Here is a 144,179-nt window from a genome sequence, read left to right on the forward strand (position 1 = left end):
ATCCATCACCACTATAACTGAGTCCATCATTTCCTTCTGGTCATCCTCTTCCCTCTTTCCTTCCATTTATCCCAGCATTATAGCTGGGATAAATGGAAGGGCTGGGATATGATCGGACACGCTGTATGAATGTATTTATTTTATTGTTTTATTGTCATATTATTGTTTTAATTTTGTACGCCGCCCTGAGTCCCTTGGGATTGGGCGGCATATAAATTTTAGAAATAAATAAATAAATAAATAAATAAATACTCTCACATATGTTACATTCTGTTTGCAAAATTCCCAATGATTCCATAAGTTCCCCTGAATATAACTTCAGTTTGGTGCTACTAGGGTGAAAGGGTATCTCAGGTGCCAGTTTCATTTTATCCTTTAAACTCATGACATCAGTCCAGTTGGTAGGGTTGGATTTTATTGTTTAATATATAATCTGAGATTTATGAACCATTTTTTGCCCTTAGAGTTTACAGCACCAATGCATTCTTTTATGTAAACCACATTGGTGGTAAACAAGAGTGCATCCTCAGGATCTGTCATTTGCTCAGTTGTGTGCAGCTTTCTCGCTTCCATTTTACTCGAGAGACACACTTGTGCAAAATGATTTGGTCTCCCACATGCTCTGCAAGTTTTCCCACATGCAGGACACTGCTCTTTCTCTTGTACATGCACACTGCCATGGTACTTTCATGATACTGAGTTGCTCCTGGGTGAGTTGCGTGGATGAATTTTGTGCTGACTCTTGTGCTGATGGTTCTTTATGCTTAGCTTTTGTTTGGAGGCTGCATTGACACTGTCAATCAGTTCTGTGGTACGACATATCTCAATTGCTGCTTGTAAACTTAAATTATGTTCCCTCAAAAGGCAGCGGCATGTTCTTTCACTAGTGATACCCAGAACTATTTTATCATGAATAAGTTCATCATACTCATGGCTCACAGCTTTTTCTCTTAGCCATGTGACAAACTGTCTATTGCTTCACCTTTTTCTTGCTTACAACTGCCAAATATCTATTATATATGACATTTTTAGATGGTCTGAAAAAGACTTCTAAGGCATCTAGGATGGCTTTAGTATCACCTTTTGCTCTTCTGTTAAATTATGCTTGTAAACATGGAGGCATTCACTGCCCATCAGCCTCCTCAGTGTGGCTGCTTGTACTGCTGCTGGCTTGTCATTTAAACCTGTGGCTCGGGAGTAATCCTCAAACTCTGTCTGAAGTTGTCCCAGTTACTGCTGCAATCTCCACTCACCCTCATTGCCTCAGGCAATGGACTGCTGTTAGCAGCTGCCATGATGCTGATTTTCTTGCTTCAAATGCTTAGCTTCCAGGACAGGACTGCAAGTGCTAGACTGGCATGCATCAAATGTGTAGAGACAGTGCAGATTCAGATGCTTCTGACACCATGTTTCATGTGGAGTCAGTAAATACAATACAAACCATCACTGTGCAGAAGCCATCTTCTTAGAGAGAGAATACAACAAGAACAAGAAATGCATCATAGGAACAATAGAGATGAATCATAGAGTAGCAATGTGATACAGGAAACAAATACAATATAGATGAATGATAGAGCTGCATATAAGGTAAAAATAACACCCGTAACAGCCAACTTATGATGGGAGATCTCGCCCATGGCGAATTCACCATGGAGCACCTCTCTGTGAGACAATTCCACGTGGCATAACTCAGCATGATAAATGCTATCTGCCACTGTTTCTTCAACATTATTTCCATTGACAAAAATGGAAATAATGCCGAAGAAACAGTGGTGAATAACATTTATATGTTGAGTTATTCCGCATGGAATTATCCATGGCAAGTTGTCCCATAGTGAGTTGGCCATGGGTGAGTTGCCAGCAGCAAGATAACCTGTAGTGAGATGGCAGCAGTGGGTTGGCCAGAGCAAGAGCCTCTGGAGTCCTTGAACCTAAGCAGTTGAGCAGGCACATGGGTAAGCAAGCTGGAGAATCAGAACAGAAAGGCAGTTGGGCTGCTAGCACTAAACTCATTGCTTTTCTTTTCTTTTGCTGATTCACCAGTTTGATAAGAGGCCGAGGATGAACACGCAGACCAAATTTTTAAAGAAATCTGGGATTGTTCGGGGCTGAACTGGTAAAGGTGTCTGACACGGGCAAAATGAAGGAGTGTGGGACTTCAGCCATTTGTCTTTGCTTTCAATTGTTTCAGGATTGGGTAATGTCTATGTAATCTTGTAAACTAGAAAATCATAAAGGAACATTAGGCATTTCTATGCAACCTCCTTCATTAGACTCTAATTTAACCCTACCACTCCATACATATGCAATAGTAGACAAAGTAACTTATCTCCTTTGACTCACTGAGATCTCTTTGCCAGCCAATGGTTTATTCTACAAACTTTTGTAATAGGTCTCCAATATGAAATGTTGAAGGGTGTGTCAGACTTGCATGATAACACAAGACAAGGTTGCAGGAGACATCTCATGTTCCCTCCCTCTCCCACCTCATCTTTAATTGCAATCTGGCATCAAAATTATACTTCTGTGTTGACTAGACAGAATTAAGATGTGGTCCAGATTTTCATTCAAGGGAAGCCCTAGAGTTGACCAATGTCTTGTTTGGAACAGATTGTAATCAGTGGATTAGTTGGAAATAAGATTTATAGTGTGCATAGCCAATCCTCTTTATCAAGTTATATTGATATATGTGAGCCAAACTGTTCTCTCTGCAGTGCTGGCTGATTTTATTTTATTAAGTATTTATATAATGCATAACAAAGTAGTCCAATTTTTTTTATTTTGCTCTGTAAGAATAAACCAGATCTAAATATTAGCTGGTTTTGAAACAAAAAGCTCATATAAATATTTGAATAAAAGTAGATTAAGAGAAGAGGAAGTACTTGTTCTACAGATTCAGAAGAAGTTTGTTCTAAGTGGTATTAATTTTATAATGGAACAACTTTCAAAATTATGCTACTTGGCTAGATCTTCTTTCAAAGGATATTGGCAGAGCATATTCAGAAGATAGCACAACTTAAAAGAAATGACACAAATGGATTCAAATTGTCAAAAGAGGAAGGAGAAGGGGAAGGGGAGGGGAAGGGAAGGATCTCTGGAGCAATAATACAGAGCCATCATACCAGGAAGCAATAACTCCTAAAGAGTAATGAGATGGGGGTCCATGAAATCTCATTTCAGATAGGGAAATACAAGACAGATTGATTATTGGAAGGAATGGCTAGAAATGAAGAGAAACTGGGAATAAAGCTTTGTAGCTTTCCACACTCTGTCCTAGGGTATCTTTTTTTTTTAAATGAAAGTTTTTTATTTTTTCCATATAAACATTATAAAAAAAGTATACAATACAATTTTAAGATAAAATAAACATTATTACGACCTGCGCACTCACCCCAGGCCGCGTCCACCCTCTCTTAAAACATTCCCTACTTCCCTCCTCTTTCTCACTTCCCATCCTACTCTCTTCCCCTCCTCTTCTCCTCTCACTACCCTACTTCCTCTCTACACTTGCCCACCTCTCATCCCTATCAAACCCATGAACGCAGCATAAGGGGAGTGCCCAGGCCGCACCCCTATAAGCAACTATTATCTATATTACACTTATCCCCCCACATTTCCTCCCTCCGACCCCCAACCCCCCTCCCTTCACTTCCCAGAGCAGAATACAGGGTTAATAATTAAAAGGATTTATAATAATAAGAAAAAAGAAAAGAAAAAGAAAAAAAAGAAAAAAGAAAAAAAGATAATAATAAAAAAAGGAAAAAAAATATCATACTTAACCTTTAACTCCAATAGCCTATAAGACAATTCTCTGTAATATTTACTATAATATTCATTCATAAAATAAGTGAAACTTTTTAGTTCCATACTTTTTCTGAATATAATCTATCCATCTTCTCCATACAGTGATATATCTTTCTTGTGTACGATCCTTTAAATAGGCAGAAATTTTTGCCATCTCTGCAAAACTAGATACTTTAAATACCCATTCTTCTAAAGTAGGCAAAGAATCTTTCTTCCAATATAAGCCTATTAATAACCTTGCGGCAGTTAATAAATTCAACATCAAAATAGTTTCTTTATCATTTAAATCCACAAAGATACCCAATAAAAATAGTTGAGGAGTAAACTTTATCTTCCTTCTAAAAATCTTTTGAATGTTCCACCAAATCATAATCCAAAATGCCTTTACCTTTTTACAATTCCACCAAATATGAAAATATGTCGCATCTTTATTACCACATCTCCAACATTTGGGCTGTATGTTAGGATACATACAAGATAATTTTTTAGGATCTAAATGCCATCTGTAAAACATTTTATAAAAATTTTCTCTCAAATTTTGAGCTTGTGTAAATTTAACATTTCTAGGGTATCTTGATCAGATGTCATCAGATGTTGAATCTTTAATTTTGTTTAATGTCATTAAAAAGGAATAGAGGAAAGATGTCATATGATTTTATGTTAATTGAATGGGAGCTCTAGTGGATTTGGTGAAAGCTTTATCTAATCCAAGTGCCTGTTTCCAACTTTAAAAAAGGTCCATAAAGTTTTGCATATCCCTTCTCCTCAAGTGATAATTCAGTGACCTACCAGTTTGGAAATTAGTACAGCCATTTGAGCCAATAGCCACTCAGAAATCTCTTCATGACATTCAGCTGATCTATCCCCTTCTATCAAGCAAATTCCCTCTGGAATATTTTATGAACACATTCAGTTATACTAATATATATTGATATGAGAATATTTGAGGTCAGGCAACATTTCTTTCTTATAGAGAAAGCTAATAATAAATTTAGTTTCTCAGACTATTTTGACTAGAGCAGTGGTTCTTAATCTTTTTAGACCGGCGACCCCGGTCATGAGCAGGTGGCGCGCATGTGCGGCGCCGCCCCCTGCGCGGCATGCATGTGCGGCGCCGCCCCCTGCGCCGCCCCCTGCGTGGCGTGCATGCACGGTGCCGCCCCCTGCACGACATGCATGTGCGGTGCTGCCCCCCTGCGCCGCCCCCTGCGTGGCGTGCATGCGTGGCGGTGCCCCCTGCGCTGGCTGAGAAAAAAAATGGCGGATCGCGTTGTTTGGCGACCCCCGTGAAATGGTCGTTCGACCCCAAATGGGGTCGCGACCCACAGGTTGAGAACCGCTGGACTGGAGGAAGCAGTGATATTGTTCATTAAAAATATATTAATGAAGTTAATATCTCTGCTTCCTCCCAATGTAATATGCTTTTCAAAGTCCTGCAGAATCATATTCTTTATGAACTGTGTGGATCCTGTCCTGAAGAACCTGCTTGTGAGCCACACCTTTCTCTGTGTGCTTTATCTACAACAGTGTTTCCCAAACTTGACAATTTTAAGGCATGAGGACTTCAACTCCCAGAATTCCACAGCCAGCGTTGGGAGTTGAAGTCCTCATGCCTTAAAATTGTCAAGTTTGGGAAACACTGATCTACAAAGTAATACAATCCAGGAAAACCCTTTTGAACATGAACCTTAAAAAAAAATGAATCATTGGAAGTGTTACATTTTAATTTGGTGACTCAGAAACTGCTCATTTTAATAATTTTATATTTGAGCCTGCTTATTCAGATCTTCAGAAAAATTTAATGTAAAAAATTTAGTTCCTGTTCCACGCAGCACTGAGAAAGAACAAGAAACTATCTAAAGCAGTGTTAAAATTGTCAAGGTTGAGAAACACTGATCTAAAGGTTCAGAAGAGTAAATCATATAGAACTTTAGGACTTTTTCCCTTGTCTTTTAACATCGATAGTGGTGGAATAATATTTTATTTTATGTGTCAAAACATTTCCGTGAGTTTTTCATCAAGCTGTTAGTGTTTGGTGTATTTAAGAAAGAAATGAAGGGGGCTTAATATTTTGATTTGCCTTTGGGGTTGGCTATTTTGATTTTGAACAGCACAGACAAAAAAGGCATCTAAGCAGCCACCTTAGAAACTGAAATGTAATCAAAGGACAGCCTGGCCTTTAATATACATTTATAGAATAACAAAACTAGGAGGAACATCATCAAGTCCAGGGTGCCAGGAACTACTTTGCTAACTTACACAATAGATACATATAAATAAAACTTCCTTCACCTTGTGTTAAATCCTAGCAAGGTTCCTGGATGTGTTCATGGTGCTATGGCAACAGGGCAGAAGTGGTTAGTCATTGCCTTCTTCAGGGATGATTTTGAAATTTCTCAGTCTAGTTTCCAGACATGTTATGTTCTGCCAGTCTCCTTCTTAAGTCCTAACCTTCTTGAGAGCAGCTAAGTAGTGCTATCTAGCTGATCAAAAGTACACATAGGCCTAATAAATCATAACTTTTCATGTTTATGGAGATTTTCGATAAATCTGATCCAGGTCATTGTTGTCCCAAAGGTGCTTTTTAAAAACAGCAGCTGGATTTTGTTTTTCCTTGAAGACATGTCACTTCTCATTGAAGAAGCTTCTTCAGTTTTGACTCTCTGAAGAACTAAAGAAGCTTCTTGGATGAGAAGGGAAACATCTTCAAGGAAAAATAAAATCCATTTGCCTTTTGAAAAAGAACCTTTGGGACTTAACTTTGCATGTTACTATTGATTCCTGGATGTCACATTAAACCAGTGTTTCCCAAACTTGACCATTTTAAGGCATGTGGACTTCAATTCCCAGAATTCCACAGCCAGCATTGTCACGTTTGGGAAACACTGCATTAAACTATAAACAGTTGGCCCTGATGTCTAATTGTCAAATGCAAACTTTCTGAAACTTTTTAATATTTTATCTTCACCAGAATGGTAAATTTTTGAACACGTTGTCTTATATTTCAAAGGGCACCTGAATGCAAATTACTTTGCAGCATGGGTATACTGAAGAAACTGAGGAAACAGACTAATATTCTGGGCAGGTAGAAACTGTGGAATATTCTCATCCTTTTACATCTTAGTTCAGACACACGTTTTTTCTTGTTTGCAGCCCTTGGCACAGGACTGGCTGCATTCGTCATCCTGTATAAACAACTTTTGGCATTTCAATCTTGGGAACAACACCCTTATGTGCCTGCACACATACATACTCATGCAAAAAACCAAACCCCACAGCACTCCACTCTTTTATTCATCAGCACTTCTTGCAAATGCCAACCTCTTTGGTTATTCCTGGGCTGGGCTTATCAAGTACAACAAACGGCAGATGAAACAAATGAACATTATTACATGTATGCAAAACTATACCCGGGTTGTTAAGTGTTGCATTGCAAAACAGATGAAGTAATGTAGGATGACTAACTCTGAAGTATCATTTAAGTAACTATGCTGATAGAACTATTTCCAAGCTGAGAAAAGATATTTTCCTTTCCCAAATTGATAATTCCACAAAACAAGGCATGGAATGTCACAACATCATTTGGTATCATCCCATTCAATATTAGCTTCACCATAACTACACACACACACACACACACACACACACACACACACACACACACACACACATAAAAGGGAAGAAAGCCACACCACTTTTATTGGATTCAGAAAAAGCTTTTGACTATTTCTATCTGCTCTCTTCAGATAGCCACACCCTTTATGGGATTTGAACCTGGGCAGTTTACATACTAGGAAGTGATTTAACCAATTTAATTCTTTAACTCTTTGTCAGAAAAAGAAATTTGGATTTGTAATGTTTCGCACTTGCAACTTGAGCCTGCTTAATGCCCCTAGTTGGGGGGCTGCAAGGCAAAAGAGATTGTAAAAAGTAAAAACTGCACTTTAGCAGTTAAAAATATCAATGTGTGATCAATCAGACATCTGTCTGAAAAACTTCCTGCATATGTATGTATGTATGTATGTATGTATGTATGTATGTATGTATGTATATATGTATATATGTATATATATTTTTTAGGTTGCTAACAAAGAATAAAGAGAGAATGGTATAGCTATTTCGAGTTCCTTCAACTCTCTTCAGCCAAACTTACTCTTCTGAGATTCGAATCTCAGAAGAGTAAGTTTGGCTGAAGAGAGTTAAAGGAACTCGAAATAGCTATACCATTCTCTCTTTATTCTTTGTAAGCAACCTAAAAATGTAAAATGATGTCGCAGTTGGCGACTGCTGCTTGTGGATGGCTCTAGATTGAGCTGATACAGGCAAAAGAAAAGAAAAGAAAGAAGATTTCTTTCTCCCATATTTGGGCTGACAGGGTGTTCATTCAAGGTAAAAAATATGTATATATGTATGTATGTATGTATGTATGTATATATGTGTGTGTGTGTGTGTGTGTATGTATGTATGTATGTATATTTGTGTTTGTGTGTGAGATAGTACAAAATCCTCAAACTCTGGGATGAACTTTAAAACAGCTGTTTATTGTTAAAACAATAAAAATAATAAAAGCAACTATTTACAAAACCTAAAAATTGGCTGTCTAAGCTTTCACTGGTCCACTGGCAGCATCATCAGAGTAAGTGTTTGAGGTGGGGAGTTTGCTTATAAACCCAACTGATTCCATGCTCTACCCGTTGATTGTGTAATGGGAACTCCTATTCTAACTGACCATAGTTGTTCTAATTTTCTCGCCTCTCCTCATCACATTCTAGTCCTGTTGCTCTTGTTCCTCCCATTACTCCTTTATTTGTCTTTCCCACTCCTGTCAATCCTGCCTCTCCTTGCTGTGTCCCCTCTCCTGGTCTATATGCCAATTCTGGGGGTCCCTCCCCCCTTTTTCTGTCTTCCCCACCCCTCTTTCTTGCACCCGGCCACATGATATTGCTGCCGATCTATCTTCAGATTGCCCCCTTCCTGTAGTGAGCTATATCTTGATCTAGCATTGTGCGTACCCCTCCATTACCACTTCCCCCTTTCTCCCCTGGTGTATCCACATGTCGTTCTTGTCTTCTACAGTATGTTCCCATTGATCCCATCGTCCCCGTCTGTTCTTTGCTCATAGGTGTATGCGCACGTTGTAGCACCCTTCCCCCCTGCCTCGTCGGTGCTCGGTCGACCTGAGTGATCAATGGATCATTCCTAGCTCTGCTCCACAGTCTGCACTAGGCAAGTTGTTCTTCATCCACAGGCATGTGCGCGCGTTGCAGCGCCCTTCCCCCTGCCTCGTCTGTACCTGGTCGGCCAGAGTGGCTTCTGAATCATTCCTAGCCCTGCCCCGCCGTCCACACCCGGCAAGTTGTAGTCTGTCCTGCTCCTCTTTCTTGCATGTCACACCATTCTCCTCTACTCGTTGTTCCTCCCCCAAGGATCCTCGCATCACTCCACCCCTGCTGATCCACCAGATTCCCTCTGGCCTTCGGGTTGGACATGCCCATATATCCATTTTGCCTCCCTGTCATTCCTGCTTATCCTCTCCCCGTCTTGTCGACTGCACTCTCTCTGATCGGTCTCCGTCCACGTGTGTATGTGTTGGATTGGTCTACTCTCTCCTCACCCCCTCCGCGTCCGGCTGCTGGGGACTGTCACAGAATCGCTCCTTACCTGTTCCTGTCCCCTGGTCTCAACAGGTTGCCAGGTCTCCTTTCATCTACATGGGTCGTGCAGCTGTTATCTTCCTTGGCTCCTTCTGAGCGTGGGCGGTGTTCTAGATTGCTCTTCATGCGCTTTCAGTGCTTGATATGATGGTGGTAGTTCTATATGATGGTTGATTGAGTACGTGCCTGAAAGCCAGGCTTCCCTAAGCAGACGGCGTCCTTTGGAGGCATCCTGAGCGATAGCCTCTATCCCCATGAAGTCAAACAAGTGGTCATTGCTGGCCATGTGCATCTATATTTTTGAGTATTTTTCTTGCCTTTTGACAGCCAACTGGTAATGGAGGGGTATGCACAATGCTAGATCGAGATATACAGCTCACAATGACCATGAGAAGAGGGCGATCAGAAGATAGATCGGCAGCAATATCATGTGGCCGGGTGCAAGAAAGACAGGCGGGGAAGACAGAAAAAGGGGGGAGGGACCCCCAGAATTGGTGTATAGGCCAGGACTAGAATGCAGACGAGGAGAGGCAAGAAAATTAGAACAACTATGGTCAGTTAGAATAGGCAGTCCCATTACACCAGCGCTTCTCAATCTGTGGGTCGCGACCATTTGGGGGGTCGAACGACGCTTTCACAGGGGTCGCCTAAGACCATCAGAAAACACATATTTCCAATGGTCTTAGGAACTGAGACATTAGTGAGAATTTTTGCTCAAGGCTAGCTCCGCCAGCCAGCTCAGGCAGACAGGAAAGCAGCCACCTCAGCAGCATGGCGGGGCTGTACTACCCATCACAGAGCAGCTACTGCCGCGTCGCCACAGCTATGAACCTCCTGCTCGGCATCTTTCAGGTCCTCTTGCCTGGCTTCCATCTGGGAGAAGTGCAGGGCCAAGGTAAAAAAAAAAAGCCTGATGAAATACTCCCGAGGGGTAATGTCGATCTGTAGCAGGAGGTGAAGGGGGCGGGCGGGTGGGTGGGGGTCGACCAGAAGGGAACCGGGTCTGATAAGGGCAAAAGTTGAGTGAGGTTTTCCCCCTCGCCCCTCTCTCCGCCTCCTTTTGTGCAGCAGCATCTCTGGCTGCTGCCTTCCCAGTCACCGAGAAAGGGGAAAAAAAGCCGTGAGCAAGTTCCCCTTTCTGCCTCGTTGCTTAAAGCTTTTTTAAAAAAATGACCGCTTGTTCAGAACTCCTCTGGGCTTGTTTGCACGAGCTTGTGGCAGATCAATAAATAAAGGGGTGGGGGAGCCAAACTGTCCAAGGTGTTTGCATTCTGAATGTGTGGACACTGCTTTCATGGCTTGCCACCACCTCCCCCTCTCTTCCTGCCCTGCTCTGGAAGCGCGCTGCTGCTGCTGCTGTTGCAGCTGCTGTTGCTGGCTGAACTGAGCTGAGCTGTGGCGCCGAGCTGGTCCCCATGCCTCCTGGTTGCCCGGTTGCGCTCCACCCCTGGCTGCCCTCCACGCTGTGCCGGAGCCTCCCCCGCACCACCCGGCCCACCTCCCTCACCGTTGGAGGCGCCTTGGCCCTCTGGCACCCAGTGCGGCCCTGGGACTGGCGGGCAAGAGCGGCTCCTTCCCAGCTCACCAGGCTCCAGGCCTCGGAAGCGGCCAGGCAGCGGCGATGCCCACATGTGCATCAGAGGCCAGCCGGCCAGGCCAGAAGGGGAAAAGCGGCACCTTCCGAGCGGGAGCTGGCGCTCCGGCCATGCCCCTCTCACATGCGATGAGTTGGGGAAGGATCATGGCGGTGAAGGGCTGCATGGCATGAAAAGGGGCTCCTGCGAGCCCACTGCTGGGATGGCGCTCAGGAGGCTGGAGGGCTGGGCAGGTCCCGGGGGGGGGCAGGTGGGAGAGGGCAAGAGTGGGGAATGCTGGGCATTGCAGTTCATCATCATCTGGAAAAACATGACTCTCCAAAGATCAATCCTTCCTTCCTTCCTTCCTCCTTCAATCTCCTTCCATCTCCATCTCCATCCCTTCCCCTTCAATCTCCTTTCTTCTCCATCCCTTTCCCCTTCAATCTTCCTTCCTTCCTTCCTTCCTTCCTTCCTTCCTTCCTTCCTTCCTTCCTTCCTTCCTTGTCCATCTCCATCCCTTCCACTGCAATCTCTTTCTCCTCCCTCCCTCCCTCCCTCCCTTTCTTTCTTTCTTTCTTTCTTTCTTTCTTTCTTTCTTTCTTTCCCCTTCAATCTCCTTCCTTCTCCATCTTTCCTTTCCCCTTCAATCTTCCTTCCTTCCTTCCCCTTCCCTCCCTCCCAACATTTTTGAGTAAGGAAGAGTAAGCTTCTCCAGCGAGCATTGCTATATTATTTTTGTGATTAATCACTGTGCTTTAATTATGTTAAATTTGTAACAATGAAAATACACCCTGCATATCAGATATTTACATTATGATTCATAACAATAGCAAAATTACAGTTATGAAGTAGCAGCAAAATAATGTTATGGTTGGGGGTCACCACAACATGAGGAACTGTATTAAAGGGTCGCAGCATTAGGAAGGTTGAGAACCACTGCATTACACGATCAACGGGTAGAGCACAGAGTCAATTGGGTTTATAAGCAAACTCCCCACCCCAAACGCTTACTCTGATGATGCTGGCAATGGACCAGCAAAAGCTTAGACAGCCAATTTTTAGGTTTTGGAAATAGTTGCTTTTGTTGTTTTTATTGTTTTAACAATAAACAGCTGTTTTAAAGTTCATCCCAGAGTTCGAGGATTTTGTATTATTACACAAATATGCCTGGGATTCACATTTTTATAGATATTAGGGATATATATAGAAGCACGAAGCCGAAAACACCAGCCTGAAGATGACGAATGGGACTTCGTTGAAACATCGCCAAGACTCTTCCAATTTTACGCAGGAGAAAATCTGAATAACCAAAGACCTATATACAAAAACCGCAAAAACCTCAGAAAACAAATGTGTGTGTGTGTGTGTGTGTGTGTGTGTGTGTGTGTGTGTGTGTGTAAAAGGGAAGAAAGCCGCACCACTTTTTGGGGATTCAGGAAAAGCTTTTGACCATTCTGGTTAGCAATTTGGAATAAAATGAACCCCAAAGAAAAGTTTCAAGCTGCGGTTAAAAGTATGTATAGACAGTAAAAAGTAAATATTATAGCTAATGGAGTATTCTCAGTGATGGGTTTCAGCCAGTTCGCACCAGTTCAGCCAAACCGGTAGCTAATTTTTTGTTGCCCAGGCCCAGAATGGACTTCTGGAAGCGGGCATCCACACAGAGAACCGGTTGTTCACATATTTGAATTCCACTACTGGGTATTCTTCTGCAGATTTCCAAATCATAAAAGAACAAGGCAAGGATATCTATTCTTGCTTTTATTATTCATCGTTGTTTAGAAAAGTCCAAGGTGATAAACATATAACAGGTCTCAAAATTCACAAGAGGAATTACTTTACCTTAGATGTCATGCAAAAGATGCAGTATTAACTGATCATGGAACCGCAAAAGCCAATAAAACAGTTATTGAAAATTGGTTGTAGTTTTGGAGAATATTCTGGATATAAAAACAATGTTCAAAAAGTAAAAATAATTACAAGGTAATTACAAAATGTTTAACACAAGGAGAGATCAATCTTTTGCAAGAAGAATCTGGCTGTTAAATAGCTCACACACTCACCTTGGTTTGTGCCTGACGGGCAACAATCAAGAAATATACTAAAATAACTATGTTAAATTATGGCAAGAGATTAAAAGGCAACTTGAAAGGCAGAGGAACTTAAAGTTATCTTTGTTAGGATCAATTGCAATCTTCCAAATAAATGTACCAGAAAACTCTCTATTTGAAATGGTGCTAATCAGAATTTCAGAGAGAACTTTTCTCAAAGGGCAAAAACTGTCAGTAAATTTATAAGGCATGGGAAAAGATGCAGAATCAAAAACATCAACAACAAATCTTACAAGAAAAAGGTGGCCTTGCTCTTCCAAATTTTTAACATAAAGCAAATTGCATTGAGTGGATAAAACTCCAGAATATTACAATTAGCAATTTTAGCTTAGCCAATGGACTGCATAGATATTTATGATATAGAGATACAAAGGAGAATAAAAACATTATTAGAGGAATTTTGATAAAAGAATGGAATTCTACAAAAAAGAATAATAAGCCCAACAATTTCACCACTAACTTCTCCCTCAAATGTTTTTCATGTTGGATATAATTACAGCAAGAAAAATGTAATTACATATAACTAAAAGGAAAATTGGAACAGAAAGTTCTACAGATTGCGTACAACTCCATCAACAATACCTAAGATGAACAAATCATATAGGAATAAATATTAGAACTCTAAATTATGTTTTGGTTTTTTAATCTTGCTAAATTGGTTTTGCTAATCTCATATTTCTTTTTTCCTTTAGTTAACATTTGTGTGTGTGTGTGTGTGTGTGTGTGAGAGAGAGAGAGAGAGAGAGAAAGAGAGAGAGAGACTTCAATATTAAGTAACTAGCTCAAGATTGAAATTATTATTGTACAATAAATTCGTTAATGTAATCTGTATTAACATCTTTTTTCTAATATACTCAACTTGATAAGGAAATTCTAATAACTTTATGTTTGTAATATTGATATCCTAAATTATAATTAATACTGCTGGAGTATTTCTTTATCTTTATTTCTAATAATCTAAGTTATCTAAATAAAGAATGTTGATAATTTTAATTAATACTGGACATATATAATTGTATTAAAACACTATAAAGCATTAAGATTTATGTGTCAACACTGCTAACATTGGATGTTCTTGCTTTGACAACACATGAAAAAGCAGCCATTTTCTCTTTTTATTTTTTCTTGCTTCTAGAATTAGTTGGTGCAGGGAGGAGGGATTGGGATGTGAGCTCAGTTAGCCATAATAATAACTCTGCCATGGGAACTCAAGGACAAACTGGGTCCGGAGTTGATAACGTTTTGGTGGGCTGGAGAACTGGGGAGAAAGCCCGTGCTATAAGCTAATTAGGGAATGTGCTTATGACAGGTCACTGAGGGTGGGAATTGTACTTTGAAACTTTGTATCCAGGGGAGGGGAATTTAGTTTGGGTTCAACTATGTAGTGCCGATACTTTGTTTCCCGAATAAAAGACTCTTTAAGGAAAACAATGCCTCAGAGTTCTTTTGAAGGGTTTCATCTGTCGGAACCATGACATTATCACGATATAATAAAAAGGGGGAAAAACATAACAAGCAGTGTCTACTATATAACCAATATTTAAATAATTTAAATGGGATATATACTATATTGTCAACATTTAGAATAAAAAAATGATCTCAAAATTTGAGATTTAATAACTAAAGTTTAAATCATGAAAGTGTCTATCCATTTTCACATTTATACTTACACATGCATATTAAATTTGTAAAAAATATAGATGTTCTAAAGATAATATTTTCTTTAAGCATTTCAAACGCCCATTTATCCTCCAATGTAAAGTTATATCTGATAAATAGTATTAATTTTTTCCCACAGAAATACAGTAGTCCTTGTTTAGCAACTGTGTTGTTTAGCAACTGTTAGCGGTTGGTGATGAAAAAGTAACTGTGATCAACCTTTGTGTTTACGAAATTTTCAGATCATTAAAACAAAAGAAAAGCTGAAATAAGATCATAAGTACAGTAACATTTCCATTTAGCGACTCCTTCATTTAATGATTGAGTTGCCAAGCCCAGCTGTGGTCACTAAATGAGAATTAGATATAAACGCAGCTTTAGTTGCATTACGATTTCATTTCTGTGCACAGAACTGAACAAAGTTTTAAAGATAAGAAGCCATCCACACCAGCCTTTTCTTAAACATAAGAGACTTGAGGAAGATTGCAGAAACAAGGGAGAGAGATAATTGCAAGGGAGAGCTGAACGCAGTCGCAAATAATTAAACTTGACAGGAGTTGTGGATGAGGCTTTTGCAGAAAAATGGATTTTGAAGAGGCATAGGAAGGACAAGGGAAGACAAAATGTACTGCACATGTCCAGACAGTGTGTTCTAGGCATAAGGAGTAGTAAACAGGTAAACAATATAAGAGGCAACTAAAACATGTGAGAATGGAGGTTGTTTATTTATTTATATCCCGTCTTTATTATTTTCACAAATAATTCAAGGTGGTGACCACATCTAGCAAATCTTCCTCTTCCTATTGTCCTCATAAGAACAATGTTGTGAGTTAGATTGGACTGAGAATACAGTAAGTGACAGGCTCAAAATCACCCAGCTGGGTGGGACAAGAACTTAAGGTCTCCCACTTAGGATCAAACCTAAGACTTTTTATTTAGCTCTCTCAGTGTTTTTATTATACAATAAAGGTTTTAATCCTGTTGGCCAAGGAACTTGAGGGCATTGAAACAGCAAATTGTCTTTGATGCTAAAAGTGGGATTCAGCCATCATGACTAGAAATCACTGATAATTTTATCACTTGTCACCTTTTTTGTGTCAATTTAGTTAATGACTATCCTTATATCTTGTGAAGAAAAATCCACAGTTAATTATGATTGCTGTGAAGAAATAATTTATATTGACAATCTTGAATCTGCCTTGATTCACATAATTAGATAATCCTCAATTCTAGGATTATGGGAAATTTCTCTACAATAGGCACAATTTATTTCTTCAACTCCTCCTCCTATTTGCTATCTTGTTAATAATCCCAAGTGCTGTAATAGTACCTTATTCTCTAGTTCCCTAATGATTCCTAGAATTGAATGTGAATTTTAATGATTGTCAAATTCAGAATAATATTATATTTTTTATTACGTTATTCATCACAACCTTCAAAAAGAAGTCTGACAACACCTCCTAAACTTAACAAATAAGTTTACTTAAGATTTATGAGTGACATTTTCATCATCGGGACCACAGAAGTGAAAAAAAGGTACTTATTATTTATTTCATTTATAACCTCGCCTCATAACTCCTATGAAACCATAACCCCAAGATTAATTCCCAAAACAATTTATGCCAGATTAGTTTTCAATCAACCCCTCCTCTGTCACATACAAACATATACATCTGAGTACGATGACACATCGACGACCACAAAACAAACTTAAAAGATAATTTCATATCACTGAGTCTAAACACTAAACATGAAGCTTCAGGTGTCTTGAGCCACACCTTATAGTTATGGCATGTAAACATATAAAGAATGGCAAAAGAGTAGTGTTTCTCTGCTATGATCCAATATACAACAGACACATGTATTAGTGGAAATTCAGTGAATGTCAACTTTATATAAGTCTATGCTCCTATTATAGCTGCAGTGGTAGACATTAGAAATTCTGCAGCAAATTGTAAGAGGTGATAAAAACAACAGCTAGAAAGGATTTAACATTACATCCTTTTTAATTACTGTTTTTATCACCTCCCACAATTTGCTGCCAAACTATGAGTGATTGGTGTACAGTAGTTTGCTGTAGTTACTACAGAAATTCCTTCAAATATATGTTGATGTCAGAATGTGAGACATAATAGAGTAATAGTATGCAAGCGTACCTGATTATTGTTTTGAGGAAACTACTGCAAGAATGGAGGTTTTTTTTTTTAAATGTAGAGATTCAGAATAGAGAAAGTAAGAGAGGAATGAGCATTGCCACCATATTAATTGGCTTGCTTAGTCTATTCAGTTGATGGCAAAGAAGTGAGGTGGGTTAGATGGTTTCATTTATTGGATTTGGGAACAGATAAAGATAGGGAGAATGGAATAGAATGACCTTGAGGAAAGATTATCTAGTCATATTTCCTGTCTTGTTTACCTAGATTCAGACTAGATCATGAAGGATAACATCAGAATAGTTAAGACCATCCCCTCTCCCAGTAATGTATGACATAGCTGGAATGGATATATCGAAAAAGAATGAAAGAAATAAAATTTGGAGGCAGTTACTGAGAATACCACTGACTACAAGAACAACCAGTTAATTGGTCCAGGCAAAATGAAGATTGTTCCTTTGAGGCAATGCCAAATAAACAAAAAATCATGTGCTTTGGGTCATATAATATGAGGGATTTTGAATTATACAGCTGAAGAAGCAAGTAAATTGATTTTATCACCCTGGAAGGAAGGAGACAGATAACAAGAACTAAGCTGTTGACTTTTCCTTGATGTGAAGGGAGTCAATATGTTGTCATAATAAGGGACATTATTAGAAGGTGATAGAATCAGTAGAGAGGGAGGTGTGGGGGGCTTAGAAAAGTGGTATTTAGAGGCACCAGATTGGCCCACAGAAAGGACACCCCATGTAATTCTACATTCTTGTAGTACATTCATTTTGAAAGTTTTCTTATTAACTCTTCAATCAAACTAAAAAATAGTTTATAGATACATGGCTGCCATATTATAATTTAGACTGCCTTTGTAATCCCTGTGCATTATTTCAGGGGGTATAACCTGTAACCTTGTGGGTTTGGGGGCTGTTCTGCATTTCTATGGTGAGAAGACCAGCAATCACTGAAGTTGTACATGCCAGTAAAGGGGACGATAATAGAATAGAATAGAATAGAATAGAATAGAATAGAATAGAATAGAATAGAATAGAATAGAATAGAATAGTTTTTTATTGGCCAGATGTGATTGGACACACAAGGAGTTTGTCTCTTTTATATTTTGGTTTATCATTTAAGTGAGCATTTTTCTACAACATGATGATGAACTAGAAAAAAAACTACAACAAATAGAAGGGAGCAGAAAAAGGATATGAATGTAAATAAATGGATGAGTTCAGAATTATAACTGAAATGTCCCTGAAATAATTATGAATTGTTACCAGTGAGAAGTTATAGAGGGTGTTTGTCCAGGCAGCCCCCCTGACCCCCTAAGAGATTATCCCTACCATTTGGAGATGACAGATAATATTGTGAAAATATTCCTATTGCCAAACATTTTAGTTATTTCATATACAACTGAAGGGAAGAATGCCACCTTTTCAGCTCACATGTTTTGGACAAATTGCTCTCAGTAGCAAATTTCATTGGATGGGGGAATTTTACTTTTCTTCAGTTCCCATCCCTTTGCAGTGCAAAGAGGCAAGGTTAATGGAAAGGGGCAAGAGGCAAGATGACAGAGAATAATTTAATTTCACAATCCAAGATTAAAATAAATCACATACTGTTTTCCTGCATCCTTATCCTGACTTCATGTATTATGTTTGCTGGCTCCAGTTCATTGTTCCCTCAGCTTTTAGAACCCTTTTATAGAATGAATATATATATACTGCTCAAAAAAATAAAGGGAACACAAAAAGAAGACATCCTATAAGTTTGTGTTCCCTTTATTTTTGTGAGCAGTATATATCTGACCAGTGGCAACCATATGTATATAGGCTATTTCTGGTTTGATCAAAGATTTAATAAATAAAATTTTCAAAATTAATTTACTTGCAGACCAGGAAAAATACAGCATGAAACATTCCTTTTCACATAGTTTGATTGAGCAAATTGCTTTTCTAATATTAGCAAGGGTTCCTTCCTCACAGCTGTTTGACATCAGTAATTTGGGTTAGCAATTTCTCAAGGTCAGGCTCCAGCCATTTTGTCACCATGGGCAAAATAAATTTTCCAGTGGAAGCACAAGAACAAAATGTTTATAAATAGTTACTTGTTCTCCGATTTGTGAGATATTGAAAATGTTATCTTAACAGGGCTAGCCCAAGATATGTGAAGTGAGGGACAAAAGGGTAACTCCTTTTTTTTAATTCACAAGCAGATACATGGACAGAATCTTACTTAAATGTTGATAATGAGAGAATGTCAGCTCCACTATATCTATGAGCAACTACCAATTTAGAAGTTATACAGAACAAGTTACTCACTATCTTCCTCTGGACTCCTGTGCCTCAAGATAGTGAGTAACTTTCTCTGTATATCTAAATTGGTTGTCTCCGTCTCCAGTCCCAAAGATGCTTTTACAAGAGGCAACTGGACTTTTTTGTTTTTCTTTGAAGATGTTTCACTTCTCATCCAAGAAGCTTCTTCAGCTCTGACTGAATGATGGGGAATGGAAGGATTTATACTCTTTGCAGACAGCTGGTCATTTGCATTCTTTTAAAGAGTCAGGACAAGATTCAGCAGTCCATCTGCATTTAAAAGACAAAGGCCACTCTTTTGAAGACACCAAAGTTCACATTTTGCACAGAGAGGACCACTGGTTTGAAAGAGGGGTCAAAGAGGCCATCTATGTCAAAACTGAACAGCCCTCCCTCAACAGAGGAGGAGGGATATGGCATCATCTATCTCCAGTTTACAATACAGTCCTTTCAACAGTTCCAAGAAGGCTGCACACCCATTTGCACTACTCAGGTGACCCTGAGGACACAGATAAACTTCCAGATGGCCTCAGCGACTCTCTAAAAGAATGCAAATGACCAACTGTCTGCAAGGAGTATAAATCCTTCCATTCCCCACCATCCAGTCAGAGCTGAAGAAGCTTCTTGGATGAGAAGTAAAACATCTTCAAAAAAAACAACAACCCAAGAATGTTTGATTTATTGATTAACCTAGGTAATATATGTAATGGTTTTGATTTATTAAAGGGGATATTGTATTATTAAGTATATGATTTAATATGGTGGGAAATAGATAACTCTTAGGAAATAAAACAAGATTATATTCAAATAGATAAAATATGTATTTTGGATATTAGATGGAAGGATGGAAGGCTGAGTCAACCTTGAGCCACTCAGAATCAAATTCCTGGAGTGAGCAGTAATTCAGCCTGCAGTACTGCATTCTAATCATTGCGCCACCACAGCTCTTATACTATGATTAGAAGAACTTTGGAATTTGCAAAAATAAAATGTATTTTTGTAAAATAGTAGAAAAAGTCTACCACTTCTGCTATTCAGAATGCCAGATCATTTGGCCCTAGGAATTCTTATTAGCAAAAGAGTATTGAGCAGAGGACCAGTTTATTTATTTATTAAACAAATTTATATAGCCATCCAACTCACACATAAGGTAAATGACTCCAGGTGGCAATTCCATATTTTAAGGGCTCTAGAACAAGTTGCACAGAAACATCTGCAGGAATGGGGCTGGGAGTTAAAAATAATATGATTGGCACCTTTGTACAATGAACATTTGTTTATATGTAAAGTATGTAAAATGATAGTGGCCTCAACTCCTCAGTAAATGCCTGGCAGCGGCACTCAATCTTCACCTTCTTCCTCACAGCCTTACTTAATAGTAGTGATCTTGTTGCTATTAGGTAAGTATTACATGTGCAAGAATGGTAGGGGAAAATGGGAGTTGTAAATATTGTGAAGATGAACATTTTTAAAGTGCTGAGTCTCTCTTGGTGGACTTTATATGCCAGCTGTCAAGATAGGAAAAATGCATCATCTATATCAGTGGTTCTCAACCTTCCTAATGCCGGAACCCTTTAATACAGTTCCTCATGTTGTGGTGACCCCCAACCCCCCATCCAGCTGGCCAGGGGGGGTATCAAAAACTTGACCCCCCAAAAAAAGGAAAAAATGAGAAAGTATAGGTAGTCCTTGACTTACAACAATTCGCTTAGTGACTGTTAGAAGTTACAACAGCACTGAAAAAGCGAATTATGATCATTTTTCATGCTTATGATTGTTGCAGCATCCCCAGGGTCATGTGATTTACATTTGGATGCTTGACAACTGATTCATACTTATGACATTCATGTGAACAATGGCCAGGGGGCGTGGCCAGCTGATCACTCAGGTTGCAGAGTGCCTGCGGGGGGGGGGAATCTGTGGGTCTCTAGGATGGGACTGGGGTGGGTGCCTGCCTTCTTTCCCTCCCCTTGTCCCTTCCTTCCTTCTTTTCTTCCTTTCCTTTACCTCCCTTCGTTTCTTCCTCCTTCCCTCCCTCTCTCCCATTGTCCCTTCCTTTCTTTTTTCCTTCCTTTCCTTCACCTCCCGCTTAGTCTCTTCCTCCTTCCCACCCTTTCCCATTGTCCCTTCCTTCCTTCCTTTCCTTCCCCTCCCTTAGTCTCTTCCTCCTTCCCTCCCTCTCTCCCATTGTCCCTTCCTTCCTTCTTTCCTTTCCTTCACCTCCTGCTTAGTCTCTTCCTCCTTCCTTCCCTCTCTCCCATTGTCCCTTCCTTCCTTCCTTCCTTCCTTCCTTCCTTCCTTCCTTCCTTCCTTCCTTCCTCCCTTCCTTCCTTTCCTCCATCTCCTTCTTAGTCTCTTCCTCCTTCCCTCCCTATCTCCCATTGTCCCTTCCTTCCTTCTTTCCTTCCTCTCCCTTAGTGTCTTCCTCCTTCCCTCCTTTCCCATTGTCCCTTCCTTCCTTCCTTCTTTCCTTCCTTCCTTCCTCCTTCCCTCCCTCTCTCCCCTTGTCCCTTCCTTCCTTCCTTCCTTCCTTCCTTCCTTCCTTCCTTCCTTCCTTCCTTCCTTCCTTCCTTCCTTCCCTCTTTGTCCCTTCCTTCCTTCCCTCCCTTGCATTGTCCCTTCCTTCCCTCTCTCATTGTCCCTTACTTCCCTCCCTCTTCGTCCCTTCCTTCCTCCCCCCCTCTGTGCCCTGGAAGGGACAAGGGGTGGGGGACAGGCTGCCAGAGGCAGAGGAGAGCTCCACCCAGCTCACTTGCTCAGCTTTGCCGAAAGACATGCTGCTTGCTAAGTTAGCAGAAGCTCCAGGATCAGCGCCGGGCTACAGCAGATTCACGCTTCTGCTAAATTAGCAAGCAGCTTGTTTTCTAGCAAAGCTCGAGCAAGTTTGCTGGGTAGGAGCCAAGGAGAGCAGCTATAACTGCAGAAGCGCAGATCAGCTGTAGAGGTTCGCCCTGATCCTGGACAAGAGGGAAGGAAGGAAGGACGGAAGGGACAAGGGGAAAGAGGGAGGGAACGAGGGACAAAAGGGAGGTGAAAGGAAGGAAGGAAGGAAGGAAAGAAGGAAGGAAGGGACAATGGGAGAGGGAGGGAAGGAGGAAGAGATCAAGAGGGAGGGAAGGAAAGGAAGTTCCAGCCAGGAGAGGCTTGCCAGCCTGGCTGCCGAGGAACAGAAGAGCGCAAAGCCAAGGAGAAGAAGGTGGCAGTTTCCTCCCAAAGGGGGCTCATTTTCTCCACCCCTTCCCTGGGTTTGTGGGGAATTTCTCATCACCAACGCTGACAGGTGCTCCTTCGAGCCCGCCATGAGATAAAGTAACAGAAAATGAAAAAGCTAAAATGTTCTGGGCTTTAGAATTCAAACACACTAGCATTTGCCACACAACACCCTAGACCTACAACTGTCAATAAGAAAGATTAAAAAAATCTGAATAGTGGATGTGGCAACACTCAGACAGAAGAATAGAAGACAAAGAACTGGAGCAAATCACAAAATACAAAGACCTGCAAATAGAAGTAAAACGACTGTAGCAAAAGCAAAGTTAGAACCAAGAGTAATAGGCAACTTCAGTGTAATCCAAAACATCTGAAGCATCACTTGAACAATATTAACACTGACAAAAAACCACCACCAGCCAATTGTAAAAGGCAATTGGAACAGCTTACATCCTCTGACAACCTTTAATGTCATCAAACAACAATATCTTCCCAGGTCCTTGGGAGGACTTGAGAGGTAGATAAAAAATGTCAAATCCAGCCAAAACATCTGGCTATCGTGACCAACCATAATAATAATAGTACACCAACATCTACTAAGAGCTGGTGGAGCTCATGGAACAAAGGCATTCATAAATGCCCATAATTAACAGAATAAGAGAATATCAGAGTTGGAAGAGATCTTGGAGGTCTTCTATTCCAACCCCCTGCCAAAGCAGGAGACCCTATACCATTCTAGACAAGTGGCTATCCAGTCTCTTCTTAAAAGCCTCCAGTGATGGAGCACCCATAACTTCTTTTTTTTTGGAGCATATTTTATTGGGTTTTTTTAATTCTTAAGGCAAAGTACTCAGGACACACCATGGTGCTGGGGTAATCAAACATCCAAAAACAAAACATATATACATAGTTCAATCAGTAAATCAAATATTCCCTCCATTTTCCCCTCAGATAGTATCGTATATTTAAAATAATCCAATTCTAGCTTAAATTTATTCAACCTGAACCTGTTTTAAAGCTTGATAAATTTAAAATACCATAATCAAATTAACTTTAAATAAAAACATTATCAGTTCAGGTATCCCTTCCAAATATATTCTAGTTTCTTAATTTTAACATAAACCTTATTTATTTCTTCTTCCACTAATATCCCCTAATAAAAATAAAATATTGATCTATCCTATACCTATCTAATCCATCAATTAATCAATTTCTTTAAGCTGACAGAATAATATCAGATCTTAAATCATTTAAATCCATTAGACAGACTCAAATTACATCCTGTTAATTATCATAACTATTAACATCCATGTCATCAAATAAACACATCATCTTATTAAATTAACTCAACTCTGCACCAAGTGGAAGATCAAACAGGTTCCTGGCAAACCTAGCAGACAACTTTGTCTCCCAAAAAGTAGAGAAGGGAACTAGGGGATTAGCCATTTTGGATCTAATTCTCCCTAACAGAGATGAAATGATAGACGGTGTTGAAGCCATAGGAACCCTGGGAGGAAGTGATCATGCAATATTAGAATTCAACATTATAGAAGCACAAGCAATAGAACACAGTCAAACTAGAGTCTTGGACTTCAAGAGAGCTAATTTCAATAAACTAAGAGAGGCCTTGGGAAGGATTCCATGGATGAGAATCCTCAAGGGGAAAACAACTCAAGAAGCTTGGGAAATTTTGAAAAATGATATAATAAAAGCACAGTCTAGCACAATACCAACAAAGAGGAAAAACAACAGCTCTCAAAAGAAACCAGCATGGCTGCATAAAGAACTCTCTGACAAATTTAAAGATAAAAAGGACAAGTATAGAAAGTGGAAAGAGGGGAACATAACTAAGTCAGAATATCAGCAAATAGCCCGAGCCTGCAAAGATGAAGTGAAGAAAGCGAAGGCTCAAAATGAACTAAGGCTTGCGACCAAAGTCAAAAATAACAAAAAAAGCTTCTTTCAACATGTAAAAAACAAGAAAAAGTGAAGGAAATGATTGGTCCATTAGTGGGTGGAAGTGGCAAGAAGGTGACAAGCAACAGGGAGAAAGCAGAACTATTTAACTCGTTTTTTGCATCTGTCTTTACACAAAGGGAAAAAACAGACCAACCTATCAAAAATAGTGCCATAAAAAACAAAATAGAAACACAAGTTAAGATAGGCAAGAAAATGGTAAGTGACCACCTGTCCAGCCTAGATGAGTTCAAATCGCCAGGACCAGATGGATTATACTCCAAGGTTCTCAAGCAACTGGCAGATGTGATATCGGAACCACTGAACTATATTTTTCAAAGATCCTGGAACACAGGGGAACTACCAGAGGACTGGAAAATAGCTGATGTAGTTCCCATCTTCAAAAAAGGAAAAAAATGGATCCAGGAAATTACAGACCTATCAGCCTGACCTCAATACCTGGGAAGATCCTGGAAAAGATAATCAAACAATGAATCAACGAACACCTAGAAGCAAACAATTACTAAAAGCCAACATGGGTTTGTCAAAAATAGATCATGCCAGACAAATCTTATTGCATTCTTTGACCAAGTGACAAAATTAGTGGATCAGAGGAATGCTGTGGACATAATTTACTTGGACTTCAATAAGGCATTTGATAAAGTAGATCACAACCTACTACTTGATAAGATAGAAAAATGTGGGGTAGACAGAATCACCACCAGATGGATCTGTAGCTGGCTGACCGGCCGTACTCAGTGAGTGGTCCTCAATGGAACTGCATCTATATGGAGGGAAGTGTGTAGTGGGGTGCCCCAGGGCTCTGTTCTGGGCCCAGTGCTCTTCAACATCTTCATCAATGATTTGGATGAAGGGATAGATGGGGAACTCATCAAATTTGCAGACGACACCAAGCTGGCAGGAATAGCCAACACTCCAGAAGACAGGCTTAAGATACAGAAGGATCTGGACAGACTTGAACACTGGGCACTAACTAACAAAATGAAATTCAATGGTGAAAAAAGCAAGGTTCTACATTTAGGCAAGAAAAACCAAATGCACAAGTACAACATAGGTGGCACCATGCTCAATAGTAGTAACTGTGAGAGGAACCTCGGAGTCCTAGTAGACAATCACCTAAATATGAGCCAGCAGTGTGCTGCAGCTGCCAAAAAGGCCAACACAGCGCTAGGCTGCATTAACAGATGGATAGAATCAAGATCACGTGAAGTATTAATACCACTCTACAATGCCTTGGTAAGGCCACACTTGGAATACTGCATTCAGTTTTGGTCACCACGATGTAAAAAAGATGTTGAGACTCTAGAAAGAGTACAGAGAAGAGCAACAAAGATGATTAGGGGACTGGAGGCTAAAACATATAAGGAACGGTTGCAAGAATTGGGTATGTGTAGTTTAACGAAGAGAAGGACAAGGGGGGACATGATAGCAGTATTCCAATATCTCAGGGGCTGCCATAAAGAAGAGGGAATTAAGCTATTTTCCAAAGCACCTGAAGGCAGGACAAGAAGCAACGGGTGGAAACTAATCAAGGAGAGAAGCAACCTAGAACTAAGGAGAAACTTCCTGACAGTGAGAACAATTAATCAGTGGAACAGCCTGCCTCCAGAAGCAGTAAATGCTCCAACACTGGAAGTTTTTAAGAAGAGACTGGACAGCCATTTGTCCGAAATGGTGTAGGGTTTCCTGCCTGAGCAGGGGGTTGGACTAGATGACCTCCAAGGTCCCTTCCAACTTTACTACTATTACTAATTATTAATTCAATTCAAATCTAAAACATCTCTTCAATTTTCTTCATTCCATTACATAATAATTTTCATACAAATAAACCTATCGTTCTAAAAAATACATTCTTAATATTCTAGATTACCTTTAATCCATTATATAATTAAAGTAACAAAATAATATTAAGCTTTAAATCATTTCAGTTCATTAAACAAATTTCAAATTTCATCCAATTTATTATCATGCCTTATCACATCTATATTATCATACAAAAACATCATCCACTAATTTAAAACACTCAGTTGATTATTGAAGCAATCCAGATCTAAAAAACCACCATTTTTTCCATTCCAGTATATAATAATTTTCATACAAATAAACCTATTATCCCACCAATTACATTCTTAATCTATTTTAAGATATCTGTTCTAATAATCACCCCCCCCATTTTTTTCTTATTTCTACGTCTGAATCTTAGTCCTTAAAACAGTCCATAAATCAACAGTACCTTTTAATCCATTACACATCATTTTAAATTTCTCTTTTCAGTCTTATTCTGGCCTTCTTTCTATGCCAGGAAGGTTTCCATAACCAAGCTTCCCTTTCAACCGATAGATCTCTCTTTATTGCTTGCAATGCCTTTTGAAGCGATAGGAATCCCATCCTCTGTATTAGGCCTCTATTTCTCTCATCCTTAAAGCTTCATTGCTTTAAAGTTTCAAGTCTTAATCTTTGATTCTTCTGATCCTCAAAACTATAAATGACATGTTTATAAGGTAAAGTCTCTTATCTCAGTTGTTTCCTCTTCTAGTAAGTTTTGATTTGTAGAATGTTCAGATATAGTCTAGAGATCAGTTTGAAGGTTTGAAGTGAAACTTCTGGTTCTTAATTCTGTAGTAAGCTCTTTTATTTTTTTATTTTTTATTTTTTTGTTTTTTTGTTTTTTCTTTTTTTTCTTTTTTTAAATACATTTTTATTGAAATTTTTTTTAAATTTTACAAAAACAAAACAACCCTTCCCCAACCCTCCCCAACCCTCCCATTCCCTCCCCCGACCTTCCCAGAGCTGAATATATTTAGTAAGCTCTTTTATTGTGGCACATATTTCTGCAGTAGCCTCATAAACCTTTTCCAATATAAGTTTGCAGTTTAATTGTAACTGAGCTTTCTCCATATTTATAGTAATTGAAGAGAGTCACTTTTTTCCTTTTTTGTGGAGGCTGTATTTAGTAAAAGTTGAGCAGTATCCATCCCCAAAATTCCTACTGCTACATCAGTTTATCTTTTCTCTTGAAAAAATTTGAAGGTCAGGTCTATTCCATCTCCAAAGAATAACCAGAGGTTGCAATATTAGGTTTTTGCTAGTAGATGTCCTCAATAGATTAAAAAAAATCTTTTCCAGACACCATTTCCCCGCCCCCCTTTTTCTATCTTTTAAAATATGATGTGAAAAAAGAAATAATCTTCAAGCATAAAGTAATAGTACACCTCTTAAGAAAGAGTTTTTTCTGTACCTCAAAAACAGATGAAAATAAAATATAGTCTCTAAAATTTTATTCTATTCTTTTGTTCAATGCCTTTCTTCCCAAACATATAAAAGCTGCTTTTTCAAGACAGGGAAATAGGTCCAGCAAAACTCTTACAGGCAAAAAAAGAAACAAAATAGAGTAAAGAGAAGAGCCCAAAAAAAGTCTCACCCGGATTCACCACGGTGGTTCTCAATGCTTAGATTTTCTTTGACTTGCGGTTTGGAGCAGCTGGGTGATCGGCCATTTTACTGGCTGATCTTCCTTCTCTGTCGTCCCTCAGAGATGGCTCGGATAGCTAGAGGAGCCGTCGCTCCTCCACAGCTGAGAGAAGTCTCATCGACAGAAGTCGCACACTCCAGGGCGACTTTCGACCCGCATAAAGGTCTACTGGCAGAGGGAAAACTAGCCGACGAGGAGACGAGTCTCATTGTGTGACTAGGGATGCCGCGATCCAGAACTGGAAGTTGAGCACCCATAACTTCTGAAAGCAAGCTGTTCCACTGGCTTATTGTTCTCACCCTTAGGACATTTCTCCTTGTCACATTCTGGACCAGTTGCAGCTTACAAATGTTCTTCAACAGCTTTGGGGATAAATATTACTATCTATTCACTACAAAGTAAAGTCATAGTTGCCAATTCTTTAGCTAGTGTTGGCCTTCATATACATCTAGTTCTTCCCAAGAATCTAGGATGTCAAAATGTATCAGTGTAGTGTATGTGCAGATCAAAGTAGTGTGGCCTTTTGCAACTGACAGATGGAAGTTTATCAATGCACAGATATTCTAAGTGCACTGAGTGCACTAAGTGCATCACCACTGCACTGATAACCCATTGGGACCACCATGGCCAGTTTATTCAGTTTTAATTTTAAGAACTTGACACTTCATGATTTTTCCCAATTCTTTTTTTTAATTCTACTGTTCCCTGGTATTCCCACATCAATTATTCATACTTTTGTTTTCAGTCAGAATTATAACTGGTGTTTTATGTGCCAAGACTTTATCTGTCAGCATTCAGCAGTCCCATACAAAATTTTAACCTGCTCATTTTATCTACTTTTTTAATTACATGTTCTTACCAATTTTTCATTATTGGCAAATGATCATTTTTCAGTGAATCATTTTGGCAACTATGTTATGTCATTTATAATCATTTTGTGTGATCTTCTTGCGTGAACTGAGTATATGATCTACTGTGTTTTCTATTTCTTTGCACAATCTGTATTTTAAATTATTTGATGATTTTTTCAGTTCTGGCCTCAATTGCATTAGTTCAAACAGCTTGTTCTTCAGTTTCTTTTTTTTTTTTAATTCCAGTTGCAAGCCATTGTCAGGTTTTCTCTTTATCTATTTTCCCTTCAATCTTTTGTAGAAATAGACCATATATTGCTTTTACTTGCCAGTATTCTGTTTGTGTTTTAATTACGTTATTTTGATATTCACTTTTTGTTCCCTGTACATCTAGTAAATTCCAATTTTTAACTTACAACAGTGCTTGTTCTTGGCTGCTTTTTACGTAATCAGCCAATGCATGTTTTTCTCCACCGACAGTTTGTTTGACCTGAAATAAACCCGTGCCTCCATTTTTGCAAGACAGGGTTAATCTATCAAATTGCACTACTGGGATGTAATGCATCATGAATAGTCATCAATTTTTCTTATTTTTCAGTCCAAACTATCTAATTCAGCTTGTGTCCAGTTAATAGTTTCAGCAGTATATTGTATTACAGGTATGGCCCAGGCATCAATGGCTTTGATAATGCTCCCCTGCTCAATTTCATTTTTAGCAATTTTCTCACTCTTTGGCTTAATATTTTTTGCTAATCACATTTTTAATTTTTCCATGCTTGATGTTATTGGAATAGAATAGAATAGAATAGAATAGAATAGAATAGAATAGTTCTTTATTGGCCAGATTTGATTGGACACACAAGGAATTTGTCTCTTTGATATTTTGGTTTCTCATTTAAGTGGGCATTTTGCACAACAAGATGATGAACTAGAAAAAAAAATACAACAAGCTAGAAGGAAGGAGAAAAAGGATATGACTGTAAAAAGATGAATGAGATCAGAAATATAACTGAAAGGTCCCTGAAACAATTATGAATTGTCACCAGTGAGAAGTTATTAAGGATGTTTGTCCAGATAACCCCCAAGACTCAGTCCTGACTCAGTGGACCCTAAGTCTAAGAGATTATCCCTACCATTTAGAGATAACAAATAGTACTGGGCAAATATTCCTATTGCCAAACCTGTTAGCTATTTCATGTTCAAATGAAAGGAAGAATGCCACCTTTTTAGCTCATGTGTTTTTCAAACATTGGGTATAAGAAAAAGTTGGATTCCTGCATTTCTGCAGGTGAAAACATACACCTGACATACTGCATGAAGACATTATAAGAAAGAGCACTGAAAAAGTAATTTTAAAAAGCATTCCTTACATTAAATATGTAATGATTAGGAGGGAGGGGGGCAGAGTGTAGTTATAAATAGATAAAAGTAGAGATAACACAAACATTTGGTGACCCCTCTGAAAGTTTACATATAGGAACTCCAATTCAGATGTGCTAGATTTAGCAAGAGAAAGATCTTTGTAGAATCATGAAATAATGATCTCCCTTTCCCACTATCTCATGGTTGTTTCTCCTCTCTCACCCACTAACTTCAGTGAGTAAGTCTCATTTAGCTAAGATTGCTTCCAACCTTCTCCTCTAAAAGACTTATTTGATCTATTTTAATTGTGAATTCATTGCTCCCCAAACTGATTAATCATATGCTTCATTAGAATTTTTGGCCTTTTATTATTCAACAAGAGGAGCATTCAAACAAACAGTTTTCTCAAATATACCGTCCATGTACAAACAGTAATTCTTTCCAAGAAATTAGAGGATATCCCTGATACGGGTAGCATTTCTTTATTATACTCATTCACTCTGACCTCAGTTCTATTTTTCCAGATTTCCAATTGAAGTAGAAGTTAAAAAAAATGTAGCATGCATAGTTTCTAGCAGCGTTCAACTCATTTCCAGCTTTCTCTAGATTATCAATCACTGCAAAGAAGCTGCCTTGGTGTGTCTCACAGGATTTATATCAAAGTTATGTTGGTAGGATGTTCCATTAATGTGCACTTGCACCACATGAAAAAGAAGCTTAATGGAAATTGTTTTATTCCAGTTATTCAGTCGCTGTGAGGAAGTTTGTCCATATGCATATTATCACAGAGACAAACATATAATGTTGAGAAGGCAAAGAAAGATAAAGGGGGGGGGGGAAGAAACTCAGTTCATTGTGAACTGATGCTATCTAGATGAAATGTCTGCAAGAAAACCACCAAGCTCAGAGAGCACTAAGGATCCCACATTGTAAACTAGTCATGCCCCATGTTCCCTATATAATTAAGGAATAAAAAGGAACAATTAAGGGTTGCTAATGCATTCTTTCTGCTTTACAAATGAAACCAGATACTTAAGAATTTCTTAATATTAGAAAATTATTTGCAAATGGGTAATTTCATCCTTTTTGGTCAGAGTTCTAGTGTTCACTCAGCTTAATTACCGTGGTGGGGAATATATGTAGCTTAAGGTTAAGTTGTTGGGTTCTTGGTGTTCTCTGCTTTCGCTTCATTTCCTGTGGAGGTTTTATTATCTGATGATAACACTAATGATGAGAGACCCATGATATCTTCACCTTAGTTCACCTCCACAAACATGGTGAGATATTTAAAAGTCCCAGATATGGCATTTTATCAGAGTTTGTAGCATGTTATGCCAAGGTATACAAGATAAGCATGCGGTCGAATTATCTATTTTGGTGAAACTCACAATCTCTTCTATGAATTGGTTTTATTCTTCCACATGTCGAAAACAGAATCTGTCCATTCCAAGGCTGTCCTTACAGCTTCTGATCAAACAGGTGCAAAGAATGTTAAACTATCACTGTTCTACTACAAGCTGATGAAAGAGATACTGTTGTAAAAGGCCCTCTTTTTTCACAGAATCGATTAATAAAATGCGGGCATTTCCCCCTAAATTAGTATAATTTTATATATTATGCACATCTACCCTGTTGCATTGAAACAGTTGAGGCGTGAAACACAGAGCCACCATTCTCCATGAAGGACCTACAGTGGGAATGAGCTCTCCAAAAGGTGGTCAGGCTCGTAGTAAACCAAGCATTTTAAAGTACTGCAAAATTAAAGAAAAAGGGAGAGCTTTGCTGTAGTTTCAACATCACTTCAGCTGAGCCAGAAATAAATCAGCTCAGCTTTCCAACCTGGCCAACTCTGAATCAGAGAAACTGAGAGCTGCTTTGGAACCTCTGTACAGATACCCTTAACAGCAAGATACGTCACTCCTAAAGAACCAGCTGAAATCCTTTAAATGATATTCTGAATAATCTTTTGATTTGCTACCAGATTTCTGCTAACAGTCAGTGGGAAAACCTCCATCTGGATATATTGTAAAAAAAGAACAATAATTCCCAAGGTCAGGAATTTGGAACACTGCATTGTACAATCCACTATGTCCAGTGATGACCCGGAGCATTCAGACTCTCCAGGAATTACTGCAACAAATCGCATTGTTAAAGTTGGCATTGCATTGTGTAGGCAGACAACACCTTGCTTTTCTGACAATATTTAAGATGCGGTCGTTTCCTGTTTCCTACCACCAATTAAAGTTTATTATTTTGAAAATTTACATGTTTGTCATAGTGTATGCTTTTCATATCCAATCCCAGGATTTATCTTTGCATTTCTCATGAAAATGTCTTTATTTCTTTTAAAATATTGGTATAATTTCTCTCACCCTTTTTCTCTCTCTCTAAAAAAACAAATCAAAATAAAATGCTACTGTATAATAATTTCTACAATATTCTTTAGGGTCAACTGAGCCCCAATCCACTAAACCAGTGATGGCGAACCTTTTAGAGACTGAGTGCCCAAACTGCAACCCAAAATCCACTTATTTATCTCAAAGTGCCAGGGCTGCATCAGCATTGTGGTGCCCTCAGGGGGTGTGGGGGGGATGGCCCACTGGGTGGGCATGGCTGCAGTGGTCACGGCAGACTGAGTGAGTGTAGCCGGGGCCAGTCCCTCGCCATCTCTGGGGCATCCTGGGGGGGAGCAATGCCGCTTGCTCATTCACTTCCTGCTCTGTCGCTTCCAAATGCCACGTGCTTGCTACTTTGGTGAACTCTGCTGGGGCAACGGCACATGTGCCCACAGAGAGGGCTCTGAATGCCGTCTCTGGCACGTGTGCCATAGGTTCGCCACCACTGCACTAAACTTTGGGCATGCATGTGCATGTCCTGTTCCAAATGAAAACTAAGACTAAGGCCTTTTCCCAGCACCAATTTAAAGTCTATCCATCTACCCTTGAGTCATCAGAGAACACTATTCTTGAATTGGGAAGGTATGTTGTGTTGTGGTTAGATCTAAGTGAAGACATGTTTTGCAGCAAACTAAACCCTGAGGAATGAATCAGAAGATACCATTGCAAAAGATGAAGCAATTTGAATGTCTCTTATCTGAAACTTTTTGGTTAATCCCTTGTGAGAAGAATATTCAGTCATGTTGAGTTATGCATGCAATTCTTTTTAAAAAGGCTCTTCTATCTGACAGTGTCTTCATAAAATAAATACAGCTTCAAGTTCTCAACTTGACTCTTAACTACATCCATGCAGTTTTCTTGGTGTACTACACCAAATGTATTGCCCCCCCCTTTTTTTGCGTTTCTGGGATTATTGCCTGCTGAGGGATCTCCTCAAATGAGCAATTTTTTGTCTTTGTACAATGATATTTAAGAGTGCCATGCTGTGAGAGGCATATGATTTGACCTGGGTTTCACTAGTGAGCATATTATAAATACAAAAAAGGACTATATTTTCCCATCTCAGTTCATTAGTGCCACTGTTTCTTTAATTCAGTATTGCTATTTTAGTATTTGTAAAACCAGAGACAGAATAATCCGAATATTAATTCTCAGAAAATTGCAGTAGGATGGGGTTCTATTGCTCTCTTGTCTCTTATGAGAGCTTTCTGCAAGCATCTGGGTCAAAAATATGAAGCTAACCTTAGAAGAAACAATGTTTTTAATCTGATCCAACATAGTTCCTCTTAATAAACTTGTACATATTATAAGTACATCTGTTGTACTTCACATTTCTCTTATTACAGCTCATTTCTGTGTCTGGTTTCCAAAAGAGATAAACCCAAGGAGGCTTGGGTGATAGTTCTAAGGAAATTTGCAAAATAGTTTTGAGATGTTGCAAAAGTACTACTTTAGGTTTCTAGTCTTGGCAACAGAGACAGACAGTCCTGGGAGGGACCTCCAAATATTCTGAAATACAAAAAAAGAGTAAAACTAAATCTGCTAAGAACTGAAACAACATGTCTGCCTATCAACATGATAGATAGTGATAGTAGCAGATTAAAAATATGAAAGTGTGTTTTTATCAAGGGTCATGGTTGAGATAGAAAGGTGGCTGCTAAAAAGGGAATCAAGTCTTTGCCAGAGAATTCATGAAATAATTCACCTTTTGGGAATATATCTGATTTAGTTGTCATTTTATTAATGGTTTTCTTAATTTTCTCTTATATCTTGCCTCATAAACAGAAGATGGAAAATGCTTTCATTTCATGCACACAGAACTGCACGGTTGTTACAGATGCTACATATACACCAAACTATAGGTTTTATAGGTCTGTGAGATAATGTAGGTGCTGAGGCACTAAACATGAATATAACAAACCATAACTTTAGCATAGTATAGAATATGTATAGTATAGAACATGTTTAGTATAGTATAGAACATGTTTTGTCCAATAATTCTCTAAGAAAGCTTGGAAATAATAAATTATGAATAATAATTAATGCTTGAAAATAATGGAGCCACCCAGAGTTTGACATAAGATGGGGGAAGGGCTATATAAAAGTTTTAAATAAATAAATAAATAAAATCAGTCTCTGCAAGGCTGCTCAGTTCTGTCATTTTTTCTACTGGGAGCATTCTGCCCCTGTGAGATAAAATAATGGCTTCAGATTAAGCAGTAGAATGAGGTAGCAGTTTATACATGTCCTTTGCACTGACTTATTTAGTCAAAATTATGTCTTCCTGACTTTTTTCAGTGATCAATATACTTGAAAAAAAATATTGAAAAAAAAAACAATTATTTAGATGAGACAAGGGCTTGGGAAGCACAAAATTAAATTGCATCTCTCTCTTCTTTGTTCACTGATCTTTTAAGTCACTCTGAAACTAGGTCCTCAGAGTTAACTGTGATTTATATTCCATGACAAGAGATCTCAAAGTTTGCAATGCCGTGGACTTTTAAAATTCTAAATGAATTTTGTGACACCCCCCCCTTCCTAAAGAAAACCAAATAACTCAATGAAACTGTTATGATTGGCAGATGATTTTTCATGGTCCCTAGGTCTGTGTTTGTGAGACCTCTCAGGTGAACCAGACAAGAAACAGAACCAGGTGAGCTTTGTTGTAAGTCTTCCATCCACACTTTTAATTGTACAATCTATTAGGGTGGCTTTGTCCTAAGTTTCTTTCTTTGACCATTAAGCAACTGCAGTCTCTTCCCTCTCTTGTCTGATCATTTCCTACCTAGACAGATAGCATCTCTTCCCCTCATCCTCATACTATTACAGTACTATTCTTCCTAGTTTACTTAAACCATCTACTGTGGGCTTGCTTAGACTAAGCTAAAGTTCTGACAGTGTTCTTACTTTATATGAACAAACCTAATTAACTTGAAAAAAAAATCCTCAATAACCCCAAGTTTTTGCTGTGCATGATCATGACCCAGTCAGATAACCCACTTTTTTAAAATGAATAATTAATCTCAAAATATCCCAGGTTTATTTCAAAAGTGAAAAAAGAGAGACTAAATTGATAACAGATAAGCAGGCCTACTTCTTAGATTTTTTTGTTGTTGTTGTCCAAGATCAAAAGGTAGTGTACATTATATTCATTCTTCTTATATTGTTATATTTTATAGTGACAACCTTGTGGAGTAGGTTATGCTGAGAGAGAATGACAGGCTGAAGTCAAGTAAATTTATTACAGTCAAAGACTGAATGACAGGCTTAAAAATCACACAGAGCAATTCCCTTTAATCACTAACACCACACTGGCTGTCATGTTATGTTACCTCAGTAACTGATTGTAAAAATATATAAGTCTTTTACCAAGCTCTTTTGTTAGAAGGTGGAGTCTAAGCCACAAACAGCTGTGAAAGCACTCTTCCATTCAGAACAAATAATTATGCTGGGCAAAGTTTATAGATGTCTTTTTTATTACTCTAATCCTGTTTGAAAGTCTAATGTACCAACAGGCTTGTTCTGCCAAAGGGATGTTAATTCCATAGCAGCCAACCTATAACAGAGAACTGAATAAAATGTACATCAGTTTCTAGTTTATGTGTAAGTGATTTTAAGTGCTATGTGATTAGGAAATAACAAAAAATATCTCTTTTGGACTCATTAATTCTTAGTTTCTTTACTCTGAGCCAGTCATAATTTCATATATTCTATTTAGATAGTGTTTCTTTCTGTGGCAGTACATAATCAGCCTATTTGCAGAAGTTGCAAGCCTCGAGATTTTATGACTCCCAAGTTCCCTTATATTTTAGGGCTTGTTGGCTGAACATTTGCCAGATGTTATTCAAATGCTTTTGCAGATGTGCAAAAAAAAGCAAAAGGGACAGACCTCTCCCACCCAGTATGTTTCACTAACTCTTGGTAGAGCTTGGTAGCTCTCAAGAGAGAACTGAAGTGGAAATTTTGATTGCTTCCACTTTTTTGACACAACACTCTGTAGCCATTGGTATTTAAGCTTTATTTTGCTTAGAATTAAAAAATCCCAAAGATAATTTCAAGGCATCTCTAATCTGACTGCTTTGTAGTCATATTTTATGAATACCTGAATACCTGAATAGAATAGAGCTGGAAGGGACCTTGGAGGTCTTCTAATCCAGCCCCCTGCTCAAGCAGGAGAACCTATACCATCTCAGACAGGTGAATGTCCAGTCTCCTCTTAAAAATCTCCAGTGATTGAGCGCCCACGATTTCTGGGGGTAAGCTGTTCCACTGGATTGTCCTCACTGTCAGAAGTTTCTCCTCAATTCCAGGTTATTTCTCTCTTTGATCAGTTTCCAACTATTGTTTCTTGTCCTGTCCTCTGGTGCTTTGGTTAACAACCTGGCTCCCTCTGTCTTGTGGCAGCCCCTCAGATACTGGAACGCTGCTATCACGTCTCCCCTATTTCTTCTTTTCTTTAGACTAGCCAGACCCAAGTCCTGTAGCCGTTCTTCATATGTTTTAGTCTCCAGGTCCCTGATCATCTTAGTTGCTCTTCTCTGAATGTTTTCCAAACTCTCAACATTTTTTTTGTGATATGGTGACCAAAATTGGCTGCAGTATTCCAGGTGTGGTCTTATTAGGGCTTTATAAAGTGGTAATATTACTTCACGTGATCTTGATGCCATGCCTCTGTTTATACAACCCAGGACTGCGTTAGCATTTTTGGTTGCTGCTGCACACTGCTGGCTCATAGTCAAGTGATCATCCACTAGGACTCCAAGGTCCCTCTCATATGTGACTAAGCAAATATTGAACATAAGAAGCTTCAGGGTTGCTTGGTTCCAACATGCAGAAACATCAAAAGTACTGAGGTTTCTATCTATTTTCTATATCAACCTATATCTAGCGTTAACAATCATTTCAGACACCCCCATGCTTTATCATATGGTCTCATGCACACATCTTCAGCATTGTGAAATACAGACATATTTTACAAGATCATATTATAAGATATTGTGAGATTCTGGTATCTCACTTCTCACCCTAAGATCTCATGTCTTCTCACTCAAAATATTGTGAAAACTCAACTGAAAACTTAGCCTCTGATCAGATATAGCAACTTCATGAAATTTGAAGCATTTAAAAATGTAATGGGTATGTGTGTGTTGGAGATGATATACTGTACAATGGAGTAATAGATGCTTTGGCACTTACAGTGAAGCTAATGAAGCTAACATAACTTTCTTTTAAAGACTCTCAAAGAAGATTTTCCAACGTTCTTAAGCAGCTTGATTGATTCTGTGTCTCTTTAAAAAGTATGGAAAATAGGTTTTCCTATTCTAATCAAAATTTATTAAAATACTTATTTCTTGTTCAAATTACTGTGAGATAAGAACGTGGTTTTGTCAGTCCTCTTATATTTGGAAACTCCATTATTCTTTATGAGTTATCAAATCCTATTTAATCTTTCTGCTAAAAGAAGCTCCCTGGCTCATCATGATAGCAACTTTGTTATAATTTTCCCTGCTATTTCGAATGTGCTCAATTTTGTCTACTTACCCTTTGTTTGATGGGCCACAGGGAATGCAAAGAAGTAGCACAGTGATGCTTCCTGCATATGTTTGAAATCATTCAGGTGAAGACACATCTTAAAATGAGAAAGACTGGGAAAGTTTGAGCAACATGGCCTTCCCAGAAGAAACACACACACACACTTTTCAAAAAGATGTACTCTTTCAAGTTCACTCCAGACTCAAGTTGAATCAATTTCACCTATTGCCCTTTCTGCCATTCCTGCAACCATAAACAAGCAAATTTAATGAAAATGTGATTTTTGAGAAGGGAAAGAAAGAATAACCCTTCTACTCAGAGCCAAAAGGGCAAGATGATTCTCCTTCTGTGCATATTTCTGACTCTCATCTCTGTTGAAAAGATAAAGAGACACCTTCTCCATATTCATAAGGATTATTTCCAGCTTTGCATCAGACAAGTCATCTGTGAGTTCCACCCATCTTAAAAAGAGGGATTTCTTTTTTTTAAAAAAGTATTCTTTCCAAACAAACAACTTGAGACTTTTAAGCCATTCTGCCCAAAACTGTTCAAAAGCCCGGCTGCTTTTGCAAGGCAAACTATTTATCCATGAGTGAGTGTGTTCTTTGCATGTGGCTTAAATAAATAAACAATCAAATAATATATTTCTTTTCTCAATATACTTAATGAGAATGTTGATTTGAAAAAAACAAGGACTATAAATTGCCGTGTTTTCTGGGAATGTCTTAAACTTTAAAATGATTCTTTTCCAAGCACGATTCTCACACAGTTCTCTTTACTGACGTTTAGTCAGATGAAAAGGATGGATTTTCAGGAATATATGGCAACTCTTTTTCAGTTTAGTAGCAATGTGTATCCCTTTCTAAACAGTTGCTTCTGATGATCTTTCTAAAAGCCTTCCTCTGATCTATTGAGGCCTCTTCAAAGGAAAATTTCCTCTTCCCAGGAAAATTTGCAGTTTACATAATCATCTCCTGAACTTTTATCAGACTGAAAAATGATCTTCTTGTTCATATAGAATTTCAGTCAAACTGTTATTCATTAAGAGAGCTATTCCCTTTTCCAGAACGTAATGAAAATATCAAAAAGAATGCACTGAGCATTAAGAAACCTGATTGTAACCATAGTGCCGGCAAAAAGCTCTAGTCACTGGCAACATTGAACTATGTACTCTTGTATACAGAGGGTTCACAGCAAAGGTAGCTTTAAGCTGATTGTATGAGAATGTTGGTCCTTATATCTGCTTTTGTGGGATCAGACTTAGAATCTAGACTTTACTAGATATTATGACTGTACACATTAATCTATGAATCATCCATTCTCTAAATTAAACATGGCATGTTTAGATGAAATGACCAAATAGCAGGTAAATGTCATAATGTACAAAAATACAGCAGAAGTGGGAATGACTTACGACTTCTTGCCAGCTTCACCACTGAATATCCTTGTGGGAATCTAGTAGGGAGCATCTCTCAGAAATCATCCTTGCTTCCGCCTTCAATTCCTCCCTTTTTTCTCTCCCTCTCTCTCTCTCCCTCCCTCCCTCCCTCCCTCCTTCCTTCCTTCCTGTTTCTCTATCTCCTTCCTTCCTCCCACTTTCCTCCTCCTCCCTTCCTTGACTCTTTCTGTTTTATCTGTCTCCTCCCCCTTCCTTCCTTCCTTCCTTCCTTCCTTCCTTCCTTCCTTCCTTCCTTCCTTCCTTCCTGTATGTGTACAAAAGGATGTGTGGTTATGTGCCAGAGATACTGAATGCAAGTACATCAGGAAGGGTATCCGAGGGTGCATGAGAAGTGCTATATGGGTCAAGTAGGACATGTGGGAGGATAGTGCAAGTCAAGAGGGATGCATGGGGGATATAGATATGTGTAACAGGTGCCAAATGGATCTAGTGAGCTCGTGAAAGGAAGCACAGATCAAGAAGAATGCATGGGGGTTGCAAGAGTATGTGAGATATGCAATACCTGTAAAGGATGGCAAGCAGTGGTGGTGGCATGGGTTAGAAATTGTGCTTGGGAGTCTCCAGGAGGTACTGTGCAGGTCAGAAACAGATTGGAAAGAGTGTGTGTGGGTGCCCAACAGGTACTACATAGGTCAGGGAAGTCATGTGGAATGAACGAGGGTTGGAAAGGGTGCATGGAGGTGAGCAAGAGGTGTCATGCAGATCACAAAAGGTTTATGGGGGGCCACACAGATTAGAAAGGGTACCTGGTGGTGCATAAGAAGTGCCACACAGGTCAAAGTAAGTGCATGGGAATGTAATATGAGTCAAAAAGGATGCCTGGTGGTGCATTAATTTACTGTTCTGGCACCATTTTCACCAGAGCTGGTTTTCTATTCATCAGTGCCAATATGCTGTACTCAATAAAGTTTTGCATTAGAGATTGGAATGTCTCAGATGTGCTTACTTCGTTGGGATCATCAGTCGTAACTTTGACAGACAACTCAGGTTGAGGAAAATGCATTGGGAAAGGGGTAACACAGGTCAGGAGAGTGCATGGGGGAGTTATTTCCTCCTGTTCTTTCCTTCCCTTTCCAGCAGGGGGGTAAATGGCTGCTGCTGGGTGGGGGAAGGAGGGATTGTGAGCCTGACTGGGAAACTGTCATGGGACATTGAAAATAAAGACCACATGACTGCAGCAGCAGCCAGCACTGAAGGAGCAACAACTTTCCCAACTTTCATTCCCTCAGGAGTCATGGGTCCTGAATTTTGGATGCATCCTGCAAGTTAGCCCGTGTAAGTACCTTGGTTCAAAAATTGTTGCTTTATGATGCATTGTTATGCCCAGTTAAAGATCATGACAATGACACTTTTAAGTAGCATATATGGGGGAACAAAGACATCTCATGAGACAAACTGTGGTCAGGCTTGAATTTCCTGTTTTGTCTTTATCTTCTTGCACCATTCCTGCTTGCAAACAGAATGCTTTTGACTAGGCAGAATATGATGCACTTGAGCACTGGTTACCCCACATCTCCAGATTGCATGTTGAAGAGATTTAAACAACCAATATTGGCAGAGGAAAGAAATGAATTCCCCTTGATTTTTCAGAGCCTGAAAATACAAATACAAATACTTGTATTTGGTCTCAGAAGAAATCAAGAAATTGGGGGATAGATAGAAAAGCAGGCTGCTTAGAAAATTTCAGGCACTTGTGTGGCAGGATGAGATGCATCTGATAAAAGAGAATACTTGTAGCTCTCAACTGAACTGTGGGGTTCTTGGTGGTTTCCTTGCAGACTCCACAGTCACCAGCAAATAAAAGAAGGTGTTTTTCCTTCAACGGGAATGAATTGTCCAAAAGAAAAGAAGTATAGAGGCACGAGGAAAAGTACAATTTTAAAAAGACAATGTGAAAAGTTGTAAGTACTCTGTGTGCTGGGCCCGTAACAGGGAAGAAAAAAGCAGAAGAAATTCCAGAAAGAGGAATTAAGACAGTGTTTGTAAGAAAACATTGTTATATAATTCTGTTGCTATAAATTGTGCTATTGTAATAGTACTTAAAGAGTAACAAAGTATAGTAATTATTACAGCAATAGCAATAGAATAGAATATAGAATAGAAGCAATAGAAAGTGTTCATAATTACACTTGTAAGCATCATATTTTGTATCTTGTTCTTTTCCAAAATAAAAGATTTTCCCAACCCTTCTAGGGAGAAGTTAAAAAAAAAATATCCACTTTTCCTGGTTCTTTTGAATCTGGGTCAGTCTAATTGGGAACAATTTTAAACAAAAAATCCATGACAAATGATAAAGAAATAGGGGTTTCTGCAGAACAGGAATGGACATGGATTTTATCCAGCATTTATCTGTGAGGAACACCATGCAAGAACTGGCGCAAATAAATGTTTAGAGTAAAATGACAAACCTCTACATTCTAGCACTTCAGGAAATAATCAGCACAACAAGGCAAGTTGATGGTGAAGTCACTACTTGTATGGGGTGTGGAAATTTGTAAGATGGCTTTCCAAAACTGAACTCTAGAATGTTCATGATGTCTGTTTCATTTAAGTTCCAGTAGTAGCTGGCATGATGATTGTGGGGCCCTTTATGTGCTCTGAGCTACCAACTTAGCAAACAAATGGAATGTTGACTTGCACTAAAAGCAGAGAACATTTAAGATGTATACCTAGCATGCTCTGAAACCAAAACTCTGCAAAGAGAATCATTGGTATGTCACACCATTACAAGTTAATCTGCTAAGGACAGGAAGTTAAGAGTGCTGGTTATGCCATGTGATAGCACATATAAATCAATGCCTGTTTGAGCATGCAATTTCCAAACATAGTTTCAAGTAAATTGCTCAATGATCTTTTAAGCTAGCTTTAAGGAGGAAAATCTGTAATGTAGCTGATACAGCCTTCTAGGATGTCACCCTGGGCCAATTCATTACTTTTAAGGCTCTGAGCCTCCTTGAAAGCGTTAAATAGGTGGATTATAAATGCAAATGCTGCAATGCCAATTAGTCTCTAGAACCTCATTTCAAGAAAACCAAATTGTAAGTTAACACTACAATCCTTGAAATCTCACTGCTCAAACTGAGATGTATAGCGAAATTTTGCTTGCAGTCCTAAATCTAAATCCTTACTTGTGTTTTGCTGCCCTGCACATCATTGCAAGATAAGTTTAATATCAGGCAAGATTGCAAAGTTTGGCATTTAGTAGTTTTGTTGTGAATATGTAAGAGGAAATGAAACTCAAAATGCAGAAATATCCCTTATCATTTTTATAGTTCTGCTTCTTTGTGAATTGATAACAATTTAACATACTATAAAACATAAAGATCATTAATTTCTTGAGGGCCAAGGTACCCAACAGGCTACTCATAGTATGCTGTATACGAACATATTAAGAAAGGCCCAACATTTTTTTTCAAATTGTGTGAGATTCGGAGAAGCAAGTAGATGAGCAGGGAAAGTGTGTAACATGGATCCCCCCTGCCCTCCCACACTTCATTTCATTTTTAAAATATATATCAAGACATATGTTTGCATGGGACATGTAACTACTCCTGATGACCAAAGACATTATATAGTATTGATATCCAGTATGTATCTTTGGTTTACATCTGATGTCATTTTAAAGGATGCAAATCAACATAGTGGCATCTGCTACTAAATATATTTATTTAGGAGAAAATAATTAAAATGACTGGTCAGTTCTTTAACAGCCATCAATGTTGCATTACTTTAACAGCCATCAATGTTGCATTTCTACTGTTAACTGAAGAAACAATATTCACTACACATATCTACTATTAATTGTTTCAATTAGTATTATTTTTTTTGACTTGTATTATTTTTCTCCTTCAAGAGGGCAAGGAAGCAAGTAATTAAATTAATCCTTCAACATAGTTAAAGTTATTACTATCTTCTGAAAAATGTGGAATAAATTGTAAACAACAACCTTTCTTTATTATTTATAAATATATTATTTATAAATAATTTATAAATAGTTCATCTACTCCCAACCAATGTAAAGTAAAGCATGTTTTCAATTTGGATAAAGTTTTTAAAAGATTATCATTTAATCTCTGAATGAGTTTCATTGACTCAAGTGAAATCAGAACATTTCTGTTGATCCTTAACAGGTTCACAGAGAGGTAGGTTTCCATCATGATACCTGCTCTTGAGACACCATCCCATCCTAGATTCATATGATCCTCCTCTTGGCCCTGTTTAAGTGATGCCTTAAAACCTGGCTCCATCCCTCGGCCCTGGGTTAGAATGAGTGGAAGACTCTTTGTAAAATGTTTTGGGGATTTAAGTGGTGGTTGTTTTTCTCTGGGACTTATTATTTTGGATTATATACTGTTTCTTTATAATTTTCCTTCATATTTTGTAAGTTGCCCAGAGTCATATGGACTGGGATAGCTAATCAAATAAATAAATACTGTCTTTCCAGTCCATATCTTTCCCTAGAAATGATATGAACCCCACAAATTCCCCAAACAACATGGTCTAGCTCAGGGGTAGGCAACCTTGGCTCTTTTATGACTCGTGGACTTTAACTCTCAGAATTCCTGAGTGGCTGGCTCAGGAATCCTGGGAGTTGAAGTCCACGAGTCATAAAAGAGCCAAGGTTGTCTACCCCTGGTCTAGCTGATAAATTGGGGTTCACACATACAATATGAAAGGTACTTAGAAGAAGAAGCTAAAAATTAAATACTGTGATATATTTTGAAGAACATTTCTTCCTTAGGCCTCTTGTTTTTATGTCAGTTCCAGTGGTTCAATGCAGTCATCTACTTTTTCTCTTGAATTAATTTTGGAATCACCAGCAGGACAAATCCTTTGGTGCCTGAAAATAGGCAGGATGGGGACTGCTTGAGATATCTAGCCTGTTGTTTTAATTTGTCGGCTTCCCTAAGTTCCTGCCTTTTGGCCTCAATTATTACTACATTCTAGATAAGTTTTCTCCCAGAGGTAACAATATTAGATGTAGCCCACTGTAAGAAAGACTGGGAAGCATATAGAATGGACTGCAGGGTGATACACAAAGCAGGAGACTTTAGTTTCATATACTTAAGAGGCATATCTGCATGTCAGATTAAGATGCATCTATTCAGCAGGTTTACCGAGGCAACTTGCCAGCAGTTTCTGGAAACTAGGCTGAAATATAGGATGATAGCCATCCCAGTGTCTACAGCAATAACATTTACTGCTTGTTTTCCTTCCTTTGCTAGATTTTCTTTTTGACCATATTGAACAGCATTTGTTGCTTATGAGTTTCTGAACACTGATACATCCTCTCCAAAAAAAAAGTTTAGATTGGGGCGGAAGTGATAGCATAAAGGTGAGGCAGGTGCAGCCATCTGGCAGCTCCCAGTTTCACCCTCTGTCATCTCCACTTAAGCTGCATATTAGGTAGTAGGAATGTGAGGGTTTTTTTTTTCCCCTGAGTCATCAATCTAGGAAAACTGCTGTTGAAGGAAAATACAATCCTGGACTTGGCACTGTCATAGGGGACAGCTTCACAGAGTTTTATGTAGGTCAGCTGAATGACACAGCAAAGACAACCCATTTTTTAAAAAAAGTTCTCTTTAACATTCAATAAAGTAAACATTCCAGTCCTATTCACATGTTTACTCCAAAGGAAACTCACACCAGATTTATGGAGCTTATTTTTCCATACATCTGAATGGCATCACCCTGAGTCCAACGGGGATGGATAAGTATCAAAATTACAACCAGCAATGATTTCTGTCTAAAACAGAGTGGATACCATCTGATCTACATCTGTGTATATTCTCTGACATCCCATATCCATGAAGCAAGGTTGTATCCAACGTATGGGTATCTGTAATTCAATTTAAAAAATCACCATGTCCCTCTAAGGTTCCTAGATATTATGCCAGAAAGTTTTAATGGTTAAATTTGACACTGGTTGCCAGCTGCTCCAGTCATGCCATTTATTTTGCATTTTCCACATTTCAAGTTTGTTTACATTACCTGTGTGATTAAAGCTGTAAATCACTGTATCATGTTCACTCTGTACTATACATTTATGTGACTGATTTTTCAAATATCTATGGAATGAGTATTATTTATAAAGACAGCTTCAGGAAATGTTGGGGTTTATCTTGTTCAGTTGAAACTTTCCCAATTTCATTCAGAATTTCCACTTACCCATTGCTTAAATCTATGTAGTGTTGAAGTTAAGGCATCAGCCTGGCACCATAGAGACCCTGTATTCTGGAAGCTCACTAGGTGAATCTGAACCAATACCTCTCTCAATTGGATTTATCTCACGGGAAAAAGGGAGGAAGAAGTGCCAGGTACGCCATCTTGAGCTCTTGTAATATAAAATTAATAAAAGAATAATTTCTTTTCTCTGTGACAGATTTTTCCACACTTTCCCAAATAGGAAAGTTTGCATCTTCTTAAAGCAAACACATTGAACTCAGACAAAAAACTATGCATGGGAATGTTGGAAGACATATTTTGTAATTATTACTAATTATGAAGTGTGATTTGAGCCAAGCCTAATTAAGTACATTTGATAGAAAGATAAGGTAGTTCTTAACATTATATAAAAGTTATTATCAGTATCACCATCTACTATTTCATCTCATCCACATTAATAATTAATATATTATCCAGTACCGTATTATTTTCTGAGATGAAAATATTTTCAAAGTTTGACTAGAAATAAAATTTGAGTGCTTACTGATTTTACTAATCTGAAATGAAGATAATGAATATTTTTTGGTTCTGCCTAGAAGTAAATTATAATTTTACTGTTATGAAATTCTCCTTCAGAACTGTTCACCTACCCTTTCCTGTCTCTGTAATAAAACAGTGCAACTATAGTATAGTTATATAACACATTGATATTCTTTAACAACATTTCAAGATTAATTTGTTCCCTTCTCAATTCTTTATTCAGAATCAGTAGATTCAGGAAGTTTAGCTAGAATCAGAGGATGTGGTGAGATGTGTGTTGAAAAAAGCAAAAAGATACATTCAAATAAGGTAATGGTTGGAGGAAACATTGCTGATTAGACCTGAAAACAGAATTCTGCATAATCAGGAGGTTGAGTTATACGGGGTTATATTAAGACAGTATTATACCAGACAGTCTACTGCAATGTGATGATTAAAAGATGGGAAAAAGATAACTTTCAAACTATTTATAGATTAGACACATTTTTTTTTTTTTGCAGCTAAACCAATGAAAAAACCCTATGGTACTTTAAAGGTTATGAAGCGTAATTGCCTGCTCCTTGCTTTATTTTTATTGGAAGCCTGGCTGCTTGAGCAGTTTTATTCACATCCCCACACATACTACTGTAGTTAACTGTTTTAAACTAATTTAGAACACAAGAGTGCTGCTACTGGATCACACTCAAGGATTTTATAGTCTTGCCTGGGAGCGCATCAGTTGGTGGGTTTGAGGAATCTCACAGCCCTCTTCTCTCAGTTGTTGCTCTCCAGCTGTGATTATTCAGAAGTGTTCATGAGCTAAGAATTTTATTTATTTGCTTTCATCACACTCTATAAATTGATAAATAAGAAAGGCAGAAATTAACATTAAGAGTGGGACAAATTGGTGGTTTTATCTATTTATGCTTAAAGAAATCCTTGTGTGTTCAATCATGCATATAATATTAAATTACTGGTGTCCCAACTCTTCTGTCTGACAAGTTCCTTATATCTATTACCTACTTGGCAAACAAATACAAGATGGTTCTTTCTGTGCTGTGTCGAAACTGGCTGGTACAGATGAATGAGAGTTTTGTTTAGTTTGCTCTTCTAGTGAGAACTTATGAACATTTCACAATTTCTTCATCAATAGACTGGAAGGCATTTGATATTTTTTTTCAACTTTATTTAGAGGGCCCTTGCTTCTGATATTTGAGATAGGATTTAAGTGCAATCATAACTATTCTATTTGCAGACTGATTGGTAGCTTTTTTCCTCCTTCTTTAAGAAAACAACAAAAACTCTCCTTTTATCTTACAATAGACCATATTTAACAGTAAAAGTAAATACTGCAACGAGATGAAGGAGACAAAATAGAAACACCACACTGTAATTGTTCCCAAATAAAAATAAGGACATTGTCGTTCCCAAATAAAAAATAAGGACATTTTCCCAGGCGGTGGGATCAGCCCAAGACAAGTAGATAAAAGTTTGGAAACGGATGCCAAACATGCAGCTTCAATCTCACGGAGGCTGCAAAAATCGCAGTAAGCATGGTCAGAAACGCTCTCGGTTTACGCTGCGCGTGGGACTGAGGCTTCACTCGACCCGGCGTTCCCAGGTGGGGTTTTGGTGCGTCCGTGGAAGGTGCCTGCCTGGACGCTCCCGGCACCTGAGGGTCGATGACGCACCGCAAAGGGCGCCAAGTTCTTGATCAACTCTCGCTCGCATTTCCTGCTAAAACAATCTCAGTTCCCCGGTATCCCCCCACCCCATTCCCGGGGGCCCCTTCCTGATCTTCCTGTCTGTTTCTCCAGAGAGCGTCGAGCGGCTTCCCGAGCCAAATGACCGGCGAGAAACAAAAGCCAGCAACAGGATCTGCGGGTTTCCCAGCGGCCAGAAGGCGCTAACTTTACTTGGGCTGTTGAGGAAACGGAGTTGTAATCGGTAGCCACGGCGCAGATGGGAGCTTTCCGTGCCACCAGGCGAAGAGGAGTAAGGAAGCAGCGCAGCCACAAGGCTGCAGCTGCCACCGCCGACTCTGTGTGTGAGAGCGTGTGTATGTGTGTGTGTGTGTGAGAGAGAGAGAGAGAGAGAGCGAGAGACTGATTGTTGGCAGCCTATTGGCTGAAGGTAGCTTTACGTCACAAGTGAGAGTTCCTATAAACTCCCTAAACATAACGGGCTCCGGACAAGTTCCAGCCGCCAAGGGTTACTTCGAGGAGCGCGGGAGGTGATCAAAGCGAGCCGAGCCGAGGACAGGACAGGACGCGACAAACGCTGTTCAAGCTGCTGGCTGCATGAGGCGCACCATCGTGTCAACCCCCCGGTTCGCTTGCCAAGTCCGGCTCTTCTCCTCCAGCGTGCCAGGGAGCAGAGTGCCTGCAAAGGTTAAGTGGACGGGGACTTGGGAGCTGTCGAGCCGAAAGAAAGCCCAGCGCGGCAGCGCCTTGGCGAGGCGCCGGCGGATTTGCTCGTAACCCCGGATCGGCCGCGGCCGAGAAAAAAAAAGCGAGGCTATTTCGAGGGCACAATGGTAACACCGAGTCCCGTCGATTCGGTACACCTCGCGCTGAGCGTCAACAGTAGTGGCAGGCAAAGCCCGGACAATTCCATCACGTCCGGAGAAGGCTGGGTGGTGGGCATGTCCATTCTCATGTCGTTGATCGTGCTGGCCATCGTCTTTGGCAACGTGTTGGTGATCACGGCCATCGCCAAATTCCAGCGGCTGCAGACGGTCACTAACTATTTCATCACTTCTTTGGCATGTGCGGATCTCCTGATGGGCCTCGGGGTGGTCCCTTTCGGAGCCAGCTACATCATCCAGCGTATCTGGAAGTTTGGGAGTTTTTGGTGTGAGTTCTGGATCTCAATTGATATCCTCTGTGTGACAGCCAGCATTGAGACGCTGTGTGTCATTGCTGTGGACAGGTACTTTGCCATCACTTCTCCTTTCAAGTATCAAAGCCTTTTGACCAAAAATAAAGCCAGGATGGCCATCCTCTTGGTTTGGGTAATATCAATCCTGACTTCCTTCTTGCCTATCCAGATGCGGTGGTACAGAGCCAAAGGGCAAGATGCTGAGAGTTGCTACTTGAATGAGAGCTGCTGTGACTTCTTCACCAACCAGGAGTATGCTATTACTTCCTCTGTCATCTCCTTCTATGTACCTTTGGTGGTGATGGTTTTTGTCTATGCCAGAGTCTTCCAGGTTGCTCAGAAGCAGCTAAAAAAAATAGACAAATGCGAAGGACGATTCCATCAGCAAAACTCCAATCAGGAGCGAAATGCGGGAAAAGGAAATCATAGGAAAGCATCTAAATTTTGCTTGAAAGAGCACAAAGCTCTTAAAACTCTGGGCATTATCATGGGTACTTTCACTCTGTGTTGGCTCCCTTTTTTCATTGTCCACATTGTGAGTGCTATTGAAGAGACCTTGATTTCCAAAGATGTATATATCTTCTTGAACTGGGTGGGATATGTCAATTCTGCTTTCAACCCTTTAATTTACTGTCGAAGCCCGGACTTCAGATATGCTTTCCAGGAGATCCTCTGCTTCCGGAGGTCTGCCTTGAAAATGTATGTCAACGGATATTCCAATAGCAATGGGAAAAGTGACTGCAATGGGGATCACAATGACATTCACGCAGATGAACACAAGACTGGCCAATGGCTCTGTGAAGAAGGAAGTCCCCCTATTGGGGAAGAGTTTGTGCATTGCAAAGGTACCGTGTTGCATGGTAGCATTAAGTCCCATCAGACCGAGCATAACAGAAATGTCTACCTATTGTCATGATTGTTATGGCTGCCAGAGGGCCTGAGCAGGGATTGCACTATAACGACTATAGCAACGGGCAAGCCTTTACCTCAAGTGTGGGAAGAGTCTCGTGTTGTTTTATTCATGGGCTACAGAAATATTTAAAGAAGGGCATATCGGATCTGAATGAGAGAGCCATGTTTTAAACACTATAGGAACTACTCCAAAGGAGGTGTTTTTTTTTCCTTTTCATTTTGATGATGTAGTAGTACAACACTCAACTACCTCTTAGCATAGCAATAATATTGAACTTATCAACTGCTCCTTAGAGGGAAATTCCTGAAGTCAAGCAGGAATTGAGTGATACTGGCAGTTTACTCTTTTGTCTGCAAATGAGGCAAGAAGTTGGATGGGCTATACAGTTTTTAGGAATAACACAAAGTCAAATGTTTACTTTTTTGTATTGTCCATATTAGTGATGAGAATGTACTTTGCTGCAGCTGACTCCGAGCTTTTTTATACCTAGAAAGTATACTATTAAGAAACAGTTCTGGTATCATCTCAACTAATCTTTATTACTTTCATCAGAGCTTTGTTCATATTTGGATAATCGTCATATCTTTTAATATCTTCATATTAGAGTGTAAATTTTCTCTAGTGTTTCTTCAATCTTTGTTATCTAATGACAGTTTTCTTCAAATATTAGATGTTTAGGAGGTTACATAGAAATTATGCCTAATTTTGATTGGCATAGCTAATCCATTTTTACTATCCATTCATTACATTTTCCTCGTGATTGTAGATTTCCACAAACTATCTCATAGATTTGGAATCTTATCTGCTTAAAATCTTGTTGTGGAAAACTCATTAATCAGAATATTTTTTTAAAACTGTTGCTGACATCACAGCGAGAGACCTAAACGGAGTGACCTGTTCAGGCAAAGTTGCATTATAATATAAAACAACTTTTCATTTCAAGTGGTAGATGAATTTAATCACTAACTGTGTCAATGGTTTCACTTGTCCTTCTCTGACTTCTAATCCAGTCATATTGGGAAGGTAAAGGTATTTATTGCTCTAATGGTTTTAAATCAGCAAGAAGTTTTCAAGCAATTCCCATTTAATATTTTTTTTTTGCAAACTACTTTAAAGGCATTTCACTATTTAAAGTAACCAAGACAATCAATATTCTTTCTCCTTCCATTTTGATAAAATACAGCCCACAAGAATCTGCATGCAATGAGTTCTAGAATAAACATGAAATTGATCAGACTCCTTATATTATTTTTGGTTGTTAAATTTGTACTCTGTGTACTTGACAGACTACTTTATCTCTGATGGTATTGATCATTAGCATTTTAGATTCAGTGAGCTGTATACAGTAGCTGTTTCCCCTTATTCAAGTTTTGCTCCTTTTCTGTCTATAGAGACAGTTTTTACCTTGTATGGCTCTTTCAGAGAGCTGGCTACATAAATCATTCCATCATGCATTGTATATAATTGTGCAAAAAATAAAACAGTTTTGTTGCCTTTTCATCCAGTTTGCTCTGATTATTGAAGCCATAACAAGATAATTGCTAATCTCCGTGACAATTAAACTACAGTGGTCCCCATGCATCTGGTAATAAAATGTTTATGTTCTTCTTTAAAAAAAGAAGTTCCTGCCCCCAAATCTCAAAGAGAATATTTCCATGTGAGTCTTTAAACACAATTCTAAAGTTCTTTTGGTTTCTTATTTGAAACTGAGATTTCCTGTGTAAACTCAGAATGGTTGTGGTATGCAACTCAGATATATGCTATGTATTAGGGAGATGTATATATATCATATATGCACATGTGCATTAACTGAACCACCAGATATTTCCCTGTCTGGAACATGAATGGCTGTGTCCTGAGCCCCACCCCCCACCCCTCCCATGGTTCATTGCAGAATCTGAGGCAGCTTACCTGGCATGGAGAAATCTATGTTGGCAATAACAAAGTTTATTTGCAGTCTCTCCTTTGGCACAGAGCTCCCTCATCTGGTAATCAAAGACTAGCTATCCTTATTTTATTTAAATGTGTATGTGGGGTGGGGGTGGGGGAGACTGTGTGAGGGCATGTTTTCTAAAATTGCAAAGGCTCCTTGCAACTAAGTTGATGATTTGTTAAGTTTGTATTTCAAAGGAATCAGCATTTCTAGACAGACATCAGGACAGGCTAGAAATGCTCTTCAACATTACCGTTCTGTGTATTTGAGTACCTGATTAGGAAGGCTTTTCTTCAGAGGAAGGAAGGGAGAAAGGTGGTCTAGTGGGTGTTGGATTAAGAACTAGGAAGTTCCAGGTTCAAGTCTTCTCCCTGTCCCTGCCAACATGGAAGTTCATTGGGTGACCTTGGGTTAGTTATTTTCTCCCAGTCCCCCATACTCCACACAGTTGTGTTTGTGTGTGTGAGAGGGAAGGGAAGATTGGAGGAAGGGCTGAGTTCCTGGAGGAAAGGTGAGCTGCCAATGTAATAATAATAAAAAAAATAGAGGAGGAGCAGTGACAAAATGCAAGTGAATTTTGGAAAAGTGTCTAGAGCCATGCTGCTGTTCAGCCACCCCTGTCATGTAGTTTGACCAAAGTGAAATCCTGAAATCAATGCCCAATTAAACAGTCTCTTTGTAGATTTTTTCCAGCATGTCTCTTCTCTTTTCTTCTGGATTTGCTTCAGGTTCCATTGCCAGTTCTCCAGAGCTGTTACATGGAAAGTTGATATTCAGACATGAGTTGACAGGTGCAGGAAAAGGAAAAGGGGGGCGGGAGAGAGAGATGAGTGGAGGGCAAGGGCTAGTTCCTTTGGACAGCTTCAGAGGGAAAAACTAAGCAGTAATAACCTTTGGCTGTAATTCAAAACAAATCAGATTTTTAGATACCTTGAGGTATGGTCTGCATCCCCACATTTTTGCTTGTTTTGAGAGCTTGATTGATACAGATGCATAACAATATTGAAAACAAATCAAATGGAAATTATAGTGTAACCTTCATCCTTTGCAAAATTATGTACATTTCCATTCTTATTTGATGACCTATATGATTATTCTTAGTAGTGGCAGTATTATTATTACTATGAGCATTGTATTCCTTTGCATAATATCTGGACTGCTGAGCTGAAGACCTTTGGAATCTTTTTTTTCAGCTGAGAGCTATTTTAAACTCCCCAGAGCATTTCAACTTTTTTTTCCCCACTCTTGTGAGCATCAGGAAAATGTAAAAGAACATAATGTTTTTTTCTCATTTTTGTTGATAATGAAAACCTCCAAGTTCTGCTATAATAATTTTCTCAACCCATGTCTTAATAGAGTTTGTTAAGAGTCAACTCTCAAGATTTTACTATGCTTATTCTCTGCACTCTTCAGATGACATGTCTGTGAGAAAGCGATTGGAAGTCTTTACTTCTGTTTTGATTAACTGTAGATTACTGGTAGTTCTGAATCTAGACTCAACTCAATGGATCCTATGAAAATGAAAAGGAAAGGAGGACAGATTGTCCACAACATGCAAAAAAAAAAAAAAAAAAAAAAAGGCAGAGCAAAGCAGCAATGCTTTAGAAATTATGGATATTACAAAAAAAATTGTTTCTCTATGGCATAGGTAATAATCAACTTGATTAATGTCAGAATTTGGCCATAATCATGATCATCTAAGGGCAAGGCCAATTTTTTAGCTTTAAATCATGCCTTGTGAGTTTTGAAAAGACCTTTCTCCATTTAGCTCAATTATTCTTTAATAGGTAAGGTGACTTTTAAGTGCCTCTGTTTCCCTAAAGGCAAAATGTATTTAGTTGGGATATTTTGTTATCAGAGATACAATATCCTGTTGGGGCAGAACTGCTGTTTTGGTTATGCTATCTGGAAAAAACAGAAAGGTCTAGATTTCATTGCTTGAAATAGCTATTAGTCAGTAATGGTGCATGTCATGCTTCAAGCAGCTGGATTAGAAGATTCAGATTAGTTCTCAAGGATTTTAATAAGAAATTTCCTAGAATAGAATCTTGATGGGAAAAACAGAGGAGAAAAAAAAGGAAGTAACTTATAGGCAAGTAACAAAGATAGCTCCGCTGATCCATGAGAAAAACACTCAAACCCCATTATTAAGTGATAATTTTTGCTTAGCCTCGCTAAGAATGCCATTTAGCTGAAGATTTTGAATGGATAAAATTCTGTTTTTTTTAAAGAAAACTTTATTAAATTTCAACAAAAATATGAAGTGCAGAAAAGAAAAAGAAGGGGGAACATGGAAAAAGAGTAACTTCCAACTTTCTTCGATATAGATATAAATATAAAATACATTAACCTCTTATTCTAAAATCAACAATAATACACAGTATTTCTATAATCATAAACAGTTCTGATCATCAAATCCCAAAATTATAGTTGCATTTCTTTCACTTTTAAGGAAAGAGTCCAAAAATGGTTTCCAGGTAGAAAAAAAAGCTAGACGAGGTATTTTATTTTACCAAAGAAGTCAATTTTACCATTTTACTCAATTTCATTAGCTTCCTACTCTCCATAAAAAGTAGAGAAAGTAAAAAATGCTGTTAAGAGATATAGCACTTTGTTATCTGAAGGATTGTTATATCAAACAAGGGTCTGTTAAAGAGGGGTTTTTTTTGAAAAAAATTGTTAATTAAACAACCAAAACTAGATCAAATGGTTAGCTTGTGTTTTAATATGAAACTGGTATTTGATACATTTTGGTTATTTGTGATGTTGTTTACAACCCATTTGCTTCTCAATGAAAGCAAAAAAGTAAAAAAGAAAAAAAAAATCCTGCTAGTTTCCAACAAATCTATTCAAGATTATAGTGGATAAAATGATGGCAATTATTTGAATTATGATAGCTGAAATCATCTTTTGTTTAAGAACTGTTTCTGACCAAAATCCATTGGGAGAGTCTGCCTTTTTTTTTTTTTTGTATATATAAAAGCACTGATTGCACTTTCTGTGATTTTACACTTAGTTTTTGCTTCACAATCACTACAATGGGCACAACTAAAAATATGCCCCTTGTCATTATACCTTCTGACTGAGAAAATTAATGTACTGTATTTGAAAGCTGTGGTGCTGGTGGAAATTATTGCGTATACCATGGACAGCTAAAGTAACTAACAAGAGAGGTGTTAAATAGTATAAAACCAGACACATCACTAAGGAGCCAAAATCATAAGACTACATCTGATTTACTTTGTCCATGTCATGCGTGCAAATTTATTGGAGAGGGCAAACAATGCTAGGAATGGTTAGTGGAACAAGAAGAAGGGGCAAGCAAATAACATGCTGGCTTGATAACATCAAATCTGATACAAAGTTGACCATCCAACAGTTGAAAGAAGCTGTGCTTCACAGGATAGCATGGTGAGCACTTGCTTTTAAAGTCCGCCAAGAGTTGAGCACAACTAGTTAAAATAACAACACTTCGAAAACAGAAAACAAGGTTGCTACTACCATGTTTCCTCCAGAATAAGGCCTACCCTGAAAATAAGCTATAGTTTGATTTTTTGGGGGTGGGCCTAATATAAGCCCTACCCCAAAAATAACCCCTAGTTTTGGGGCAAGGCACATGCCTAAAAATCGAGCTAGGATGGGGGTGGGGGACTGGAGCTATCCCATGGGCCCTGCTCCTGCTTACCATTGCAAGCAGGCCTCCCATGTCCTGACACCTGCCACCAGCCCACTTCTGCTGCCACTCAGGTGGCAATCCAGAGCTCAGTTCTCAGCTGCAGAGGCCTTTCCTTCTCCTTGCCTTATGGTGAAATTCCTTATCTGTCTAAGGCAGGGGTAGGCAGCCTTGGCTCTTTTATGACTCGTGGACTTCAACTCCCAGAATTCCTGAGCCAGCCATGCTGGCTCAGGAATTCTGGGAGTTGAAGTCCACGAGTCATAAAAGAGCCAAGGTTGCCTACCCCTGGTCTAAGAAAATCTCTTTGAAGCAATGATGATCCCATTGGTCATGGGATGTTTAGCTATTTCTTAAAACATTGAGTTTGGAAAATACTTAGCTCTGCCACTCACAAGGGTCCTTTCTTGTGGGCATATTTATGGCTTCAGAGTGCACCGTCATAAATTTTCAACGTGCCCTGTCAGGTGAGAGGCTTGTTATTGAAAGAGCCAGAAACCTTACCCTTCCTGGAGTTGGACATAAAAGGAAAAATGTGTTCTTGCAACTTATAGAGGGGAAACTATCCTGGGATGAGAAGGAAAGTATCAATGTACCTTTCCCCTAAGAAATGGTTGTTCAGTATGCTTAAAGAAACAAATGCAGCACGTTTTTCCTTCTGAAAAGGGCAAGAAAACTCATACTAAAGTGCATGCATCATGTATGTTAATTCTATTTAGTGTTTGAAATTTCCATGGAATCCTATAATGGCTGTAGTTATAAAGGGTGTTGCATCCTGAAATATGAATGTCTTCAGAACTGGGCACTTATCCAACAGAATTGTACAGAAGAATTAGAGCATGTGGGCAAAAGGAGAAAAGGATTTTTTTTTGTTTTTTACACACACACACACACACACACACGCACGCACGCACGCACGCACGCACACACACACACACATACATACATACACATAATGGTCCAATTCTAGAGGGCGGTGCTCATCCCCATTTCTTGGCTGAGGGAGTCAGCATTATCTGAAGACATTTCCATGGTCATATGGCCAGCACGACTATGCTGAGGCTCACAAAATTCTGTTATCTTCCCACTGAAGGGGTACCTTTTGAAATGCTAGGTGAGCAGGAGCTGTCTTTAAGCATTGAGCCATTGTGTGTGTGTGCGCATCTTTACATTGTTATACTTCCTATTGTGGATAGTTGCTAGCTATCTCCTCCTCCTCCTCTTCCTCGTCCTCCTCCTCCTCCTTCTTAGTGTTATTCTTGCATTATGGCAGGGTCCGCTTGTCGGCAAAGCTGTCTACATTTGGGTCCATCCAGGGCATCTTCAAGAGCAACACCCATGTATTTCACGTCCTCCTTGATGCGATCCATCCATCTTTTCTTGGTCTGCCATAGAGTCACTGGCTATCAGGGTCTGAAGGCATGGCTGCCCTTGTCACTGAGCCTTCTTTACCATGTGCAATGTGTCTGTACCATCTAGTCTTCCTTCCTGCATTTTTATTACGATTGGCATGACTACATCGGATGTTGTCATTCATAGCTATCATAGTTTCCAGCTGTTTTTTTTTTTAAATGTTGCAGAGGAGCAAGTTGAATCCAAAGCATTGAAGCATTATTGCTTGGCAATCAAAAGAATGATTGTGCCAGAAATAGGGTGATCAAGTTGAAGTTTGATAACTCTTGCAAACAGCCCCTGCCCCAAATCCAGCCATTGTCCCTGACAGCTTTTCATCTGTTCCCAAACACAGTGATATTAGGTTGTAGTATAAAAATGATGCATGCTGTGTGGGATTAAACGTTATTGAGTCCTATTTAATTTGGAGAAAACACCTTTGAGAAAACACTAAGCAGGGCATTGGCTCCAATAGCATAAATGGCCCTTGATTGTATGAAATGTGCACAGCATTGAAAACTTGAATGAAAGCAGATCCAGAAAGGGCAGATTACAGTTAAAGAGAAACAAAGAAAGCAATTTTCTAGAAAGTTTGTTTACTAAACTTAGTGTGTTTCAGCTAAAACTCTCTCAGGAATCTACAGGATCCAATCTGGGTCAGTCACTGGGATTAAAGGTTTAGTCTCCTGAGTTTTTGAACTCGTCCTGCAGCCCATCCTCAGGGAATTTCTCTTTAACAGAATGTGTGCTTTGGGCTATTCTATTTGTAGTATTTATATGGTGCCTAGTTGGAATCAGAGGAATCTGTTGTGTGGCAGGAGAAACACAGCCAATCTAGACAGAATAGCAACAGAATAGTCTTCAAACTTTAAGTCTTCAATAGGACTGGCAAGGTAGTCGATATCTGTTTATTTTGTGTCTTTGTCCCAGTAGCCTTTGAGATGAAACCATTTCAGATGCTGACAGTGTGCAACCACATGCTCTTTTCCTCACCCTCACTTGCTCCCAAATAATTCAGCCATGTCATTTCTGGTAGAAGCACACCATATCTGAAGGTCATGAGGTGGTGTTGCATCACATCACATTGCAAACATTGCCCATCCTTTCTCTTAGTCCTTTTGCTTTGTGTGCCATTTGTTTTGATGAAGCATTCTTGAAAATGAAATGTTGCACATTATTTGTAAATTTGTGTTGATTCTATCAAGGTGCTGCTCTAACAAGCAAAAGGGTGGGCGTTAGAAATGTCTAAACAGGAGTATGAAAGGAGAAAAAGCTACAGAAACACCAGTCTTCCTGAACAAAACAAAACAAGCCTGGTTTTGTTTTTCTTATCATGGATTGCTCTCTCTCTCTCTCTCTCTCTCTCTCTCTCTCTCTCTCTCTCTCTCTCCCCCCCCTCCCTCCCTCCCTCCCTCACCCCCTCTCTATCTCATATATACACACACATTTTTTATTTACAATGTCATAAGGTGGTCCAGTATGCAATTTCCTCTCAAGGCAAAGCTTGTTATCAGGGCAATATGTGGAATAATGAAAATACTGGGAAAATACATAACTGAGAAAAGTCATCAAGTCTACAAAAATATTTTCTCCTCAGGTAAACATTAACAGGCTGTTGGAGAACAGAGTAACCTGACAAAAGAGAGACTTGGAGACTTGGGATAATCATATGCTATTTGTTCATGAAGCCTAATTTACAAATATATATGGATTTAAATTAAGTCTGGCATACAGCATAGCAGATAAACTGAAATACAAGCATGTTCACCCAGCATCAGTTTTTCATATTGTCCTGAAGAAGACAAAATGCAGCATTATCCAATCCATGAAACCTATTCAGAATAGACTACATTTGTTGTAATTTTATTAAGCTCCTGGGCAACAAGTTCCAAACTATGGTAGTAATTCTATACCTGGGTATTTCAAAATTGTTCCACAGAAAAACTGATGTGATTGGACTGCTCATTAAGAGGCCAGGAAGTGTCATAACATTGAACATTGTGAACACCACAACAGGAAGTACATGAACATACTTTACATACCAAGCAGACTATTGATATCTAAATCACAAAATGCTAATAGTCTCTGTGACCTAAGCCGCATAAAAATATAAAATGCTATGAGCAAAGCAGACATTTTCTATAATGTCTAGCATTTTGGGTGAATTCATGGGATCTTGTGATTATTTTCTTGATGAGCACAGCTTAAGCACTGTAATTGTTAGCTTATTGTGGACTATATATTGAAAAAGTAATGGATAAAGTTATGGATAGGAGGCAGCTTAGCAGTTACATATATATTATCCAAGATCAAGATGAATGAAATCTTTATCTTCAATTCTTCAATAGTGCATGTGATTGGGTTATACAGATTGCCACAACCTGATGTGCAAAATTGTATACTGTACAAGGGCATTGCTGAGGAAGGCACCATACATATGGAGAACTAAGAATAGGCAGCACCAGAAACACAAATTATCAAACTTTAACAATCAGGATGTGTGTGTGTGATGCTAAGTAATATTCTGCATAAGGATGCATTGCATGCCAGCAGCAAGCCTACCAGTGATATAGTTGTGTAGTAATGACAAGAACGATCTCATGAATATAAATAGATCCTCTTGTATATTTATTCATGCTATATGATCTGTTCACCCTGTCTTGGAGATCTTCTCATCATTTTGCCAGCCCATACTACTGTGATATGTGAGTCTTGTGAAGATAGTTGGACATGAGGAAGGAAGGCATAGCCACCTGAGAAAAGTCACAATGTCATTGTACACATCACGGCACACATGTAGTTTCTATCAGTCACATCATAATACAAATGAAATATTTGACATACCGTATTTGCATCACTTGCACAATAATGTCATCTTGCACACATCGCTTACCCCTCCCATCCCCAGAAGATAAAAAGGGGTAGATTTCCCCCCAGATAATGGGCTTTGTGGGTTACAATAATTGTGTAATATATATGTTCTTACCACATGAATAAACCCTTTACCGCTATAACTTGTATGTGAAAGTTTATGCTTATAAGGAATACAGCCCAGCCCTCTTTTAGAAGCTTTGCTTAGTATCTTGAAGCCATCCCTTGGTGTCCATATTGCCCCTCCACATCAGCTGATGAAAATGCACATGAAAGGGTTTTATTGTGCTCATACATTTTACAGATAGTTGAACTGTACGGGAAGAGAAAATTGCATTAGAAGCATTTCGTCCACTTCAATAACACTTGTCTCACATTTAAGTCCTCCTCACTCTATCTCCATCTTCCACACTTTCTCCTGAGCTGAATATAAGTGATTTATTGTGGGTGGAAGAAATGCCTGATCCATGCTGGATTCATTGTCTTTCTGTGATTTAATAATCCACAACTATGTGAAACTATGTAAGCTTTTTTAGGGTGGGTAGCTTCCAAAAATGTCCTGAGTCATACTTTACTCAAATTACCATTTCAGGAGCACTTCATTCTTCCCTCAGTTGTTTCAGTGGCAATACAATATGCTGAGTTGTTGTCCTATAACTACTCATGATAGTGTGTGAAAATATGGGAAAATTAAGAAATCGATTAAGTGATATGCATCAACGAAAGGTAGGCTGGTACTGCTGTCAGCATATTACCTGCTAACCTTTTACTTTGCTGCAGATCAGCATGAAGGTGGAGTCTGCCGTGCTAATTCTGAAAAGAAAGAAAGAAAGGAAAAAACCTCAGCCCACAAAAGCTATTCTTTAGAATCCAGAAGAATCTAGTGTAATCTCACTGATTTTTAGTTGTAATCCTTGAAGAATTTCTGTCCTGGTTTCATAGATCTAAATTTAGGGATGTAAGAACCATGTGCTCCCAATTGGTATTTGCTTGTACTTTACCATCAAAGTCAAGGGCAGAGGCTATGCCGTCATTTCCCCCTTGAACTGCTGTGAGAGGTCTGTGTCTGATCTATATATCCTCACATGTGTGAATGAAGTGTCCTAAATCAGTTCTCATACCATCTTCCACGCCAAGACAACTAAATGACTGAGAAATTCGCTGCAGAACATGAAACCATCTTGCCACAATTAGTCATTGACAGCATAACCAGTCCAGAGACTTGGAACTTTCATTTTTTCCCCTTTAAAAGTGCGTATCTCTTTTCAAAAGCTATTCAAAATAAAATATTTAACTGTTTAAGGTTGATAATAGTTGATTTACTTTCTTCTTTTTTTAAAAGGGGGGGGGTTGAGCTTTTATAGGAGCAGATTTATAGAAAATTTATAGAAGTCTCGCGATACAGCAAATATCCTATACTTGGTCCATACTAAGACAGGTCTACTCAAAGCATTGATGTTTCTTCTAAACATTGACTTGAAATATTCTGATAATTATTAGTGTGTAAATTTCTAGTCTGAAAAGCAGTTGGTCTAATGATAGGTGTTGTCATTAAAGCATGTGAAATGCAGCCTCTGGAAAACTGTTGTAACTATTTCCAAATTGAGATCTTGATAATTGTTGTGATTTTGTTTCTCCAGTAGATGGTTGGCAGAGTTACCCTGGAAAGCTAGCTAACAGTTCCTTATCTTTAAATCTCCTGTTTCGATAGAAGATAAAATTCCTCTTGCCTGTTGCTCATCAGTTCTCTTCTTCACACTGTTTCTCAGCTTAACATCATCGGCTAGAATTTTGATCATTGCAGTAGATAGGACTGGAGAAGTGGGCAATAGTCCCAAGAAGGAATTGGCAGATGGAGCCTGGGATGTCTTGATAGCAAATACACAGGGATGCTTAAAAATAGAGCTCTACACAATTGGAAACATAACCACTGAACAGGCATTCTGTTTGTCAAGAAGGTGGACAGCATCTCCTTTGACACAAACAGTGAGGTAAGAATATAGTGTTTTTAACCTACATTTTGCCAGGGTCATTATGTGAAATAAGCTATCTTCAGGCATTCCAGAGAATGTGTGTGGTGAGAAGTATTGTATAGGAGGCCAGCTCCCCCCCATACATCCTTATCTTCTCTTTTTCAGGCCTGTTTATACAGATAGACCTCAACTTATGACCACAATTGAGCCCAAATTTTATGTTGCTAAGTGAGAAATTTGTTAACTGAGTTTTGCTCCATTTTACCCCTTTTCTCGCCACATTTGTTAAATGAATCACTGCAGTTCTTAAATTAGTAACACGGTTGTTAATGAATCTGGCTTCCCCATTGACTTCGCTTGTCAGAAGGTCGCAAAAGGGGATCACATTGCAACTGTCATAAATGTGGGTCAGTTGTCAAGCATCCAGATGTAAACCATGTGACCACGGGGGATGCTCATAAGTGTGAAAAACAGTCATAAATCACTTTTTTCAGTGCTGTTGCAACTTTTAATGGTCACTAAATGAACTGTTGTAAGTCGAGGACTACCTGTACTGAACAAGGAAGAATGAGATAATGTTCTTGAAGATACCTATAGTTCCCTTTCAGAGAGTTATTTTCACTGTCCAACAAACATATGTGCTGTTTTTTCATGCAGAAAACAAAACTGTCGGAGAGGGATCTAATGTAGGCATCCAATACATTTTTTTCTCTTCTGGACTGCCAGTGAAGAGGGCTATAATGAGCATTATGATAGAAATTCAAAATAAATGATCTGTCATATCAGTGGCATTTACATGTTCTCAGCAGACTAAAGAGAGCACTGTTATATTGCAAGCTCTGCCTCTTTGGCACATGTAAATAATATAGAAGCGTGTGTAGAAAAGAAGTGGGATCTATGTCATGACATTTCTGACATCAGATTAATTCCCCTTGCCCTACTCTGCTGTGTAATATTATATGTGGGAATAGGACCCATGTATAGTAGGAAGCCTGCTTAAATGTTCATCAGATTACACATTTACTTCATACAAATCACAATGAGAGCAAATTAAATGGTGGATTGACCCTGCATTTTCCTAATTAATTAATCCATCAGTTCAATTAAAACATCACAGAACAGGGCACTGACTCAAATTATATCCTTTCAAGTAATGGACAATTACATTGAACAGTTTTACAATATTGCTGGAAATTAGCAAGAGTATTCATTAAAAACTCCATTCTGACTTATCCTTCTTATGGAAATTGTATTTATATAGTGCAGAAGGGGGAGGGATGTTAAAATATTTCTATTCTTATATCTGATTACAGTGCATAAAATTGATGGACAGAGTTTGATAATTTACTGAGAGTCTAATTTACCTGACGTGTATTTATACTACCTCTAAGTTTTGGGTCATGTTTTTAAAATGAATTTTACTTTTACTGTATATGCTTTACCATACTTTTTCCCAGTTTGTCAGACCAAAAAAAGCTAACTGCTTTCATATAAAATACTGTATGGTAAGTGTGCCAAAGTGTGCTGGAGTTTACAAAGGATTTTCCTGATCAGAATTTGATTATTACTTCACTGAGCAAACTTGACACCTTCCCAGAAAATCAACAAATTGTACACCCTGGTAAAAAGACAGTTGCTGCTCATTTGTTTGAAGGATTGCAGACATTTTACCTTGTTGCAAAAAAAAAAAAAAAAAAAAAAAAAAACCAAACCAAAAAAACCCCACCCCCATCTTGATGCAGCCTTCAGAAATCGCTGCCAGATATGCCCATGTCAAATATAATTGTTTAGGGAGGTATGTGCCTATATGTTTGCTTTAAGGATTAAGTACTCACTGGTAACGCAGCCCTAAGTGCCACAATGGAGCCTTTTCACATTCTTCATGGCACTTCAGAACAGTTTGAGATGTGCAAAAATGAAAGACATACTTACAGTATGACCTGGAGATTTCTTGCACATTTCAGTTTTCTCCCTTCTAAAAATGAAAACAGCACCACAGATTTTTTTAAATTACAGTAGTATCTTGATATTCAATTGCTTTGAAACTCATCAAATTTGATACTCATATGTTTTTTGATGCGAAAATTTTGTCCCGGTACTTATCATTTGTTTGGTATTCAATGCACAAGTTAGAACTTGTCAGTGTCGGCTGCCTTGTGACTCACTACATTATTCCTTACAGGAAAAATTTGTTTGGTACTCATCATTTTTGATACTCGCTACACCTCCCAGAACCAATTCATGATGCATACCGAGGTACCACTCTAATAGTTTCAAACCCATAACATTGATAACATTATATTGTTTTTTATTCATCAGAGGTTTCTAGAGTTATAGCAGAGGAAGAGAGTACTTAGCAGTTCTTAAGATCAGGCCGAAAGTAGATTCGATTGTTAAGCATGGATTTTGAAAGCCAGTGAGATCCTATTAGAGGGTAGAATTTTGAAACTCAATAGTGGAAATCTAAATTCAGCTCCAAATTTCTGACTGACTTTACTCTTTGATTCTATATCATTGCCCTGAACAGGTGAAGAACTCTGTGCTGTCAAAATGAATATTTCAAATATTTAGATTCTTAAGCCAAATTGTAAAGAAGCACGAGGAAAAGCTAGCATGAAAAATAAAAACAGACCCAATCATATGAAAAGAATGAGAAATGTTCTTTTAAGTGGCAGAATATATATATATATACCACACAGGATGTCACCACCACACATCCACGCAAAAAGCAAACCCAAACCGATGATGAGGCACGACCACAAACCAGAAGCCAGACCACAGTTGCATCATTAGCCACTTTAAACCCCTCCAATCCATACATGAAGCAAACTGACACCCACCATGAAGATGAGACATGACCACAAATGCGAAGCCAAACAGAAGCAATGCAGCTCACCATCTCACATCGCCCTGCAACTCAGACTAACCTGAGTACAACAAAGCCCCCACCTAAACAGAACACTCCCCCATTCAATCAGAGCACAGCCAACCTCCCATTCAATCAGAGCACAGCCAAGCCCCTAACCAATCAGAACACACTTCCACCCAACAGAACACAGCCAAGCTCCCATCCAATAAGTTTATACCCCCATGAAGCCGAAAACACCAGCCTGAAGATGACGAATGGGTCTTCATCGAAACGTCGCCAAGACACTTCCAATTTTACGTGGGAGAAAACCTGAATAACTAAAGACCTACATATATATATATATATATATATATATATATATATATATATATATATATATATACACATACACATACACACACACACACACACACACACACACACACACACACACACACACATATATATATATATATAGCATTGGACTGTAAACTATAGGTAATCCTTGACATATAACCACAATTGGGACAAGACCTTCTATCACTATCTATCTTCATTTAATGAAGAGAAGGACGAGAAAGGACATGATAGCAATATCTCAGGGTCTGCCACAAAGAAGAGGGAGTCAAGCTATTCTCCAAAGTGGCTGAAGGCAGGACAAGAAGCAATGGGTGGAAACTAATCAAGGAGAGAAGCAACCTAGAACTAAGGAGAAACTTCCTGACAGTTAGAACAATTAACCAGTGGAACAACTTGCCTCCAGAAGCGGTGAATGCTCCAACACTGGAAGTTTTTAAGAAGAGACTGGACAGCCATTTGTCCGAAATGATATAGAGTTTCCTGCCTGAGCAGGGGGTTGGACTAGATTGACCTCCAAGGTCCCTTCCAACTTTACTACTACTACTACTACTACTACTACTACTACTACTACTACTACTATTATTATTATTATTAAGTGAGGCAATCACTAAATGAGTTATGCCTGATTTACAACCTTTTTTGCCACAGCTGTTAAGTGAATCACAGTGGTAGTTAAGTATATCCTATGATCACTGAACAAACCTGGTTTCCCCCATTGACTTTGCTTGTCAGAAGCCTTCTAAGAAGGTTGCCAATGGCGATCATGTGACCCTTACAACTGTTGTAAATACATGCCAGTTGCCAAGTACCCAAATGTTGGTCACATGACTATGGGGATGTTGCAGCAGTTGTAAGTGCAAGGACTGGTCATAAATCACTTCCCCCCAGTTCTGTCATAATTTCAAATGGTCACTAAGCAAATGGTTGTACGTCAAGGACTATCTGTATAATGTGAAAATAACATTTAAATCAATAATAATAAAGAAGAAGTATACTATGGATATGAGGAATCCTTCATAGTAACACTTTTGTCTCAGTGTTGTCATATATGTAAATTCCTCATAATTTATAGGCATCACTTTATAAGGAAAAGCTTCCTTTTGTGCTTTATGGGAAGTAAAGGAGGATCTTTGCGTAGTATAAAAGTTGTACTACATGCCCCTCCTTGTTAGTTAATTCATGGACAATCATGAAATCATTTCATCTAAAACCTCTATGAATAGAACTGTTTTTGCTGACTGTTGATAAAGAAAATCAGATTAATGGAATATCAAATTCTTTTCCAAATTGTCTTGTCTAAATTTAAATGTTTAAATGGAAGCATTAAGTAGGGCAATCTTTGCAAGCAATATAGATTTCCACAAAAAATTTGATGCATTTTTTTAAAAAGTGGACTACGCATTCTGGAATAATGTACTGCATGCTTAGCTCGATGCTGGAGGAATTGTGTAAATTCGAGTTACAGTACTGGGAAAAAATACTATAGAAACAGTCACAGCACTCTGCATATGTAGGCTAATGATTTTTTTTTATTGACTGTACTGTGTTATTATATATTTCTTTATTATTTAACATGTCTGGAAGTTGATATTATCTATGCATGCATCCTTTCTTCCTTCTTTCACATCCCACAAAAATGGAAAGCGTCTGCTTAATTGTAATTTCCTATTCATACAAATGAGGAACCCTGTAAATGAGCTTTAGATCAAAAACTGTGAAACCTGTTGACCAAAACTGGTAACCATAGCATTCAGGTTCAGACAAAACAGGAAGTTTAGTACATTGAAGATGAGGGGTTTTTTTTTTTTTTTTTTGCAAAAGTCAGAGTGACGATTAGATATGCAGCTCAAAACATCTGAACAAGGGTATTGTCCTGCCATTGCTTTGATGCATGGCACCCAAAATATTTTGGAAACTAAAGTCAGGATGATTGAATATAGGAGGTAGTATTGTATTCTGGTACTAAAGCCTAGATTTGTGGCTCTTCTAATGTTTTCTTATTATGAATAACCCCTCTGATATTTGATACATTATTCAGTGTGTACTATATAATACATGTGGTGCTGGGTATCTGAGGATAAACAACTCTATTTATGAAGATATTGCTTGTTGAAAGCGAGTTTAATTAAGCAACAGTATACACTTTAATCAATTAATTCCATTTACATACATAATCAAATAATACTTAATATGAGCCGTGGTGGTGCAGTGATTAGAATGCAGTACTGTAGGCTACTTCTGCTGATTGCTGGCTGCCAGCAGTTCAGCAGTTCAATTCTCACCATCTCAAGGTTGACTGAGCCTTCCATCCTTACCAAGGACCAAGATTATTGGGGGCCAATATGCTGACTCCATAAACCGCTTAGAGAGGGCTGTAAAACACTGAAGTGGTATATAAGTATAAATGTTATTGCTATTGCTATTTGAATAGATAAACTGAGTTTTCCTTATTTTAAATGATCTACAAATTTAGCGTAGATTGAACTATATTAGACAAGGGATACTTTCCTATGTGAAAAAAGGCATAATGTTTCTATAGAAGGGTACTTTACAAAGAATGTTAAAGAGTTAAATTTGCATGTATATCTTTTTTAATGGGCTGAAATATTCGCTGATGAGTTGATTTAAAACTTTGCAAACCTCAAATTTACATAAAATCAAGCAGGGTGCTCGTGTGCTTGTCAAAAGGTCGGAAAAAGTGATCACATGATGCTGGGACACTGCAGTCATCATAAATATGAACCAGTTGTCAAGCATCCAAATGTAAATTATGTGACCATGGGGATGTTGCAATGGTCATAAGTGTGAAAAATGATCATAATTTTTCAATGCTGTTGTAATATTGAATGGTCACTAAATGAACTGTTGTAAGTCGAGGACTGCCTGTATTTTGAAATTGGTATGTTGTGAGAGACAGACTCATTGAGATCTATCTTCCACTTACCTAGCATAAACACGAAATAATTAAAAAAAATTCAGCATTTCATTTGGAAACAGCCTGAGATTTGGCGAAAGCTGTCCCAGCTTAAAATACCAATTCCAACACAATCTATCTCTGCACAGCAAAATCACTTCAGAAATGTCTGGTTTTTACTGGACTAAGTTTGTATTTATTTTCTCTTTTTCCAGAATGTGTCTTGTTTCTGAGGTTTGTTGTTTGCCATTGCAAATAGAAAAATAAACAAATGACAGATAGCATGGAGAATTGTTGCTGTCAGCCTGCGCACTTCCAGACAATGCTGATATCTGTTCTTTACCCCAGAACGATATTTTCATGCCCGTGAGAAAGATTCAGAACTGAACAGAGCCAACAACCTTGATCTATAGAAATAGGGCCAAATCCTGACTGCAAATCCTGACTCCGTAGGCAGCTTGGGAAACCTCTACTGAAATGTCCATTGGTTACCCAAAATAATGTAATTTAGACCAGGGCTTTTCAACCTTTTCACCCATTGTACCACTTTCAGGATATGGCAATATCCAAGTACCACCAGTCGCCTAGCAAGGTGCCAAAAACTTGATGACCCCCCCAAAAGGAAAAAAGTGATAAAGTACAGGTAGTCCTCGACATACAACAGTTCGCTTAGTGACTGTTTGAAGTTACAATGGCACTGAAAAAAGTTCCCCCCAAGGCACAGCCGAGCAAGACACCTGCCTGCCCGCCCAGTGGCGCTCTCATTCCCCTTCCCCGCTACCACTTTTCTAGGATGGTTGTGTACCACCTGCCAGGTGTCAATGTACCACGGGTGGTACCCGTATCACTGGTTGAAAAGCCCTGATTTAAACCACTAACATCAAAATCACATGCAAGTTTGTTTTTGTTTTTTGTGGTTATCCCTTCCTTCTGATCTGTCCACAAAACACCCATTGACAATTGTAGTCAGATGTCCTTTACAGTGTCAGACAGTGTTGAATCATACAGGCCTTGCACTATAACAATAAAGGCCTGAGCGTAAATGCAAAATGCAACTCCATTACATTGTATAGCTGAAGAAATGTATAAACATGGTCAGGAACTGAGCTGGTGGACTGATGCTGAGCTGCTGTAGTCTGAAGAGCCGTAGTGAGCATCACAGGAAGCGACATGGTTTCTCAGCAGCGCTAAGTTGACTTTGGCTTGGACAGGCAAAAAAAATGAAGAAGTGTTAACATGCATCAACCCAGAAAAACACCAATTTTTATAATTGCCAATTCTGAAACAAGCAGACTTTCTAATGCTCCCTGCTGTAATGTCCAACAGATTTCATTCATCTGGAAATTTGGGAGACAGATTTCTAACACAAGATGGATATGGATCTCTTAGGCATTCAGTTTTCTGCAGGCAGCCCAGGAAGAAATAGGAAAAACTTTGGACCCAGCTAAATGTTACCTAATCTAGCTCTTTGTTTTCATGCTGGTTTAAAATAAGCAAAGGAGAAGAACCCAAGGACGACATGAGTACAACAGCAGCTTTTCAGAATATAATTCCTCCGCTTCTAACTCTGTAGTCAATTTAGATTATTAACCATTGATTATCCATCACATACAGATATTTTTCAGGAAAGAAAGAATATATGGATCCACAAAGTTCTAGTGCATCGACAAGCAGCATGTTACATTTCTCACAACAATCCTCCACATCTATTCATTTATCTGCAGCTTAATAATGAAAAGTAGACCTTGCAGACCAACTCATTTTGTAGTATTTCAGAAACGGATTGTAAGCTGGACTCTTACGATAGTTTTCTGGATGATCTGTAGCAGATCCTCAAGGGTTCAGTTTCCCAGTTAATGGTAGCAACAATAAAATGGCTCTCCTCATCTTTAGCTGTATGGCTAAAATAAATCGAGCTGTGGACAGGGGAACTTATCAGAAGTGTGGTTTTGCATGGAGAAAATGTAATTGTATTCCATTCTAGACCCCTGGTCTCAGAAATTCTTAAGTCTCAATATGTTGTTGCATCAGCTTATGTTGGTAGATCTCAAGATTCTAGTAAAACTCAAATAATTTTTTTATTTATATTCCACCTTTCATTAGGAGCCCCCGATTGGCATATTTGGTTTTCTTCCATAGTATCAATCCTATGTAGTAGTTTGGGCTGAGACAAACTGTTTGGCCTAAAGCAACTTAGTAGGCTTTCAGGGATGAATCCTCCCACTCCTAGTGTATCATCCTAAGAAGTACACTATGTGAGTGACACACTTTGCAACACTAAAGAAGACATTATCTTCTAATAATCAGTATGTAGGTATGTGGTGTGTTTGCGTTTGATCATAAAGGGAAGTAGCAGTCCAGCAGATTGTTTGTCATGAAATTTCGGGGGGGGGGAGGGGAACTATTGTGTTAATTGAGTTTCCTACAGGAAGCTGTCAGCTCCCTGCTTCCTTTTCAGCAGCAGTCCAAGCACAAACCTCTTGTGCATGTAGGTTTCATTTCCTCCAGCTTTTGACTAGAAGCGGAAGAACATTGAGTCATTTTCTACAATGATCAGCAGTGCTTTTGTGGCCTCTCCAGCTGAGGCATATTGCCAATGTGCTCCTAGCTATCAATTTTGTCAACTTTGAAGAAGCATTGTGCATGGACAGTTCTAGTCACAAACTTAGAATGAAGAATGGAACCTATGGGATAATCTCAATCATTTTTCCTCCATCCAAACATTTTGTAAATCAAAACTTTTTACACAATTGTATAGTATTTGACCATACTGAACACAATTCTTAAAGGTTGCTCTATTGATGGCAAGGATGCTGTGAAGGCATTTATTGGAATCTATAGAGAGAAGGAGGGGATTTTGAAGCTTATGTTTGATAAAGAGTTATCATGTGCCACCTAGGAACATCAGTGTGTGATAATTCAAATGATCGCTACATGACAGCAACATTTTTTTTTAATTTCTTTGTTGCCATCTAAAGTTCATCTGGAATTTTGCATATGATCCTATTTTATATCTGTTTGATGGAATTGGGAAATAGGAAAGCAGCTTTAAATTTAGAGATGTAAAAACCACAGAATATTATTTGGAGAGAAAATACCATATCAAAGATTATTCTGTATTTCTTCCCACTATTGTAATGGAAAATAAATAGTTCTTTATTTTCTTTCTCTAGGATAAATCAAATGTAATTTAATGGGTTGTTCTTGATTTATTTAGTTATAAAGCAAAAAATTTGTGCAAATATCTTGTCTTTTATTATCGAAATCTCTCTCCATTTGTCTATAGCTTCTCTGTCTTCGCCTATTCAGTTAAATCTGAAGCAAAAGTATCATGCATAAATTATTCCCATAGGCTTTTTCATGTCAAGATTTCAGGGCAGCCAAGGAAGTTAAGAAGAATGGAGAGATCAGGAAAACAGCATAATCTGTAGAAGATTCAAAACACCTTTGAATACAAGACATTTACGGAAATGATGTTGATAAAAAGATGATAAATGGTAACATAACAGAGGAACAAGGGAAAAAAATCAAGAAATTGGAAAAGATAAGCATTTTGGAAAAGAAAAAAGATGATGAAAGTGCTATTTGCTGAGTTCTTTCTTAAAGGACATTATCATGTTTCTAAGAGTATCTTAGTTGGGTCTATGACCGTAATAAACATTCCATTCTATAAAAGTATCTTCCATTGAAGAATAAATGCTGGATACTGCTGTGTGGATTCACGATTAACAACAGAAAAAATCTCATTATGTTAATGTTCTGATGCAGAGATTTCTTAGCAAAATAACAATGTTTTATTATTAGCTATTGCAATCTCTTTTTGAAGACTCAGAGTTCATTGATTAATCTAGCATGAATACAGTTGGGTTTCAGTGCAACCAGCTTTCCTGTTGTGAGTACATATTAATCAGATTCTGCAAATTGATTGGTGTGACTGAATGAGAGCCTGTTAAAGGAAGAACCATGCTTTTCAGCTAAAAGAGTGGCAAACACAATGGTTACTAGGAGGCCACAGTATTTTGCTGATGCTTGTGGAAAACAGGCCATTAGCAGAAACTCAGCTGGACACTGGGATTGTAACTGAATCTTAGTTCAATGGGCAATGGGACAGCAATGTCCTTTCAGTGGAAACTGGGACAACCTCCTACAAGGGCAATAGGAGAATAACCTCATGACCAGAAGCTTACTTTAAAGAACATAAAGCAAGGCATATGACACTCTATTCTCCTGTGCTTTGCTAGTTGTCTGCATTCATCTCCTCTGATGCCTCAAATGGCCATTTCTCTGGCTGATAGTAGGACAGGTCCTGGATGAGCAATATCCTTTGAGATCTTTCTTTTCTTATCAGGTCAGCTGCTTTCTTTGGCAGACTAAATTTTTATCTCACAACTCAGCTCCACTTGAGCCAGACAGTCTGCCCTTAACTATTAGTCTTTTATTTCTCCTCCACTTTTAGTATAATAGCTCTATTTTGTGCAGCATTTTGCACAAAAATGGTTATGTTACCTAAACAAAGCAAAATAAAATGCTATATTCATATTGGTGATTGTACTTCACTGTGTGTACTCATAGGATTTAACAATCCTGGAATGTCTGATGGAAAGCTTGTCTCATGTCTATCTGCCACTCAAAATCAGAACCTTTTGTTCATAAATATTTAACCTATTTTAGAATACAATAGAGTTGGAAGGGACCTTGGAGGTCTTCTAGTCCAGCCCCCTGCTCAAGCAGGAGAATCTATGCCATTTCAAACAAGTGACTGTCCAGTCTTCTTTAAAATCTCCAATGATGGAACATCCACTGTTTCTGGAGGCAAGCTGTTCCACTGGTTAATTGTACTCACTGTTAGGAAGTTTCTCCTTAATTCCAGGTTGCTTCTCTGTTTGATCAGTTTCCAACCATTGTTTCTTGTCCTGCCCTCTGGCACTTTGTGGAATAATTTGACCCCCTCTTCTTTGTGGCAGCCCCTCAAATACTGGAATAGTGTGAGCATGTCAACCATTTCTTCTTTTCTTTAGACTAGCCACATATATCCACATGTCAGGTTGACCAACCATTGTCCCCACTCCAACAATGGCAACCCCCCCAAGTTGGTTGAAGAAATTCATGAAGTCACCCCATGAGGTTCATGGCTGAGGATATACTTGAACTTGAGTGTCTCCAGCCTGCTGCAATAGATATATCATATGTGATGGAAATATGTGCTTCTATAAACATAGCACACATATATCAAGAAAACTGTAGAAAAAATATTTCTCTAGTAGGCTTACTGCATGTCTTCAATACTTGGGAGTGTACGTTCCTCCCTCATCCTTTATTGCTTACCCACTAAACAGTTGGGTGAATGAAAAGTAATGGTAATTAAAATAAAAGGCAGTTCTGAGCCTTAGTGTCTCCCTGAACTCAATATCCTCCTGAGATATACATGAAAACTCTAGCCAGACAGATGATTTTTTAAAAAAGAAATCCAAGACATTGGATTCTTTTCTTAAAAAGAGATGTTTTACCATTATTATCTACCTGTCAATTATCTCTGTGTTGGTAATCTCATTAATGCAAACATTAATTTGCTTTCAAGGACAAGGTCAGGAATCCACAACTGACACAGGATTTTTATCAATAATTTTATTTATTTACCAAATTTCCACACCATCCATCTCATCTAAGTGACTCTGGGACATTTATATATAATCTTAATAAGTGTTCCTTTAAGAGGTTTAGATCCATCCCCGGAACACCATAACATTTGTGAGGTACGATATAGAGAAATCTTTCATATGTTATTAGAAGTCGGGAAGTGAAGAATCTGCTCATATACTTTTTAAGATAATTGTTTGTATAAAATAGTTGTTTTGAGGTAGCAAGCATTTACATATTAAATGTGCACAGTAACTGTTTTGCCCTTGGCTCCATGTCTACCTCTGAATAAGAAAAATCATAAGTGATATAAGATATTATTATAAAAATAAAACTTGCAAAATAAGTTTACTTGGAAATCAGCATTCTTTCCCCTTGAATGCTATATACTTTGAATGCTGATATTCTATGAAAACATTATTGGGGATACAGTAGTGGTACCATTCATCCCTTTAAGGCAATGTTTCTCAACCTTGGGCAATTTAAGATGGGTGGACTTCAATTCCCAGAATTCCCCAGCTAGCTAGGCTTGTTGGGGAATTCTGGGAATTGAAGTCCATTCATTTTAAAGTCTGAAAAAGTTTGAAAAACACTGCTAAGGGATGAAACTTCTGGGATTAGGGTGATTTCAAAATCAAGTTATAAAAACAAAGAATTGTTAATCTTTTTTTTACTTGTTTAATTTGACTATGTTTGACATATTTATTATTTTATACTTGTTTTATACTTTGCTTGCTGTACACTGCCCAGAGTAATTTTTTGTGAGATGGGCAGCCATAAATACATGCATACGTGTTGTGATTGGCTATGAAATCCATTTGATCTTAGAATCCAGGCAGCCACATATGAATAATGCCAACATATCTGCTAGAATTGAGCTGAAGAGTCAGTAGAATCTGTAAAACTTTGAAATCAGTTAACTTTTAACAAATATCTAATGAAAAAGGGGAAGATATTTGGGGTAGCTTGCTAGGATGTGTACTACATCCTCACCTGTGATATAAATATTATCCAAACTTCTAATCCACTCATAAAATTAGAAGGGAGACTACAGTGTTGCACAAAACCTACTGTCTGAACAGGAGTGAAATTTGAGATCGTGCTGGTTATTGGCCATGTTTATACATGTTTTGGCTTCACCTGAATTAATTGTCCAGGCAATCTCACTGTAATTGGAATGCCACTTACATAATACACTCATCTCCAAAGCTTTCTGTATGCTCACTGTAGTTGTTTGCCCACTTCTTTCTGATATATACAGCTGTTTGGCACATACTCATAATGGGATTAGTCCAAGCTCCCCATGTGTGCTAGGATCTTCTCAATACTTTCTTTTTTTTTTGTGCTCCAAAACTGTAACATGCCTCAATGATAAGTTAATCTTCCGAGAATCACCACTGGCTGGGAGCAGAGTCAAGCTGGGCCTTCTCTTGACTTCATTTCAGGAATGCTCATAAACAGCAGCTTTGTTTGTGACCGACTCTTCTCCAAAATCAATCACAGCCTTAAGATTTGCTGCACACTTGCTCATGTGAAGTTTGTCTTCTTCTTCTTCTTCTTCTTCTTCTTCTTCTTCTTCTTCTTCTTCTTCTTCTTCTTCTTCTTCTTCTTCTTCTTCTTCTTCTTCTTCTTCTTCTTCTTCTTCTTCTTCTTCTTCTTCTTCTTCTTCTTCTTCTTCTTGTCAGTTGTTGGTGAAAACAGGGATCTCACAGAGACAAACTTGGCGGCTTGCCTTGTTTTGCCAGTGTCTTCTGGTCATGGACACCTTTGCAACTGAACTACAAGCAAACATTATCCACATTATTCATTAGTGTGACCCAGCTTAACCTGACTGTGTTTTGCTCCATCCAAAAATAAGAGGGAACCCAGACCATTATTAATTATGGTAAATTTATATTCTGTTTTCCCCATCCCCCAAGGACATCTTTTCTTCCTAGGACAGTCAGTCCTTTCCTGCTTTTCTAGAGATGTTTCCAGTGTTACTAATAGTGGCAAACCATGAAAATAAAAATAAAATTATTTCATTGGTTTACTTCTGTGCCTGGTGCTGCAAAGCCACAGAGATGGAGGAGTAGAATGAAGACCTGTTTGCTGGGATTAGTGAATGCAGTTTGTGGTTGTGGACAGGAGAAGGGAAGGCAGAAGGAAGTGAGTAGGCTTCAAATCAGCTCCACAGAGCTTAAAATTCATTTAGTAATCTGGCCTCAGGCAAAGGAGGTACTCCAGCAAGGAAAGTTGTTTTCTTGCCAATTGCTCTAATTTCTTTTTTATGTTGTGCTTTTATATGCTAACTTACAGCTTCCTATATAAGTAACAAAAGCATTTATTATTTAAAATCATATCTTCCTTTTAGGTGATCTATATAGTTCATGATCCTCATCATAGTTATGTTCAGATGTCACATAAAGTTGGAACTGATCTAATGTTTGCTTGGTATCTCTTGCAAGTAACTGTGATACCTAAACAAACTATAGAAGCTCCTTCTGTGGCTTGTTCAAAGGTACAATATGTCAGAACTGGGATCTCTGTCTTATTCCAATCCTAATAAGAAAACAAAATAAAATCAATGCTGGAGGTAGACTAGTTTAAGGTTAGTGTAAGGGGGTCTTACTCTTCTGTCTCCCAGAATCTTATCTTGACAGCACAACTGGTGAAGTCTGTAATCTGCCAGTGGGAAGAATATTATAACATCTCTCTATATGCACACATATGACTGTGATTATGTGTTCAAGAACATCGAGTGTCTGCTAGTCACAGCTTTCCATACAGATTTGTGTGCATATACAGAATAGATATAGTTGTTCTCAGTTATTAAAAATGTTTCATCATCTGTTTTTATTCCAAAAAGAGGTTTTTTTTTCATTACCCTGTTTAAAATTTGTCTGAATGTTTGGTTTTGGCAGCTTTTTTTCCCAGACTTAGCCAAAAATTCCTTTCCTTTCCCAAATCCAGTATTTACTATTTTCATTTTATAGGACATATAATTTTAGGTGGAACTCTGCTATGCCAAAAGAAGAAGAAGAACTAACAGGTCTGTTAGTTAAATATCACAAAAGGTGAATCTATCACTTAATAAAGGTGGCTCGTGATATGATCTGTGATATGTTATTAAGCTTAAACTGCAGCTACCTTATAAGTCTGACACTCAATGCTTCTATGGGAATTTTTAAAATGCAGTTTATTGCCAACTGCCTGTATTCTTGGTGTTGCTTCTTTGAGGTCTCTTTATCTTGCCAAATGTGAGGATAGGAAACTAACACATATTTTCCCTGACTTTTTAAAATTTATTTTTAAATTTTAAATGTAAATTTAAACTGTAGTCTAGAATGGACTTCTTCTATAGGGGTAGGCCTGTTTGGCATCGTTTTCATATGATCTAGCAAATAGCTGTAGCTTTTTTTAAAAAAATCCATTACATTTGGAAGTCGTTGCACATTACTAGTAGTAAGTAGAGCCAGAACACATACTAAGATGATAAGAAGTCTGAAAGGACCACGCCAGAGAATCAGAAGATATCAATATTAAATTAAAACCATTTTCTTGCCTCATAATGGATAGGTGGTAGCAAAACAATTCTTGCCAATATTGTTGAAATTCCATGTCCATAGATTTATTTTCCTGCATTAATCTACACCTATTTTAAACCTTTGGAAAAAAGAAACTCATATTTTTAAATTGGAAAAGCCCAAGGATATGCTTTGTTACTTCTATTAGCTAGTCTCTTTGCTCCCCATAAGCATTTTGTTTGCTTTTCTTGCCTGCTCTTAAGTCTGTTTTTCACCTTATTGACAGATTTCTGTTGCTTATGAATAACTACTCAGACATTTTTTTATCTAAGACAAACAATACTTATCTGTCCAAAGAGCAACTTGTTTTCTTTTACTTTTGTCCAGGCTTCCTGTGTTTGAGAATGTACTTCTCTTAAAGGAGCAAACAATCTTTTGGGGGAGGATAGGGGAGGTCTGCATTCCTAAAATAATAATCTGGGAGTGGGGGATTTTTAAGAATCTAAAGACTTGGGGGCAGAATGTTAAATTCAGCCCTCTCTCACTATTTTTCAGAGCATCCTAAGTCAATAGATTGATTCCTTTCACCTGACCAAAAAAACCCCCAAAACAAACCTTTAAAATAATTCTGCCGTCTTTTCTAGAAGCGATTAGTTTATGGTTTCAAATGAAGATTGCTGATTTTTCTGACTATTTTAACCATAAGTTGTATGGAATCTCTTCAGTGGTGGGATTCAAATATGTGAACAACCGGTTCTCTATGTGGATGCCGCTTCCGGGAGTCCGTTCTGGGCCTGGGCAACAAAAAAATAGCTACCGGTTCTGCCGAAGTGGTGCGAACTGGCTAAATCCCATCACTGAATCTCTTCCTTGCTTGGGGTGTGGGATATTTGGTCCCACTGTCTTCTAGAAAGGTTCTAAGAGCCCTGCTTAACTACCAGAAAGGGAGGCTATGGTAAGGTGACCAACTTTTTTACAATGAAAAGGAGGACACAAATAAATTGAAGAAAAAATACTGTAAATAAAAGAAACATTTTATTCATTGCAACAATAATACAGAATACACTATAATATGATAAATGCATAATAAAAAACATTTGTAACAATAACATTTTATATTGTAATTATGCTTACATGCCACGCCCGCAGCCACCCTGCCAGCACTGCTGCCCTGCAGTGTAGAGCGGGCCCTGCAGCTCCCAAAGTACCAGCTGTGCTGGCTCCAGCCCCGGGGGGGGGCAGCCCGTCATCAACATACCCCGCCTGCAGCTGCCCCGCCAGCACCACTGCCCACCCTGCACAGCCCTGTGTAGAGCAGGCCCCGCGGCTCCCACAGCCGGCCACCGCCGCTCCTCACACCCCTGCCTGCAGCAGCCCTGCTGCCCCTGCTTCTTGCGCCCGCAGCCATTATTGCCCTAGCAGGGCTGAAGATCAAGAGAAAGTTACCATGGGGTCTCCGTTCCTGTCTCCTCCAGGTATCTTTGGGACTAACTAAGAGATGGTGTAGTTGGGTAGCAGGGAGGGGTACAAAGTTCCTACCAATTCACCTTTGCGGCAGACAACTTATATGTGCAAAGTTTGGTGGCCGGGTGTTTTGGCGCGCTCAGCAGCAATTCCTATTAGCTTTCGAAAGCCAATAGGGGGAGTAGCACAGCTCATACAAAAGTTGAAAAAAAAACATCAAAAAAAGGTGCTGGAACGCCATTCTGAGCATTCTATGAGAAAAAAAAAGCCCTGCAAATTATTCTTCAAATATCGAAAAGGAGGACATGTAGGAGGACACTTTTCGAGGGAGGACAGAACTTAAAAAAGGAGGACTGTCCTCCCTAAAGGAGGACAGTTGGTCACCTTAGCTATGGCAACCAATGTGATGTAATGGTGAAAAAGTTGGATGGAGGCTGAAGACATCCAGATTCAAGTCCAACCTGAGCCTGGTGACTTTGGGCCAGTCACTCTCCTTCAGACTAACCTACTTCACAGGGCTGTTGTAGGTAAATTAAAAAAGATAGTACCATGTATGCTGCATGGAACACCTAGAGGAAAGTGAAGTTACATACCAGCTAATCAAAATATCTCTTCTCCTGCTTTTTTCAAACTACAAATTTCTTGCTTGGCAAGAACTTTGGAAATTAATTTTAGAGCCACGCAAAATTACAGCTAGAATTGTGTGTGGTTCTGGAGTTCACAGGCTGCCAAATCTGAGGAGAAGGGCATATCCAGTTAATTTTTCTGATTACGGTGGAAAAAGTGGATGAAAATATTTAGAAAACTATTGTAATCTCAACAGCACCACCAGCACCAGTAAAAGCAATATAAACAGCAGGACTGAACCATTAGATCTTTTGGGGTAAAAACATGAACCATTTGCAGGTGAGAGCAGATTTTGACACATTAGTAGTATGCAGACTTTCTTGTGGAGTAACCATGAATGCATGACAATAAGGCAAAGGCAGTTAATAAGGCTGTTATTCTCCTGCTGTTAATCCAAATTTGTTCCTGTGTGCACTTCCTCAATATACATCCACTTTTGCACAGTACAGATTACAGTATCTTTGCCTACTGTGCCCATGGGCAGAGCTAGGCCTCCTTCACACAAAGGCCTAAAAACAAATGGAAGCCAGGCTGGGCCTACAAACAAGATTGTGTCTTGAGCTTATTTGTCCTCTGCTGGGTTATTCTAACCATCCATGTCCTGCGGTGTGGCCTTCTTATCTTTAGAGTCTTAATTGTTCCCAGTTTGTTCTATTTTAACTCTCAGAACAGAGAACTAAGACCTTTTCTTCCTCTTCCGTTAAAGGAATGGAGGAGGATGAAGATTACATAATATTGTCTGTATTTGAGAATTATTAGATTCCTTCATCAGGACTTATTTGTCATAGCAAGGCACAATTGTGTCATTGTTTCCCTTAGTTTCATAGTGTTCTCTATCTTGGTTTATATCTCACATGTGTGTCACATAAAGATTCAGTTCTTTCTATTCAGACTTCTCTGAGCTCTGTGCGAGTCCAAGCTCACGACTGGGCGTGGTGTTGAACATGTTGCAGTTTGTCAGTGTTGCCCTCATTGTTCAGGGATGAAAAGGAGAACTTTGTCAGACATTCTTTTAGTTGTCTCATGGCAAAAATAAAAAAAGGGGGGGAGGGCTGGTGGCCACTCTACTGACAGATAAGCAACACACCTAACTTGTTTCTAAGAAAACTCATTTGTAGACAGGTAATCAATATGAGTCACACTGCTGGGATGCAACAAGAAATAGGCTGGTGAAGGCAGGCAGGTTCGTCAATAAAATACCAATCTTCAGAACACATTCCTAGCAGCAGTGAAATTTACAGATAAATGCTGCTGATAACCAGATTTTCCTCTATTCATCTCTGTTTGTTGTTTGTTATTGTTTGTTATTGTTTAAAAAATTGGTTCTCGCATTTCCACCATAAGTCAGAGAAAAATAGGCCAAGACCAGTGCAGCTGATGTCCCATCACTTTGCTCCCTGCTTCTCCTAAAGCCAGAATAAACTGCTGCAAGCAAACCTATTAGTCAACTGCAAAAGGAGGTGGGTTTTACACTCCCTCTTGAAAGCCAATTGAGAAAGGGCATTATGAACCACAGAAGGAGCTCTTTCCACAGTCTTTCAAACACTTCGCTTTTCTTCTTTTTTTATGATGTAGAGGTAATAGCAGCTTTCTAAACATCTTAAGTCAACTGCAAGAGTGATATTTTCTGTACCAGTTGGGTGAACCGAGGGAAATTAGGCAGCCAACTATAGTTGGTACCTCGTTATGTTCCCTGGAAATTTCTCCTGTATTTAAAGGGCTGAAATGCTTATTTTCAAGATTCATGCCTGAAAACATTTCATGCTAGAGCAGTGCTCTAATAATAATTACAAGAATAAATGCAACAGTGTGCAAATGGGTTTGGGAAACTAGACTCATCGACTAATTCTTATCTCAGAGTCTGTTCATCTGCCTTTGTCTCTTTGTTCTTTTTCAGTTATGCCAATCTCCTTAGATTGGCTTTTTATTGTTGAACTGCCCAACTCTATAAGTATCCTTAGCCTGGATCTACCCCCGATCCCTCTTTCTTCAGCTTTCATTCCTTCCATTCCCCACCATCCAGTCAGAGCTGAAGAAGCTACTTGAATGAGAAGCGAAACATCTTCAAAGAAAAACAAGAAAGTCCAGTTGCCTCGTGAAAAAGCATCTTTGGAATAATTATGACCTGGATGACTGAGAATCTCCATAGACCTTCAACTGAGTACCGATAGTTGTTTTTTTCCAATTAATTCAAGCTCTTTAAAAAAAAAAAAAAAGTTGACCAAGCTGGACAAGTAACGTTGACTGTACAGACATTCAGTTCCAAAGATGCATGTTTTTTTAAAACAGAAAACCTAAAAGACTTATGCTATGTGTTCACTTTTTTTTTCTTATGTGAAAGCTAGACATTTCTTCCTGCCAGACTGAATATTAGTCAAGTGTCTCAAGTAAAAGGTACTGAAGCAGAAACGCTGATTGAGCAATGATGAATTAAGGAAAATTCAAATGTGAAGCTTTTCGTAGGACAGCTGCAGCTTTCATGCAAACTGTCAACACAGAGCATGTGATTTTGTGCCCTATTTGAGCATACTGAATACCTATTCCAAAGGCTCTAATTTTTCAGTTATTTGCTCACTATCCATTTCCCCTCTTCCTTCCATATATTGATTACAAGGACTTTTTTTATGCCTATTCTTCTGGTGGTGATTTTAATCTTTTGTTTGCTCTGCAAAAGCTCAGCCTTAGGAGAAACATTACTGCACCATCATAGGAGACTGAAAAACCATGTGCTGAACCCAGCAACAAGCAGCGCAGTATACATTGTCAACATTCCAGCTATCTTGACCTCAATTTTGGTACAAAGATGAGCAATAGCTAGGCTCAGCTGAAAGGTTAACCTCTTTCCCCCAATTAGTCAGGGTTTTGGAATATTTGTACCTTGTTGTACCTTGGATTAAGCCTTTAATTAAATAGAAAGGTGCATTGCAAATAGAATAAGTGAATAAATAAATATTCATAGCCATAGGCAGTCTGCAAAGGCATCTGACTTGTGGGTGCTTAGTTGGAGAAAGGACTTCTCCATTATTCAGTTCAGTGCCTCATTGAAGAGTCCATCTGGCCAAAGCTGCTGACAGCCAGAACAGGTCAAACCAGCGTTGGTCCTCCATTACTGACTGGTGGAGATTCAACCTGTCAGCTGAGCTAATTCAGTGCCTAAGGATCCTACTTCCTGGTACTCTGGAGAGCATCAGTTCCCACAATGGAAAATTGCTTGTGGCTTCCACTTCTTATGGTACTTCATGGACAACCAAGGCTGCTGCTACTTCTTGCTAACAGTCAGATCATTATCATGTTTCCTATAAAAGAATTTGTGGCTAATGGTCCATATATATATATGTAGGTATATATATATAGGTCTTTGGTTATTCGGGTTTTCTCCTGCGTAAAATTGGAAGTGTCTTGGTGACGTTTTGACAAAGTCCCATTCGTCATCTTCAGGGTGGTGTTTTCAGCTTCGTGCTTCGAAGCTTTGCTCCTCTAAGCACAAAGCATGAAGCTGAAAACACTAGCCTGAAGATGACGAATGGGACTTCGTCGAAACGTCGCCAAGACACTTCCAATTTTACGCAGGAGAAAATCCGAATAACCAAAGACCTACATACAAACACCCGCGAAAACCTCAGAATATATATATTCCATATATATATATGGACCATATATACACACACATCTCCCTCAGAGAGGGGCTCTGGGTGGTGTACAATGAAATATTAAAATATGAAAACAGGTACAAACAATTAAAATATTTAGAAAGAGGCAAGGGATGATTAGACACTGCTAAAATTAATTGAAAATTAATTGAGGACTTTCAGGAGACGTCAGCCCCATGGCTACGTGCTGCTCTGGGTTTCCCAAGTAATGCTGCAGAGCCATGTTTTGGCTCCTTTTTGGAAGGACAGGAGAGTGGGGGGCCTGCATCACCTTCTGAGGGAAAAATATTCCACAGGGTGGGGGCAATGGCAGAGAAGGATCTTTTCCTGGACCCACCAGTTGAAGTTTTTTAACTGACAGGATCTAATACTATGGATAGGATGGGTCGGTGTAATGGGACAAAGGCTGTTCTGAAGGTAGCCTGGCCCCATATCATGTAGGCATTGTAGATCACAACTATACTTTGAATTGGACGCAGAAGTAAACTGGCACCCAATGCAGCTCACAAAGCAAAGGTGTTACATGCATCCTTCTTTGGGTACCCAACATTGCCCATGCTGCCATATTCTTTCCTATGCATTTATAAATATGTATTCCCCCAAGATGACCTGAATTCCTGGTGGCTTCACAAAGTTCTCTGTGTAATTATTCTGGCTTGTTTTTTCAATTTCCCATTCTAGTCTACAGCATTCTGAGATTTCCTGATGGTCTTTCATCCAAATATTAATCAGATCTAATCTACCTAGTATTTTAATTTGTTCATGGTCATCCAAGACTGATTAAGTACTATCAGCTGTTCTAAGTAAACTTTTCATTGGCTTTTCCTAAAACATGATCACAGAACCATGTTTCAGTAGGGTTTCCCTGTAAGTCAGGAATGAGGAACTTCTTCAGAGGATGCTGAGCTACATACAGTACAGCAACTGAAAAGTGACAGGTTTCTCACTTCTATTCTAAGTAAATTTGTTTAGAATTGTTATCTTAGACTTCCCAGACTTCACTTTTGTTAAGATGGCAAACTTCCAGAATTGCCTGCTGCAATATATCTTCTGTGAGAGAAATTATCACTAGATTTAGCAAATATGTACCTATTGTCATCGCTGTAATATTTCAACATGTGTTCTGCAAGTTGTACCATGTGCACTCTTAGGCCTGATTTGAACCAAATACATCTCGTGTTGTATATTTGTCTCAGTGATTTGATTTCAATATTTTAAGCCTGTGTGATTACATAACGTTAGGAACCTTGATTCTTGAATGTTGAATCATTCTTAATCAAAACCTTCTGTAATCATCAGCACTTTTAACTGGCCTACTGTGCTGCATTTTGATCTGGAATCTCAGTTATTTAGAAAGCATCCTGTGTTTTCTGACAGTTGCTAGAGCACCCATGTTGTCTTGTTTGTTGAACATTGTCTGTGAATTAACTGTGCCTTTCTAAACTTACAACTGAGGTAGCATTTCTGCCTCGTGGAAATTACTGATCAGGAACAGGGAGCCAGCATTCTTAAATGATGATTATGTCTGTAGAAGATCTGGTGAAGGAACAAAAAGTTTGGATAACTTTCTAGTACAAACTCAGAATTCCCAGTCAGTCTGACCAATGAAAGGTTTGAGAACTAAACATATCTGGATGGTGTCTGTTGGGAAGAGATGATTTAGAGAAAAGATCACTCATAAATAATGTTGTAAATCAGAGAAGAGGTTGTTTTTTTTGTTTTTGTTTTAAAAAGGGTTCAAACAGATGGCTTCCACTCAGTTATTGAATGTTGCAATAGCTGCAAATATTCATAAAATCAGTTATATCAACAAAATAGGATCTGAATTAAATAAATGAGCTACTTTAAACATCATATCATGATTCACATTTCAATATTTCAGGCCCCCATATTGCTTTCAACAAGTGAAATCTTTCTTGAAAAAAAAAAGAGAGCCCTCTGTCTCTCCCTTCTCCTTTTATTTAGGGCAGCAGCCCCCAATCTTTTGGGCACCAGGGACCCGTTCTGTGTAGAGAGGTTTTTCCTCGGTCTAGAAGGGGGCGTGGTTTCACATGCTGCCTGCATCCTGCGGATACGGTTTCACTTGTTTGCGTGGCCCAGTTTTTGGCATACCACGGTCCGGTGCTGCTCCATGAACCAGAGGTTGGGGGCCCCTGATTTAGAGGCATTGAGATTTCTTCTTTTGTCTTAAAGAGAATCCAGTTGATAGAGAGAATCACATTCTGAGTGACATCGGGGGGGGGGACTGGACTAGAAGACCTCCAAGGTCCCTTCCAGCTCTATTCTATTCTTCCTTTCTATCACCTGAGACATCATCCTGGACTTGAGATCAGGAGACTGATATTCTCTCTTTTAGTACAAATCATAACAAATCACCCCAAAAGGATGTGGCGAGTTTTGAACTATCTGTCCAAATGACTTCTGTGTTTTGTTCAGCCCTATTATTAAGTGTGGTTGCCAAAAAAGCCTAGGGATGCCTATGGTGCAATCTGGCTCGTAAATGTGGGTGTTACTATACTTCACCCAGGAAATCCAAGTCAGGACTTGTCTTCTGTTTATATTTTAGAATTTGGATTCTCATCTCGGCTGGTGGGGTTACAGCAGGCTGCTTTCACTGAGTCACGTGAGAGGCAGTGCTTGGCATTATAAAATCCAACCTGTAACATCTCGTCCTGTGATTTTCAAAAGATGAAATTGGTCAAGCTTGGCAGGTCGTAACTGAGTTCCTTATGAGCACACTGTAACATTCTCATGCAGCCATGGAAAAAGCTGCCCAGGAGCAGTAAACCTGTTGGTCTGCTTTTTATATGGTTTATGGGAAACAATATGAATGATTACTAAGTTGAAATGAGCTACTTCAAAAATTAAACACTGTGATCTCCTTCCTATCTACTCTATATATCTATCTAACTTCCTAAACATAAACTAGATCAGACCCAAGACAAGAAATTTGAGTGTTTACATGAAACTCATGTATATGAATCTGTTTTAATGGTTTATCAAAATGCATAGGACCATTAAGCTGGCTAGAATTATAGTTCTACCGATAGAAAAAGCTACTTTGTGATTGATTATATGGATAAATCCTCTTTTCTTAATACTGCCGTTAATGGTGAGGGCCTTAGTATACGAAGCAGAATTGCGCCGCCAGGAGGTGGCAAATCTGTAGGTAATTTATGACCCCAAGAGTACAGAAAGAAAATGATGATGCTTGGGGTGAATCTGAGAACCAGCTGCTATTAGAACCCAAGAAACGGAGCGAATTGGAAGAAGCAGAAATCTTTAGAATCCAGGCAAAAGAATCAGAAAAGCCCAATGGATCAACAGCAGAATGAAGTGCTCTTTACTAAATATTAAATCCATGGATATTTTATGCCACATAATAGCTAGGGGTAGGTAAATAATTCTTCATATTTGTTATCAATGTTCATCTGTTATTCCATGCCATTTTGTTTGGCATTAATCTGCGCATTTGCTTTACTTTTTATTAAACAAAATCAACTTAAAATATGGGCCAACACATTTGCATGACATGTGTATGTGTATGTGTGTGTGTGTGTGTGTGTGCATGTGTGTTTTGCAGAGTGTTTCAAATGTGCAAGAAAAAAATAAAGATGTGGTTCACTGATTTCTTACATTAGTCTAAATGCTGTGATTTGGGATATTTCATACCAAATTATTAAATTCTAGAGATACAGTATGCCTTGTGGTAATATCCCATGTGAGTCTATTGAAGAAGAAATAATATTACTTATAAAACAGTAATAATCTTACCTCTCTATCAGTCTGCTATTACATGCAATGTTATGGTCATTTATTTCACTCTGTAGTAATACAAGGAAAAATTGAAATACATCTAAATACGAACAGTTGGAGGGCAAGATTTGGCCCTAAAATTGCCATACTTAATGCATGAGTCTAGATTATGATATGATATCATAAATTAGAATTGAGCAGGATCCTTTCCCCTGCTTTAGTAAGGTTTATACTTTCAGCAAATTAAATTTAATGTGATAGCATGGAGAAAGCAGAAGGGGTACCTTTTGTCCTAGTTAGCAGGGAGGAAGAAATTAATATAACAGCAGGAAAAAATCTACCTCATTCCAGGCATACCTCAATAATTGCCTGGAACTGTATTCTGTTAAAGATAACTTATTTAGCAACCGAAGGCAATAGGCCATGCTTGACCAGAGGACGTCATTTTGGAAGCTCCTGCTGCAAACATTGGCTCGCTGGTCTAAGATCAGTGCTGTGCATCTGTGCATCCTGAGGAGCTACTCGTCTTGGGGAGGACCTTAGCTGAGCTGATGAAACTTTGGCTCAGCTTCTGCTTCAGAAGAAAAGCTGCCTAATTCATTTTGCTGTAGGACCTTTGGAGTGGCAGGACGCATTCTGCCCAAAGTCTCATAGGCAGGAACTCCTGTCTTGTCCTGGCTCCTGGGATTTCCCCTCTTCTCCTTTGCTACCATTTGCTCACCCTAACCAGTAGTGACAGAAGCATTGCGGAGGAGGGCAAGTACCGTGCTGAGAGTGTGAGAGCAGATCAAGTCCATGGCTGTGTTGAAGAGCTTCGAATGGGTTGCTGCAATGGGGTGTGGACAGTGCTGGGATTCAGATATGTGAATAACCAGTTCTCTGTGTGGATGCCGCTTCTGGAAGTCCATTCTGGGCCTGGGCAACAAAAAATTAGCTACTGGTACTGCCGAAGTGATGCGAATTGGCTGAATCCCACCACTGGGTGTGGACTATTCTCTGGGGGAAGCAAACTGTTTTGGAAGTCAGGTTAAAGGGCAGAGATGGAGAGGAAATAAAATGTGCTTAGGAATAGTCCCACATATAGTTCCCCTGTTTTATTTTGTGGCTTTTTTGTCATAGTTTTCCTAAGAGTAACTATTCCATATAAAATACTTAGAGTTCCAGAGAAAATAGCCTTATATATTCCCCCACCTAAACAAAACCCTGAAAGAAGTATAAGTGTAATGAATTCTCTGAAGAGAAGATAATTTTGGGTTGTTTATTTCATACCCATACTCCATATATGAGAATGAGAGAGAAAGAGTATTTAGATGATGGGTGCTGTTGCAAGACCAAATAATTATTACATTTAATAATACTATAGCTAGCAGCTTATATAACAAGTAAATGCTGAGGGTGAACAATAATGTAATAGTAATAGTAGTAGTGATGATGATGATTTTTTGATGTACATATCTCAATTTAAATTCAAAGACAAATCTTGCTTAACTGACTAACAATAAAAAGAAATATAAAGAATGTATTACTTAAAAACACAATGAAAACAAAATTGATTTGATAATGCTAGCCTAACATTTAAACAAATTAAAAAAAATACAGGCACTAGAATGAGCCATATGCCTTGAGGCCCTTTTTACAACAGAGTGGAAACCAGTCAGAATCCCAGGGAGTGTTTTTCCACAATTTGTAAGTGACTTCACTCGGAATGTTCCCACTGGCCTGAGAAGAATGGTATCTATAGAGACCCACCCCCCTTGATATCTACTAATCTTCCCGGTATCTTTCCAATTTTAGTTAACAGTATGTGCTGCTGAAGCAAGTAGGAGACCCTTAATATCTGAGAAGGCTTCAATTAAGGCTTTCCTCAAGTAGTTACCAATTTCTGGGCTGTTTGGGACTTGGTATGTTAAAGCCAACAGCTTAAGAAAAGCCCACAAGGTAATTGGCAACTAGAGAAGATCTTGCAGCAGAGATGTAATCTTACTCTTAATCCTGTAATGTCAACATAATTAACTCATTTGTTTAGCCTTCCTAGTGCAGAAAAGGCTTTAGGATACTGCTCATATTATCCACATTCCACAGCTAGAGGCCAAGGACAAGGCATTAATTTAGCCCATGATGGGGCAATCCTGTATTTGCCAATAGAATAGGAACAGGAAAAGTTTATGCTTATTCTTTCTTTACTCTGAATTTATCTTCTACCAGTGCCTGCTTTACAAATCCCTACCATTCTTTTAATGTTTGGCATGATGGATAAAAATGAAATGTTTGACAAAATATATTTTTAAAAATCATATTCATGTATTTACACACATTAATACATATCACACTATTCTTTTTCAGGGTAAGCAATGATACGCAAAGTGTGGAAAATGAGTAAAAGATAGTAAGACAAAGAAAGTAAAGGAAAAAAAGAAGGAATTATAGCTAATTCTAGCAAACCATTTACTATCTATCCTTGCAATACAATTATCAACATATGTGTGGCATAACCAGATTTAAAATATAAATGGAACTTAGTATCATTATCTTATCTTAAAAGCAAACAAACAGCTTTCTTATGCAATGATAAAGTCATCAATCAGAAAAGAAATGCTTAAATAATGAACTTATAGGGAGACATTTCTATTGTTGATTGCTATGCTGAAAATCAGCATTAGGGTTAGGATGTAAATCAGCCTTCTGCATGCCAATGCCTTCTGGATGTCCTTGAATTATAGTTTTCATAATTCCCTGGCAACCTATTCAAAGGCACCAGTGTGGAGAAGGTTGAGCTAGGTAACACCATCTTATATCTTGCCTGGAACATCTACTGAGCCTCTAGCTGATTATTACCTTTCTCCAACTACAGTTGAGTAAGTTCTGAAATGAATATGCATGACTGTACTGATCAGATAACATAGGCAATCACTTTTCATGTCATGGAGAAATGCATAATTATTACCATTCCTGACTGCTGAGAGTCCTGGATAGATAAAATTTTTATTGAGAACTGTTCTGAGATTTTTTTTTCTTAATGGGAACTCAGTATGCAAATATTTTAAATGAACAGATAAATTAAGCCCAATCTAATGCAGCTTTACATTGAAGAAATTTCTATTTGGTTCATATAACTGCACAGACAAGCTTCCCAAACCCAACACATGCCACTCACAGAATGTGATTGGTCTGGGTGATAGAATCCTATATGTGGAACAGACCTTGGAGATGCTGTAGCTTAATCCCCTGCTTAATGCAGGCTTTACCCATTCAGGAAGCTCAACTACATTCCCCCCCCCCATTGTCTAGGTTCTATTTATCTGCTCCAGGTGGTGTCATTCCATCACTTTCCAAAGCAGTCTGTTTTGTTGCCAAACAACATTGCCTGTGAAGACATTTGGCCTTTTGGTGACCATGTTTATAATGGTTTCCATTGTTATTTTAAACTTTGCACACTGCCCAAAGTCCCTGCGGCAAGATGGGCAGCCATAAAAATTGTATGCATGCATGTAAGTATGAGTAATAGGCTGGCCAATTCTTTTGGAAGCATAAGTTCTGCATAGGAAATCTCGTTTTGTTCTCTCCATAGGCTTTGAAATTCCATTTCCAGTGTGCTCATAGGAAATTAGTTGTTTTGATTCTATTGTGAAAATGTAAAGTTTTGATTAATTGCAGTTTACATTTCCTAACTATCCTTAAAGTGGCCTTGTATGAGATATAGACTTCCCTCTTGATAGCTACCAAACAAATTGTGAAAAGAAATTTGCATGTATATATTACATACTCGTGCATCTATATATACTAAAACTCTTACGTTTGTATTTTTTAACTGGGAAAAATGATACATCACAAGGCAAAACCTTTTGAATCAAGGTATCTCAAGTGGGCTAGGTTACAGAATACATCCAAAATCCAAGACCTATGACTTCCATGGAATTGAAATTTGAAATTATTTTATGACATAATACAAAATATCCTAAAACATTTTCTATGGTGAACTGCTGATGTTTGTGCTATACAGTGCAATGGGTTATTTCAGATACATCTCTGAATATCTCCCTGAATTTTAAAGAAACGTTAATGTACATTAGAGGCTCTGCCATGGTAGAAGGCATTGAGGGTTTCCTGGTAAGAAAACATCTCTGAAATAATGATCCAGTGGGTCATGGGTTGTTTAGTACGTACTCTTAAATCTATCTTGTTGCAAACATACTATTCAGGGTTTATCTTATCTGCAAATGGTTGCTCATAACCTTCTCAAGCTGGGGATTATTCTGATTTGAGAGACCCCATGTCTTGTAGATTAAACAACAGTAATCTTGAATGCGGTGTCATCAGTAACGTAAGAAAAAGTAAGAAATGGGAAAAGTTCCTGAAAATGTCCTCTATAATGTTTTGTAAATGAAAGAATACCTCTAATTTCTGAGGTGGGGTCCTGCGTGGCCATAGACTGACTTAAAGAACCAGATATTTATAACAACTAGCAATTGTTTAAGGGCAGTGTTATCGGACATTTTAAAGACTGCCTAGTTTTCCTGCAGTCTTGATTCTAGAGAAAATAACCGTAATCACAAAGAAGAGAAAATAAGGAAGCAGAATATATAGTACATTAGAATACTGTAGAGAAAACTGAATGTTCTTTGTAGCAAAATAATTGTTCAGCTCCATATAATTTAGTTTCATTATCCCCTTTGAAATTAGAGGAAAGTAGATCTGTAAAAGTAGATCTGTGAATTACAAAACTAAACTTGACAAATCATTGGCTCTGGCCCTCCAAAGATCAAGCCAGAAGACAAAAGTGTTTATTTGCATTGTATAGAATAATGGAATAGTTGCTTTATTTGTTTAATGTTTTTTTCCTAAGTCACTATCTAAGTGCCTTCTTTATTCCTAAGTCACTGTAATCCACTGAAAGAGTCATTTATCCAGATGTCTAGTCTGTTAGCATCACACTGGGTTTTTAAAGCAAGTTTCAGATTTAGGACTAAAATGCCTTCTCTACATGAGACTGATAAATTTCAAAGGTAGCCATTCAAGCAGTGAAAGCTCCAGCTACAATAGGGAGTTCAGGAGGTGGCCATGACTAATATGCTCCAAATAGCTTTGATGATGTTTTTAAAGATAGCACTTATGACTGCTGATGGCAGGAGCAGGTTTAATTCACTGTGGGATATTTGGTGCTCTCTAAACTTGGTTTTTTTGCTTGCAAATGTTGCCCATCATCTGTGCTATGGTAGTGAGTGTAAGGTTTGCTCCTTATGTATGGTATCTTTTCCTTTGTGGGATTTTTCTCCTTGGTAGTTCTTTGACTAGGGGATTGTTTGGTGTTTGATTGTTTGGTGTTAATTCCTCTTTATCTGGGTATTGGTTGATGGAGTGGCTGTGCTCTGGTCTTTTTGTTTCCTTCTTAGCTTTTGTTTTTAATTGTCTCTTTGAGTGATATGTTTACTAGATTGTGCTGTAATGGATTGAGCGGTCAGGCATTTTTTGATAAAGTTGTGTAGGTATCCATTTTGTTGGAAGTTGTATGCTGAAGTCTGTTTCCTTTTTCTTCGTTCTGGGTTGCTGGCATGTAATTGTACTAAACAAATATAACCAACACAAGCTGTGAACAGATAATACTGCTATATATCAAAACATCCCGAAACAACCAACAGACTATTACAACTACATGGTATTGCTATAGCACACAACTAACTAAAGCCCTCCAAAACAACTTAAGTAAACTTGAAGACCAAGAAATAAAAATAGGAGTCATTTACAATTTTACAACATTCAGTGTAAGGACTCCTAAAGCCACTATGTAGGACAGACAGGCAGAAGAGTAGCAGAATCCATCCATGAACATCATCTAGCAGTCAGAAGATGAGATGAAAATTCCTGAATGTTACAACACATGGACATACTCAACTATACTTTCTAACTGGAGAACTGTGAGCATCCTCGAACAGGCTAAATTAAAAATGCTAGGGAATTCCTGGAAAAGTGGCATGTAGACAAATCAGTGGAGATAGAGATAAACCCCATTTAAACACCATCCTAAAGAGACAGTACAAAAGCTATGAAGAAAACAAAAAGGCCAGAACACATCCTCTCCAGCAGCCAACACCCAGATAAGGAGGGATTGACACCAGACCAACAGTCAAGCAGAAAATATCCCATTCAAAGAACTACCAAAGAGAAAACTACACCCCAGTCAACACGGACAGAGCAAGCTACAGTATTTAAACAGGGAGAAAACCTCACACTCAAAAGAACTGATAATGTTGCTCAGTCAGGTAGTGCAACATCTGCAAACCAACATCCAAGCCCAGAGAGTACTAAGTACTCCACAGTTGAGTACATATATTATTTCTTTTGGGTATTTAATTCACTTGCAGTGCGGTGTTAGGCACATTAATCAGAAGCAAAACTCACTGCATAAAAAAGAGCGTGTTGATAAGTAATGAGGCTGCTGCCTTATAATAATTTCATCATGCAAAAGTTTGCATACAATATCTAAATACACTCTCATAAAGAAATTAACTATTAACAGTTGATAACATTTGGAAAGAAATTAGCCATTTGAATTGGAATAAATGGCTTTCACTTGCAAATACAATGAATAAGTTGGATTTGTGGAATTCACGCTATTCAAGTTTTCTGTAAGTCAGATAACACATTCTATAAAATGAGGTTGAGCCATTTTATTCTTCGTACAGTCAGCAGGAAATTCAATGGCTGGATTCACTCATCTCACTGAGATAAAGCCACAGCCTATAAACCATAATTCAGTAAAACAGCCATGACTGTTTCCAGGTTCAACAGATAAAGCAGAAGCTTCCTTGCAGCATCCATGTGGAAAATAATGGTCCTGGAAAACAGCACGGCTAATTTAATGAGTCAGAAAATAACACGGCTAGTTTAGATGCTACATTTTCATTCTTGGATCTTCCAGCCCATCTCTTCTAAAACAAATCTGAAGCAATGTATTGTCTTAGTTAGCATTTGTTGTTGTTTTTTTTCTTTATCAGGGAACTCTTGCAGGCTCTTTGAGAACAGTATGACCATCCCTGTTCAGAATGCATCTGCATCCAGTTTTGGTCACCACGATGTAAAAAAGATGCTGAGACTCTAGAAAGAGTACAGAGAAGAACAACAAAGATGATTAGGGGATTGGAGGCTAAATGAGGAATTGGGTATGTCTAGTTTAACAACGAGAAGGATGAGGGGGGACATGATAGCAGTGTTCCAATATCTCAGGGGCTGCCACAAAGAAGAGGGAGTCAAGCTATTCTCCAAAGCGCCTGAGAGCAGGACAAGAAGCAACGGATGGAAACTAATTAAGGAGAGAAGCAACCTAGAACTAAGGAGAAACTTCCTGACAGTTAGAACAATTAACCAATGGAACAACCTGCCTCCAGAAGTGGTGAATGCTCCAACACTGGAAGTTTTTAAGAAGAGACTGGACAGCCATCTGTCTGAAATGGTGTAGGGTGTCCTGCCTGCCTGAGCAGGGGGTTGGACTCGATGACCTCCAAGGTCCCTTCCAACTTTATTATTATTATTATTAAATAAGAAGCTCTTGTTTACTTAAATTCCACTTTGATAGGGTTACAATGGACCTGAATTTCCCCAAAACGCCTACACAGAAAGGGTCATTTGGCTGCATTGCAATTAGCTCAGTAGATCCTCAGGCAACTTTTTTATGGCTAGACAAGGTACAGTACACACGCCATATCATTCCATTAAGAACTCGAATCTGGTATATCAGATCGTTTAGATCACCATGTCACCTTTTCACACATATTTTCACATTACTTCTTGCCCAAGGACTCCTCAGGGAGAGATGAAATTATTTCCTGAGTGATAGAAATAGAATTAACCCAATATGCTGCAAATCAAGCACTGACCTTGACAGCCACCCGTTTCAATTAGCTGGATGCCAACAGTGATTGACTTTCATAAACGAAGCTCCTCAAGGACTTCATCATGCTGCTTTTACCTGATGATATAAATGCCGAGTTGCTTTTTTGTGTTGCCAGAGACGGGCTTGGAGAGCCTCTTAAGCGATGTGCCACTGCAAACCGTCTCAGGGAAGTCTACAGAAAGCTGCCATAGATAGAAATCAGATGTTTATAAATCTTGAAGAGTTCATTCTAAGATCACTAAAGACCCTTAAATCACTCATATTTTGTGGATTAAAGAACATGAATCTTTGTAACAAAGTAGAGAAATCAACAGGCAACCAAAAAAGATGAAATACACCAGCACACAATGGCGTGCTGAAATATCAGAATAAATTGGCTAGTAGCCTGAAAAGTGTCAGGCAGGTTCTGTGATCAGAGACTGAGGCAGGAAAAGGGACTTTGGGGTAGATTTCCTGACTGTGAGAGGTGTTTGACTGATTTTATAGCATTGGGCTCTTCCTCATTTGTTCACAACAAGGACATGCCTTATAATTTTAATATTACAATGCATTTAATACTAAATAAATTTACTAAGTAACAATTACTTTTTTTCCTTCCATATCTTCATTATATTGCCCTCAATTCATTCCCAATCCCTTTTTGGGGCAACTTTTTTTGTGTGTGTGTGTGTGTGTGTGAGAGAGAGAGAGAGAGAGGGGGGGGGGAGAGAGAGTTGGGTGGGGATGTTTTAAAGTTGTTTCTCTCTTCCTAACTTAATTTTTGCTTTGGATGGTGTTTCGCACCTTTCCCTGACCATTTGGCGGCTGATGGGATCCGTCAAGATCCCATCAGATCTGCCAAGCTCTTATAGGCCCCAGAGGCTGTTAGAGGCACGCTTCTTCCTCTCTAGTCATATGACAGAGCCATCCAAGGCCATTTTGGCTTGGGATGCTGGCAAGGCTAGAGCCTTGATGTCTCCAGAGTCATATATCCATGTAATGCCCAACAGGGATTTTTCGTTGTGCATGCCAGACTTATACAGACTTTTTATAAACATAGGTTTAGTGATCTTTTCCATTAGAACTATTTTTAAACCAGGTTCTGTACAGAAGTCTCTTTCAATTAAGAAAGAGGGACTTGTTTTGCTAGTTCTGTCACAGTTGGATATGTTATGGTTTTCTCCTACTTGTGCCAACATGGGATTTTATATGGCTGTATTTTTTTTACAGCTTTTCATTTTTTTACCAATATTAAAATACTATAAGGTTTACCAATATTAAAATACGTGTTCATAATTATAACTTTGCACACATCATTGAATATAGTCTACACTCCTATTAATAATTGAAAAATTAGCTACATAACTTGGCAGGCATATAAATAAAGAGTTTCTATTATAATATGGGTGGTTTTAAATGGTAGACATTATTACAATACAAGTTCAGATGCCTTGTCAGTTATGATAACCTTGATAACAGGGATGTGATGTCAGAACATAAACATCATTATGATGAAAATCTATTCCATAGACTCCCCCCCTATGGACTTATTAGCATCAGATAAATATATCATCTAAAAGAAATCCAGGAGTCTGATCACGAGGAAGTAACATTTCCCAGAAATATTGAAAACAACTACTGTAGTTAATTCATAGGAATAACACAGCTCTTTCAAATTCATAAACAATTGCCTTACATCTGGAGAAGTATTTCCATGACATGCAGCCAAGTAGCTATAAAGTTTTCTCGTTAAACTCTGGATTCTTTTTAATATACAGTACAAGATTTGGAAGCTGTTTATTATCACTATTAGAAATGTGATTTCCAAGCCAGCTAAGAAACTCTGTAATCATTTTTATAAACTTTGATTTCTTGCTTGGTCTACCTTATTCTACCTTATTCTCTGTGTCATGTTCAAAAAAAGGGTAGGCTATGGTCTGGTCTGAAAAATCCTACAAAACCTCATGGATGCATATCATCATCATCATCATCATCATCATCATCATCATCATCATCATCATCACCATCATCATCTAAAAAAACCCAGGCAAATAAATCAATTTGTTTATTCAAAATGTCTTTTTCCAAAATGCTTCCGGACTCTTCTTCTCCAAGTAGATGAAAGATTATTTAAAATTATGTACGCTGGAGAAAGCTCCCTTTGGCCTGACTGAGTACAAAGGTCTAAGTTGAGTTATTCTGCTGGGATGCATTTAACTGCAAAAGCAGCTTGAGGAACAACTGAAATAGGGTAGATCAGTCTTTGAGGAGAGGTTGATGAGGGAAAAAAACTAAACAATATAGAAATGTGATAAATAAATGCATGGATAAATAATGATTCATTATCATGAATGGCCTCAGAATCCACAAAAGCTGCTCTAAAAGAAAAGCCTATGGCAGGAATTTGTATAAAAATAGCAACCACTTGGCAGTCCAATCATTAAGGTATTAGGATGGAATGAGGGTTTGGCTCCAGATTCTTTGGTCCCTCCCTTAATTTATTATGAATCAGCTCCTACTTTTACAAAATTAAGTTAATTCAAAAGGAATTTAGTCTGAATGTTTGTCCTTTCTTTTTGCTGTTGATGAGATGAACAATAGGTTACTCATAATCAAATAATCATAAAGAAACTATGAGATCAAACAATATGGAACTCTTATTTGGAAAACCTAACACAAATCACTTTCAGTTACAGGAACCTATGATGCTTCTTACATGATTGGTAATAAACTCATGTGTTATAATAATGTAACCAAGTTCAATAAATAATATTCCCCATTTTTGTTTTGCGTTGACAGTTTCCTGAGCCACCCATTTCCCAGATTTAATTTTAAAATAGATGTCTATTTTTTATGATAGTGAGAATATACAATGTTCAATATATTATTAGTTCTGCTCCATGAGTTACAGGTGGATTTAGAGCATGAGCTCCAGGGGCAGATTCAGTTGGCAAAACTGTGAAGGAAGATAGGATTTCTTTAAGGCTTCCAAACATCTTTCTTTAAAAAATTGTCCTCTTAAAATATGCAAGGTGACCTCTAGTTTCAGTGCAGATAAGATTGGGATTTTGAGTACCAAGTGTACACAGGTGTGCATATACACAAAGAGGTAGTAAACACAAGTAAATTTTTATTCCACATCAGATATAACAGGTGGGTGGTAACCTGTAGCTCACTCATTATATGCAGTTCTAATATGCACAAACTACAATCTGTTGAAGGAGCAACAGCCAGCAAGCCTGGGTATCTCTCTCTCTCTCTCTCTCTCTCTCTCTCTCTCTCTCTCTCTCTCTCTCTCTCTCTCTCTCTCTCTCTCTCTCTCTCTCTCTCTCTCTCTCTCCATTAAGAAGCTATGAGACGACAATGGTTGCAGAATATGTTCTTACTCCATTTGGAATAACATCAAGTTAAAAATGGCGTTTTCATTTATCTATCAAATTTCAGTTGTTTTTTATTAATAATAACCAAAGTTGCTATCTGGCTTTTGCCACAAGCAGTTATGGGTCCCAAAGGTGCTTTTTTAAAAGGCAAGTGGACTTTCTTGTTTTTTCCTTGAAGACGTTTTGCTTCTCATCCAAGAAGCTTCTTCAGTTCTGGGTTTTGTTTCACCACAATCTGTCTGAGTTGGCTTCAAGAGCACATTTTTGGGGAAATACTGAGGTGGATTAACATCTGCCTCCTGAGGCAATAGCAAAAAGTTACTAGCAGGAATCAAAAAGGAAGAAAATTAAATGTGATGATGCTTAATAAGTGGATGGTAACCACAACAGGAAGAGAAGCAAATTGTTGTTGGGGTTGGTCCTTACATTAGACAGGACTTGCAAAATTAATCCACCTGGAAGGTAGACCCTTGCCGGGGGATTTTGCAAAAATTTACCATGTCAGACAACGAAGCAAGAGAGGGAGAAAACTCCCTGGAAAGAGAGCCGCTGACCCAGTTGGAACCTTGCCAGACGTTGGGATCCGAGAGGCCAGATTTCTCAGAAGAAGAAGTGGTGGAGACACAGGACCACAAGCCTCACTGGTCGATGGGCGTTGGAAAGAAAAGCGAGTGGGGAAAGGAATCAAGAAAAGTGACCCTGAGACGGGGGACCAAGCAACCAGAATGGAAGCAGGAGATGGAGAAATCCCTGCACGCAAGTGAAGAGGGAGGAAGCTGTATGCCGTACTCAGACTGGATCCTAGAGAAAGCTATTGACCTGATGAAGAGAACTCTCAGCTCCCTAGGAGAGGAGATTCCTGAACCCTACGCCCGCCCCAGTTCCTGGAGCCACAAAGGGAGAGACACCGAGGGGGACGTGGAACCTGCAACCCCAGGGACATTTACTGATCCCAGGAGCTCCCACCCCCTACCGGACCCAAGATGGAAATCTGGACGGAAGACACTACCACCCACAATGGAGGCACCGATCCATTCCAAGACGTCCACCGTTGGAGGTGAAATTCAAAGGGGAGCCAACACGCTTGGGGTTTTTCCTAACCCAAGTCCTCAGCTACATGGAGGAATATGGGCAGGACATCCCCAGCGACAAAGCCCGCATCCGGATCGTGCAATCTGCCCTGGATGGACCAGCTGCAGATTGGGTGGTGAACCTGCATGACTCCAATGCCCCAGAACTCAGTAACTTCAACCGTTTCATGTCCTCGTTGAGAAGACGATTTGAAGACCCCCTGGCTGATCGCAAAGCCCGTGAAAGAATAACAACGATGAGGCAGGGCAAACGCCCAGTGGCTGAGTATACACAAGAATTCCGAGCCATTGCCAGCAAACTGAATTGGCCAGAAGACATCCTCCTTGGCCGTTTCAAAGACGGACTAAACTATGATCTATATGATGCTTGCCTGCCCCGAGGAGACCCACATCGACTTGAGGAATGGTACGTCTTGGCAGAGGAAGCAGAGATCGACATATTGAAGAGGCATCGCCGAGGAAAACAATGGAGCCGCCCCCCGCCTGAGCTGACACACCAACCGGTGAAATCATCGGATACAGCCAAGAAGCAGATGGGGTGTTTCAAGTGCGGAAGAGAAGGGCATCGAGCTGTAGAATGCCGCTCAAAGGCCCCCCAGCACAACCCAGACAGATCCCCAATCAACAAACCCAGAGGGTATTCAGCTAAGCCAAAAGAAACAGCCATGAAAATGATGGAAATTGCAGAAAACCCCACCTCTGCTCACCAAGGGGAAAGAACTCCAGCCTACACCACAGGGACGGTGGATGCCTCAGATGACAGCTCGGAAGGCGAACCCCTGGTAAGTGGACGCATCACACCCATCTTCAAAACAGTGACTATATTAATCCCCCCCATGCCCGAAGCTGTGAAGGTGAAAGCCTTAATAGACTCTGGCTGCACCCGCTGCCTCATTAGCCCAACACTAGTGGGGAATCTGGGCATCCCATCCAGGAGACTGGAACAACCAATCTCATTTGGCCAGCTAGATGGATCCATAGCAGGGGGGGTGCCAGCTACCCTAGCCACTCTGCCAATACACCTCTCCCTGGGCAACCATGAAGAGGACTTAACGTTTGTGGTGACCCCAGGTATGGAATGCCCAATGATTCTAGGGATGGAATGGTTGAAAAAATGGAACCCCTGGGTAAATTGGAGGACGACAGAAATTAAATTCCCGAAGGGGGACCCTATGGACTTAAAACCCCAAGAGAGGCTACCAGAATCAAGAATAGAAAAAGCATCCATAGGAGAGGAAAAAAGATTAACAGAAATACCAGAGGAATATAGGGACCTTGCTGAAGTCTTCAGTGAGGAGAGGGCGAATGAGATTCCCCCCCACCGACCCACAGACTGTACCATTGAATTCAAGCCTGGGGCAAAACTCCCGAAACCCAGATTATACTCCATGAGCCCAAAGGAGAAGGAGGAAATGGAAAGATTTATAAAAAAAAACCTGGAGAGAGGTTTCATTGAACCAGCTAAGCCTAAAGTGGCTGCCCCGGTCCTTTTTAGAGAGAAGAAGGATGGCTCTTTACGTTTATGCGTGGATTATAGGGCCCTGAACACAATCAGTGAAAGCAACCTATACCCGCTGCCCCTCATGAAAGACATGCTGTCACACCTATCGAAAGGGAAAATTTTTTCTAAACTAGACTTAAGGGAAGCTTACTATCGAGTGAGAATCAAGGAAGGGGACGAATGGAAGACTGCATTTAACTGCCCCATGGGGTGCTATCAATTCAAAGTCTTGCCATTTGGATTACAAGGGGGCCCTGCAGTCTTTATGCAATTAATCAATGACGTTCTAAGGGAGCACCTGTTTAAGGGGGTCCTTGTTTACTTGGACGACATTCTTATCTTTACCGAAACAAAAGAAGAACACGTCAAACTTGTCAGAGCGGTTTTAAAGAAGCTGCGAGCCGCTCACCTATATGCCAAACTCTCAAAATGCGAATTCCACCAGGAAAGGATAGACTACCTAGGCTATCGCATATCCCCACAGGGCATTGAAATGGACCCAGAGAAGGTCAGAGCAGTATTAGAATGGGCACCACCCCGCACAAGAAAGCAACTACAAAGTTTCCTGGGCTTTGCAAATTTTTACCGCCAATTCATCCCCTCATTTGCACAGATAGCCTTGCCCCTCACCAACTTACTAAAAACGAAGGGAACATCCTCAGTAAAACCTAGCCAGCCACTAACATGGACAATGGAGTGCCAAGCAGCGTTTGAGAGACTAAAGAGACTTTTTTCTGCCGAACCAGTACTAAGGCACCCAGACATGGACAAGCCCTTCATAATACAGGCAGATGCAAGTGATGTGGCAGTGGGGGCTGTGCTATTACAAGAAAATGATGATGCAGTATTGCAACCCTGTGCATATACATCCAAGAAACTCACGGAAACAGAACAGCGCTGGCCCGTATGGGAGAAGGAGGCTTATGGGATACGTTGGGCATTACTCACATGGCGACAGTTCCTGGAAGGCAACAAAATCCCCTTCCAGGTGTGGACTGATCACAAAAATTTAGAAGCCCTGAAAACTTCCAGGAAACTCAATCCCAAACAAGCCCGCTGGTCCCAGCATTTTCACCAATTCCAATTTAAGCTCAAACATTTACCAGGAAGAAAGAACTTCCTGGCAGATGCACTATCTCGCATGCCCCAATATAACAGTGCACGAACCACAGACTCTAGACCAATAATGGCAGAGTCACAACTGGCAGCACCAGTAACCACAAGAACCCAAGCCAAATAAAACCACAACTGGACAGCCAAACTGGAATTGAATTCAGAAAAAGTTTGGAAACAGATGATTGGTTCCAGAAAAACAAACATGTGTGCACAATGAGAGACGGATTGCCTTGGGTAGGGAAAAGTTATATATACCAACAACTCAAAGACTAACTTTCATGCAACTTTGCCATGACACAAAATCAGCAGGGCATTTTGGATTTGTAAAAACTTTACACTTAATTAAACGGCAATTTTGGTGGCCATCAATAAAAAAGGACATAGAAAGTTATGTTGCCAGCTGCCCAACCTGTGCATCAGCAAAGAGGTTGCAAGGGAAATCGCCAGGGCTATTACAACCAGTGGCAAGTCCCTCAGCCCCCTGGAGGGAAATAGCCATGGATTTTATAGTGGAATTGCCAGAAAGCAATGGGAATACTGTTATCTGGACAGTCACGGACCTATTTTCCAAACAGGTGCACTTTATCCCTTGCCAAAAAAATTCCCACTGCAAAGGCCTTAGCAAAACTTTTCATCCAGCACATTTACAGATTGCACGGGGCACCCCAACGCATCATCTCTGATAGGGGAGTGCAATTTACGTCTGCATTTTGGAAGGAATTTTTATCCCTCTTAGGGACCACGCAGGGATTGACATCTAGCCACCACCCTCAAGGAGATGGACAAGCGGAACGGTGCCAGTCGGTACTTGAGCAATATTTGAGATGTTTTTTAAATTTCCAACAGAGTGATTGGACGGACTTACTTCCTTTTGCAGAAGTTGCCTACAAGAATGCAGTCCACTCCAGCACAGGCTACACTCCTTTTCAAATAGCCAACGGCCAAAGTTTCAACCCTATGCCAGAGTTAACCCCAAAAGAACCAATGATCCCTTCACTGAAAGAATGGATGGAAAACCTACAAAACACCTGGCCAATAGTCAGAAAATCACTAGATGAAGCTAGGCGGGCATACAAAGCACAAGCCGATAAAAAAGGGTTGAGCCTACACCATTCATTATAGGAGAAATGGTGTACTTATCTACAAAATACCTAAAGTCCCTACAGCCCTGTAAAAAACTTGGACCAAAATATATAGGACCTTTTCCAATTAAAAGGATCATAAATCCAGTAACAGTAGAATTAGAAGTACCCAAAAACCTCAGGCAAATACACCCAGTTTTTCATTGCAGCCTGCTGAAAAGAGAGCATCAGTCACCTCTACGGCCAAAAATCCCCCCCCCACCACCTCCAATCATGGTGGAGGGGGAAAAACACTTCGAAATAAAAGAGATCCTTGACTCTAGGAGATATCATGGAACAACTCAGTACCTAGTTGCCTGGAAACACCTCCCTGCCTCACAAAATGAGTGGGTCCATAAACGTCACGTCAGAGCCCCGAAGCTATTGAAGAAGTTTCACACAGAGTATCCTAACAAGCCTAACTAAATTTTTTTTACTTGTGTTTTCTTTCAGGTGGATCTCTCTTATTGTTAAGAGGGGCCGGATGTCAGAATCCAATCATATTTCATCTTTAATTATCAAATATAGAAACTCCCAATTCTGCCTTCTTTGGATTCTGCCATAAGAGGGAGAGAAGGGGGAGAACAAAGGGGCTTTATGGCCCTCACCTCCTTCAGTAGACTTCAAAGAGCTGAATGCTGAATGTGTGTTTATTGTAACCTATTGTAACCTCAAAGTGTTAGCACCAGAGAACATTAGCATTAACAAAGAAGAGTATTTGCCTTTCATGTAGTTATCTGAAGTCTCCATCCAGACGGAAGAAAGAAGAAACGGGGTGAAATTGGGATACTTGAAACTATCACTGGAAGGGGGGTTGATTGGGTGGGACTACTGGGGAACCCCTTAAAACCTTGAATGGGAGAGCTTGGACCCCAAGTCCTGTCTAGCATGCCTGCAACCATTTTCTCTTAATAAAGGATTCCTGTTGGAAGAACTATTCCAAGAGTTCTGTCTTCTTAAGATGCAAAGTGGGGTGGGTCCTTACACAAATGATTTAGCCTTCATTCTACAACTGTAGCAGGACATACAATATTCAGAGCACAAGGCTCATCAGCTGAAAGTACAGCATTTTATCCTCTTGACATTATTGGTTCAAGGAATTGCTTTGAATCTCACTCTCACCTCCATTGTATTGTGAATGGAAGGAAGGTGGGAAGCGACACAGCATTTTTATCAGCCACAATTTAATTTGATTAAATGTCAAAGACAGAATTTTTTAAAAATTCCCTATAAGTTTTTAAGGAAAATCTACTTATTCTTTAGATTGGTTCCACCAGTTTTTCCTGACACTGCATCAAAACAATGCAGTTGCAATTCTAACTTAGATAAGAGAAGAGGATTAATAAGCATACTTTGAAATCTCCATTCATATATGTGCGTTAATACTTTAGTCATGAAACTAGACCAAAAGAAAGAAAGATACAATTAAAGTGGCTGTGAGCATATACACTCTGCACGTAAGCATGGGCTCTTCCTTTCCAGCTCCAAAAATGACATAGGACTTGGCTAATAATCTGACCTTAATGCATTATTTCACCAGGTTGTGCTTTGGGTTACAGATTTGAAACTCCATTATTTTATCTTTAGAAAGAATATGAGGCAATTTCAAGCCCAGAATATATCCAGATATAGAATGTGGCTATTCTACATCTATTCCATTTTGCTCCTAACCTTTCCCAGATAATACAATTGTACCATGCTGCTCTGCCAACAGAGTGTAATTATTAAAAAGTTATTAAGAGTAGTATTATCACCTCATCTTATTATTTATTTGCTTTTATTTGCTGTCTCATTCCTGTCACCCAGCTCTGGAACCTTCCAATCTATTTCACATGTGAATAAAATGTTTGAAATTGGGGCTACCTTCACACAAGTAGTTATGTGAATTGAAAAGATTTAATTATTATAACTTGCCACTTAGCCTGCTTTGATATATACATCTGTAATTTTATTAATCAAGGAGAGAAGCAACCTAGAACTAAGAAGAAATTTTCTGACAGTTAGAACAATTAATCAGTGGAACAATTTGCCTCCAGAAGTTGTGAATGCTCCAACACTGGAAGTTTTTAAGAAGAGTTTGGACAACCATTTGTCTGAAGTGGCATAGGGTTTCCTGCCTAAGCAGGGGGTTGGACTAGAAGACCTCCAAGGTCCCTTCCAATTCTATTATTCTATTCTGTTCTGTTCTACTGTAATTTTATTCCAAACTACCTCCCATGACATGAAGAGGATCCAGAAATGCAGAATTTCTATATATTTTAATGTTCTCAACAATGCTGATTAATAGCACCCTTATTGCCTCCTTCTTTCACAGAAGTATAGAGTTTGGCACCTTGTATACCAAAGCAACAATCCTGAATTTATTAGGAGCGGCTATCACTAGATTGGTAACAAGACTATTCTTCCCACTAAACAACCTTAAACTTTACACAGCAAATTTCTAAGGAACAGCTATTCCACTGTTCTATGTCTTCTGTATATATTCCTGTGGACATTTGCTGAAGGTTTTGTGCAATATAACTGCCTAGCTACAGCCAAGACACTGTCCATAGTCACCCATCTGTTCATGAATATTGCTTAATATAATAGAAGCGTTTCATGGAAAAACTTGTATAGTTTGGACTATGGGTTCTCTGACTGTTGACGTGTCTTTGTAACTTTACCAAAGTTTGAAGTATTCCTGTTCTTTGAGAGACAAATTCCAGGAGTGTAGTTATGATTGTTAGAGCAAACCAAACGAGTAGCTCAAGGTTGCTGAACTAGAACTCTTGACATCCCCCCCCCCATTGCAAGATATTAGTATCTATTGGAAATTGTAGCTCAGCAGTTCTATTGTGACATAAGCCCTTATAAAATGCATGTTAACCATCAGCAAATGTCATAATTAATATTTTAATCCTTAGTCACACATGACTTCTTTCTTGTTTGATAACAATTCATTAATGAGAAATATGGTAGCTGTTATTTTCCACTATCTTATATTCATTAAACATTTGAGATAAGCTTTAAAATTTATTAGTGTGAGAGAGTTGGGGAAAGGAAATTCCTTCTCCAAATCCAAGATACAGATTGTTTCCTGATTTATAAAACAGCAACTTTTCCCATTCCCTTGGAACTGTAAATGGTCATGTTTTCTCTGACATACTAGGACCCCCAATTGGCAGAGTTCTAATGTGCTCTATAATTAGGCTGAGATAAAAGTAGTTAAAAAGAAATTCTTGGATTACTCCAACTTTCTAGTCCAAATGAAATTAGAATTAATATAAATTAGTGTAAATGAGGCCAGCAGTACAAAGTGAGCAGACAAAGTAGCTGTTGTGGTGAGCTTGGCAATAAATGCAATGAATATTATATAGCATTAGCACTTAGCCTTATATACCACTCCACAGTGCTTTACGGCATTCTCTGAATGGTTTACAGAGTCAATCTATTACCCCCAACAATCTGGCTCCTCATTTTACTGACCTCAGAAGGATGGAAGGATGGTCAGGATTGAACTCCTGGCAATGGACAAAGTTTGCCCGCAATACTGCACTTTAACCCTTGCACCACCAGGACTTTCTATATAATTGCTGATACGATTTTTTTCCCCAGAAGATATGAAAACAGTTTTACACACCTTATTTACAGTAAGTAATATAAGGAGTAGCATTCTTTCTGAAAGACTGGGCCTGAAATTTGGGTTTCTCTTAGATTCAGAGCTGATACCAGAGTCATATACTTGCAAAAGAGAAGCCAAGTTTGACAGCATCTTCTTAGTGGTGTTACCCCATTCTGAGTTGCTGAATTACGGGCCATCAGCAAGGCTTGCAGCCTGATCCAAGAGGGCAGAATTTTCTTTTAAGAACATGAAGAACAGTACTGTAGGCTTCTTTGGGTGTAATAAAGGCGGTATACTCTAAAGCGGAGTGTCACTCATTTCCATAGAAGAGAGTTTGGCACCTCTGATTGCAGCCTGATGTGAAGCCTCGTTTTTTCTCCTCTCATTTCATGCAAGAGGAATAATTTTTCTTAAGTATTTTTATGTATGTACACATTTAAGTTCATCTAATCCAGTGGTTCTCAAGCTTTTTAATGCCGCGACCCCCAACCGGTCGTAAGTCGAGGACTACTCAACTGGTCGTAAGTCAAGGACTACTCAACTGGTGCAGCACCGTTTGCAGAATGGGACTTTTGGCGGGCTCAGCAGGGCAGAGACAGCCTGGACAATTCCTATTGGCTTTTGAAAGCCAATAGAATTAGACTCTATTCAAGAGAGTCTATTCTATTGGCTTTCAAAAGCCAATAGAATAAAAGGAAATAGCACAGCTATAGAAAAGGGGGAAAAAATGGCGGACTGCATTGTTTGGCGACCCCCGTGAAATGGTCGTTCGACCCCAAATGGGGTCCCAACTCACAGGTTGAGAACCACTGATCTAATCCTTAGATGTTCTTTCTGTTTATTTAATTACTCCTAAATTAAGAAGAACTTTTTCCTCCTTACATTTTTTGCATATGTGTGTGTATGTGTATGTATAATCAGATATAAACAGTCTTATATATTTGCCAATCTTTGTACTATTAATGACAGATTAGAAATTATTATAATATTTTCTTTGTTTATTTTAACTAAAGATTTGGAGGACATATAGGTATGTACAGTAGTTCATCTTCGTCTTCTCAATCAAGAATTAGGCTGTTGCATCAAAATCTTGGCAAAATAATGCAACTTGGAAAACGAACTACAATATGTGATAGAAAGAGACAATCAGAATGTAATGGTGTGATCCCCAGAATGTTTGTTAATATTGCACGTTTTTGGACGGAAGTGAATAATCACATTGGATAGAAAGCAAACCTACCTAAGATAACTTGTAAGAAGAGAGCCACGTTAGTCTTTGGCAGGCAAAGATACTTTGTGAATTTTAGTATCTAGGAAGAGCTATCTGCTGGGGATGCAAAAGGCAAGGTTGCTGGCCATGTTGGCTAAGATCACATAATTGAATGCAAAACTGTAGGAATGGGTGAGCTAATTCTAGGCCAGAATGCCTAGAATTTGGAGTTAAAATGATGGGATAGAATTAGCTGACAGAAAAGATTTGGGTTCCCAAAGGAGTAAGCAGGTAACTAATTTTTTTTTAAAAAAAAATCTAGGAGCAATGAAAAATTGTGAAAAGCTTTAGGCATGAAATGAAAAGAGCTACATGCTATTGTGTGTGCATTGATGAAACAAGCGAATCAGAAAAGAGTAAAGAAGGTTTGGAAGTGTTGTTACTGGCAGGGCTTTTTATTGTTTCGGAAAGAATTTGACATCCTCTTCCATTAATGTACCTAGTTTCTTGGAAGCAAGGACAATTGTATAATCTGAAATTCCTGTGAATTACAGGTTTCTTGAGCTCCTTTTTTGTTTTAATGTCTAAATTATTTCAGGGTGAGAGTAGTGAGAAGTCATGAAAGTTTCCTCTTGCACTGGATTAGCCAAAGGACTCTGAATCAACATCCTGTGCCAGCATTTGATTTTTATCTTCATCAAAAGTTGCTTGGCAAACAATTGCTGCTCTTTTTTGTGTGTGTTTTAAAATATTCTTCCCTTCCTTTCTCTTTTCTTTCATGCATATAATTTCTTTGATCTGAAAAATACCTTACACCAGTTTTCTGCTCAACATGTTGAATAAAATCCTTTCGTCAGATTTTTTTTCTGGCTTGATAGACATACCAGTTCATTGAGGTGGGAAAGCAATAATTATTCTTTCTTCATATTTCCTAGCATATAGCTTTATCCATACCAAGGGGCCAGGATAAATAAACTGCATGTGATTTAGATATAAATATTGTACTTTAAATGCTAAGGCTTGACATTAATTTATTCTAGGCATTCTTTTTTCACTGACTTTTCTTCGGTCATTAACTTTCCTTAAGACCTGCGTTTAGTATTAATTGTTTTTATTTTGTTTCTCCTCTATCTTTTAAAATCCTTTTTATCTTATGCAGTCACAAATATTGTAAATCCCTTTGAAGTATTTAAAATACTTTTAATAATTGACAAAAACACTTCATATGTTTACTCTTTTCCTCCAATCTGATAATTTTGGATTTGGGGGCATATAAAAAAAAGTTTTGGAAGCTGTATTCCATCCAGAGGTTGTGTATCTCTGGCTCATATAGTGAATGAAATGCAAAAGTGGTATAATAATAGAAAAAAAGATGATCACCAGCTTATTGCTTTAAAGCTGAAGGAATATGATGCCTGGGCAAATGTTTAACCAGCTTATTGCTTTAAAGCTGAAGGAATATGATGCCTGGACAAATATTTATATATATATTGACATTAAATTGAGATACAGTCACTTACATGCAGGCAGTCCCAATTTTTTTTTCATTCTTATTTCAAAAATATGAATTCCCCCGTGTCTTTGTTTTTCCTTCTTCTCTGCTTTTGCATTCTAGATTGACATTTTCAGTGTTCTCTCTTGCACAATTCCAAGTTAAGAGAGGAGAGGTCAACAGCATGTCACCTCTGACTTAGATCCCATCAATATAGTAGTAAACATAGACCATTTTGCTCCAATATGTATTGCTTTTGACATGTACTTGGAGCTGCATTTATTATATGTTACATTTAATGCATCTCTTTTTTGGAGGGGGGCATTATCCAGTACATTTGAAGTTAGTTGCAATTTTGCTTTAAAAGGTTTAAAATTTTCTCGATAATTTGGGGTTGTTGGATATGATTATGAGAAGAACAAGAGCAGTGACTTTAATTAGAAAAAAAATATGATAGCATGGTAACAAAAGAACAAATGGTGGATACTGTAAGGATTATAGCTGGTGAGGCAGGAATCAGAGAAACAGAATCTTTGTATATTTATAGAACAGGTAGATTACAATCTCCATGCTGGAAAAAGAAAAGTCAGAGGTTATTAGCCTGAAAGGGAAGATGTAAGATTTAAAAGTGAGGTTGACAGATTTATATATTGTGCGATTTTATTTCCTGCATCTGACAGATCTTCTCCATAAAAGTGACTTCTTTCTCCTTTGCAATAAAGGACCTAAACTAGCAGCACTGAATTATTGAGATTTCTACTGTTATTTAGATGTGAATGCAGAGATATGTTTTAACCCAATTCCATAATGTTTTAGCAGCATACAATATTAAAAGCAATTTGACATAATATAACAGTGAAGAATGATAAATAATTTTAAGAAAGATCTTCAAAAGTTGAGTGTGATAGTAAGAGCAGAAAAGCCCAAATTCAAATCTATCTTCAGTGGCAGAAGCTCATTAAGGGGCTTTGAGTCAGTCAATCTCTTTCAACTCAGCCTAATGTCACAGGATTTTGGGAGAGGAGGAGGGAGATGAGAGGGTGGAATGCTATAAAAGAAAGATAGGATATGAATCTAATAAATAATTAGCAATTGTGATGCAACCTTTCTGAAGTTGATCTATCACAAGCTAACTAAAATTGTTTCCTTCTATCCACAGAAATTCCTGGATGCCCTGGAATGGTTGAAAGTTGAACGGATAAAGTACCCCATCACCCTTTGCAACTTGCAGAAGCTTGTGAAGAGATGAATTCAAGTTCAGCCATATTTCTATCGGGATGGGAGAACTACACATTCCTTCAAAGAAAGGACAAAGGAATGAGCAGACGGAGTAAGCCAAGACTCCAGATTGTGAAACATGAGGAATCTGCAGTGAATGAATCTTTCTGGGACCCAATTAGGAGAAACCAAATTCATCGTGTGAAACTACTGCTTGAGATTGGATTGGTGGAACCTTCAAGTGCAATAATGAAAATGCTTTCATGAAGCTGAATCATATGAGTTTTCAGAAGCAGGGCAAGAGTTAAAACAAGCTTTTACAACCCCACAGGAAAACTCAAGGAACTGAAAGCTTGGGAATATGCTTTCCCATATTATTCTTAGTCTACTAATAAAAAGGACACATAACATCAGGCTTTTTAGCTAGTGGATTGTTAGGATTGGAACCAGATCTTAGTGCAGTCCATGATAATCACAAAATTAGGAAAACAGAAAATAGCCCTGGAACTCATAAACAGGGAAGCACTATTAAAATGGGTTTACAATGCATTTTCAAACTAGTTTCTATTCCTGCAAGTCTTTAGAGAGCCAAGTTGTACCACATAGTTTCAAAAACATTACTCAACTTTTATTAACTTTTTAATTAACTTTTACGCAGCATTTAGATAATCATTTTTTCCATCCATTTTCAGCAACAAAGACTTCTGCCCACTTTCCTTTAAAGAATAACTGAAAAAGGACATGGTTGGAAGACAGTTCTTCTCTCTTTTTATATGTATAAATGTTATCTCCTTCTCATGTCTTTCTCTCTACTTTTAAAAAACAAACAACCTTTATATACATCTGTTACTGTTCCTTTCCTTTCTTTTCCTTTCCTCTCCTCCTTGCTTCTCCTCTCCTTTCATCCCCTTCCCCCTTTCTCCCCTCCCCCTTCCTCATGAGAAGGGACTGAATTCTTCTTTTGGATATTGAGAGATCTGGACCTTTCTGCTTGATTTGTGCAAGCTCATGAACCCTTCCAAATTGCTGTCAAAAAGGGAAGATACTGAATATGAAGTGGAGCAAAACAGTGGATCACCAGAGAAAGCCTTGGGTGAGAAGTACAAATTGGTTAATGGAAAGACCTCAAGGCAGAAGAGAACCTTCAAAACTGTGGTTTTCTAACAAGCCTTCATTACCTATAGGTTAATAATTCTGAGACATAAACTATTTGATTTCAAATGTAAAGTGTTTCAGCCTTGAAAGTAATACTCAGCTTTAAACCTGGAGAAGATTCTTACTCCTGATTATTTGACCTTTGTCCTATGAGATGAGAGTGAGGATCCCACTGTCAGTCCCTTCCCTGCCAGCCAACTCAACACTGTGCAGTTGATCAATGAAATAAGTGGCAAGAGTCCCTCTTTTTCCCCAACTGCCCTTTTTACAACTGAGAGACACATGCCACTCATTGGTCATGAGTGGCTTTTCCGTGATTTTTTAAAAAAATGCCTGATACTCTTCTGTGAATGAGTCAAGTTTACGGAAGTAGTTTCCCATCTCTTCTACATGGATTTCATGTTCAGTGTTGTGCAGAATTCTTCACCTCTTCTGATTTGAGAGAAGGAATTCCTGTCCTATAAACTCTGAGAAAGCTATCCGTCTGCACAGAAGCTTTGGTTGACCAGTGATTGTATTGTAGTTTGCACTCGAGGATAGTATGCACATGTGAACCTCTACGCATGATCTCTTTAGCGCCTTCATCTTTCAGTATCGTGTAAGAGGGAGAAGCAGAAAAAAAATTGGACTCTGCCTGGCTTTCTTGTGTTTTTTTTTTCTTTTTTGCTGTGAAATTGACATACAATGGGCTTCCATCAGCACTGCTCTCCAGTTGTGAAATGTATTTATTTATTTATTTGTGATTGTATTGTAAGAGCAACTTGCAGAGTTTTTCTGGCTTCTTAGGGCTCCTCGCTAAGAAGAGACAGTGATGAAATCCATAGAAAGATACTGGCTCAACCAAAATAAAAATGAACCTATTGCATGGTGATGTCCAGAATCTATAGAGATTCATCCAGGTCTACCAGCTACTGTTTTCTTTATACTATACAGATCTAGACACATTCAGGGAAGAACTTAATGAAAGATACTGATAACCAACATCCTATTGGTTCTTTTCCCCTTACTACTCCATTAGTGATGGCACTTGCTATTAACCTTTGGGCCAATTAATCCACAAACTGGACTGTATTCCTATTTGTGGACTTTACAATGCATGTGATTATGCTGATCAGGAGGGAACATAATAATCTTTTCTCCCCATGACATTTTTCCAACTTTAAACATGCAATTTGGCAAGGGACAGGAAAGCAAAAAGATTCCCCACTCCCTCCCAGTAATTTTCTTGCAGATCCCTAAGAAACCAGCAAATGTAGTTTAGTTTGAGGGCACAGTGGAAGCCCAGATCACCTTCTTAACTGATGCCTGGCTTCAGATGGAGAGAAATGAAGGCTTTCCTCCACTCCCAAGAATTTAGTTGCTTGATTACGGAGGGTGAGAAGGAAAGAAAGAAGTCACAGGAATCACCACTGATGACTGGCCGCCAGCTATGATGACGTCCGTGTTAACAAACCAGTCGAGTGGTGAGGGGACTAGATTAATCCTAAGAATCCAGGATACATTTTCAAATAGAGTTTTTCATATGGGATGGGAAATGTGAGTGGGTATTCCTGTCATTCTGGGAACTGCATGTGTCTGTGGAAAACCTACTCAAATAAGAAGCAGCTTGTTGGGGTGTAGAGCATTTCATTCAAGGACAGGGTGCAAAAGAAAGGGTCAAGCTTTTTCCTGATGCTGAAGCTTTGATACAAGCTAGGCTTATAAATAGCTGTGGTTTTTTAAGAAATCCACTAGATTTTCCTATTTAATGGAACTCTTTGCATCATTCTTAAATTAACTTAGGATATTTCTCTTGCAGAAAAAAGGTTGACTAAACACAAAATCTCCTTAGAAATATTTGAATGTTTGCTTGTGGTGTGAACTAAGAAACAACAACAGCAACAGATTAAATGAAGAGCAACTCTGACTAAAAATATTTATTATTAAAGAATCTAGACAATTGCAGAACATGTATTGTGGCTATTACAGGCTATATTGAGAAACTAAACCAAAGAGATTTTATTTAATCACCAGATCTGCAAAAACATATCACACATACCAATAAACATTTTGGAAATTTAGACAACAGATTAGCTATTCCTAATCTTTAGGAAGTAAGTCTTGATTTCAACTTCTAGTTACTAAAAGTGGTTGATGTGTTGGTTAGATAGCATTTCTGGGAATCTAAGTTTAAAATGAATCCATGTCCTTGAAAATCAGGATTGCTAATTACATTGTTGTTCCTGTCCTTTCAAACCATCTGTTTTTAAGATATTCGTGTCTTGCTTGGGCTGAGGAAAGTTTTTATTTTTATCTAGAAAATATAAATCCCCAGATGTTTTAGACAATATTATCATATTGTCATCAGCATAAGAACCTCTTAAAGGTCACAGGCATCTCTTCTGAATCCTGGAAGGCTTTGCATTTGGGGCTCTTGATGCATAATCTACATCAAAGTGTAGGATAAGATATTATCTGTAGTTTTGGAACTGGTTTTGAGTGAATATTTATTGCTTTAGAAGGAGATTTGTTTAATTGGGATGGGGCTCCGTTCCAATATCAGTCACCTACATTAATCTCAAACAGTAATGGAAGGGGGGAAAAAAACACAAAGTCTTTTCATCTTTTCAAAATCTCACAGATCTCTAATAAAATTTACAGAACCATTAAGTTATAGTTCAGGCTTTACAAGTGAGGAGCCCGTTATCTCTAATGCTGGTGGTTATACCTGCAGGTGTAAACGTGGTTTAACTTCTTTTCTTTTAAAACTATAAAAGTAATCGTTATAATGGTCCTTTTTAAAATTAGTAGCAATTGCTGATGTTCTTCAGAGTCCATTACAGCTCTGCTACTTCTCATGAATTCCAATGTGTTTTGACAATAACCATTAGCTATGCATTATCTCCTGTTAACAATGTACATGAAAATGTAATGTGTGATTATCACCTAAAAGGTAACTTTTTCTGAAGCACACACAAAATATATAAAGGTGTCACAACATACATAAAAGAATATACCCATGTATAGGGTAGCTTATCATAAGCAAGCTAAATAATCCAAGAGCTGCTGCCAAAAACTATGTGCTTTGAAACTTCTGTTAAAGGGTTCTTGAATTTCAGTTTTGCACAAATGCAAATAGCCTACAAAATACCTACACTTCTGCAATGCAAACTCCCAGGCATATAATTATATCCTCTGTCACACTTTTGGAAGATGAATACATGAGAGCATAGAGTTCACCCAGGGTGGAATATGGAAATCAAGCTTCCGGAAGTTTCATGGGATGTTGTCACGCCATCCTTGGCAAGAATATAAGTTGTGCATAGGAGGGAATCACCTGTTAAAGAATAGCAAAGAGTCAGGCAAGTGATTCACAATGACCAGGATCAGCAATAGTTAATTCAGTAGTATAAAAAAGTATGAGAAATGAAAGGAATGGGGTTAGAGCCACATTGCAGAAACCGTAAACCTCAACTAAATGTTTTGCTGTCAGACTGGATGTAATGCATGTAAAAAATATAAAGAATTGACATCATCAGCCCTAATTGCCATTCCACCCAGCTGTTCCTAGCTAGTCTTTTAGCACTTTCTTACAATGCTCTCATAGCCTTTTACCAAAATGGTGAACCTTTGGCAGCTTTGTTCAGTCAAATCAAGAATATCAGCAAACACATGAGAGATTGTTTTTTTCAAATTCAGCCAACTGGCATGCAGTAGATGTTGATCAGTACAGTGGCTGCCGTCATGCCTCACCTCTTAAGTGAGGGAGGAAACAAAAGAACAGGCAGAAGAGCAAGGGTAGCATCCTCCAAATGTCACTGTCATGTTATCTTCAGCAGGGAGACAGGGATCAAAGTTACACAGGGACCTGGGGCACAAGCTCTAGTTCAAAACATGAAGATGGTAATCACTGCCAAACTTGGAGCCTGAATGCTGAACTCCACTTTTTCCAACTAAGATAAATGCCTGTATTGGTAGATGTCATAGGCTTCTAAGTAAAAAAAAAAAGGTTTGGTAGCTTCTGTTATACTTTGGTTTGATTTCCAAAACAGAAACGATCTAAAGTCCCCTAATGCATTTCTGTCTCTTTAAATAATTTCCTATGAATCCCCAAAGTCAAAAGTCCAAAAATTCTCCATAGGGCCGGGAAATAATTGTGGGTTTTTAAGTTGCTTTAAGCACATGACTACAATAAAACTGCCAGCTTCATCCTTTCGTGATTAGATGTGCAAATGTAAAATATTGCTGTTTAAATGGTCTTGATGAGAGCGCATAAAATTAATTTATGTACTGTGGCTTTTCATCAGCTGACAAAGCCAACACTGCTTGCAGACATGCCATCCCTGTGTGGCTTTTTTTTATTAGTATACTTAATCTTTTCAAAAGAAAAACAGCTGGTCTTTGCATGCAGGAAATGTGCTCATCACTCATTGCAGTCTCTTCTTGCCTGCTTGTACGTTTTAACTGATTCTGTGCCTTTGCCTCTGCAATTGTTCACACAAGGTTGGGGGGGGGAGGAGGATAAACAGCTCAAACAATCCCCTCCCGATTTCTAAATCTGTGTGTCTCCTGAGCCTTAAGAAATCAGAAAAGAAGCTCTCTCAGACCTATACTCTGAAAGTTGTGAACCAGGGTAACTTGAACTAGACATCTAGTTATTTTATACCACAAGCAAAGGAAACTAGAGAGTATTTCAGAGGAGAGGTTTTTTTTTTTTTTTCCTTTCATCGCTTCTTGAAGTTCAGAAGTAGAAGATACTTCCAGTAAGATTTGTGGTAAAACTTCACTTTGGTGGCATTTCCAGAGAACAATGCATTTTCTGTGAGTATAATAAAAGTCGCTTTCCATGGGATAGGCAGCCATGTAAATTTGCTTAATCAATCAATCAATCAATCACACACAGTTAATTAGTGAAAGCCCTCAAATCAAATGTGATGTTCCAACCAGACTTGCTATCTCAGCACTTTCAGATTAATACCACTGCTCTAAAAAGACAGAGAAAGAGAGCAACTATTATGTGAGTATCAGACACTATGATGCATAATAAAAATCTTTCATTAAAAGAATGTAGTCACGTGTACAAATGAAGTCTGAACAAAAACCATTGAGTGAAAGTATTCTAGACTGATGGGAAAATTCAGTCTGGAGAAAGAAAGGCTTTTCAAAGATTTGAAAGGCAGATCACTCAGATATCTCTGTCCAGTAATCGAAAACAAATAAAAAAAAGCAGTTTTTCATTGGTGGCCATGGGGACTCATTGCTTTAAATGAAACAAATGACACATTTACTCCATCTTGTGGCAAGCTCCGCCTCATTCGGATGTGCATAGAATATTGTGATGCACATAAAAAGGGACCAGGACATGCACCGTGTTAGTCCCACTAGGCAGAAAGGACAAGAAATCAATTCCATGGCAAGACTAGAACTTCACTTTTTGAGATGGGTTATCATAGCAGAGTCCTGTGAGTTTGCTAGTGTGGTATCTCTCTTTCTTCTCATAACCCACTGAATAAAGGAGACGTTTTCCTGAGCTGCTTTTACATACTACCTTGCTCCTAGGACTTCAATAATGTTTCACTCCTCTTTTCTTAGGAAATGATTCTTGCATCTTTCTGTTAAGGTCATCTGCCTTACTCTCGGTGCACTGTGAGGCTGCAATGCCACCTTGTTTCTGTTGCCAGTCTGACCATCATCATCCTCTTACCCTGTGCTGAAAATGCTGCTTAGTTGATTATGTTGAACTTAAGGGATCCTGTTGGGCTTTAGTTGCCATTCTATCTTAATATCCGGTAAAATGCTAAGAAAAACTTCCTGTTGGGAAACACCTGGCTTGGCAGGGGAGGAGGGATCAAACACAGAGTTAGCCTGGAGTCACTATGCAACCCCAAAAGAACTGTTCCCCAGGTTCCTTGGAAACTTATCTAATTGCTGCCAAGAGTAGTCTGCCAGACTGGGGAGATTCCTATATTCTATGCAGAACATAACAAAGTAGTTAATTTGAACATTCCATGTGTGGATCTGGTTGTTCACCTCTGACACCTCCTAATGATAAAAGCACTTCTGCAGTGAAACCAAGAGGTCATAGAGTTTCCTTTTTATTCAAACAGAAGCTGTACAGTCATCCATCGGGGATGTTTTAAATCAGTTTTACGCTTGGTTCAGTTTTGATGGATCTAGGGGCATGATCATATCACTGACCTGAAACTTTTTAAAGCAACCATGTCTTTGCTCAGCATCAGTGACAGTGACAAAAAGAAGCACATAATTCCTGGAAAAGGGATTAGTTTGATCAGGCAGTAACACCAGGCAGTATCAGAGGTAGGAGATAGGACAGGCCACTCTCAGGGAAGATGTGTTCAATATCTTGTACTGTTTCCTCCTTCTAGTCCCCTGAGCTTAACCTCAGTGCCTCATGGTTGAATCTCAGCAAGTAGGAAATGTTTATTGACATCTGGGAGGTTCTTGTGGACCTTCAAAGTTTCTGCTCCACAAATAAGTAAATGTGAGATTCTGTTGGTGAAGTTGGGCTCTAGACAACAAATGAGACTGCTGCTACTGTACTAGCCTCTTTGCTGCACAGCAGTGTCTCTGCCAGAGATGTTCAATATTATAACTGGGTTGGCAATGGAGTTTCCCGGTCTTATAGTTTGGGGAAATTTCATCCTGCTTTTCCTTGGCACAAAGTCTTAGATCCTATATTCCAGAGGACAATCCTTTTGGGTTATCTAATACATATTTTGTATTATAAGTACAGAAGCAACAACAAGGGAAATATCAATCTGAGGGTTCATTGACTGTTACCATAAAGATAGAAAATCAAGCATAGATATATGTCAATAGGTCATGTTTTAGATAAGAACTATTATTTCTGATCTGTATTTCTCAGTTTGTGCCCAGACAGATGCAGATATATGTTATCCATACCTACAATCACAGAGCTGGAAGAAGATGTTCTGCTCCAAACTATTCATTAGCTTGTACAGATGTCTTCCTTCCCCGTTGTCTGTTGAGGCTTTCACTGTTTCTTTTTTTTTTTTCTGTTTTCCTATAACGCTCCACTTTTTTTTCATTCCTCACTGTGGCTTTCTGGAAGAGACTGCAAGGTTGATGACATAAAAATATGTGGTAAAAATTGACATGGTGTTTATATTAAGAGAGAAAGTCAAGCACCACTGTGGGATGTTGGCTATTTGTATGAGCCATATGTCATCATCATTGCAAAGATTGGTGCTTAACAATAAATAAAACAAGGGCAAGACATATTTAATTCAACTTTTGCCTGAAATAAGTTCTACAAAAGTAAGGCCTGGGAGTGAGCCTTATTAAAGATATTGAGGAAACAGTGACATGGCCTCTAAGCATATTCTTGTTTGAAACTGATTTGCTTTCCTTGCACCCACTCCTCAAGTGGTTGCTACTAGCAAGGGTAATAAAATAAACAGGATGATAGATCAGGAAGTTTCAGTAATATTATGGACAAGTAACACTCTTCCTTTTTCATCACATGAAATACAAAACAAACATACATGCTACCTCTGATGCAAATAGCATTATGCTCAAGATATTTTATTGCCAAACATTTTGTAGTCTAAATATTACTTGCTATAAATTTCAGGAAATCTAGATGAGCAATTCCATTTCTTTCATGTATGCTTCCCTTATCAGGTTTAACTGCTGATGACAAATGGGTATGTGTTTGTCTTGCTTTCTAATATAAAAATGAAAGCTTGGACAAGATTGTTTTTGCAGGACATGTTTCATGGAGTCTAGGAAACTGTCTTCTTCTAAAGATAACTTTTTCAATTTTGAAATATGTTGGGTCTCCTGGAGAATATTGTCATGCTGGACATAATTGTGTTGCTTTACTCTTATTGTCAAATTTAACTTAATGCTGAGATCTGTAACTCACAATCCTTTCTTTTGCTGGTGCAATTGAGAAGCAAATACAAAAGAAAAGCTGCAAGTTATGCAACTTTATTATTTTAATCTATATGGAAGAGTTTAAAATTGATAATTGTTTTTTGCACTACTTTTGTCTTAAGAAGGAAGTGGAGGGGGAGAATTGATCACTACAACTCTCATCAGAGGCAGAAATGAAGAGGACATCCACTGTCATTACTAAGCCTTGCCTATATGAACTCCATGTCCATTCCAGAGGCATTAGTTAAATGTCTTCTTTGTAGCTAGAAGGATTTTTCAGAAGGAAAAAGAAAAAAGAAACAGAGAAGGAATAAAAAGGGGGAAATGCACAGTTAACAGAATAACAGAGTGGATGTGCTCAGATTTAGAAAGGGCTGTTATTCATTCATTCATTCATTCATTCATTCATTCATTCATTCATTCATTCATTCATTCATTCATTGTACCTGAACTTCATATCAGATATAGCTTTGCTGGTCATCATACCACTAAGCTGCTGACCAAGCATTCAGAGAGGCAAAATGGGGAAGCCAATAAATGCTTTTCACAAACTCATTTCCTCTAGTTATCCCCAATTTAGATCAAGAAAGGCTGTGCAGTAGGAAAGTTGAAGCCTGACATGGCTGAGATCTTCAAGTAAAGCAAGAAACTTGATTACTGAGTGCTGGAATTTTGGTACTCCTCCATTTTCATGGCCACCATTACCTAAAATGACAAATTCTTGTGGATGACTCCTGCTGCAACAATAATGATATGACTACAGATAAGTTTTAAAAGGTACAGGCCAGACTGGATTACACTTTGAACAACTCAGTATTATCTATCACTTCAGGTAACCATCTCACCCTGTCTAAAAGTAGGACTGCCAGATGGATCTATATTGTGATCAAATGATTTTGTTAATTTCCAAATAATCTGAATTTAAGAGTGAATTAGCTGTGACATTTGCAGATAATATACATTTATTGACAAATAAACTCTCAGGTACTCTAAAAATAACTTTTGACCTGAATAATATTTTTTTAATAGTTTTCAGTTCACCAAGAGCAAAATGATACATATTTGGAATAAAATAAACAAAGAATTCTAGCAACTTTACATATATGCTAATGAGGTTTCCAGGAAATAGATCTTTAGATCACAGCAGGAAGCTTCTGGAAATGTAAGTGCAATTTGCCACACTGCTAAAATAGAACAAGTTCTCTGTTAAGGATTATTAAGAAAATGATTGGAAATAAAATAGCAAATATGATACTGCCACCCATTGAATTTCCACTGAACTCCCACTTTTAGAACCCTGTATATAATTCTGTTGCTTTTTTTTTCTAGAAAGCATTATGAAAAAGTAGAAAAAATGTAAAAAAAAATGGAAGTTAATGCACAGTAATGTATTTGTGAAATTTACGTCATTCTATCTTTCAACCTGAAAAAATAGGATATAATAGTTACATACAAATTTATGGAGAGAGTAAATAGTGAATTTGGCATGGTTTTCCAGAATACTTTAATTCAGGATCATTCAATAAATGATCAACACCAGAGTATATGAATAGAAGAATCCAGAACCAGACACATAATTTATGAAGTTTTTTGCCCAAAGATGCTGAAATAACCACTAGTTTAAGAAGTGCAGTATGCTGACTTTTTCCCAATTATTTTCTACAGTGTTTATATATTACCTTCAGTATTAATAGGCTTCTTTCTGGTTGCTTGGAAACAAGAGTCATGCTATTGTACTGATGTCTTGCTTGGACTTCTTTGGCCACAAAATTCTGGATTAGAAATTAGGTCTTTAGTTTCATCCAGCACTGTCCTTCTTAGGCCTACGAGGGACCAATTTACATAGGTGTCCTCAGTGTGGCATGGAAGTGGGGGTGGGGATTATGATGTCATTATGCAAATACTGTGACTTAGGTGCTTGCCGCATAGGATCTAATGTGAATATGTAAGTTGCTGCATCTATTTCATAATATCATTGCATGGGTCTTATCATATAATTGTCATTATGGTTGTGTTATGGGTGACATTGCCAGTCCAATATACCTAAGCTGATTTCTCTACCTGGTTTATGGCTGGCTGTACAGGGAATTCCAAAGACTGATCCTTAACCACCATAGAGTACCACTGTAACTTCAAAGGACTACTGAACGAATGCTTATAAACTGAGAATTACCTGCATATTTTTTATTCCTGCCTTTACCAGTCATTCCCATTCTATTTTTCCTTTAAACTGATTTGTTTTTTGCTTTTTAGCTAACTAGAAGCACACTGAACACATTTAGAATTTATTGGGCTGTTTCTTGGCATCTATCTGCTGTTTATGTTATTTATATTTCACCTTCCTTTGTAAAGCATGCATAATGTTCTACCCTCCTGTTTTCCCCACAACAGGGGGGGGGGGTTGAACTGATAGAGAGTGATTGGCCCAAACTCACCAAGCCAGTTTCTCCTCTTCTGAAGGGAAGATTTTTCAGTTCTGAGACCCCTTTTCTCAACTTTCTTTCCCTCAGAATCTTTTCACAGTTCTTTCTTGTATAGGAGGGTTGCCAATATTCTCAGTTGTTTATAAAAGTATTTTCAATGTTATTGCTAACTTAAAGAATATACAAAATACCCCAATTCTCCCCCTCAACCTGCAATTAATAAACAATAACTGATAACAACAGTTAAAACAAAAAGGAACAGTAAAAGAAAAAAAAACCTGTTTAAACAGTGTGATATACAATACCTTCATGTCATTCTTAGTTTCTAGAGATTTTATGAAAAAGACTGTGTAATATTCTTGACGAGATTTTTTACAAGTGGTTTGCCATTGTCTGCTTCCTAGGATTGAGCAAGGGTGAGTGGGCCCCAAGTCACCCAGCTGGTTTTCTGCCTGTGGCAGGACTAGAACTCACAGTCTCCCATTTTTCAGCCTCATGCCTTAAACCATTGCATCAAACTGGCACTCTATATCACATACTGTAGATACTAAATATTAAACATAGTATGAAAAGATCTAATTTAAAAGTAGAAAGTAAGAGTCTATTGTTGAAAAATATGGAATCTATGACAAGCATATCATTGTAAGGAAGAATATATCCCCTTACTTTCCAGGCTTGGTCTTAGTGATGCACATTGGGCCTCATCTGTCATCCAAATTGTGGAGGAAATTACAGTCAGACTTGGCATTCAGTAGTATGGAGATCATTACTCATCAAAGCTTCACTATCTGTCTTCCAAGGTCAGAAGGCTGGAAGCAGAGTTGGAATTAAATTTCCAGTTTCCCTTCCTTGAGGATGGCCTGCTTCCTATCATTAACTCTTCCTGCTTATCACTATTTCATTATTTTTCCCTTCTCTCTACACATTTCATGGCTCAACCCAACTGATGGAGAAATCCATTCCATCCCATCTTTTTCCAATCTTTCCATTTCCATCAGCAGCTCAACACACCTCATATCCATTTGTAGCCTTTTCCACCTCCCTACATCTCCAACCCAAACATCTCTTCTCCAGAGGCTGTTCTAACCCAAGACTAAGAACCTCCTGCAATCCAGAGAGACCTATTCCATTAGCTCCCTCCATCGCTGCAGCAACATTTTTTTTCTCCTTTGCAGATCAATTCAGGAAAGCTTTTGAATTTCTAGTTCATTCTATGTTGTAAATAATGGATTAAATGAAAGTGAACCAAAGAAAACTTAATCTAAATAAGGCCAAACTGCTTCCCATCAGTAAAAAATCAAATCAAGCATTTGGGGTTTAGAATGTTTTGTAGTAAGTCCTATAGATCATGAGCACATTCTTAGAATTCATTAATTCTGAAGTGTGGAGGCTTGAAAGTATTTGACGACTTTTGTTGACTTCAATGTTAACTTGATCAGGGACTAGAAATCTTATATTTTTCTTTTCTTTTTTAAACCTTGGAAGCAAATCTTTTTGATTCAAATGATTATTTACAACATCATATTCACTCTTTTTTATTAACACTCTGTGACTGATCAACAATCAGGCAAAACACAATGAATTAAATGCAAATATATTTAATAGCACTGATTATGAAAGAATGTTAAGCATAACTCATTGTCTTGTCCCTATGGAAACCATAACTTCTTCTTATAAACTGCAGCACCCTAGCAAGTGATCTATGAAGAAGAATAATTTTTCTTCCTTCATCTATTTTGTTGAGTAACTTAGTTCAATTTCCTGTTGAAGAAATAAATAGAACCAGTTGGATGTGTGCCATCTGCACACTTCACACTGGGAGAAAGGGGCCAAGAAAAGAAAGGGTGTTAACAAAAATAAAAATTATAGTAATTAAGACCTGGAAAACAATTGTATATTGATGCCAGCCCTGGGCATGTTATTAGATGGAAACAGGAGAGAAACCCTGATTTCTTCCTCCTAGAATAAATTATTTAACAGCTTTACTTCTGATTTCTGTTGCAGCAATGCTTTTTCAGTGAAGGAACATGTAAAATAGAGCCAATTCTTGAATAACTCTAGATCTTAAAGAATATATTTGTATATTTGTAAATGCTAGTTCCTAGCTCATAAACCAAAATGGAAACAAATATACTCTCTTCAATGATTATCAATACAAAGGTGGTCAGTCTAAAGAGTCAACATGAGCCTGATATCTGAGGTCAGTTTCTGAGTTCTTGAGTTCATTTATTTTTGGTGTGTGTTAAAAGGAAAATACATATGAATAACTCCCACTAACACATCATGCATTTAAATTATCCTATTTGCCTTTAAGGCTTATAGAATATGATTTAGATTTAGGCTTTATCATGAAGGCAGAGGATTAAATGCCCTTCCTTGCATTCTGCCACGATCAATATTGCATTTCTTGTAGATAAAAAAAGTTGAAACTATGGATACACACACACACACACAAAGAGAGAGAGAGAGAGAGAGAGAGATTAGATTAGATTAGATAGATAGATAGATAGATAGATAGATAGATAGATAGATAGATAGATAGATAGATCTCTGTAGCTATTAATAGAGATCTCAATTGTCTGTCAGCCTTTGTTACCAGTCCTTGAGATCCACAGAAGTACAAAACATCTTTACAAAACAACTTGGAGAAGGAGACAATTTTCCTCAACACCCTTCTCTCCCCAAATAGGTTTGAGTATAATGAGTCAACATCTAAAGTTGACCAGAGAGTTAAGAAAATTAGAAGCAGACAGAAAACAAGGAGTTGCTATTCTGCAAAGGGAACATTTCACACTGCCATATTTTGTGGTGCTTCTCATTTGCTCTATTTCTAACAATGAATAAAATGAGGGATATGCAAATGTTATTTTGGAAAAAGAACTGAAAACCATGGTGACACACCTCAGGGAAGATTCTGTATTATCTGCAATCTGTGCTAAGCAGGAACACAAGACCTGGAGAACAACATCCAGATATCTAAACATTTCAGTTTGCTCTATTTTATATCCATTGATCTGCTACTTGTATTAAATTAAACATTTAGAAAAGATCAGGACATTGATCTTTGAATAACTTATCATGAGCTTTTTTTTACTTTAGAATAATAGGAATCAAAAATTCAGAGGCCCTTCTTAGACCTAGAATTTAAAGTTAAAGGATGGCTGCAACATCAGCATACAGCAAGACAGGATTTTCTCTCTCAGTCATCACTGGAAGTTGTTTGGACCAATATATTGATGTAGAAGTTAAACAGGAAGTGGATTAATATACAATCCCACTTCAACTCTTTGTTTGAAAAAATGACCATGTAAGATGGCATAGGAGACAGGATACAACTCTCAAGCAAGTGATTTGAGCTAAAGAGAGGGACTGATGAGAGTGATGAGAGTGTTATAGGCTGCACAGGGAGAGAATTGAGGAATTAACTGACCAAGTGGGTCCTTTTTGTCCTCTCTTATGACTCCAGGAATGCAGCCCTGAGTTCCTTCAGTGGAAGGAGTCTCAAAGCAGACCAACCTCTAGCAAAGTAACATTAGCCATCCTCTTGTATTTCAAATAGGCAGCATTGGTATGAGTTTGTCCTCTGCATCATCAAACTCCCTCTTTCAAATCAAGCAGGTACTACTAGCTTGATATCCTAGTAGCAATCTGTCCTTCAAGCAGGAAACGCTGAACAGAAGGTTATCTATCCATAGATACTTCCAGTTCATGTTCTCAGTGCTCAGTCTTTTTTCCTAAGGTCAGGCAGCACAAGGAAGCAGCATTCAGTCATTGCATGTGTGTGTTTTTTAAAATTCCTCTCTACCCCATGCTTTCTCTATCAGTTTTCTAATTTCAAGACTCAACTTCTGTAATACGTAGCACATTGTGCTGCCATATAATTCGTTTGTAATTTATAACCCTGACAAAACCAGGAGCAAAAGGGCACCATTTACTTCAAATGAGCATACATAGGCATTCATCCACCAGTTTCAGTAATGCAGAGATGTAGCCACTGAACCAAGGAAAAAAGTTGATAGTTTAGTAATCCAAAAATTGTTAGCTTCACAACTTTGAGTGCCATAGAATGCCCTGGTACCAAAACAGGTAGAAATAAGCAAGATAGGAAAAGAAAGTTGGCAGCAAGCCAATATTAAGCAAAGTGTGATGGAGAAGTTGACATGATTATTGCTGTCCCTTTGAACATTTAATGACATTCCTGTTTACTGATTACACCAACACTGTCCAGAACCTCTAAGCAATTCTTCTGTTCCTATTTTAAATATGGGATTGACAACCTTAGCTCTGCAATTGCTTTTAGATTCAAAAGTGAGGGGACAGTCATTTGCAAGGCTTTCTGATTTCATGCTCATCACCAGATATGAAAAGAAATATTGAATTGAAAGGTGTTTATTGGACCAGCAATGATTTTCAAATGCCTTTCACACAATTATATTGGTAGGAGTAGCCCATCTTGATTTTATTGCTTCTAGGAAAAGAAAGAACAGGAGTATAATGAATTAGATAGAACACAACAGTTAAAAAAAGAAGGCAGCATTCTAACATGGAAGATCAGGCAACTTTTGTTATGGAACCCAGAATTCCCGTCTCATTAATTGCTATTTGAGTGCGCTATCTTGTGTGAACACAGCAAATGTGGTTTTTTTTACTCAGAGTTTAGTGTGTTGCATAAACCCAGCCAAAGACTCTTGCAGATAACTCTCACTCATTATTTGAACATATATTTTGAGTTGAAGGTGTCAGAAAATATTTTGTTTCCATTATGACAAATGCTGTTTTGCTACAGATCTGTTTAACTTCAAATGTGAAAAGCCTCTTTTTAGATCAATTTCCCCTCCTTTCTGGGTATGTATTATTTTCTCTCTGTCTCCACAAGGCTGGGTGGGGAAGGCTTCTATTTGCATATTTGCATATTGTTACCTCTCTGCTTCTGGGCTTGGTGCCATGACTTCGTTTCCATGGCAATTAAATGTGAGTGGAGCAACAATTTCCTCCTGAATTTGCAGACAACATTCTAAGAATAAAGTGTACTTCTTATAAAATCTTGGGAAACATAATGGAATGGAAAAGAGACTTTGACGCTAAATGAAATTAATTGTAACATAATCTAGAGACGTATATACTTGCCTGCTGGGATGTTGTCTTTCACAATAAATAACACACCTGCTTTGTTTTATTCAGTATCTATTTGAAATGCAAATGAGCAGAAAGTTTTTCCCCAGGGGATGGGACAGGATAATTCATTTTGCCTTGGCTTAACTGAATTTCTCCCATTAGTTGAACCACCTGCTTATGCAGTTGTTTCTTCTTTACTGTCCTGCTCAGTTGGAGGTACTGATGTCCAAATTAGATAACGAAACACGTCAGAACTTATAAAGGATGCCTGATTCAGTTCTTTCTCTTCAAGAGCTTCTACTGGTCCTGGCTGATATTTTTGGCTTGGGTTCAGGACCATGGCTAGCGATCATACAATTGGAATAGAGAAAAAAAAAAAAGAGTAGTTCAAAATAACAAAATAACCTTACAGCTTACAAGAACTTACAAGAATACAGAATAACAGTTAAAGAGACTTCGGATATCTTCTAATCCAACCCTCTGCTCTATGAATTCATGGAGACCTAACTCTAATCCTAAGTGGATTTTCCCGCCAATGGGAGTTTTCCTATGTATTTCACCAGGAAACATAGATAAAGCAAGCATAAAAGAAATGCACTCTCCTGTCCATTCCCAAGGGTTCTAATCCATTGGTGGTTTCCATTTTGGTCTATCAATTCACTAAGATGTAATCCTAGCCTTAAGTGGGTTTACCCATCAATGGGATTCTCCCATGTATTTCACAAGGAAACGTAGATAAGTAAGGCTCAGAAAACATGTTGTTGTTAATTGCGAAGTCATATCCAACCCATCGCAACCCCATGGACAACGTTCCTCCAGGCCTTCCTGTCCTCTACTATCTTCTGGAGTCCATTTAAGCTCATGCCTACTACTTCAGTGATTCCATCCAGCCACCTCATTCTCTGTCCTCCCCTTCTTTTATTGCCCTCAATCTTTCCCAGCATTAGGCTCTTCTCCAGTGAATCTTTCCTTTTCATTAGGTGGCCAAAGTACTTGAGTTTCAACTTCAACTTCTAAATAGCAGTCAGGATTGATCTCCTCTAGGACAGACCAGTTTGATTCCCTTGCAGTCCAGGGGACTCGCAGGAGTCTTCTCCAGCACCATAGTTCAAAGGCCTCAATTCATTGGCGCTCAGCCTTTCTTATGGTCCAACTTTCACAGCCATACATTGCAACTGGGAAAACCATGGCCTGGACTATACGCACTTTTGTTGGCAGGGAGATATCTCTGCTTTTTAATATGCTGTCTAGATTTGCCATAGCTTTCCTGCCCAGGAGCAAGCGTCTTTTAATTTCTTGGCTGCAGTCCCTGGGCTCCAAGATCTGCAGTGATCTTGGAGCCCAGGAAAATAAAATCTGTCACTACCTTATTTCTTCCCCATCTATTTGCCAGGAATTGAGAGGGCCAGATGCCATGATCTTGGTTTTCTTAATGTTGAGTTTCAAGCCAACTTTTGCACTCTCCTTCTTCACCTGCATCAAGAGGCTCTTTAGTTCCTCTTCACTTTCTGCAATTAGAGTGGTATCAATTGCACATCTTTGGTTGTTGATATTTCTCTCAGCAATCTTAATTCCAACTTTGGATTCATTTAGCCCTGCCTTTCTCATGATGTGCTTTGCATATAAGTTAAATAGGCAGGGTGACAGAATACAGCCTTGCTGGACTCCTTTCCCAATTTTGAACCAATCAGTGGTTCTGTGTCCAGTTCTCACTGTTGCTTCTTGACCGGCATATAGGTTTCTCAAGAGACAAATAAGATGGTCTGATACTCCCATCACTTTAAGAACTTGCCACAATTTGTTGTGATCCACACAATCAAAGGCTTTAGCATAGTCAATGAAGCAGAAGTAGATGTTTTTCTGGAACTCCCTAGCTTTCTACATGATCCAGTGTATGCTGGCAATTTCATCTGTAGTTCCTCTGCCTCTTCAAAATCCTGCCTGTACTTCTGGAAGTTCTTGATCCACATACTGCTGGAGTCTAGCTTGTAGTATTTTAAGCATAACTTTACTTACATGTGAAATGAGTGCAATAGTGCGATAGTTTGAACATTCATTGGCATTGCCTTTCTTTGGAATTGGAATGTAAACTGACTTTTTTCCAATCCTGTGGCCACTATTGAGTTTTCCAAATTTGCTGGCAAATTGAGTGTAGCACTTTTACTGCATCGTCTTTTAAGATTTTGAATAGCTCAGCTGGAATACTGTCACCTCCACTAGCTTGGTTGTTGTTCAGATTTCCTAAGGCCATTTCACTTCACATTCTAGGATGTCTGGTTCAAGGTCAGTGACCACCCCATCGTGGTTATCAGGGATGCTAAGCTCGTTCTTGTATAGTTCTTCTGTGTAATTTTACCACCTCTTCAATCTCTTCTACCTCTGTTAGGTTGCTGCCATTTTGGTCCTTTATCATACCTATCTTTGCATGAAAGCGTACACCCTTCTAAACAAACTAATGTGCTCCAAATCCATTGGTGGTGTGCATTTCTCTCTATGAATTCATGGAGAACTAACCCTAACCCTCAGTTGGTTTTCCCGCCAATAGTATTTTCCCATATATTTCAATGTACATAAGGCTGGATTGGAAAGTGTGCGCCATCCTAAACATACCGATGCGCTTCGTATCCATTGCTAATGTACATTATTCCCTATGAATTCAAGGAGACCTATCCATAACCCCAAATTGGGTTATTCCACCAGTTTGATTTTCCCATGTATTTCACCAGTAAATGGCAATAATGCAGGATTGGAAAGTGAGCACAAATGTCAACATACCAAAGCACTTCGAATGCATTTGTAGTGTCCATTTCACTATACAGATTCAAGGAGACCTAACCCTAAGCTTAAGTGATTTTTCCCAGAAAGGGGATTTTCCCATGTATTTCAAAAGGAAACATAGACAAGGAAGGCATAAAAGAAATACACTCTCCTAACCATTCGCATGGGCTCCAAATCCATTGATGGTGTCCATTTTGCTCTATGAATTCAAGGAGAGGTAACCCTAACCCTAAGTGGGTTTTCCCACCAATGGGATTTTCCCATGTATTTCACCAGAAAATGTATATAAGGCAGGCTAAAAACAATTGAATTCTTCTAACCATTGCCACGTGCTCCGAATCCATTGGTGATGTCCATCTCGCTCTACGAATTCACGGAAGCCTAACCCTAACCGTAAGTGGGTTTTCCCACGAATGGGATTTTCCCATGTATTTCACCACGACATGTAGATAAGGCAGGCTAAAAAGAAATGCATGATCATAACCAGTGCCATGCACTCCGAATCCATTGGTGTTGTCCATTTCGTTCTATGAATTTACAGAAACCTAACCCTAACCCTAAGTGGGTTTTCCCGCCAATGGGATTTTCCCATGCATTTCACTAGGAAATGTAGATAAGGCAGGCTAAAAAGAAATGCACTCTCCTAACCATTGCCACGTGCTCTGAATCCATTAGTGATGTCCATCTCGCTTTACGAATTTACAGAAACCTAACCCTAACCCTAAGTGGGTTTTCCCGGCAATGGATTTTTCCCATGTATTTCACAAGGACATGTAGATAAGGCAGGCTAAAAAGAAATGTATGCTACTAATCACTGCCATGCACTCCAAATCCATTGGAGATGTCCATTTCACTCTATGAATTTATGGAAACCTAACCCTAACTCTAAGTGGGTTTTCCCACCAATGGGATTTTCCCATGTATTTCACTAGGAAATGTAGATAAGACACGCTAAAAAGCAGTGAACGCTCATAACCATTGCCATGCATTCCGAATCCATTGGTGATGTCCATTTCGCTCTACAAATTTAGGAAAACCTAACCCTAACCCTAAGTGGGTTTTCCCACCAATGGGATTTTCCCATGTATTTCACCAGAAAATGTAGACAAGGCGGGCGAAAAAGAAATGCACGATCCTAAATATTGCCATGAGCTCCAAATCCATTGGTGATGTCCATTTTGCTCTAAAAATTTACGGAAGCCTAACTCTAACCCTAAGTGGGTTTTCCCGCCAATGGGATTTTCCCATGCATTTCATTAGGAAATGTAGATAAGGCAGGCTAAAAAGAAATGAACCCTCCTAACCATTGCCATGCTCTCCAAATCCATTGTTGATCTCAACTTCACTCTACGAATTTATGGAAACCTAACGCTAACACTAAGTGGGTTTTCCCGCCAATGGTATTTTCCCATGTATTTCACCAGGAAATGTAGATAAGGAAGGCTAAAAAGAAATGAATGCTCCTAACCATTGCCATGCTCCCCTAAATCCATAGGTGAAGTCCATTTCACTCTACGAATTTATGGAAATCTAACCCTAACCCTAAGTGGGTTTTCCCGCCAAAGGTATTTTCCCATGTATTTCACCAGGAAATTTAGATCAGGCAGGCTAAAAAGAAATGAATGTTGCTAACCATTGCCATTCCCTGTGAATCCTTTAGTGATGTCCATTTTGCGCAATTAATTTATGGAAACCAACCCTAACCCTAAGTGGGTTTTCACGCGAATGGGATTTTCCCATTTATTTCACCAGGAAATGTAGATAAGGCAGGCTAAAAAGAAATGCATGATCATAACCATTGCCATGCACTCCAAATCCATTGGTGATGTCCATTTCGCTCTACAAATTTACGGAAACCTAAGCCTAACCCTAAGTGGGTTTTCCCGGCAATGGATTTTTCCCATGTATTTCACTAGGAAATGTAGATAAGGCAGGTGAAAAAGAAATGCATGCTTCTAACCATTGCCATGTGCTCCAAATCCATGGGTGATGTCCAGTTCACTCTAAGAATTTAGGGAAATCTAACCCTAATCCTAAGTGGGGTTTCACGGGAATGGATTTTTCCCATGTATTTCACAAGAAAATGTACATAAGGCAGGCTAAAAAGAAATGCACACTCCTAAACATTGCCATGTGCTCCAAATCCATTGGTGATGTCCATTTCGCTCAAAAAATTTACTGAAACCTAACTCTAACCCTAAGTGGGTTTTCACGCAAATAGGATTTTCCCATGTATTTCACCAGGAAATTTAGATAAGGCAGGCTAAAAATTAATGGACACTCCTAACCATTGCCATTCCCTGCAAATCCATTGGTGATATCTATTTCGCACAATGAATTTATGAAACCCAACCCTAACCCTACGTGGGGTTTCCCACGAATGAGATATTCCCATGTATTTCACCAGGACATGTAGATAAGGAAGGTGAAAAAGAAATGCATGCTCCTAACCATTGCCATGTGCTCTGAATCAATTGGAGATATCCATTTCACTCTATGAATTTATGGAAACCTAACCCTAACTCTAAGTGGGTTTTCCCGGCAATGGATTTTTCCCATGTATTTCACAAGGACATGTAGATAAGGCAGGCTAAAAAGAAATGCATGCTACTAACCACTGCAATGCACTCCAAATCCATTGGAGATATCCATTTCACTCTATGAATTTATGGAAACCTAACCCTAACTCTAAGTGGGTTTTTCCACCAATGGGATTTTCCCATGTATTTCACTAGGAAATGTAGATAAGACACGCTAAAAAGCAGTGAACGCTCATAACCATTGCCATGCATTCCGAATCCATTGGTGATGTCCATTTCGCTCTACAAATTACGGGGAAACCTAACCCTAACCCTAAGTGGGTTTTCCCGCCAATGGGATTTTCCCATGTATTTCACCAGAAAATGTAGACAAGGCGGGCGAAAAAGAAATGCACGCTCCTAAATATTGCCATGAGCTCCAAATCCATTGGTGATGTCCATTTTGCTCTAAAAATTTGCGGAAGCCTAACTCTAACCCTAAGTGGGTTTTCCCGCCAATGGGATTTTCCCATGCATTTCACTAGGAAATGTAGATAAGGCAGGCTAAAAAGAAATGAACCCTCGTAACCATTGCCATGCTCTCCAAATCCATTGGTGATCTCAACTTCACTCTACGAATTTATGGAAACCTAACGCTAACACTAAGTGGGTTTTCCCGCCAATGGTATTTTCCCATGTATTTCACCAGGAAATGTAGATAAGGAAGGCTAAAAAGAAATGAATGCTCCTAACCATTTCCAGGCTCCCCTAAATCCATAGGTGATGTCCATTTCACTCTACGAATTTATGGAAATCTAACCCTAACCCTAAGTGGGTTTTCCCGCCAATGGTATTTTCCCATGTATTTCACCAGGAAATTTAGATCAGGCAGGCTAAAAAGAAATGAATGTTGCTAACCATTGCCATTCCCTGTGAATCCATTGGTGATGTCCATTTTGCGCAATGAATTTATGGAAACCAAGCCTAACCCTAAGTGGGTTTTCGCGCGAATGGGATTTTCCCATTTATTTCACCAGGACATGTAGATAAGGCAGGCTAAAAAGAAATGCATGATCATAACCATTGCCATGCACTCCAAATCCATTGGTGATGTCCATTTCGCTCTACAAATTTACGGAAACCTAAGCCTAACAATAAGTGGGTTTTCCCGGCAATGGATTTTCCCATGTATTTCACTAGGAAATGTAGATAAGGCAGGTGAAAAAGAAATGCATGCTTCTAACCATTGCCATGTGCTCCAAATCCATGGGTGATGTACAGTTCATTCTAAGAATTTAGGGAAATCTAACCCTAACCCTACGTGGGTTTTCCTGGGAATGGATTTTTCCCATGTATTTCACAAGGAAATGTACATAAGGCAGGCTAAAAAGAAATGCACACTCCTAAACATTGCCATGTGCTCCAAATCCATTGGTGATGTCCATTTCGCTCTAAAAATTTACTGAAACCTAACTCTAACGCTAAGTGGGTTTTCCCGCCAATGGGATTTTCATATGTATTTCCCCAGGAAAAATAGATAAGGCAGGCTAAAAATTAATGGACACTCCTAACCATTGCCATTCCCTGCAAATCCATTGGTGATATCTATTTCGCACAATGAATTTATGGAACCCAACCCTAACCCTACGTGGGTTTCCCACGAATGAGATATTCCAATGTATTTCACCAGGACATGTAGATAAGGAAGGTGAAAAAGAAATGCATGCTCCTAACCATTGCCATGTGCTCTGAATCCATTGGTGATGTCCATTTCACTCTACGAATTTACGGAAACCTAACCCTAACCCTAAGTGGGTTTTCCCGCGAATGGGATTTTCCCATGTATTTCACCAGAAAATGTAGATAAGGCAGGATAAAAATAATTGAACTCTCCTAACCATTGCCACGTGCTCTGAATCTATTGGTGATGTCCATCTTGCTCTACGAATTTACAGAAACCTGACCCTAACCCTTAGTGGGTTTTCCCGCCAAAGGTATTTTCCCATGTATTTCACCAGGAAATGTAGATAAGGCAGGCTAAAAAGAAATGAACGCTACTAACCATTGCCATGGTCTCCAAATCCATTGGTGATGTCCATTTCACTATATGAATTTATGGAAACCTATCCCAAACGCTAAGTGGGTTTTCCCGCCAATGGGATTTTCCTATGCATTTCACCAGGAAATTTAGATAAGGCAGGCTAAAATGTAATGCATGCTGCTAACCAATGCCATGTGCTGAGAATCCATTGCTGATGTCCACTTCGCTGTATGAATTTATGGAAACCTAACCCAAACCCTAGCTGGGTTTTCCCGCCAATGGTATTTTCCCATGTATTTCACCAGGAAATGTAGATAAGGCAGGCTAAAAAGAAATGAACGCTCCTAACCATTGCCATTACATGTGAATCCATTGGTGATGTCCATTTCGCACAATAAATTTATGGAAACCAACCCAAACCCTAAGTGGGTTTTCCCGCCTTTGTGGATTTTCCCATGCGTTTCACTAGGAAATGTAGATAAGGCAGGCTAAAAAGAAATGAATGTTCCTAACCATTTCCATGCTCTCCAAATCCATTGATGATGTCCATTTCACTATACGAATTTATGGAAACCTAACCCAAACGCTAAGTGGGTTTTACCGCCAATGGGATTTTCCTATGCATTTCACCAGGAAATTTAGATAAGGCAGGCTAAAATGTAATGCATGCTCCTAACCATTGCGATTCCCTGTGAATTCATTGGTGATGTCCATTTCACGCAATGAATTTATGGAAACCAAACCTAACCCTAAGTGTGTTTTCCCGGCAATGGATTTTTCCCATGTATTTCAACAGGAAATTTAGATAAGGAAGGTGAAAAAGAAATGAACTCTCCTAACCCTTGCCATTCCATGTGAATCTATTGGTGATGTCTATTTCGCACAATAAATTTATGGAAACCAACACAAACCCTAAGTGGGTTCTCCAGCCAATAGGATTTTCCCATGTATTTCACCAGAGAATGTAGATAAGGCAGGCTAAAAAGAAATAAACGTTCCTAACCATTGCCATTCCCTGTGAATCAATTGGTGATGTCCATTTCGCACAATGAATTTATGGAAACCAACCCTAACCCTAAGTGTGCTTTCCTGCCAATGCGATTTTCCCATGTATTTCACCAGAAAATGTAGATAAGGCAGGCTAAAAACAAATGAACTCTCCTAACCATTGCCACGTGCTCCAAATCCATTGGTGATGTCCAGCTCGCTCTACAAACTTACACAAACCTAACCCTAACACTAAGTGGGTTTTCCCGCCAAAGGTATTTTCCCATGTATTTCACCAGGAAATGTAGATAAGGCAGGCTAAAAAGAAATGAACGCTCCTAACCATTGCCCCACTCTACAAATCTATTGATGATGTCCATTTCACTATATGAATTTATGGAAACCTAACCCAAACGCTAAGTGGGTTTTCCCGCCAATGGGATTTTCCTATGCATTTCACCAGGAAATTTAGATAAGGCAGGCTAAAATGGAATGCATGCTGCTAACCATTGCTTGCGCTGCGAATCAATTGGTGATGTCCACTTCGCTCTATGAATTTATGGAAACCTAACCCTAACCCTAAGTGGGTTTTCCCACCAAAGGGGTTTTCCCATGCATTTTGCTAGGATATGTAGATAAGACAGGCTAAAAAGAAACGCACACTCCTAACCATTGCCATGCGCTCTGAGTCCATGGGTGATGTCCATTTCGCTCTACAAATTTATGGAAACATAACTCAAACCCTATGTGGGTTTTCCGGCAAATGGGATTTTCCTATGCATTTCACCAGGAAATTTAGATAAGGCAGGCTAAAATGTAATGCATTCTCCTAACAATTGCCGTGCACTGCAAATCCATTGGTGATGTCCATTTCACTCTACGAATTTATGGAAACCTAACCCTAGCCCTAGGTGGTTTTTCCCACCAATTGTATTTTCCCATGTATTTCACCAGGAAATGTAGATAAGACAGGGTAAAAAGAAATGAATGCTCCTAACCATTGCCATTCCATGTGAATCCATTGGTGATGTCCATTTCGCACAATGAATTTATGGAAACGAACCAAACACTATCTGGGTTTTCCCGCCAATGTTATTTTCCCATGTATTTCACAAGGAAATTTAGACAAGGCAAGCTAAAAAGTAATGCACACCCCTATCCACTGCCATTCCCTGTGAATTCATTGGTGATGTCCATTTCACGCAATGAATTTATGGAAACCAAAACTAACCCTAAGTGTGTTTTCGCGGCAATGGATTTTTCCCATGTATTTCAACAGGAAATTTAGTTAAGGAAGGTGAAAAAGAAATGCATGCTCCTAACCATTGCCATGTGCTCTGAATCCATTGGTGATGTCTATTTCACTCTATGAATTTACGGAAACCTAACCCCAACCCTAAGTGGGTTTTCCAACCAATGGGATTTTCCCATGCATTTCACTAGGAAATGTAGATAAGGCAGGCTAAAGAGAAATGCATGCTACTAACCACTGCCATGTGCTCCAAATCTGTTGGAGATGTCCATTTCGCTCTACGAATTTATGGAAACCTAACCCTAACTCTAAGTGGGTTTTCCCGCGAATGGGATTTTCCTATGCATTTCACCAGGAAATTTAGATAAGGCAGGCTAAAATGTAATGCATGCTCCTAAGAATTGCCATGCGCTGCGAATCCATTGGTGATGTCCATTTCGCTCTATGAATTTATGGAACACCAACCCTAACCTGAAGTGGGTTTTCCCGCCAATGGGATTTTCCCATGTACTTCACCTGAAAATGTAGATAAGGCAGGCTAAAAAGAATTGAACTCTCCTAACGATTGCCATGTGCTCCAAATCCATTGGTGATGTCCATCTCACTCTACGAATTTACAGAAACTTAAACCTAACCCTAAGTGGGTTTTCCTGCGAATGGGACTTTCCATGTATTTCACCACGACATGTAGATAAGAAAGGCTAAAAAGAAATGCATGATCATAACCATTGCCATGCTCTCCAAATCCATTGGTGAGGTCCATTTCGCTCTACAAATTTACGGAAACCTAACCCTAACCCTAAGTGGGTTTTCCCGGCAATGGTTTTTCCCATGTATTTCACCACGAAATTTAGATAAGGCAGGTGAAAAAGAAATGCATACTCCTAACCATTGCCATGTGCTCCGAATCGATTGGTGATGTCCATTTCGCTCTACAAATTTACGGAAACCTAACCCTAACCCTAAGTGAGTTTTCCCTCCAATGGTATTTTCCCATGTACTTCACTATGAAATGAAAATAAGGCATGCTAAAAAGAAATTCAAGCTCCTAAATATTGCCATGTGCTCCAAATCCATTGGTGATGTCCATTTTGCTCTAAAAATTTACGGAAGCCTAACTCTAACCCTAAGTGGGTTTTCCCGGCAATGGATTTTCCCATGTATTTCACTAGGACATGTAGATCATCCAGGCTAAAAAGAAATGCATGATCATAACCATTGCCATGCTCTCCAAATCCATTGGTGATGTCCATTTCGCTCTACGAATTTACGGAAACCTAACCCTAACGCTAAGTGGGTTTTCCCGCCAAAGGGATTTTCCCATGCATTTCGCTAGGAAATGTAGATAAGACAGGCTAAAAAGAAATGCACACTCCTAACCATTGCCATGCGCTCCGAATCCATTGGTGATGTCCGTTTCGCTCTTCATATCTACGGAAATCTAACCCTAACCCTAAGTGGGTTTGCCCGCCAAAGGGATTTTCCCATGCATTTCACTAGGAAAGGTAGAGAAGAAAGGCTAAAAAGAAATGCATGCTCCTAACCATTGCCATGCGCTCCGAAACCATTGGTGATGTCCATTTTGCTCTACAAATTTAGGGAAACCTAACCCTAACCCTAAGTGGGTTTTGCTGTCAATTGGTTTTTCCCATGTATTTCACAAGGACATATAGATAAGGCAGGCTAAAAAGAAATGCATGCTACTAACCATTGCCATGCGCTCCGAATCCATTGGTGATGTCCATTTCACTCTACAAATTTACGGAAACCTAACCCGAACCCTAAGTGGGTTTTCCCGCCAAAGGGATTTTCCCATGCATTTCGCTAGGAAATGTAGATAAGACAGGCTAAAAAGAAATGCACACTCCTAACCATTGCCATGCGCTCCGAATCCATTGGTGATGTCCGTTTCGCTCTACAAATTTACGGAAACCTAACCCTAACCCTAAGTGGATTTTCCTGCCAAAGGGATTTTCCCATGCATTTCGCTAGGAAATGTAGATAAGACAGGCTAAAAAGAAATGCACACTCCTAACCATTGCCATGCGCTCTGAATCCATTGGTGATGTCCGTTTCGCTCTTCATATCTACGGAAATCTAACCCTAACCCTAAGTGGGTTTCCCCGCCAAAGGGATTTTCCCATGCATTTCACTAGGAAATGTAGAGAAGAAAGGCTAAAAAGAAATGCATGCTCCTAACCATTGCCATGCGCTCCGAATCCATTGGTGATGTCCATTTTGCTCTACATATTTAGGGAAACCTAACCCTAACCCTAAGTGGGTTTTGCCGTCAATTGGTTTTTCCCATGTATTTCACAAGGACATATAGATAAGGCAGGCTAAAAAGAAATGCATGCTACTAACCATTGCCATGCGCTCCGAATCCATTGGTGATGTCCATTTCACTCTACAAATTTACGGAAAACTAACCCGAACCCTAAGTGGGTTTTCCCGCCAAAGGGATTTTCCTATGCATTTCACCAGGAAATTTAGATAAGGCAGGCTAAAATGTAATGCATGCTCCTAAGAATTGCCATGCGCTGCGAATCCATTGGTGATGTCCATTTTGCTCTATGAATTTATGGAACACCAACCCTAACCTGAAGTGGGTTTTCCCGCCAATGGGATTTTCCCATGTACTTCACCTGAAAATGTAGATAAGGCAGGCTAAAAAGAATTGAACTCTCCTAACGATTGCCATGTGCTCCAAATCCATTGGTGATTTCCATCTCACTCTACGAATTTACAGAAACTTAAACCTAACCCTAAGTGGGTTTTCCCGCGAATGGGACTTTCCCATGTATTTCACCACGACATGTAGATAAGAAAGGCTAAAAAGAAATGCATGATCATAACCATTGCCATGCTCTCCAAATCCATTGGTGAGGTCCATTTCGCTCTACAAATTTATGGAAACCTAACCCTAACCCTAAGTGGGTTTTCCCGGCAATGGTTTTTCCCATGTATTTCACCACGAAATTTAGATAAGGCAGGTGAAAAAGAAATGCATACTCCTAACCATTGCCATGTGCTCCGAATCGATTGGTGATGTCCATTTCGCTCTACAAATTTACGGAAACCTAACCCTAACCCTAAGTGAGTTTTCCCTCCAATGGTATTTTCCCATGTACTTCACTATGAAATGAAAATAAGGCATGCTAAAAAGAAATTCAAGCTCCTAAATATTGCCATGTGCTCCAAATCCATTGGTGATGTCCATTTTGCTCTAAAAATTTACGGAAGCCTAACTCTAACCCTAAGTGGGTTTTCCCGGCAATGGATTTTCCCATGTATTTCACTAGGACATGTAGATCATCCAGGCTAAAAAGAAATGCATGATCATAACCATTGCCATGCTCTCCAAATCCATTGGTGATGTCCATTTCGCTCTACGAATTTACGGAAACCTAACCCTAACGGTAAGTGGGTTTTCCCGCCAAAGGGATTTTCCCATGCATTTCGCTAGGAAATGTAGATAAGACAGGCTAAAAAGAAATGCACACTCCTAACCATTGCCATGCGCTCCGAATCCATTGGTGATGTCCGTTTCGCTCTTCATATCTACGGAAATCTAACCCTAACCCTAAGTGGGTTTGCCCGCCAAAGGGATTTTCCCATGCATTTCACTAGGAAAGGTAGAGAAGAAAGGCTAAAAAGAAATGCATGCTCCTAACCATTGCCATGCGCTCCGAAACCATTGGTGATGTCCATTTTGCTCTACAAATTTAGGGAAACCTAACCCTAACCCTAAGTGGGTTTTGCCGTCAATTGGTTTTTCCCATGTATTTCACAAGGACATATAGATAAGGCAGGCTAAAAAGAAATGCATGCTACTAACCATTGCCATGCGCTCCGAATCCATTGGTGATGTCCATTTCACTCTACAAATTTACGGAAACCTAACCCGAACCCTAAGTGGGTTTTCCCGCCAAAGGGATTTTCCCATGCATTTCGCTAGGAAATGTAGATAAGACAGGCTAAAAAGAAATGCACACTCCTAACCATTGCCATGCGCTCTGAATCCATTGGTGATGTCCGTTTCGCTCTTCATATCTACGGAAATCTAACCCTAACCCTAAGTGGGTTTCCCCGCCAAAGGGATTTTCCCATGCATTTCACTAGGAAATGTAGAGAAGAAAGGCTAAAAAGAAATGCATGCTCCTAACCATTGCCATGCGCTCCGAATCCATTGGTGATGTCCATTTTGCTCTACATATTTAGGGAAACCTAACCCTAACCCTAAGTGGGTTTTGCCGTCAATTGGTTTTTCCCATGTATTTCACAAGGACATATAGATAAGGCAGGCTAAAAAGAAATGCATGCTACTAACCATTGCCATGCGCTCCGAATCCATTGGTGATGTCCATTTCACTCTACAAATTTACGGAAAACTAACCCGAACCCTAAGTGGGTTTTCCCGCCAAAGGGATTTTCCTATGCATTTCACCAGGAAATTTAGATAAGGCAGGCTAAAATGTAATGCATGCTCCTAAGAATTGCCATGCGCTGCGAATCCATTGGTGATGTCCATTTCGCTCTATGAATTTATGGAACACCAACCCTAACCTGAAGTGGGTTTTCCCGCCAATGGGATTTTCCCATGTACTTCACCTGAAAATGTAGATAAGGCAGGCTAAAAAGAATTGAACTCTCCTAACGATTGCCATGTGCTCCAAATCCATTGGTGATGTCCATCTCACTCTACGAATTTACAGAAACTTAAACCTAACCCTAAGTGGGTTTTCCCGCGAATGGGACTTTCCCATGTATTTCACCACGACATGTAGATAAGAAAGGCTAAAAAGAAATGCATGATCATAACCATTGCCATGCTCTCCAAATCCATTGGTGAGGTCCATTTCGCTCTACAAATTTACGGAAACCTAACCCTAACCCTAAGTGGGTTTTCCCGGCAATGGTTTTTCCCATGTATTTCACCACGAAATTTAGATAAGGCAGGTGAAAAAGAAATGCATACTCCTAACCATTGCCATGTGCTCCGAATCGATTGGTGATGTCCATTTCGCTCTACAAATTTACGGAAACCTAACCCTAACCCTAAGTGAGTTTTCCCTCCAATGGTATTTTCCCATGTACTTCACTATGAAATGAAAATAAGGCATGCTAAAAAGAAATTCAAGCTCCTAAATATTGCCATGTGCTCCAAATCCATTGGTGATGTCCATTTTGCTCTAAAAATTTACGGAAGCCTAACTCTAACCCTAAGTGGGTTTTCCCGGCAATGGATTTTCCCATGTATTTCACTAGGACATGTAGATCATCCAGGCTAAAAAGAAATGCACACTCCTAACCATTGCCATGCGCTCCGAATCCATTGGTGATGTCCGTTTCGCTCTTCATATCTACGGAAATCTAACCCTAACCCTAAGTGGGTTTGCCCGCCAAAGGGATTTTCCCATGCATTTCACTAGGAAAGGTAGAGAAGAAAGGCTAAAAAGAAATGCATGCTCCTAACCATTGCCATGCGCTCCGAAACCATTGGTGATGTCCATTTTGCTCTACAAATTTAGGGAAACCTAACCCTAACCCTAAGTGGGTTTTGCCGTCAATTGGTTTTTCCCATGTATTTCACAAGGACATATAGATAAGGCAGGCTAAAAAGAAATGCATGCTACTAACCATTGCCATGCGCTCCGAATCCATTGGTGATGTCCATTTCACTCTACAAATTTACGGAAACCTAACCCGAACCCTAAGTGGGTTTTCCCGCCAAAGGGATTTTCCCATGCATTTCGCTAGGAAATGTAGATAAGACAGGCTAAAAAGAAATGCACACTCCTAACCATTGCCATGCGCTCCGAATCCATTGGTGATGTCCGTTTCGCTCTACAAATTTACGGAAACCTAACCCTAACCCTAAGTGGATTTTCCTGCCAAAGGGATTTTCCCATGCATTTCGCTAGGAAATGTAGATAAGACAGGCTAAAAAGAAATGCACACTCCTAACCATTGCCATGCGCTCCGAATCCATTGGTGATGTCCGTTTCGCTCTTCATATCTATGGAAATCTAACCCTAACCCTAAGTGGGTTTTCCCGCCAAAGGGATTTTCCCATGCATTTCACTAGGAAATGTAGAGAAGAAAGGCTAAAAAGAAATGCACACTCCTAACCATTGCCATGCGCTCCGAATCCATTTGTGATGTCCGTTTCTCTCTACAAATTTACGGAAACCTAACCCTAACCCTAAGTGGATTTTCCTGCCAAAGGGATTTTCCCATGCATTTCGCTAGGAAATGTAGATAAGACAGGCTAAAAAGAAATGCACACTCCTAACGATTGCCATGCGCTCCAAATCCATTGGTGATGTCCGTTTCGCTCTACATATTTAGGGAAACCTAACCCTAACCCTAAGTGGGTTTTGCCGTCAATTGGTTTTTCCCATGTATTTCACAAGGACATATAGATAAGGCAGGCTAAAAAGAAATGCATGCTACTAACCATTGCCATGCGCTCCGAATCCATTGGTGATGTCCATTTTGCTCTACATATTTAGGGAAACCTAACCCTAACCCTAAGTGGGTTTTCCCGCCAATGGGATTTTCCCATGCATTTCACTAGGAAATGTAGATAAGGAAGGCTAAAAAGAAATGAATGCTCCTAACCATTGCAATGCTCTCCTAAATCCATTGGTGATGTGCATTTCACTGTACGGATTTATGGAAATCTAACCCTAACCCTACGTGGGTTTTCCCGCGAATGGGATATTCCCATGTATTTCATCAGGACATGTAGATCAGGCAGGCTAAAAAGAAATGCATGATCATAACCATTGGCATGCTCTCCAAATCCATTGGTGATGTCCATTTCGCTCTACGAATTTACGGAAACCTAACCCTAACCCTAAGTGGGTTTCCCCGCCAAAGGGATTTTCCCATGCATTTCACTAGGAAATGTAGAGAAGAAAGGCTAAAAAGAAATGCACACTCCTAACCATTGCCATGCGCTCCGAATCCATTTGTGATGTCCGTTTCTCTCTACAAATTTACGGAAACCTAACCCTAACCCTAAGTGGATTTTCCTGCCAAAGGGATTTTCCCATGCATTTCGCTAGGAAATGTAGATAAGACAGGCTAAAAAGAAATGCACACTCCTAACGATTGCCATGCGCTCCAAATCCATTGGTGATGTCCGTTTCGCTCTACATATTTAGGGAAACCTAACCCTAACCCTAAGTGGGTTTTGCCGTCAATTGGTTTTTCCCATGTATTTCACAAGGACATATAGATAAGGCAGGCTAAAAAGAAATGCATGCTACTAACCATTGCCATGCGCTCCGAATCCATTGGTGATGTCCATTTTGCTCTACATATTTAGGGAAACCTAACCCTAACCCTAAGTGGGTTTTCCCGCCAATGGGATTTTCCCATGCATTTCACTAGGAAATGTAGATAAGGAAGGCTAAAAAGAAATGAATGCTCCTAACCATTGCAATGCTCTCCTAAATCCATTGGTGATGTGCATTTCACTGTACGGATTTATGGAAATCTAACCCTAACCCTACGTGGGTTTTCCCGCGAATGGGATATTCCCATGTATTTCATCAGGACATGTAGATCAGGCAGGCTAAAAAGAAATGCATGATCATAACCATTGGCATGCTCTCCAAATCCATTGGTGATGTCCATTTCGCTCTACGAATTTACGGAAACCTAACCCTAAACCTAAGTGGGTTTTGCCGCGAATGGGATTTTCCCATATATTTCACCACGAAATTTAGATAAGGCAGGCTAAAATTTACTGCATGCTCCTAACAATGGCCATGCGCTGCAAATCAATTGGTG

General features: G+C 38.9%; 1 protein-coding gene across 1 annotated transcript; it reads left to right on the forward strand.

Moving 5' to 3' along the window:
- The first annotated feature begins 47,500 nt into the window (after window positions 1-47,500).
- On the forward strand, window positions 47,501-117,919 carry ADRB2 (adrenoceptor beta 2). The gene is made up of 2 exons (XM_039352316.1): window positions 47,501-49,938; window positions 110,149-117,919. Exons 1-2 carry the CDS (start codon window positions 48,747-48,749, stop codon window positions 110,181-110,183), a joined length of 1,227 nt encoding a protein of 408 aa, XP_039208250.1. The 5' UTR covers window positions 47,501-48,746; the 3' UTR covers window positions 110,184-117,919.
- The last annotated feature ends 26,260 nt before the right edge of the window (window positions 117,920-144,179 follow it).

This window comes from Crotalus tigris, unplaced genomic scaffold (assembly GCF_016545835.1).
Source record: "Crotalus tigris isolate CLP2741 ecotype Arizona unplaced genomic scaffold, ASM1654583v1 scf7180000017568.12009008, whole genome shotgun sequence".
Classification (NCBI taxonomy): Eukaryota; Metazoa; Chordata; class Lepidosauria; order Squamata; family Viperidae; genus Crotalus; species Crotalus tigris.

Bases quoted from the DNA above. Each gene is read 5' to 3' on its own strand.
- ADRB2 (XM_039352316.1), top strand. From the start codon at position 48,747: ATGGTAACACCGAGTCCCGTCGATTCGGTACACCTCGCGCTGAGCGTC. The intron at 49,939-110,148 runs GTACCGTGTTGC...TTCTATCCACAG, and splicing joins AGAGTTTGTGCATTGCAAAG to AAATTCCTGGATGCCCTGGA.